The 144179-nt window shown below is 41.6% G+C and overlaps 1 protein-coding gene and 1 pseudogene across 1 annotated transcript; both read left to right on the top strand.

The window, feature by feature from the left end:
- The first annotated feature begins 48240 nt into the window (after nt 1-48240).
- On the top strand, nt 48241-94004 carry RAD23B (RAD23 homolog B, nucleotide excision repair protein). The gene is made up of 10 exons (XM_042963761.1): nt 48241-48801; nt 67584-67665; nt 67960-68039; nt 69437-69717; nt 74984-75039; nt 79786-79913; nt 83799-83931; nt 85680-85807; nt 86480-86650; nt 91510-94004. Exons 1-10 carry the CDS (start codon nt 48736-48738, stop codon nt 91621-91623), a joined length of 1239 nt encoding a protein of 412 aa, XP_042819695.1. The 5' UTR covers nt 48241-48735; the 3' UTR covers nt 91624-94004.
- Nucleotides 94005-107112: 13108 nt separating this feature from the next.
- LOC107180763 lies at nt 107113-107671 on the top strand (annotated as a pseudogene).
- The last annotated feature ends 36508 nt before the right edge of the window (nt 107672-144179 follow it).

Genomic DNA, 144179 nt, shown 5'->3' on the forward strand with positions numbered 1-144179 from the left:
TATATATTGAAGAAACTAAAATGTGCTTAAATTTTAGAACTTTACTTTCATTTTTTATGAGGGTACATATCAGAAAAATGCAAATTATAAAAGAAACATTAGTCACATTTTCCTGATTCTGAAAAGAAAGGGTGTCAGTTGTGAGGTCACCGAAAAGAATTGGACTACTTTGCTGGAACGAGAGACGGAGCTTTCTCAACAGGTTATTTCTCATGCAGCACCAAGTAGCTGAAGGAGGACTCCCATCATCCGCCGGCTGCCCTCAGCATGATGTGCTTCATTTGTGCTTTCAGGCTCTCTCCTTGGTTCTGGAACCACAACCTGACGTGATTCATCCCCACTACCCTCTGAGTCACTTCCTGGGTCACTCTTCACGGGCTCCCTCACCACAAATGGCATTATTTCTGCTTCTCTCAGACAAGTGCCTTTGCGTATACCTCAACCCAGGCCTCCAGATCATTTTACTCTCAGACTTGTGCCCCAGGCAACACAAAGTCCTTTCCTTCCAGTTTCCCGGGGTGATCCGACTCGGTGCCATCATCCCTGGTGAGCTACCTTCAGCAGTTTCCACTTGTTATCATGTATGTTTTTCTCTCCGGTAAACCAACCTTGTATCCTTCCATTGGACTGTCCTGTTGGTAGAACAAACTGGCTTTCCAGTTTCCAGTTTGTGGCTTTTAACACATAAAGTTCAACTGTTTATATATGTGTGTGTGTGTGTGTGTGTGTGTACGTGTGTGTGTGTGTGTGTGTGTATACACATACTAGAAACCCAAACTGTAAATTTCTATCATATTACTAAACAACAACTGGGTTTGAGCTTAAGTTCAAAGAATCATGTAGACGTTATTCATCTCTGCAAACTCCATTTTCAATTCTTATGCAGGATCCTGGAGCATTGATGACTTAGCTAATAAAAATGCTGTTGGAAGTTAAAAATCGCTCCTGGGGTAGTGCTACCTTTCAGTAAGAAAGTTCTTAAAAACACTTGACAGAACTTGGCTGCATGTGACAGATTTTTCCCTCTATACAAGTCACTGTATGCACGCTGAAGAGGCAATGCAATCGTCAGAAAAGCTTCAACCGTTCTTTTCAATTTATTTGATATAAAAGAAAACATCTGGCTCAGGGTATGTGTCTAGAATACAAACTATTTGTGAAGCAGGTATGATGCTGGTACCTGGTAAAAGCAGAATTTCTTTTCTTCTCTTTTCTTCTCTCTTCTTCCTTCCTTCCTTCCTCCCTCCCCCCTTCTTTCTTTCTTCCTTCCTTCCTTCCTTCCTTTTTCTTTCTTTCTTTCTTTCTTTCTTTCTTTCTTTCTTTCTTTCTTTCTTTCTTTCTTTCTTTCTTTCTTTCTTTCTTTCTTTCTTTCTTTCTTTTCCTGGAACTGCCATTGGGAGGTTACTGGCAACTTTTAGTTTGGGGAAGTTGAGAAAGCTCTCAGAGTCTTTGGAACAGAGTCCTTTTGTCTTTGGAAGTTTTCCAGGATTGGCCCTGTAGTTATATAAACACGAAGCAAGTACCCACCCACTGTCCTTGGCGATAGCAGTGAGGTCACCATAAATCTCAATGCTGATGCTGCAGAGCAAGATGCCAAGTGCTCTGCCCAGTGATGTAAGTGGGGTATCTTCCGCCAGAACCATGCCCTTGAAGAGGGTGAGAAATGTTTTGCCTAAATGTGAATCTAGACCAGGACCACTGGTATAAGTAGTATTTAAAGAGTAAATAACACCAACTTTGTGAAATGTATTTTCAACTATTTGAGTGTTTTCAACACCATAAAAAAAAAAAGAAAGAAAGAAAAAGAAAAAAAAAAAAAAGCAACCACCCACACACATACACATACACATAAGACATTTTAAATTTTAAAAGATATTGTACACTTTACAGAGTTTACCAGTAAACACATGCCACAAATATTTAACATAGAGTTTCAGAAACAATACTTACCCTTATTGTGTTTAATGCTGACATTTCTATATATTCTATGTCACTGTTTTTAAGGTTGGCTGTGTTCCACTGAATTCATATTATGACCTTTTAATGGATCATGATTTGCAGTTTGAAAAACTTCCAACTATTGTGATTGCTTTATATGGGTCCAGTGATCAATCTGTGGAATCCAAGAGATTTGGGGCCTTAGACTTTGAGGTTCAGGGACCTACAGAGATGACAACAATTTGCTTTAAAACACATCAACACAGCCAGTTAGTTTTAGCTTTTGCCCTGGGAGTAGCTGGGGCAGTCAGCTGGCATTCTGATGTGCACTCGATCCACCAATGCGTTTGCCATCTGTACCTCAATAGTCAAAGCTTTGCTAATTTGCACATGGAATGTCAAAAATGGGTCTTTATTGTGCAAAATGGTGTCCTGTTGATCAGCATTACAAATGTCAGAAATGGGCTCTCATTAATGAAAAGTATTCTTTGTCAAATATATTTCAATTTAAAAAACGTTTTTAAAAGTTAAAAAAAAAAAACATTTGTAATAAAGCTATTTCCAGGAATGTGGAAACATGTATTCTTAATACGTAGACTGGATAAAATATCTCCACCCTTGCGCGGCTGTCGGAATCCAGACAGCCCAGTAACTACACTAGGGACACTTGATTGCTAAAAGGCATGCACTCCAGTGTGTGGCCATCGATGTGGAATATCCTTGTTGTCTGATATTGACTGAAAGGGTGACAGAATCCTGCCTCTGCAGTCTTGGCTTTTGTCTCCAGTGAACAGAAGTTCATGCAAGGTGTTCATCAGACCATCCAAAAGGCCAGACAGAGGCTGTGACTTCATCAAGCTTCCAGAATAGATAGCCGTGACCTGTTTTGTGCCTGCCTGCTAGTGAATGTGTGTTTAGCAAATGTCTGCTTGTGGGGCAGAATCTGGGCTGAGACTTGTTCCATTATAATATGGTAGCAAGGTTATGTGGGAGTGGCAAACTGTTACCCACCTCAAACTTCTTTGTCTGACTAGTGTTATCTTTAAAAAAAAATTTTTTTTACATTTATTTATTTTTGAGAAACAGAGTGAGACAAAGCATGAGCGGGGGAGGGGCAAAGAGAGAAGGAGACACAGAATCTGAAGCAGGCTCCAGGCTCTGAGCAAGCGGTTGGCATGGAGCCTGATGCAGGGCTCGAACCCACAAACTGTGAGATCATGATCTGATCCGAAGTTGGACGCTCAACCGACTGAGCCACCCAGGTGCCCCTGACTAGTGTTATCTTTAAAAAAAAAAAAAAAGGAGGGGGGGGCGCCTGGGTGGTTTAGTCATTTGAGTGCCCAACTTCAACTCAGGTCATGATCTCACAGCTTGTGGGTTTGAGCCCTGCATCAGGCTCTGTGCTGACAGCTCAGAGCCTGGAGCCTTCTTTGAATTCTGTGTCTCCCACTCTCTCTGCCCCACTCCTAATTGACACTGTCTCTCAAAAATGAATAAACGTTAAAAAAAAATTTTAAAGCAACTTTAAAAAACAAAACAAAAACCCCAAAAGGGGTGCCTTCGTGGCTCAGATGGTTAAGTGTCTGACTCTTGATTATGGCTCAGGTCATGATCTCACAGTTCGTGAGACTGAGCCTCCCATCAGGTTCTGCACAGATAGTGTGGAGCCTGCTTGGGACTATCTCTCTCCCTCTCTCTCTGCCCCTCTCCCACTCGTGCTCTCTCTCTCTCTCTTAAAATAAATATATAAACTTAAAAAAAAAAAAAAGCCCTGAGAGCTGTGGTTACCAATTGATTAAATCCATCCAGTTCATGGGACCCTTCCACAATTGCAAATCTATGTGAAGCATGAGGGACCCTCAGAAACAGGTTACTTTGGGGGAGAAAGGTTGACAAATGTGACCAGCAGAACAGATCTATAGAGCATGTGAGTATTCTCTTGACTCAGAATTCAGCTGGTGACAAAGACTCAGCAGAGGAAGGGTCTTCAAAGGATGGGGACATATGATAATTTTACCTTATTTTTAAATTTTCATTTTAGAAGTCTGGGAGATCATTTTATTTTTTTAATTTATTTTTATTTAAAAAATTATTTTAATGTTTATTTTTTCAGAGAGAGAGACAGAGTGCAAGCAGGGGAGGAGCAGAGAGAGAGACACACACAAGAATCTGAAGCAGGCTCCAGGCTCTGAACTGTCAGCACAGAGCCTGATGCAGGGTTTGAACCCACAAACTAAGAGATCATGACCTGAGCCAACTGGGCCACCTAGGCACCCCATGATCATTTTACTTTAGATCACAAAAGGAAATAAGGCCTTATTTGGTAATCAGAGGCTGGGGAGGCCTGGAAATTCATAAGCCACATTTAAAATCGTAGTAAAAGGGGCGCCTGGGTGGCTCAGTCGGTTGAGCGTCCGACTTCGGCTCAGGTCAGGATCTCGCGGTCCGTGAATTCGAGCCCCGCGTCGGGCTCTGGGCTGGTGGCTCAGAGCCTGGAGCCTGCTTCTGATTCTGTGTCTCCCTCTCTCTCTGCCCCTCCCCCATTCATGCTCTGTCTCTCTCTGTCTCAAAAATAAATAAAGGTTAAAAAAATTTAAAAAAATTAAAAAAAATAAAATAAAATCATAGTAAACAGTAAGAAGGATTTTGTTGACATTCTACTCTATTTAAACACTGGTGTTTTAGTTATGAAGTTTGCTTTCTCAGGATAAGATTGTGGGAGGAAAAGTGGCAGGACTCCCTGTGAGCCTCAGATATATTCATGCTGAGTTTCAGACCTTCCTGACAAACAAAGGGATAGGCCATAACTGAGGAGCAGTGAGGAAAGGGCTTTCTGAATTACAGGACTATTTGGAAGGAAGCTAGTGGAAGAAGGTCTGAAAAGTGTCCAGGAGAGATAAAGACGAAATGAAGGATTTGTGATCTCCCTTGTGTATCACTTGCTGGGCCAGCCCATGAACTAGGTCTGAGCTCTCCGGGCTGCGGGCAGGACTAAAAGGAGATGTGGGGATATTGCTCCCAGTGTCCTGGACCTGGGGAATTAAGTGTAACCCAGAGGGGAAGAGGGATCTTCTCTCCATCGCTGTATGGATCCAACACAGAGAAGATTCAAGGGATTACAGAGCCACTTAGAAGCTAGAGAGTCTGGGTCTGCACCTTGGGTATCACTTAGAGACCACAGACAACAGTGTTGTCACCCAAAGCCCTGCCATCAGCGATAGTGCCGAGACATGACCACTGAAGGGCTTTTCTGTTGGTGGACATGGACTGTATAAGCCAGAGAGAAAGAAATTGAGATCAGTTTCATAGGCTCCTTCAGTTTGGGACAAGAGCCAGAATTATTTGGTTATTGCCCACACTGAGCTCCATGATACCTATTTATACAAGACTTGAGGAAACTTGAGATAAATTTGAGGATCTCATTAGAATTGCAGTGATTATAGATTCTCCTTCAAAAATCGAGCCCGAGACAAGGGCTTGTGTATAAGCAGTTTATTTGGGAAGTGATCCAGGAAAGTAGGCCAAGAGGAAATGGCAGTACAGGAGTATATTATCCAGTTGGTCACTGCTGGGTTACTAGGGCTCGACCCACTAAGACCTTTTAAGGAGCCATATATATAATATGCCTCCATTACCCACCAGCTCTCATCCCCCATTAGAAAAGGGATGCCCCATTGGGCTTTAACTCCCCTGCCCTTTTAGGTTGTGCATGCCTGAGTGGGTCTCCATAGCCATCTCACAACACAGCATTAAAGAAGTCCCAGGGCAGAAGGCCATGATGCAGATGAAGTGAGGCGCTGTCAGAATATGTTTGCACAAAGCTAGCTGCTGCAGCAGGGGCTGGAGTAAAAAGGGGGCTGAGAAGATGTGAGGATGGTAAGTGGTTCATACCAAGTGTCTGATATTGTACATCTCTTGCACTGCTCACATCCACTCTGCCCTACATTAAGTCCCATTCAGCAGGCAGCATTCAATGTGGGGAGACTTCCACAGTCTCCACAAGGGACTTAATACAGGAAGCTTCCTGGAAAAAGCTACAGTCCCTAGTGCTGTAACTGGTGTTGCAGGAAGGGGTCTGATAGTGTCCATCTGCTACCAAGTGCCTGGCTCATACTTTCCCCATACCTTCATAAGAAAGGGGTACCTTTATAAGAAAGGGAAATTATCAATTATGTGAATTGGAATTCAATTTCGAGTAATAGACAACGGACCCCAAATGGCTTAAACTGAAAAAGTGAACTTATTCGGTCATATAACCGAGCAGTCCAGGAGTAGATATGGATTCAGATGGGGCCCAAGGCAAAACGTATGTGGTATTGTTGCCATGGAAGAGAAGGGGGGGGGGCGGGAAATAGGTGTGTATTTCATCAATATTTAAAATGTTTGCCAATATGATAAATGAAAAAAAATTTATTTGCATTTCCCTAACCAATGCTGGTCTAGTGGTTGAAGTGGGATTTGAACACAAGCCAGCTAATCCAGAAATGCATATTCTTTTACCAATACCCTATGCTATACCTTTCACATAGGCTTCATTTGGAATCCTGAACTAGAAAAAGGCAAGAAAGAAATAAAACACTCTCATATCTATGAAGATGATAAAAGATTTAGAAACTTTACCTGGGAAAACTTAATGGAAATGGGAACTGTTTTTCTTATGGCTAAGTTTATAAAGGCTATGAAATAATGCAACATCTTAAGAACTTTTTTTTTTAATTTTTTTAAATGTTTTTATTTATTTTTGTGACAGAGAGAGACAGAACATGAGCAGGGGAGGCCCAGAGAGAGAGAGAGACACAGAATCGGAAGCAGGCTCCAGGCTCTGAGCTGTCAGCACAGAGCCCGATGCGGGGCTCGAAACCACAGACTGTGAGATCATGACCTGAGCCGAAGTCGGACGCTTAACCGACGAGCCACCCAGGCGCCCCAACATCTTAAGAACTTTTAAGGGCCTTTTATTGAATGAAAATCATGAAAAGATTCAGACCCACTGGCAGAAGAGGCAAGGGACTGAACTGGAGCCAGAGGGAATCTACGTAGTCACAACAATCACATCTCTTAACAGAAAAGGTACAGCACAGGGACAGGTGTAGCGGATGGGTAACTTGTTTGTCTACCCTCAAGATCCCAGTTCATGTGGTCCTGATGGAACTGTGAATAATGATGCCACCCTCCTCCCAACTCAACAGTGGTCACGTTGACCAATGACTAATCAATATGCTTACTTCCCAGCTCATGGTGGATGGTTCCAAGATGAACAGGTGATATAAGCAGAGCTGGCTTGAGTGAAATAGAAACAGGAAACGTATATTTAAGGATATTTAAATATATACACCCAGGCCACCAAAAAAAGGTGGGCAAGAAAGAGAAAGGCAGAAAACAAAACAGAAGTAGTATCAGTTAGCACATGGTTTTGCAGCGAATAGAAAATAGGATACGCAATAGTGCACGTTTTTTTGCTAGTCCAGCAATGCAAGTCTGAGTGGAGTCCTCCCTAGGAGTTTGCTGCTAGAGTAATCGGAATACCTCTTTTCCATTAGGATTGATAACCTGGCAACTGAAGCCAGCAGCATCCCTAAATTTCCAAGTCATGTGAGCCAATAAATTTCCTATATTGCCTGAGCATGATTTGTTCAGATTTCTGTTTTCCAACAAGAAGTCCTCAACCAATATATTAGCTCACTCTCAAGTCTATTGGAGCTCATTCTTCTGAGTCTATCTATATGAAATGCCCTGTGTGCAAAAGGAGGACGGCCAGTTGCCTCCTCTTGAGATGGGTCCCCTCTCACCAGAGATCCATGGTAAGTGTAATGGAAAGAGAATGCAGGATGAGTGTGATTCTCACTTCATATTCTGGGAAGTACATTCATTGCTCCCACATTCCTTAAATATGATTCCAGAACACGTAGGTAAGAGGCATTTAAGTGATTTACAGTGTGTAACAGATAAAGCTATAATCCTTCCTCCTTTGTTACATGAGAAATGAAAAGTTGATTCCTTCTTACAATCATTCACACAAACCAGATTCTGGACCAAGTTGCCAGCCGTCGTGTGATCAGCCAAAACACTGGGCTTTTTAAACAGTCCTTTCTAAGCCTCGTCCAGTAGAGCCAATTTATCAATCAGGATGTGAGCTGGAAGCAAGGCTGTGACGAATAAAGACCGACTGCAGCCAAATTTCTGAGAGCCTTTGTAACTTGGGGCTTCAAGGGAGCAGAAAAAGGAGCTGAACTGAGTCTCTGATGCTCAGGTGTTTGGGGTCCACGGGGAAGGGGAGTAACATCAAGCCACAGTAAGAACGGCCACCATTTGTGGAGCTGCTTCTACATGCCAGGCGGGCTGCACGTTTTATCCCACTTGATCCCCGCAAGTATGCTGTGAAGGAGGTATTTTTAATCCACAGATACTCACATGGAGACACTGAGGCTCATAGAAAAAAGGTCTGCCCAAGGTTGCATAACAGCACATGGAGGATCCAGAAGTCAAGCTCAGTTCCAGCTTGTCCAACAACTGTTGGACACTTGTCCTGTGTGCTGCTCAAAAGCCTGTATTTTCCCTACACCATTATATGGCCAACTACGGTAGTGTTCATTAAACAGCTTTGTATTTAAGGCATTCCTTCAAGAACTGGACTTCTAGGCAAGCCCTCCGAAGGAATCAAACCACACCCACAATTATTACAGTATTGCATGGTCTTCTCTTCTAAAAGAATCCTCTTCTAGAACAATTGTTTACTACCTTGAAATGTTGCCTTATAAAATCTCAGTTCAAAGGCTGTGTATGTCCCAGAAAATAGACAGCTTTCTTTTTTGTTTTTGTTTTTGTTTTTGTTTTTTTGCCACTGGCTTAACAGCACATTACTGTCACTCACAAGAAATGGCATCTTGATCTACGGTAAATCACATGATACACTCGTTTTGTATTCTAGCTCTTGCCCTAATTATATGTATCCTTAATTGAAATGTTTAGATGGTGGAGATGGAATCAGTTTATTAATTTTACAGCGTCCACAGATTTCCCCTCTCCCCTAGCCTGCTAAAGAGATCCTGTAATTAATTACTTGCCCAGTCTTTCTCTTCAGGAGACTTGAGAAAATAAAAGAATCCCTCTAATTATTTTGTACTTATTTGTGCTTCTGTAAACCTGACTCATCTCCAAGACAAAACCGCCTGGGACATAGCTTCTAGAGAGCTACACAATAACACCTGTGAAAAGTTAGCAGGACACCAGGTACAGAAAGCACGTGTGTCTGGTGGCATGGCAAGGTGGGATGATTCCTGGAGCCACACCATCCCTTATGTGCTCTTCACAGTGCTATCGGGGGATTACATGAAACAGTACACGTGAAAATTCTTTCTGAACTAGAAACACTGTGTAAATGTGAGCTGTTACAACCAGGCGGTGTGTGCAATGGAGATTACCTTTTGCCAGGGGTAAGCATTTCAGCTTATATAACACTTTTCATTCCAGGAGCCCTGAGCCCTTGTAAATATTATCCCAAGAAATATCATTTGAAATAAAATGCACATAAACAAACAGAATCTAGCAAATGAAAGCATCCTTGATGATTAAACGATGAAGGTCTTCAACGAGAACATCAACATTTTGACATGCCAACACTCAAGGATGTCGCCACTGTAGTCACAACACCTTCTGAGGGGAAAATCAATTCTCAACATGACTGTTTCCCGTCAGGGCTGTTTGGGTGAGCGGCGAGGAAGAGGGACACAGAAGGGCAAGACATTTTAAAAATATGAATTTTATTCCCATAGCAGTACATCGGAAAACTCAAATATAACTCCACAACTCTTTCAAGAGTTTCCTTTTTGTTTTCCGATGGTAAAGAGAGAGAGAGAAAATAAGCTGTCATTATCAGAATGATCAAACGCAGAGAGAAGAGAGGCAGAGGTAAGTAAAACACCAATTACAGTGCTGCCAATCTGTGTGAGTTGGGCCCCTTCCAAACAACAGTGCAAATGGATCTGAGGACACGGGGAAGAGGACGGAGGGGGTAGGGAAGAGAGAGCTGCCAAAATACAAGCCGGGGAGGCGGGAGGCGGTTAGAAATCGCCCCCTGGTGCTCTGGCAACAGTTCAATCGGGCAGAGCCCTGTACATTCCCATGCACCAATTCCATTGTGTGTGTTCACTTGCGGATTTGGCTTCTGGCTTACTCTCTTTGTTTGGGTAGCTAGGCATGAAAAAGAATCATCCGCAACTAGAGCTCAACTTAATTCCCAATTCCTCTCTGGAAACTATCTGTTGGCATCGTGAAATGTTCTGTGTAAAAGGCCACGCTTCGGCTGGTCAAAAGAGGAATTTCAGACCCTCCATCAGGGTCTTTGTGGATAAAGGTAATTCTTGGGGGTTGACAGAGGAGTCTGTACCTCTGGAATAAACTGTGTTGCCCCAGCACCTCACTGTTCTTGCCAATGACAAACAGGAACCCCTGACAATTTTTCCTCTCTCCTGGCAAATGGGATGATGGCACAGCTGTTTTCTCTCTATAAAAAGACAGTCACTCTTCTCTGTCCCTCCAGCTTATAACAAAAGGTCAACTTATGTTAGTGATTGAACTACCATGTAGCATATGAAGAAACACAAAAGAAATTCACCAGGAAAGACTCTAAGATTTCTAATCATTTTATCCACATTCTAGCACCTAAATCTGAGTGTGATGCTCACCAGGTTTTGAATGAATGTAGGAATAGAAATTTGGATTAAATATTGTATTATCTGCTGTTTTCAGAAATCTTCAGGCAGGGTATTTTTTTCCCCCAAACTTATTTACTCATGGCACCATTTTTCTAAGAACATCCTCTGAACACACTAGATTATAATTTTTTTAAGTTTAAACATTTTATTTCTTTATTATTTTTAATTTACATCCAAGTTACTTAGCATATAGTGCAATAACGATTTCAGGAGTAGAATCCAGCGATTCATCCATGCAGGGTAATTTTAACCCCTGCCCTTTTTCCCCTTTGGGTCGGGGAAGCTACCTTATCATATTATAGCTGCTTTGATTTGTATCAAGTCCCTGTCGGGTTCAAGACACATTCAGAATTTCTCTGTGAGACGTGTTAAAAACTGGAAGAAAGATTAAGTGAATGGATTTCTGGTAAACATGAAAGATTATACATGCAAATTTGTCTTTCCCTTCCCAAACTCTTCTAAAATAACAATAAAACATAAGAGCAAAAATAAAATATGAACCCACAAGAGAAGAAAAAAGGAGATGATAGCAGATTGTAAACAGTCACAGTATTTTGGGAATGGAAATCCAAGGAAAGGAAGGAAAGGGGGCACAGGAGGAGGAGTCAACCAGAAGCAAACCAGTTCATGCTCAGAATCCCCAGAGTCATGGGAATTAAGGATGCCAGGGTGCCTCCAACGGCAGACATGCTGAATGGGTTTGAAAACAGGACAATCAATTGCAAGGTAACTAGAAAACTGGGACCTGTGCTCAGGTGATCAATTAAGTTTGTTTCAGTAAATTTGGAATTCATTTAATTAGAGGATAAAGCTAAAGTCATAATTAAATGCTCTACCCCAGAAGTGACAGATATTGCTCTTGCACGTAATATTAGGCCAGAACTCGTCACATAGCTCCACCTAACAACAAAGAAGGCAGAACGTGTCGTTCAACTGTGTGTCTGGAAGGGGAAGAGTGTTAACAGCAGAGCCACACGAATGACTACCCCAGTGCCCAGGAGAAAATTTGTATACATGTTATTCCAGAGATGCAAGAACTAAGAGTCAGCATGGAAAGAAGATGGAGGAAAAACAATTAGACATAGGAGGAGGCCCAAGAAAGCAGGAGTCATGGATGACCAGGAGGAAGGAGAGAGAGTGAAGAAGGAAGCAGGTGGTCAATGCAGAAGTTTCTGATAGAAGATGGACCATGCACAGGAACGCAGACGGATTTAACACAAGAGGCACTTGAAGGCAGCACTCATTCCCTTGATGAATTTCTCAGGGTCACAATTACTGTCCCTCAGCCTAACTCTAACCCCACATCTAACCTTAATTATAATGATGCATACATAAGTCTGCCTTAGCCTGATATCACCGAACATTCTAAATGTCTAATCAATTTGAAACCCCTTCCTCTGATTTCATTCTTAAAGGCAAACTTCTCCTTATGATTCAGCTTTCTTTGAAGGTCTTCCTTCAGTAAGGGAATGTGTTAGTCATAGTAGAGCATTTCAGACCACAGGTCAACTCCATTGCTCAACGGGTAAATTCAAAAACCGGCATTCTGCTTTTATACATCAGTGGGATAAACTTGGTATATATGAATCTCTCACCAGATGGTTCCACCCTTGATATGCAAGTAAATGTATATTTACAAATGTAAATATACAAATGTAAGGCCTATGAGTCTTATGTACAATATCTGAATTTTTCTACAGTGAGCATTAAGAAGGAAAAATCCAGGGGTGCCTGGGTGGCTCTGGTTAAGCCTCCAACTTTGGCTCAGGTCATGATCTCGTGGTCCATGTGTTCAAGTCTCATGTTGGGTTCTCTGCTGACAGCTCAGAGCCTGGAGCCTGCTTTGGATTCTGTGTCTCCCTCTCTCTCTCTCTCTGCCCCTCCCCACTCATGCTCACTCTCTCTCTCTCTCTCTCTCTCTCTCTGTCTCTCAAAAATAAACATTAAAAAAAAAAGAATTTAAAGAAGGGAAAATCCAAGGAAACAAACTCCATGGGGTGCCTGGGTGGCTCAGTCAATTAAGCATCTGACTCTTGATTTTGGCTCAGATCATGATCTGAGGTCATATGATCAAGCCCCATGTCAGGCTCTGCACTGTTAGCATGAAGCCTGCTTTGGATTCTCTCTCTCCCTCTCTCTCTGCCCCTCCCCTGCTCACATGCATTCACACACTTTCTCTCAAAATAAATAAATATTTTAAAAAATAAATAAAACAAACTCCATGTTGAAGGAAGAGGAAGGAGTTAAAAGAATTCAAAGGAGGGCAAAGTCAGAATAACAGGGGATTAGGAAGTAACAGAAACAGGGAAAGAGATACCATGAACAGAGGCCGCAATTTCAGAAACCTAAAGAGCTTGGTGGCCTCCTTATTTTTGCTGAATTTAAAATAATTGTTTACTAGGGGCACCTGAGTGGATCAGTTGGTTAAGCATCAGATTTCGACTCAGGTCATGATATCATGGTTCATGAGTTCAAGCCCCACGTTAGGCTCTGTCCTGACAGTTCAGAGCCTGGAGCCTGCTTTGGATTCTGTGTCTCCCTCTCTCTCTCTGCCCCTCCCCACTCACACCGTGTCTCTCTCTCAAAAATAAACATTAAAAAAAATTTTTTAAAGAAATAAAACAATTGTTTACTAGGCTAGGAAGTACGCGATTTGGCAAAATCTAAGTTAAGGTATTTGATGGTGGAGTGAAAATACGAAACTGAATATGTACCAGAAGCCAACGAGATACTAGATTTTTCTACTTCTAAAAATAAGTATGCTGGGGTTGTTAAAGAAATTTTAAGACCAGATTATATATTGCATGACAATAATATAATAAATTACAACATTATATTATGATGGAATACAACTCAGTCACCAAAAACAGATTGCTGGAGAGTATTCAATAGCACAGAAAAAAGATGGCCTCAATATAATGTACCATTGGAAAACAACAGGGTTTTAAAATGTGTTCACATTCACCTATGTTTATTGCAGCATTATTTACAATAGTCAAATTATGGGAACAACCCAAGTGTCCAAATTACGGAAACAACCCAAGCACCCATTGATAGATACATAAAGAAGATGTGACACATAGAAATATATATATATACATAATATGTATATATGTATAATACATATATACATATACATATATACATATAATGGAATATTACTCAGCCATAAAAAGAATGAAATCCTGCCATTTGTAACAAAATGGATGGATCTAAATGGTATAACACTAAGTGAAATAAATCAGAGAAAGACAAATACCATATGATTTTACTCATATGTGGGATTTAAGAAACAAAACAAGGGGGAAAAAAGGAACAAACTAAAAATCAGAATCACTATATATAGAAAACAGACAGATGGTTACCTGAGGGGAGGCACGTAGAGGGATGGGTGAAATAAGTGATGGGGATTAAGAGTTTATCAAGATGAGCACTGAGTAATGTATAGAATTGTTGAATCACTGTATGTTAACACGTATGTTAATCACCTGAAACTAATATAACACTGTATGTTAACTACACTGGAATTAAAATAAAATAAATAATAAAATGTGTGTGCATTATTATACCAAGTTTGAAAAATAAAAAAGACTGGAAGATCTCAAAAATGAGGATAGAAGTGGTGGTGTGGTTATGGCTGATTTTTATTTTACTCTTTTTACTTCCCTGTGATTTTCAAATTTTTCTATAATGAACTTAGAATTCTTTTAGATATCATAAATTACTTTTATAGAGAAGCGTGTTTCCATTAGCAACTCTGTTTTTCAATTATTTTTGTTACTTATATTGGAATTAAAAACTCGTTACATATATTAAATGTAACATTTTTAAATGCTCAGGGTATATATGTTCCCGACTGCTTTTAAAATGAAATTGGAATTAGATGGAATAAGAGAATTGAGACTGGAAAAGCTCTCTGAGGGTGATGGCAAAGGCGTGAAACGCCCTATTTCACATATTGCAAAATACTCACCATACAAATGGTAATCTCGTGGACGTATTTTGCAGAATGCAATACAAATAAATTAAAACCTGACTTTAGATTCTCTCGTAGATTTTAATATACATGCAAAAAGTTTCCAAGTTTCAAATTGAGCTAAAAGTTTCTTTTTACATTATATGAAAATGAAATAGGCAAATCGATATTGAATAAGATCATGGAGGAAATAGTCTACCTGCCTAAGAGAGTATGCTATTGTCAAATACTGGAAGCATCCTTCATAGACTTACAGTACATGTGTCAATTAACAATTAATAGTCTAAGTACAGTTCTAAGCTCCATTTAATGATAGAGAAGAAATGGAGAGAGACTCCCCCCATCTGACGGATTCTACTTTCTCTGCAATGACTCAGGCAAGATCATCTGAGAGTGAGGGGCCAGTGTGAAGTTCCGACGTCAAGGAAGGTGGAGAAGCATAAGGTGACTTTGCAGAGAATAGGACAGTATGTCTACCAGAAAAATGTTACATTGCCATGGCTTGAAGGTTGACTGTGGACTCACATTATTTTCAGTGATACAAACTGAGTGGTCTCACTGAGCAAGCTGGACACATAGGATGCAAAGAGAAACAATTTTATTCTTCACCCCCAACTGCCTGTTTGAATCCTCTTGGGTCTACTCTTTCCAACCCTTCAGATGAGACATTAGAAAGTCTTTTTTTTTTTTTTAATTTTTTAAGTTTATATATTTATTTTGAGAGAGAGAGAGAGAGAGCAGGGCAAGGGCAAAGAGAGAGATGGACAGAGAACCCCAAGCAGGCTCTGTGCCACCAGCTCTGTGCTGCTGCCACAGAGGGCTCAAACTCATGAACCATGAGAACCATGACCTGAGCCGAAATCCAGAGTCAGACCCTTAACTGACTAAGCCACCTAGACACCCCTAGGAAGGTCTTCTGACTGTGATCATTTCAGATAACAAGATGTCCTCTGGTCATTTCATCCCCAAATCACAACCTCAATGTATAAATTAACATGCGTGATAAAACTCCAAACTTCATTGCAAGCTCGGATATGCTTTAGACCAAAGGGCCTGCAGTGGGGACTGGGATATTCATCTCTATTTCCCCGTTAGTACTACTTCTCCCTGACCCCCCACTCTGTTCCTCCACCATTTGATCATTACTGGGCCGTCCAGGGTGGGAGCAGAGACAACAGAAAGGTAGAAGGGGGGAAGGCCTTATTTGACGGACACAGATACAAGCTGGTGTAGTTTCCCTCCGGCTCTGACTGTTGTATCCAGATAACTAATTTATTCTTTCACGGGAGCATCCGCAGCCTCCTCAGAAGCTCCTGTGCTGCACCCTTCCAACCAGAATTCCTTGGTCTCAGATGGTGCCTCTCCTCTAGGCCACCTACAATTCCCTTCTGCTTCTCTTTCCAGTGGAACCCCTGACCTCTTTTTGCTGAGGACACCTCACTGACCACAGGAAGCCCTCTGGATCAAGATTCCTTTCTAAACAAACCACGCTCACATTCCCACCATCAGTTTCACATTTGGTCCCTGCAAAAAGGCAGCTTTGGCCTGGCATAGGCCAGAATGTGGTTATTTCCCAAATGCAGCCCTCTGCTGTGCTGACACACACTTTAGCCAGCCTCTCATTAAAGACTTTTTTCCCTAGGCATGAGTCTAATGTCTGTCTGTACCCCCCCAAGCTTCAAAATATACCTATCAACGATGATTATGAAGCTCCCTCATGGCTAGGGGGGTAAGTATGAGGGAGTTTCGGATAGGAAAAACTCACAGCTCAAGGTCAGTGAAAAACAAAGATCATAAAACCTGTTTTCATCCATCTTCTTTAGGAGTCACGCACAGGGAGGGGCCAGTAATTTGCTTTGGAATGCGATAGCATTTGGCATCCTTGGTCCTGGGGCCTCAGTGAAAACTGGAACAGAGGGCTCTATGTTAACTTTATCTTCCCTCTGTGCAATGTTTCTAATATTACTCAGCCTCCCAGTTGAAGAGCAAGATGGCTGGTTTCGAATTATGTCAAACAGGAATGATGAAAATAGAGTGGCAAGGGGACTTGGGCCCTGGCAAGGGTGATTGAATTGAGGCACCCTGGAATAAAAGCTGGATAAGGAAAACAGTAAAGAAGGTCAGTGAACTAAAAGGCTCAGGAGGTTGGAGAGTGTAGAAGGCATGGTTGAGCAAACATTCTGGAAAGATACTTTTAGCAGTTGATTGGCTAAAGGGAATGAAGATGAGAAAGGGTTGAAGAGTTTGGGGTTTGCAGCCTGGCAGACTGGCCAGTGGTTATGGAACTGTTGGCAGGTGTAGAGTATTGCAGAGGTGAGCTGATTTTCAGGGCATAGTGATGAACTCCACCTTGAACAAGCTGAACTTGAGAGGACAATGAGACATCCAAGTGGAAACGTCACGGGAGGGCAGATGCTCAGAACAACAAGGTTCAAGATGTACCTTTCAGAGCCAGGACCAGAGGTATTATTGGGAGCCAGAGGACTCAACGACTTCCCCAAAGGAGAAACTAGAAGGCAGAATGCAAAGGTTGAGGACCACTAGGGAAATGTACCTTGTTAAAAGGAAGGGGTTTAAAGAGGACCTGTTAACAGAGAGGAAACAGAGCTCTCTGTCATCCAAGAGAAAGAGCTGCATGTGAGAGTCAAGCTAATCTGTTCTGAAGAGTACTTCATCCAAAAATACCTCTTCTTCCTCTTCCTTCCTAATTACCTTTATTGCCTGGTTATGCAGCTAAATCTCCTCCTACCTCTCAAGCTTGGTTTCCACATCCATAAAAGGAAGGTAATAATTGTATTTGCCTTTTAGGGCTGCGGTAAGGAGACAGTGAGGCAATGGGTGATATGCTTGGTGCAGAGTACAAACCCAACAAGTGTGAACTACCCTTATTATTGTCATGATTTGTCATATTTGCCTCTCATCAATGGTCACTCTTTTACAAGATAAGTATATCAAACTTATTTCCAGAGGGTTTGTGTTTTGTTTTGTTTTTGATTTTTTGCCTCTCACTTAGCTCTTCCCTCTGATAAAAATGGCACTGGGAAGAGAGACTAATTCAAACGCCGAGACCGCTAATAGTCTGGCACAGTTAAATAAATATGCTGTCATCATAACACTGGTTTGATTTTCAAGTCCAAAGTTCAGAGGTCACTATTTCCTCTTAGGGACTATGCCTGCGGTTTACAGACATTGCCACCAGCTGATTGATGCTTGCTGAATTACGACACTTGTTTACTGTATTAGTTTTCTATTGTTATCTAACAAATTAAAACATTTTTTTTTAATTTTTAATGTTTTATTTTTAAGACAGAGCATGAGCGGGGTAGGGGCAGAGAGAGAGAGAGGGAGACACAGAATCTGAAGCAGGCTCCAAGCTCTGAGCTGTCAGCACAGAGCCCAATGCGGGGCTCGAACTCACGAACTGTGAGATCATGACCTGAGCCGAAGTCGGACACTCGACTGAGCCACCCAGGCGTCCCCAAATTAAAACAAATTTAATGGCTTACAACAATAGCCCTGTACTAGCTCACAGTTCTGTAGGTCTGAAATAAGGGCACAGCATGGTTAGGTTCTCTGCTCAGAGGCTCACAAGGCCGAAGTCAAAGTGTCAGCTACAGTTCTCATCTGGGATTCAGGGTGTTCTTACAGGCTCACTAGTTGCTGGTAGAATTCGGTTATTTGTGGTTATAGGACTGAGGTCCTTGATTTCTCTCTAGTTGGTTGGCTGGGGACGTGTCTCAGTTTCTAGAAGCATATCCTTTCCTTTGGCAGGTCACTACATAGCTGTATGCTTTCTTCCAGGCCAGCAGGAATGTTTCTCTCTCCTAAAGGACTCACCTTGGCACAAAAATAGACACATAGACCAATGGCATAGAATAGAAACCCGAGAACTAGACCCACAAACATATGGCCAACTAATCTTTGACAAAGCAGGAAAGAACATCCAATGGAAAAAAGACAGTCTCTTTAACAAACGGTGCTGGGAGAACTGGACAGCAACATGCAGAAGGTTGAAACTAGACCACTTTCTGACACCATTCACAAAAATAAACTCAAAATGGATAAAGGACCTGAATGTGAGACAGGAAACCATCAAAACCCTAGAGGAGAAGGCAGGAAAAGACCCCTCTGACCTCAGCCGTAGCAATCTCTTACTCGACACATCCCCCAAAGGCAAGGGAATTAAAAGCAAAAGTGAATTACTGGGACCTTATGAAGATTAAAAGCTTCTGCACAGCAAAGGAAACAACCAACAAAACTAAAAGGCAACCAACAGAATGGGAAAAGATATTTGCAAATGACATATCGGACAAAGGGCTAGTATCCAAAATCTATAAAGAGCTCACCAAACTCCACACCCGAAAAACAAATAACCCAGTGAAGAAATGGGCAGAAAACATGAATAGACACTTCTCTAAAGAAGACATCCGGATGGCCAACAGGCACATGAAAAGATGCTCAACGTCGCTCCTTATCAGGGAAATACAAATCAAAACCACACTCAGATATCACCTCACGCCAGTCAGAGTGGCCAAAATGAACAAATCAGGAGACTATAGATGCTGGAGAGGATGTGGAGAAACGGGAACCCTCTTGCACTGTTGGTGGGAATGCAAATTGGTGCAGCCACTCTGGAAAACAGTGTGGAGGTTCCTCAGAAAATTAAAAATAGACCTACCCTATGACCCAGCAATAGCACTGCTAGGAATTTACCCAAGGGATACAGGAGTACTGATGCATAGGGGCACTTGTACCCCAATGTTTATAACAGCACTCTCAACAATAGCCAAATTATGGAAAGAGCCTAAATGGCCATCAACTAATGAATGGATAAAGAAATTGTGGTTTATATACACAATGGAGTACAACGTGGCAATGAGGAAGAACGAAATATGGCCCTTTGTAGCAACGTGGATGGAACTGGAGAGTGTGATGCTAAGTGAAATAAGCCATACAGAGAAAGACAGATACCATATGGTTTCACTCTTATGTGGATCCTGAGAAACTTAACAGAAACCCATGGGGGAGGGGAAGGAAAAAAAAAAAAAAAGAGGTTAGAGTGGGAGAGAGCCAAAGCATAAGAGACTCTTAAAAACTGAGAACAAACTGAGGGTTGATGGGGGGTGGGAGGGGGGATGGGTATTGAGGAGGGCACCTTTTGGGATGAGCACTGGGTGTTGTATGGAAACCAATTTGACAATAAATTTCATATATTGAAAAAAATATATATAAAAATTAAAATTAAAAACTCAATAAAGAAAAAAAATAAAAAAAAATAAAGGACTCACCTGATTAGAGCAGGCCCACCCAAATAATCTCCCTTTTGCCATATAACATACCATAATCAATAAATTGATATCACATCATACTCATATGCTCTTCCCGCACTCAAAGAGGAGAGATTATACAAAGGCAAGGATCGCTGGAGGTGAACTTAGAATTCTACATACCATATTTACCTAGGGAACAACACTTATGTTTCAGGCACTGAACAAAGCATTGTGGGTACAAGGATAGATTAGATACTGCCTCTGAGTTGCTCATGCTCTAGCTCCACACTATCCAATACAGGAGCCCCTAGCCACATGTGGCTATTGAACACTGAAAATGTGGCTAATCCAAATTATGAAGTGTCGTAGGTGTAAAATGCACACTGGATTTCAAAGAATTAGTACCCCCCAAAATTGTGAAATATCTCATTAATACTCATATATTAATTACATATCAAAGTGATAATATTCAGGATATCTTGGTTTCAATGAACTACATTATTGAAATTAATTCCATCTTTTCTTATTCACTATATTTTAGTGTCTACTTAAAAAAAAGTAACAAATGTAGCTCCCACTATTGGGCAGTTCTGGTCTAGACCAGAAAAAAACAACAACAACAAAAAAAAACAAAAAAAACCCCAAGCACTTCCACCCATACCAGATGTCATGACAGGAGAAGCCAGTGGTGTTCTGGGTACAAAGGAGAGGTCAGCTTTGGGAATGACAGTGTGAACAGGAAAGGCTTTGACTGTATGGTTTCCCATTCACAGCTGTAGACGAGGGAGAGTGTGCTTTTGCCCCAATCCCTTCCCAATATGTGGAAATTCTTTACATCGAGCTGCAAAGCAACTACTGCTAGTGACTTGTTTAATTAATTAATTAATTAATTAATTAATTTATTTATTTATTTTATTTTACTTTTTTATTTTAGAAGACACAATTCAGAGTACGATTCTGAAACAAATACAAATGCCCAAATCTAAGCTAACGCTTTCCTAACAAACCTTTAACTGTTCTCCATCCACCTGGACCTTCTCCTTCTTTCACTTGGACCCCCACAGACAGAGCAACTCTCCCTCTGAGCTACTTTGTAGGGTCCGAAACTTCAAGGCTGTCATTGAGAGCAGCCGGTCTTCAAAAGTCCTCCCAGGCAGTGTTTCTCTGGTCTTTGATCTCACCAATAGAGGGCAGCTATTACCAGCTTAATTAGAGAGTAGTTAATACCTTCTTGGCCCTCCCAATTAGTTCAAAGAGCTCTCTTTGGCTTCCTTGACTTTTGACAAATCACTAAAAGAAATGTTGAAATGTGATCTGTAAAAATTTTTTTTCTGTAATGGCTTCTTTTTCCAGTGGGAGATTCCCTTTCAGTAATCATTTTAGACTAGATCCCACTTCTCAAAAAGACCCATGTAAATAATGTTTACTTTTGAGACAAGTAGTTTTATGTGTAAATAGTTAATACCTGTTATGAATACGCTAGGCATTAGATGTTGTGCTAAGCATTTATATCATCTCATTTAATCTTTACAAAGGTTAAATCAAAAAGGTAATAATAGTAACAATTATTGAGGGCTTGCTACGTCCTAGGTACTTTTCTAATCTTTATTTGTGATGAAGTTAATTTCAGGATTAAGTGAAATAAAATATGGTAAGTGCTAAGAACAATGCCTGGCGCTGGGAGATGTGCTGAGTAAATGTTAACTAATTTTTAATCCTCACAGAGATCCTGTCTCTTAAGTATTATTATTATTATTTCTATTTTACAGAGAAATAAACTGAAGCTCGAAGGGCTTAAATTTGCTGCTTTAGATCAGTTGTTAAACTTTAGTGGGCACCAGAATCAACTGGAGGGCTAATTAAAACAGATTGCTGAGGTCCACCCTTGAATTTCTGCTTTAGGGGCTCTGGGGTGGGAGCCAGGAATGTGCATTTCCAACAAGTTCCCCAGTGATGCCACGACACTGCTCAGGGACTGCCTTGCTCTGGATCATAGAGTTCAGAAAGACTTCACTCCAGCCATTCATGCTCTTTACCACAACTGAACACTCCCTCTTTGTCTTCTTATATTAATGGAGCTTAAAGTATCTACAAATCAAGCTGATATCAGAACTTAGACAACGTCAAACAAATTATAAAATTATACCCTTTAAAAATTTTATAATCTAACAACTGATCAAAGGCAAGAAATTTAAGTCATCCAACAGTATAAAATGGTTGACTCACACTACATATTGAGAAATCCTGACCTAAACAGGGCATCAACTCCCTTTCTAAGAAGCATGCCATTCATAAATCCTCATGAGGAAGGGTCTTTTGCTCACTTCCAGCCACCACATATGCTGGCAAAGATGAGTAATATCTTTTCTAAATATACACAGAGACCTTCCCAGGCAAATTATGGCTTCTTACAGTGGAGGAATACACAAAACCTTCACATTCAGGGTTTTCTCCAGGGAGGAAAAGATGGCGATGGGATTGAGAAGAATTCACAAAGGGTTTAGTCAGAATACCAATGTTTCTGTTCTTTAAGAAAAAAAAGTAAAACAATTCTGGTAAAATGTTGAGGTGAAAGCTGGTTGATAAGTACACAGATGCTTATTGCATTATTCTCCACATTTTTCAGAATCTTTGGACTATTTTCTAAATACATATTTTGAAAGGCCCTACGCTACTTTCTAGTTAGTAGGGAAAGCACAGACAGGAAAACCAGACACAGCCCCACCTCCCAGGATGACCACTGCCCCGTGAAGAAGGTGGTCCTGAATCAAACAATCATAGTGGGTACAGAGGTACAGACAGGGCTGTTATGCAAGACTAAGGTTCAAAGTATGAGGAAGGCTTTCAACTCTCATACTTGACCTAGACATAGAGTCCAGGAATGCTACTCTGAGGAAGTGGAAATTCAGCTCTGTGCTGAAGGACATGGAGGTGTTACCTAGGAGCAGGTGGGTTGCAGCTCGGAGAAAACTGTGTGGGGAAGGAGCAAGGAGTTTTCAAAGAAATGAAGGCACGTCTGCGGGTCTGCAGAAAGGTGAGCATGCAAAAAGGATGACATGAGATGAAGCTCCAAACATGGACGAAGGCCAGACTATATTGAGGACTTCAGATTTGATCAGTGCGTTGTCAGAATGTGACGATGGTCATTTGGAAATAGGCTGAAACTGTAAATATTAGAGCCTTGGCTATTAAGCATCTGTAGTGTAACAAGTGGTATACTGGCAAACTGGCTCTCCCAGTTAAAAAAAAAAGTCCCGGTTGGAGTGTTTGCCAATTTCTGTGGTGTAGATACTCCCACCACGCCTGATTTCAAGCCATCCACATGATGTTACAGAACACGGAGTTGGGAAGAGATGTGTAGACAGGCTCTCATGAGCTGATACAAGCCATTGTATTATACCTCAGTTCTAGACAAACTAAATAGAAATGATACTGTGTACTTTGGTATTAGTGAGAAGCAAGCCGGTGCTGGTGGCAGACAGAATGCAACCCATTTTTTCACAGAGAATATAAACACGTTCTCTTATTTTATGAAGGAAGTCACCAGACAAGTTTTGGACTTTGCCATTTGATGTAATCAAATCAGAACAAACTATGATTTCAATCTAACCTTGAGTTTATAAGCATCATTCATCCTTTGTTCCCTTATGTGTAAAATGAAGAATCCCTTGAAGGGATAGAATCTTTATTTTATGAAATGAGGTCTTTTATAATCAAGATCTAATTTATGCTCATTAAGGGTTATAGCTTTCTTGTTTCATTGTCAGGGTATAGGGGAAGAAAAAATTAGCCATCTGCTTGCTAGTGGTTGCTGACTCATAAAATGAAATAGCCCCTCTTCTCTGTATGTCAGAGAATTACCACTGAGGCTGGTTAAGTGATTTCACTTTGCACTTTCAACACCTAGTCCTTAGCCTACTAAGAGGAGGCATCTAATAGATCAAATACCTATATAACTAAACAAGCATTCTTTTTTTTTAAGTTTTATTTATTTATTTTGAGACAGAGAGAGAGAGAGAGAGAGAGAGAGAGAGAGAAAGCCCGAGTAGGGCAGGGGCAGAGAGAGAGAGAGGGACAGAGAGAATCCAAAGCAGGCCCTTTGCCATCAGTACAGAGCCTGATGCAGGGATAGATCCCATGAACTGTGAGATCATGACCTGAGCCAAGATCTAGTTGGACGCTTAACTGACTGAACCACCCAGACCACCCCTGTAAGCATTCTTTATATCTACAATATATTCCATCAGAACATGGGATTCATTCTACAATTAAAATTTTAGACACCTGATTTTCTAGAGCCACTCTAGGTGATGGCCTACTGTGTATGAGGTCCTTGGATGTGCCTGACTTTCTGAAGAAGTTTAAAAGAAAAAAAATTCGGTGTTATCTCATGAATCCCAATTTGGTACACCATAGGTGTTTTCAGTACCTTTTATAAACCAGATTGTATAGAAAGTGAAATTTCCTGACTGTGAAGGTTTTTTTAAAGACTGCTCTGTAAGAGTGGTCTCCTTGACAGAGGATATAAGGCGGAACCCTCCAGTGTCATTGATGAGGCGCTACAATAATTTCCCTTGTAAAATATTCCTATATGATTCATTTATTGCATGAAATAAAAGCGAATGGTAGCACACGCTTGCATGGAATATCATTTGAAATCTCTCCAAGGACCTGTTATTACTTTAAAAACACCCCCATTACAATAATTTATCATGAAATCTTATTCATGTTTGCTTCAAGGGCTGTACTTGGAGCCCCAAAGAGCCACCCAGGGGCATAGGCCATGGACTGGCCATATTGCTCTGGGAGATCTTCTAAATTTTTATTATGGATGTGAATTTTCACACATACTCCAAATTAGGGAAAATAGTAGAATGAATTACCATGTACCCATCACCTAGCTTCAATAATTGTCAGTTCACGGCTGATCTTGTTTATCTTTACCCCCATCCCCTTCCCATTCACCCGACCCCACACTGAATTCCTGAGAGCTTTCAAAGGAAGTTAAGAATCTTATCCTGTGGCAATAACAACTACTCACATTCCCTACTGGAGACTAGACTTTCTTGTAACCTCACAGTAAAAGTACAGCTAATCAAAGAAGGAATGAACACATTTTCCAAGACATTCTATTGACATGCTCAGGGTTTTTCATCAATCTTATGAAAGAGGGTGACATCTTCAGTTCAAATTAAAGTGACTCATCAAGCCAGAGGGTGGGTCACTGAGGACATATGACACCTTCCAGTTTAACCAGCTTTTTGACTATGAACACCTGTATAGTCATCTTGCAATGAACCTCTTCCTGACCCATCTGTAATGAAAGACTCTGTTTACCTGAACCGTACCAGTATAGAAAGAAATGGTTTCAATATTTATTGCAGGAATCCTCAATTTTTGGACAGTTTGAATTTAAATCAAATTCAAAAGCAAGTTCATACCTTTACTTTAGAAGTAAAGAAACCATTGGAAAAAGCACTGGAAGAGAAAGAGAGACTGATTCTTTCAACCAGGAATTCTGTATCTATCAATTTTTCTTCAATAATCAAGCAGGTCTCCATAGATGTATGTATTAGGGTGTTGTTCACAATAGATTGAGTATTAGGAAAACATTGAACACAATTATCCAACAATAGAAGACTGTGTAAATAAATCATGGAACACCCACACAATGGAATATTATGAAGCCTTAAAGAATGATGGGTAAATATTTGTGATTTTAATAGTAACAAAAATGTTATCTTTAAAAAATAAATTGTAAAAACAAAAGAAATGACAGGACAACCTACAGATGAAAAGACACTTAAGAGACATGTTAACCAACTGCAATATATTGTATCATCTTTATAAATTCAAGTGTGCACACACACACACATACACAAAAGTTGAGGAAATTAAACAATGACCATATATTGAATGATACTATGGAAATTTTTATGATGATTTTTTAAATGTGATAATAGTATATTATTACTTATTAAGTTCTGTATTCAGAGATGAAATGTTATATCAATGGTGTTGTAAAGCTATAGATGAAACAAGAGTCACAAAGTTTGAGGGTTCATTATACTCTACTCTCTAGTTATGCACATATTTAAAACTATGCATTATAAAAAATATTTTAAGTTATAAAACAGGATATATTCTGTGATCCTATGCCTTAGTTTATTTTAGATATCTTTTCTCTTACTCTTCTACACTGAAACATGACTTAGCTTTTTAACACAGACATAACATACTTTTTGGAATAAATAATTTCACAACTTGAACTACTTTGTGTTAGACATTGATCACCCAAAATTTTCTGTTTTCCCACTGTTTCTAATATACCACTGAATATAATTGTTCACAAACTGTTAAAAATAACAATGTAAGACATTATTCTCTCAAACCAAAATTGTTGATATTCTATTAATCTAAAGCCCTTACATCAGTTATGAACTCACTTTTCTCCCGTGGCCTGGGAGCAATTCATGCCTGAAGCAAGCAAAGAGATAAACACAACTCTTTTGAAATCCTGGACTTACAAAGCTAGATCTTAATAAACAAAATAAGGAAGCAATTTCCTAACAGGTGAGTATAGAGAAAAAACAAAAACTTTATATAAATGATTTGGATAGCTTATTATTCTGGGGACAATTTTGCCTACATTAGTAAGAAAATGTGATTTTTCCAGGTACTAGTTTTGCTTTTGCTCTGTTAGGGTGGCTACATTTACTTTGGATACGGAAAAGTTAAGTCACCAAGAAACTACACTTTCAAAGTCCTACAAGAGGCATTTAAGCCTCAAGTGGGGCTTTTAGAAAGTCTGTAAGCATACAAAATGGAATTAGGATAAATTAAATATGAAGTATTTATCAGTATAGAGCCTCTGTTGAATAGCACGTTATGCTACATAACTTGCTCCTACTTTTAAAAACTAAACTACAGCTCCTGTGTGCAGGGAAGAAAGCAGTTTGGAAATTGGATTTTTATGATTCTGCTTGTGTCCCCCAAGGCTCCACATTCTTTAGCTGACTAGGAAATTCTGCTTTGCTTCTAGTGTTGATCTCTCCTCCCTGGCTCTCTCAACTACAGGCCCTGAACCCAATTTTAGGTAATTAAATTCTGTCTCACTCAAGCTCCTGAGCCCGAGAACATCTTCTGTCCAGAGTACATCTTCACATCACCAGAGAGCGGGGTCTGCAATGGGCCTTACTGCCCTGTCCTGTTGCCACATGGGTGCAGGGAGCAGGTGGATTGTCCCCTGACCCCTTCTCCACTAGCATTTCAGGTCATGTGTTTTGGTCTCCAGATTGTTCCTGGGTCAACACCCAAAGAGAAGCCCTAAGTCTCAACCTTCTGACTATTCCTCTAGTAACTGCAGCCTGAGGGCTGGCTCCCTGCATAAGGGACCACCTGGAGCCACACTGCCCCCTGGTGGATGCTGTTCTCCTTAGGTGGGGGCTGAACATAATTCGGATTATGGGATATCCCTCAGTGGTGGGCTGACTGATAAGTTTTCAGGCATTTTACAAGTTGGACTGTTAAACACAGCCATTATTAAAATTTAAATTATATAAACATACAATTAATTTACATTAAAAGCAAAGGTCATAAATACACAAACTCATCACTTCTCAATAATCTTACTACATTTTACTATTGCCTGTGCTTGTGAGTTATTTACATCTTATGTTACCTGGATGGTGGAAATTACTCCACTTATCAAATCATGGTTGAACTGGAACTACAGGTTGGCTATGGATACAAGAGTTCAGCAACAATCAGTGAAAACATTTAGTGAGAATCAATTGGCTATATGGAATTTAAAGGAGATTGTATGTTTTATTATTACTTATAAATTGTGTGCTACACAACCTTTGTAGCAGTAAAATTTATAAATGGATATCATTTTGTTTTTTCCCCAGAGAGCTAATTGTTAACCATTTTGAAGCATACTGCAGTAGCCTTTCCTCCCACTCAGGGCCAGTTCTATGGACTGATTAAATGCTGCCAGTTCTGTTACCTCCCATTACTAACTATGATCCAATAGAAGGTGGGACTCTCACAGCCAACCCTCTCTTGTTTTATCTTGTCCAGGTTGAAGGACATCCACTGGCATAACACACCCGGCCTCTTCGGTTCCTTTACACATTGTCCCCACTCCCACCCTGGGAGGTGAACTGACTTAGCCTGCTTGGTGAGTTTAGAAGGAGAAAGAAGTCACACGTGGCCTAGCTCTTGCTTCTGTTCCTTTTCTTAGGGAATATCCACAGAAGGCATCTTTCTGCACAAGGGGAAGACTGCCATGTTCTGGTGTGGCCTCGGGGTGATGAGCAAGTTGGTCAACTGCTGGAGTTTGCTGTGAGAATCCCACCTGCTCACAGATAGCAGCTCAGCTCTATAAAGCGGCATTGATCAGTAATGAGGGCCATAAATTGACCTCCACTGATGACTCCCTTGTCTTATTTCTCCTGGTTCAAAAATTGAATGGGGGTCCTTTCCCATCAGCTTTTGCTCCTGGAGTCCCAGAATGCCTCATGGCTGTGCCCATGTGTATTGGTATGCATAAGCCTTTTCTAAGATTTGAAAACTTGAATGGCAAATTTATTTGATTCCAATTCCTTTTATTACCAACATGTGTATGTGATAATAATAATGCTGACACACAATTGGGCACCTTTTACATGCCAGATATTGTGAGTACAAAGATAGACCCAGAAGAACAAGTCTTTTACTGACCTAGAGTGTTTAAGTAACTTTCTCCCAAGGTCACAAAGTGACCAAGCTGGTTGTCTGATTGCAAAGCCCTTGCTCCTTCCATGATACTTTGTCTTCCTTTTCTCTCTCTCTCGTTCTCTCCTTTACCCATCCTTCTACTACCTTCCCTCATTTCCACATTTTCTAGCCCTTTGACACAGAAAACTAAGACGGCATTTGAAACCTCAGATTGCAGTATTTGTGTGTATATGTATGTATGTATGTATGTGTGTGTGTGTGTATATATATACATATATGTATATGTATGTATGTAAAATCCTAGAAAATCTTACCCCAACAGCTGGCCTCAAGAACTTTGGCAGCAAGCAGAAGGAAAATTGTGGCTGTCTTTTTAGTATCCTCCTCAGGTTTCTGATGAGGAATGTCCAGCATCTATTCAAGGTCCTGGGGGAATAAGTCACAAAGAATATCGTGTGTGAGAGAGACCATAAGACTTCATCAAGCTGGGGTCTGTCCAGGCTTGACCTGGGGTGGGCTCTATGTGGAAAATGTAGCCTTTCCTTAAATGGAGTGTTTGCTGTTACTTCCAAATTAAGGTTTCTTTCCCTGGAGTCAATAGTTGTGTAATAGGTTCAGGGATTGAGCAAACAGTTTAAAAATTACTTGAGGAATGATTGAGAAAAGCGGGGGAATACACACACACACACACACACACACACACACACACATTCTCAATGGCGGTAATATCACCCTCAAGAGGGTGAAAATTGGTTCTTGGGGGTTCTCTTTAAATATAAATCACAGAAAATACCTATCTACATGCAGTACCTAACAAATACACAGTACATCTATGGTATTAACGTGTCATAGAAGGGATATCAAGAAAAACATGTCTAAAAAGTCTCCTTAGGGGAGTGACAATTTTTTTAATGGCTGAAAAGCACTGATGTATATAGAGCCTAGCAGAGTATGTGACACAAGGTAGATATTCAATACGTGTGAATTGTAGTTGTTACTATCATGGTTTGTTGTTACTATGATTGTCCTACAAACTCACTAGAGAACTATGCTGTCCCATCATGGTCAAGGTGGAGAGGGGTATGTACTGTGGCAAGATCCCAGATGAAGTTAGCTTAGGGTGGATCCTGAATAAGCTAGAGGTCCAGGGTTCTAGAAAATAAGCAGATTTTTGCACACCACTAGAGGACCTCTGGATGCCCCAAAACATCTGTTGAAGTGTTCAAATCCAAAGAACAAGGCACGGTGCAGATGACTGTAGGAAGTGTACAGGCTATCACAATGCCCATTTAATCTTCTGGGGAAAGGAAATGCTCCCAAATTCCAATTCTTCCTGGCCACGTACTCCACCACCAAGTTTTGTGCACTTGCCTTGTTGCTTCTTACAGAGGATGTGGCTTCCAGGAGCCATTCAATAAATGAGTTAATATAGGGCTGGGGCAAATGTTGAGCAGCTTGTCATGCATGCTCCATGTGCTCTGCATGATGGAGGAAAACTAAATAATGCAACGATTATTCTTAAAACCTATGTCTATGTTACTTTTAGCTTACAAAGTGGCTTCCTACATAGTGTCTTATTAAACAACACAACTCTGTTGGGTCAGTAATCTATCCCCACTTGAAGGATAAAGAAGCTCAGGCTTGTAGAGGTCCCTTATTTGTCTTCTTTAGCTACCAAGAAACAAGTAACAGCAAGGTTCTTTTCTACTATACTATACCACTTCTAATAATCCTTTCCTACAGAGGAAGAGGACACATGAAATGGTAAAGCTATGGAGGAAAAGTCAAGCACTGGGACTTGGAGACCTCCTTATAAGGAATATGGTAATGTCTGTGAATTGACCCAATCAAGTCATGGAAGACAGGGTGTTATCTTCATGGAGTATAAATCTGGCCCATGGCGGAGCCTCCTGAGGCTGGTCAAAGTCATCAACTGCCAAGTTACAGGGAAATGAAAGCCCATCAAAATAGAGTATGGAAGCATCTCAAGATGATGTGAAATTTGGGATATAAAAGACTTAGGCACAAATGTTTAGAACAAAAATATGACATGAAAAGTAAATGACTAGGTACACACTTGGCACAAATTTGTATTTCAGGGCAATAGCTTCAAATGTAGGAATGATGGATATTTGACTAAGAATGAAGAGAATTTTTCAAAGACTGAAAAGAATGTGTTTAGTCAGATACCAATTCATCTGGCCAAAAGGGCTGTAAATGGAAAACAGATGGGAAGGGAGAAAAAAACACCTAGATAAAACTGAAATGTGTTTCCATGAATGACATTAAGGAGGGCTGGGAAGAATTTCAACAGTGAGGGAGGTGCCGAGTGATTCAATACGAAAACAATCAGGAAGGACATCAGAAACAAAATGTAGGTAGCAGATGTCCAGATATCATGCACAGAACATACATAAGCAAACAGCAACTTTGATATTAAGGCCCAGGGCAACCAACAAGACCTCACAGATACCACTGAGAGTTGGCGAGATGGAACAGATCCATGGGAACACAGTGATAGAAGGGTGTGCTGAGCACAAAGACCTGTTGGAAGTAGATGGGGCAGCACTGTAGGCTGTGACAACAATAGATTCAGAGGACTCCCTGAACACTTGGATGAAGATGAAAGAAGAGAGGGACAGAAGTGACATTTTCATGGAAGCAGAGCTGAGCCACATGGAGGAAATCCACAAAACTGGCAGAGCACACACAGTGGAGATAACATTTGGACCCTTGATTCAGATAAAAGCAGTTTTTCACTTTCCTTCCTACAATTTCATGTCCTACAGGGTATAGGAAGGAATAGAAATAATTGTGCTCTGATTCCAACCAATGGGAAGAAGCCATTCATCGGAATGGAAGGGATGGGAACCTGGAAAAATGTGGCCACATCATCTTCAAAGTGGGGCAAGACTGAGCTGGATAAAATGTGTACAGAGGATTTTAGGAAGCTAGACTTGAACACTTTTTTTTTTTTTTAATATAGGCATAATTCCACAAGTTTTCAAAAGAAGACAAAACCAGGAAGTGCTCAGAAACATGACTCTGGGCAATTCCAATGAGGAGAAAAAAGGTGGGGAGATTCTTAAAAAAAAAATCAAAGTGATGGCATAGAACTCTTTAAGCTACGATACAGATTAAATATTTAGAAACATGGAGGCAAATGGTAACGCTACAAGACTGACCTGGAACCACACAAATAGCAGGAATGTTAAAATCCTAAAAGAATCAAAGCACAAAGCATGCAAAAATGGTAACGACCAGAGAAACCAGAGAATAGTGTTATGGGACCAAAGGAATTATGATGAGGGATGGCAGAAAGGTTGTATTGTTTCTCAAATGATGTTACGTTCGTTTAGGCTCTGATTAGCACTGTGGTTTGAGGCTGAAAACACAAGTGTATGAGTATGGTGAAATCCAAGTCTGGGGAAAATGTTACTGATCCCTTTGGGAATCTAATCTGAGACCAGACGTGGTGGTCCACAGTCTGTGGATCAAGTGGCATACATTTGCCCGTCTGCAAACTTTCTTCTTACTATTACTAACGGTATTTCAACAAGTTGATCTTCAAATTATTGCAGAAGCTACAAGGTATCATTCTTTTTGGTCAGAAGAATTTCCTCCAGTTGCATTCTCTCTTTTACTATCAGAGTTTTAAAACTGGATACATCGAGGGGCCCCTGGGTGGCTCAGTTGGTTAAGTGTCCAACTCTTGATTATGGTTCAGGTCATGATTTCACCACTGTGAGCTTGAGCCCTGAGTTGGGCTTCCTGCTGGGTGCAGAGCCTGCTTAAGATTCTCTCTCCCTCTCCCCCTGCCACTGTAAGTAAGTAAGTTATGTAAGTAAATTAATTAATAAAACCAGAAACATCTAATTGAAGGCGCAACACTAACTAGCTACAGAAGGATAGTCCTCAGCAGGATCCTGTTTATTTCTGTAGGCCAAGGAATCTTAATTAAGGTACTCCACCTTTATCAATGAAAACTGAAATATGTTGGAGTTTCTTAAAATTTGCCTAGAGTGGTTTCTCTTGAAAGGACTTGCAAAAATGAGTGTCATCTTTTATAATAACTATGGAGTTAGCTCATAATCGATACACCATTTCTTTAAGCTTATTTATTTTGAGCGAGAGAGCATACACACAAGTGGGGGAAGGGGCAGAAAGAAAGGGAGAGAGGGAATCCCAAGCAGGCTCCAAACTGTCAGCATGGAGCCCAACATGGGGTTCAGTCTCACAAACCGTGAGACCATGACCTGAGCTGAAATCGAGTCAGGCGCTTAACCAACTGGCACCCCTCAATACACCATTTTATGAAGTTCAAGAAGAGGCAAAACTGATCTGTGAGGATATAAATTGTAATAGTGGTTGCCAAGATAGATGGAGCAAGGATAAGATGGAAAGGGACCCTAGTGAACTTGCTAGGATGATGGCATATTCTATTTTTCAACTGGAATGTTGATTACATGGATATATACATTTGTCAAAACTCATCAAACTGTCACTGTATGTAATTACCCCTGTATAGAATACATAAAAAGAATGTAATAAATCTGGGTAGTGAGATGAAGAGAAAAAAGAATGATTTTTCTATGATGACTTGACAGTAATTAAATGAAGTTAACATGGTCAAGGAATCAGAGAAAACTAGAGGCTCAGAACTTAAAATTTAGCAGTGCTCTTGAAGTGGACTTAGGGAAAAGCAAGTTTCACCAATGCCCGTGAGTTGTTAATTTCCCATTGGCAAAGTTTTCCAGATTGTGAAGAAATGGCATCACTACCTTTTGTCCAAGTACCAGTGGTTTACAAACTTCCATGCACATAAATATCACTGTGGGTGCTTGTTAAAAACGAAGTTTCTGGAGTGCCTGGGTGGCTCAGTAGGTTACGCGTTCGACTTCAGCTCAGGTCATGATCTCATGGTTCATGAGTCTGAGCCCCACGTTGGGCTCTGTGCTGACAGCTAAGGAGCCTGCTTTGGACTCCTGTCTCTCTCTCTCTCTCTCTCTCTCTCTCTCTCTCTCTCTCTCACACACACACACACACACACACACACACACACACACACACACAAATAAACATTACAAAAAATTTTTTAAAAATGTAGTTTCTGGGTCCATACCTGGAAATTATGGCAAGGTAAATCTACGTTAGTGCCTAGGAACCTGCATTTAATAAATACCCTTGGTAAGGTTTTTCTTAATGTTTATTTATTTTTGAGGGAGGGAGGAGCAGAGAGGGATACACAGAATCCAAAACACTCTCCAGGTTCTGAGCTGTCAGCACAGAGCCCGACGTGGGGCTCAAACCTGAGTCGATCATGACCTGACTCAAAGTCAGACACTCAACCGACTGAGCCACCTAGGCACCTGCCCTTGATGAATCTGAGCAGGAACTACTCATGGACCTACACTTTGAGAAACACTTCATTTGATAATCAAATCATAAAACTGGCTACTACTTCCTCTAACTTCAGGCTCTCCAGGCAACATTCTGATAATAAGGCATTTTTCCATGCCTTCACAGAAAAAAATATGTTGCTTCACAGAAAACATGTATTCCAGCTCGTGTGACAGCACTCTTTCTCATTGTAAATAATAAATAGGCATTGGTTTTGTAGTTACAGTTTGGTGACCTTGGTAAATATTGACTTGCCCCTTATAAATGGATGTGCTTACCACGTGATACGGAAAAATTGTGCTTCTTGAATTGTGAGAAACAGAAATGTGATGTGTGCCAAATTTACTGAGATAAAGGGTATTTCCAAAAGTTCCTGTTTAAAGAATATCTATGCCTGACATCATTATGGCCGTTACGTTCTCTCTTTTTTTCTAATTAATAAACTTTATTCTTTTAGAGCAGTTTTAGGCACACAGCAAAATGAAGTAGGAAGTACAGAGAGTTCCCATATATCCCCTATCCTCCCCACCAACACAACGTTCCCACTATGGACATTCTGTACCTCGGCTGTATATTTGTTATGTTCAATGATGCTACACTGACACATCGTTATTACTCGAAGTTCATAGCATAAGTCAGGGTTCACTCTGTGTCATACATTTTAAGGGTTCTGACAAACGTTATGTTCTTTTAAATAATTAAACTTAACAATAAGCATCTGTAAATTAATTTTTCATTCTAAACCTAATTCGATGGATTTTTCAATGATTTGTGTTGTGGTTTTCTGAGTCTAAGTAAGTGTTCATTACTGACATTTTGGAAAGTGGGAACATATAAAAAAATTACCAGTTATTCTACCACTCTGGGCTCACCACTGTGAGTATTCGAATTTTTTTCTTCAAGTCATTATTCTATCTTTATGTACACGTATTTTTTACTTTTTTTAAAAATTTTTTAAAATTTTATTTATTTTGAGAGAGACAAGTCAGTGCGAGCTGGGAAGGGGCAGAGAGAGGGACAGAGAGGGAATCCCAAGCAGGCTCTGCACTGTCAGCACAGAGCCCAACGTGGAGCTCAAACTCATGAACCGCGAGATCATGACCTGAGCTGAAACCAAGAGTCAGACGCTTAACCGACAGAGCCATCCAGGTGCCCCTATGTACGTGTATTTATCATGGTGGTGGTAATGGTTGTTGTTTATTTATTTATAAAACTGGGATTATACTATATAAACATCTCCTAACATTGCATCATTGTATCATATTTTAATATTAACTCTCCTCTTATCTGATTTTCATCTTTCTTTTTGTATTTACCACCACCTTACATATTTGTTTGCCTATTTTTTGTCCCTTCCTGAATGAGTGTTCCAGGATAGTAGTTATTCCATGAGAGAGTTCTGCTCACTATGAAAAGCCAGTATCTGTAATGGTATCTGACACACGTTATTCATATATATTTGCAGAATGAATGAATACATGAATGAGTGGCATTGTATTCTATCAGTAAATATGCTCCAAAATCATGATTTATAATGCTTAAGCAGTCATATACAATGTACCTTGTTGAATGCTCTCCTAGCATTCAACAGTAAGGCCACTTCCACCTTCCCATTTTTAGTATTATAATTAATAATGATATGTACATCTAACTTACAAAAGGGAGTTCTTTTTTCTGAATATTTCCCTAGGACAAATACCCAGAAATAGAGTTATTCTGTCAAAAATTATTTAAAAAAATTTTTTAGGGGCGCCTGGGTGGCTCAGTCGGTTGAGCGTCCGACTTCAGCTCAGGTCACGATCTCACAGACCGTGAGTTCGAGCCCCGCGTCAGGCTCTGGGCTGATGGCTCAGAGCCTGGAGCCTGCTTCCAGTTCAGTGTCTCCCTCTCTCTCTGCCCCTCCCCCATTCATGCTCTGTCTCTCTCTGTCTCAAAAATAAACGTTAAAAAAATTTAAAAAAAAAATGTTTTTTTAAGTTTATTCATTTATTTTTGAGGGAGAGAGAGAACAAGCAGGGAAGGGACAGAGACAGAGGAAGACACAGAATCTGAAGCGGGCTCCAGGCTCTGAGCTGACAGCAGAGAGCCTGATGCAGGGCTCAAACCCATGAACCACCAGATCATGACCTGAGCTGAAGTCAGATGCTTAACCAACTGAGCCACCCAGGCACCCCCCAAAATTATAAAAAAATCTTAAAGACCGTTTCACGTATTGCCAGCTTCCAAGAGTGTGTAGGGGACCAGAATAGGCCACTCCAAAATACACCACTTTGGCATAAGGATTATTATGAGCTGGAGGCAAAACTGACAGAGGCAGAAAGAAGCCTACCTGGAGCTTCCCTTATCTAACTAAAAGCAGGAACTTCTGAGAAATGAGGACTGCCATAACTCACCTCTCCCAGGGAAGTTTTATAGCCATGAAAAGGACAGAAAGCCAACACTGAGATGGACCTCCACGAACAAACCTTACTCCATTAGTTTCCCCCAAATATTTACCTTCCCACAGTTGGTCACCCTTAGAAGCCTACAGCCCTTTTCCTTTATCCTGTCACTTCTCTATGAATTTACTGTGCTTTGCTAAGATGCCATATAAGCCCAAGTTCTAACCACCTCTTTGAGTTATTTATCACTGAGTTCTCCTACATGTATGTGCAACGTATGTGTTAATAAAATTCTTTTTTTTTTTCTCTTCTGAGTTTGTCTTTAGTTGGTCTAATCTGCAAGGGCCCAGCCAACGACCCTAAGATGGATAGAGGAAAAAAGCTCTTTTCCTTCCCTATAAGTGTAAAAGAGGAAGCTGACACGACTTTTAAAGGCTTAGATCCAAATGGCACAGCATTACTCTCACTGATGTACTGGTTAAAGTCCAGCTTTGAAATGGCAGGGACTATACAAGCACATGAGTGCCAACAAGCCTAGTTCACTGGGAACATTTCTGTGCAACTATTACATCACCCTTTTTGGTTTCCCAGAGTTCTTATGGCTTTTCTTTCTTTTTTTTTTTTTTTCAAGTATATGAAATTTATTGTCAAATTGGTTTTCATACAACACCCAGTGCTTATCCCTTATGGCTTTTCTTTTGATTGTATTATTTCAAAAAGATTTGGAGAAGTGAAAAAAAAGTATTCTTCATTTTAATTCACCATATTCAAAGTAGAAGTTGAGTATTTGCTTTGAAAATGGCTATGTACCTTATTTTTTGGTATTTATATTATTCTCTCTCTCTCTCTCTCTCTGTGTGTGTGTGTATATATATATATATATATATATATATATATATGTATTATGTAATACATTTACAATAATCCTCATTCTCCAATCCCATCAATTGAAAAAGCAATTTTTCTTTGAGAATGAAATCCCTTAGAATAAGAATATATTAAATTCCATAATTTAAAAAAAAATTTTTAAATGCCTATTATGAGCTGGTCTTACAATTAAGATGCACAGTAATATTTTCAATTCAATTCAATAGTCAGTAACCACAAAGCATTTATTTTTTTAAAGCATATTGAGCTCTTATTAAATACATGGTATGTAAGGGATATAAACAATTATAAGACACAGTGCTGTCTTCAAGGGACCTTGCATTATGGAAAATTATCAAATGTAATAAAAATGAACATCTAGTATCCACATGCAAAAGAGGGAAATTGGCCCCTCTATAACACTGTATGCAAATGAGACTCAAAATGGATCAAAGACCTAAACATAAGATCCAAAACTACAAAACTTCTGGAAGAACACATAGGGGAAGCCTTCATGACATTGGATGTGATGATGATTTCTTGGACATGACACCAAGAGCATGAGCTACAAAAGGAAAAATACAGTGGACTGCATGAAAATGAGAGTTTTGTGCATCAAAGTACACTGGTATGGTCTAAATGTTTGCGTTCCTTCAAAATTCACATGTTGAAATCCTGACCCCCAAGGTGATTGTATTAGGAGGTGGGGCCTCTGGGATATGATGAGATCATCAAGGCAGAGCCCTCATGAATGAGATTACTGTCCTGATTATAAAAGGGACTCCAGAGACAGCCCTCATCCCTACTGCCATGTGAGGACACTACAGAAAGACGGCCATCTATGTACCAGGAAGAGGGCTCTCACCATCCACTGAATCTGCCAGCACCTTGATCTTGGACTCCCCAGCCTCCAGAACTGTGAGAAATAAATTTCCTTTGTTTATGAACTACCTAGTTTGCAGTATTTTGTTATAGTGGCCTGAATAGACTAAGACAGACACTGTTAATAGAACTAAAAGGCAACTCACAGGAGAAAATATTTCCAGATCACTTATCTGATAAAGGATTAACATCCAGAATACATAAAGAACTCCTATATATTGCTGTTGACAACAAAAAACACCCCAATTCAAAAATGGGCAAAGGAATTGAATAGATATTTCTCCAAAGAAGATATGCGAATGGCCATGAAGCAATGAAAAGACACTCATCACTAATCATTAAGGAAATGCATATCAAAACCACAATGTGATACCACCTCACACCTGTCAGAATGGTTATTATTAAAACAAACAAAACAAAACAGAAACAAAATGAAACAGAAAAAAACAAGTGTTGGCAAGGATGTGGAACAATTGGAACCCTTGCGCATGGCTGGCAGAAATGTGAAATGGTGCAGCCACCACAGAAAACGGTATGGCCGTTCTTCAAAAAATTCAACATAAAAATATCACTTCACCCAGTAATTCTACTTCTGGTTATATACCCAAAAGGATTCAAAGCAGAGATTTGGATAGATATTTGTACATCCATGTTCACAGCAGCATTATTCACAATAGCCAAAAGGTAGAAAAGAAAGCAAATGTCCATCAGATGAATGGAAAAACAAAATATGGTATATACCTACAAAGGAATATTTTTCAGCCTTGAAAAGGAAGGAAATTCTGGTGAACTTTGAAGAAATTATGCTAAATGAAATAAACGAGACACAAAAGGACAAATATTGTACGATCCCATTGATATTATATACCGAGAGTAGTCAAAGTCATAGAAGCACAAAGTAGAAGGGTGGTTCCAGGGACTGCGAAGGGAAGGAATGGAGAGTTGGTTGCTGGGCACAGAGTTTCCATTTGGGAAAATGAAAAGCTTCTGGAGATAGATGATGAAGATGGTTGCACACAATGTGAATGTGCCTAATGTCTCTGAACTGTACATTTAAAAAAGGTTAAAATTGGGGCGCCTGGGTGGCTCAGTCGGTTAAGCGGCCGACTTCGGCTCAGGTCATGATCTCGCGGTCCGTGAGTTCAAGCCCCGCATCGGGCTCTGTGCTGACAGCTCAGAGGCCGGAGCCTGTTTCAGATTCTGTGTCTCCCTCTCTCTGACCCTCCCCCGTTCATGCTCTGTCTCTCTCTGTCTCAAAAATAAATAAATGTTTAAAAAAAAAATTAAAAAAAAAAAGGTTAAAATGGTAAATTTTGTTCTGCATATTTTACCACAATAAAAAAAATAAACATAGAAAGTGATAAATGCTAAAAAGGCACAAGTAACCTTTCCCTAGGGTTTTCTTCAGACATGGTATCTAAGATTTCAATCCTATTTCCACCCTGATTCTTCTTACTCGCCTGCCCACATCTGCTTTATTTGTCCTTATCACCATCTAATATTCTATAAATTTAACTTTATTTTTATTGTCTGCTTTCCTCCTTAGAATGTAAGCTCATAAAGGTAGAAATCTTTGCCTAATTTATTCACTGCTTTATCTGCAGTGACTTGAACACACAGTAAATGTTCAGTAAACATTTGTTGAATGAGTAGACGAAGTGTTGAGGCAATTGAGAAGAAAGAAAAATAATTAACTGGGGCGCCTGGTTGGCTCAGTCCGTTGACCGTCCGACTTAGGGTCAGGTCACGATCTCATGCCTCGTGGGTTCAAGCCCCATGTGGGGCTATGTGCTGACAGCTCAGAGCCTGGAGCCTGCTTCAGATTCTGTGTGTCTCTCTCTGTCCCTCCCCCCACTTGTGCTCTGTCTCTGTCTCTCTCTCTCTCTCTCTCTCTCTCTCAAAAATGAATAAACATTAAAAAAAAAAAAAGAAAAATAATTTACTGAGCAGTTAAAGGAAATACTCTAAGAGAACAGGGAATTAAATGTACTTTTAAGGATGAGCGGGATTTGAATTCATGAAAGGCACAAGTGATTTGCCCATCACAATGGCAAAAAGAGAAAATAACAGAGCCTGTTAAGTGTTGGCTGGGGGCGGGGAACTAGTAATCTCAAACAGTGTTGATAGGAACATATGTTGACATAGCAGTTTGGATAGAATTTTGGTGGGGTCTATTAAATTTAAAATACACAATGTCTAGGACCCAGCAACCTCACTTCTTTGCATCTTTCATAGAAAAATTCTTAGACATGTGCACAGAGGAGGAAAACTGAAGCACAGCAAGATTAAGTAACTTGATCAGGGTCATCTCATAATTGACATGAGGGTTAAAAGTTAATCTAGCAGGCATTTAGAAAAACACCTGGCACATAATAAGCACTATTAATTGTATTTTCCCATGCATTTTCTGTATAAACCTTGTATGCTTTTGCTTAATTGGATCATAATGCTTTGTTTTCCAATTTGTGAGTAATTTATACATTAAGGATATTAAATTTGTCACATGTTGGAAATATTTTTCAGTTGGTTGTATGCTTTTTATTCTGTTCACACTGTTACTGCATGATGACATCATAAAATCTTTATGTTGTCAATTCTATTAATTATTTATAATTTTATATATAGCTAGTTTTTTTTTTTAATGTTTATTTATTTTTGAGACAGAGAGAGACAGAGCATGAATGGGGGAGGGGCAGAGAGAGAGGGAGACACAGAATCAGAAGCAGGCTCCAGGCTCTGAGCCATCAGCCCAGAGCCCGACGCGGGGCTCGAACTCACGGACCGCGAGATCGTGACCTGAGCTGAAGTCGGACGCTTAACTGACTGAGCCACCCAGGCGCCCCTATAGCTAGTTTATATATGAGGTAGAAACTATAAAACAAATTTCATGTAACAATAAATACTCAAGAAAAGAGGTATCAGTGGGACTCAAGAAAAGAGGTATCAGTGGGACAACTGCTATATGAACTTCAAACACTTTGGGTCCTGGGGCTCTTCTTGATTAATATAGTGCAACAATTCTGCAAAAACATAGGCAGGCATATATTACAAAACCACAAATAATAAACATGGGTCCAGGAGAAAGGAATGCATACTTCCCATTGAAAGATTTAAAAAACATGCTTTTTAAATGCTCTAAAGTTTCTTCAGAGAAGCTTGTAGAATTATATTAACTTACTCATGGTTTCCTTTAAAACAATATTCTAGTTCTCATACAATTTTCAGAACATTTGGCCAATATACAGATCAGATAACCAACTGTGAAAGAGAGAGAGAGAGAGAACTGAAAAGACGCTGAGTCCCTGTGCCCATCTTTCCCACCCTACCTAGAGTCAATCAAGCCACACTGCCTTCCTGGAGCCTGCCCCAATCCCAGCACTCTACACAGTTACTTGTTTGTTTCCCCCAGTAACCTCCTAAGGGCAGAGACAGAGCCTCGCTAGACCTATGTAGGGCCTGGCATATAATTGTTTCCCAATGAATACTGGAGAATAAATGATAATAAACTCATTAGCAAATAAACATGATTTCAACAAAAAGCCAGCTCTGATTTTTAGCTCCAAAGACAAGTCAGGTATATTTGAAATAAATCATAAATTAAAATCAACTTTAGCTAGAAATGAAAAAACCTGTTGAATGAGAAAAAAACAACGTTGAGCTGGGAAAAACGAGAAAACAAAAGAACCCAAACTGTTTAAACACACTGAACTTTAGCAAAAGATCTATTTCACAATTTATTGCTAACGGTTTTTCTAGTCTTGCAAAACTAATGGGAAAATCAGTTCAAATGAGAAAAAGGAATGTTGGGTTGTGTAAATAATACTGTTTAAACATAAAACATGTGAATGCCAGGCCTTTGCCCCACTGGTTGGCTGACTACACCGTTAAATCAACTTTTCAAGTCATAGTTAGATAGCTAAGCTGAGAAAAGTAGTTTTGGAGATAATGTGTATAAAAGTTGAAATTCTAGAGGTTAAAAACCACCTATATGGCTAAAGGGCTTTCCAAAAGGTTGTTACAAATTGTAAACTCACTAGGAAACTATGGAAACACTTTTCCCATATACTTTTGATATTTTTGGAGGTTACTAAGTCTTAATTGTTAATTTTAACACAAAAGTGTCACCTTTGTTTTAATTTGCCTTTATTCCTGGGAGGCTCAATTTTCTTCTTTTTCTGTTCCAGGTACTTTTCCTGATGTTTAAAGAATGTGAGTGACAAAACAAAGATCCCTGTCATCTAGCAGGGGAGACAGACACTACACAAGAAACACAACAGATAAAGTTGCATGTAAGAAAACAGTTAACTTAATAGGGAAAAGAAGGAAAGCAGAGTAAGGGGCATGGGGAATGCTGGATGGGGAAGCGTGGGGCATTATCATTATGCCATATTAAATAAGATGATAAAAGGGACAGGGTAGGTTTCACTAAGAAGATGAAATTCGAACAAAGATTATATAGTAGGTGAAGGAGAGGGCAGATATCTATCTACAGAAGAGTGTTTCAGGGAGAGAACAAAAGACCCAGGTGGGAGTGGACCTGGCCAGTTCAAGGGATAGTAAGGGGCCCAGTGCAGCGGGAGCACAGTGAAGTCAGGGAATTATGTAGCTAACAAAGTCAGAAAAGTAATGAGGAGGAAGGAGGAAGGGCATTGTAAAGACTTGGGATTTTACTGACTGAAGTGGGGAGCCATTACAGAGTTTTGAGTGTAAATGAACTGACCTGGGTATTGTAGTTAAAATAGACTTTTAGGAGGCAAGAGTAGAAACATGATGGGCACATAAATGGGTGAGTGTGGTGGCAGAGATGGAGACTAGGCATGACCTTGCAGTAAGGCTGTTCTAGCTACCATCACCTCTGAATATCCAAACTGCCAGAAAGATTAGTGTTTAATTCTTGGTATGGTACTATTCTCTGAAGGATCAACCAGGCAGTTGGTGGCAAGTTGACTGTCTTGGGCCCTGTGCATACCGGGGGTCAATTTGTTCTCATAAGAATAGACATTTATTCTTGGTATACGTTTACATCTCCTGCCAGCAGAGCTTTAGCCTGTAGCACTGTACAGGAGTTTACAGAGCACCTGATCCATAAACACGGAACCTCCATGCATCATAGCATCCAACCAGTGACCCACTTCGTACTGGAGGTCTGGGAGCGATCTCATGATCATAGGACCCATTGGTCTTTTCATATACCACCCTCTGCAGAGGAGCCAACCCGAGAGAGCAATGGAATGACTTGCTGATGGTACAACTGAAGTAACATCTCAGACGGAATACTGTGCAAGAACAGGGTTTCATTCTCCAGAATGCAATCTATACACTGAATCAGAGAAGCCTATAGGGCACTGTTTCCCCAGTAGGAAGACTATTTGGGTCCAGGAACCAAGGTAGGGAAGCAGGAGTGGTCCCATTTACCAATCCCAGTGACCTACTGGGTACCTTTCTGCCCCCTGGAGGGCCACCCTACAGAAGCAATGCCCTTGTAATAAAGAGCACTACCAACCACAAAGAATAAATTCCCTAACTTCACTCTCTTTGCTCACTCCTATCTCCTGCAGGGACTCCCCAGGAAGTCAGTTGTGGTAGTCCACATAGGTCAGCCTTCTTGGAGCCAATTGCTGAGGAAAGAAGAGGGAAGAAAGAATGATGGGAGGAAAAGGAATGAAAGGTATCTGGCACATTCTCTATAGCAACTCTACTTTTCTGAACACTATTGATCCTCTTCACGTGCTTTTTGTTTTTGTTTCTTTTAATTTTTTAAAGTTTATTTATTAGTTTTGAAAGAGAGCATGCGCGAGTAGGGGAGGCTCAGAGAGAGAAGGAGAAAATCCCAAGCAGGCTCCTCTGTCATCGCACAGCCCAACGTGGGGCTCGAACACATGAACTGTGAGATCATGCCTGAGCCTAAATCAAGAGCTGGATACTTAACTGACTGAGCCACGCAGGTGCCCCAATCCTCTTCATGTGTTTTTTAAAAAATAGCACTTATCACCTGATTGTGGATATCTTTGATTTTTAGTTCTTTATCTATTATCCCACTAGAATATAAACTCCATGAGGGCAGGGACTTTGTTTTGTTCCCTATTGTATCCACAGCACCCAGAACAGTTCCTGGCATGGAGAGAGTCTCAACAACTATTTGCTGAATGAATAGCTTGAAGTCTGGCATTTTTGCCGTAAGTCAGCAGTTGCTAAATCTCTGCTTGCTCATCTACTTCTCTGAAATCATTTGACTGATTTCCAAAAATGCAAGCAAAATTACCAACCTTGTTATCAAGTATTTGGAATTAACAACTCCTTCCCATCTTTTTATCCTGCAAAATAGCTCGTGAAGAAGGCCCTTATCCTACCAGGCCTTACTCATGAGCAAACTCACCTCAGTGGCCTTTGCAGGGACAGTTGGGGAGCGAGGTCCTATCATCTATCATGTGAACTGTGGGACTCTGAGTAAAGGCAACTACATCTTCCAAGGAGGCATACAGCCTGTCCAACCAGTGCTATTGGGCCAAGAGTGGTTATGCCTGGCATACAGTTTTTCCAGAAATTAAAAGAAAACAAAAACAACCTTTTATCTGAACACCGGACTTTAGAAAATGTATCAGGTGAATCTTTCAATTGGCATTTAAAATCTACTGTTGCCACAACTATTTGAAAGAATATATTCTCATATATGTATCTAGAAAATTTCTAAAGACCCTCAAAACGGTGGTTATTTCTAGATATTTCTAGAATATTTCTAAATCAATATTTCTAAATATCGATTTATTTTGCCACAAGCAAAAGATTTTTTTAAAAATATACTCCAATATATGGAGAGGCATTTCTCACTGCCCTTTTACTTCAGATGGATAACAGTAGTTGTAGCAGGAAAGGTTTTAATTATAACAAATAAATACAATAAATAAAAGTATAATAAATTTAATATAATAAAAGGTTATGTTATAATAACAGTAAGTTATAACTTCATATTATAAGTGAATGAAATTTATAATAAAATATATTATAACAAAACTACAACAAATTATAAAATGTTTTCACAGGCTTTCTTACAACTATTTAAATTTCAACTAAAATGACTGTTAACTAAAGTTCCTTCACCATTTTTTCAGCCAATGCATATTGAGCATTCACATTGCACTATACTTTAAAGATACCATTATGAGCAAGATTGACACAACACCTGGCCTCGTGGAGCTTACAAATGAGTTGGGAGTCAGTCAACATACACTACTGAGCACCTACTGTGTTCCAGGCACTGTTCTAGGTGCTTGGGAAAGACCATGAGTAAGGCAAATGAGTTCCTGCCCCTAAAATACAGAGATGGGAAGCGAGTAGTATTGTGAGACAGGCCATAAACAGGTTGAAAAATAATAATTTCAAGTAGGTCCATGAAAAAATTTAAGCCAGGGTAATGTTGCACCTATCTCATGTAGTTTTGTTGGGGCCCAAATGAAATTATCCACATAAACAGAGTAGGATGGAGCCTCACCTAGAGGGTTATTATACGTTTATTATAGATCATTGCAGTTTTTGGAGAAATGCTCTCCAAGGAAGTAAAATAGGACCTGCAATCTGAATGATGAAAAGGAGTTAGCCATTCAAAGATGTAGGAAGACAGTTTCAGGCTCAAGTGACCATTACTGCAAACTGCAGAGGTGAGAACCAGCTTAGCCTGCTTGGAGCATGAGAGAAAGCTGGTGCAGAGGGATGGCAGTGAATAAGCCAGAGACAGAAGAAAAGAGATGAGGCCAGAGAATCTGGCAGGACTCAGATCATGTGAATTCTTAAAAGCCAGGCAAAGAGTTTGAATTTTATTCTCAAGTGTAATTAGGTATTAAGAATAGATGTGAGGGGTGCCCGGGCGGCTCAGTTGGTTAAGCATCCAACTTTGGCTCAGGTCATGATCTCACAGTTCGTGAGTTCAAACCTCACATCAGGCTCTGTGCTGACAGCTCAGAGCCTGGAGCCTGCTTCGTATTGTGTCTCCCTCTCTCTGCCTCTCTCTCTCTCAAAAATAAATAAACATAAAAAAAAGAATAGATGTGACATGATTTGATTTACGGTTGAAAAGACTACTCTGATTGCTGGGGAGGCTAATGGGGAAAAGAATAGAAGTGGAGAGACCAGTTGGGAGGCAGGTGAAAGATAATGACGGATTAGCCTAAGGCTGTACAATTAGAAATGGTAAAAATGGCTGAATTTGGGATATAATTTGGAGAATAAAGTTGACAGGACTCGATAATGGATTAGATATGGTGGATGGGAAGACAGGAACAAAGGAGAGATTTACCAGGGATGATGACTAGATTTTTGATCTGAGCACCTGGGTAGATACTGGTATCGTGAACTAAAATGGAGGAAGACTAGGAGAAAAGCAGGTTTCAGGGGGAAGAGAGGTCCAGACAAAAATCAATGGTTCTGTTTGGTTGTGATAGTCTTCAGAAGGTTGTTATACTCTAAGTGAATATATTGTTTAGGCAATTGGCTAACTCTGTCTACACCGAAGGGGACAGGTCCAAGCTGGAGGTATTTCAAAACAAAGGACAAGATCAGATCACCTGGTGACCAACAGTGGATATACAGGAATACAGACCGCAGCGGATTAGATATTGTATTACAATACAAGGAGATATGTGCTGTGAAAGGGGAAATGCCAGGTCAGTGGAGAAGGAAGTTGGTCAGGGAAAGAAAGTTCCATGGAAGAATTATATCTGAGCGCTAAGATCCAAGAAAAACCAAGCAGGGACATTATATCAGTCAGAATCATGGCACAGAGATGCAATTTGCAACTGGCCACATGGTTAGTGGTATAACTGTTATTTTCCTTTATACTTGAACCACTTTATGTCAAATGTGTACCTTACTGAGAGCAGCCGGACACCTGGAGCAAGTTCTCTGGAGTTATTCTGCTTGGGTTCAAATGCTGCATCTGTCACTTACTAGGTGGGTGACTCCAGGCACATTACTCAGGATCTCTGCACTCCACTTTTCTTATCTGTAAATGAGCATACTACAAATAGCTAACTACTAAGGTGATGCTTACTATGTTCCTTGTACTAAGTTTTTACATACGTTATTCAACACCCCCCTCCAAAATCAATGGAGTTGAGTTATTATTATCTGTGCCTTACTGATGAGGGACTGGAAGCACATTTACCCATTCCAATATTTATCGTGTGCCTGCTGTCAGGCACGTTTCTTCACACATCGGTTAACACAACAAAATCCTCGCTTTTGTGCAGTTTCAGTCTGGGGTTTGAGGAAAAGAACGATGATCAACTTAATAAATATGTATATTATCTAGTAATTATAAGATGATAAATGCTATAGAGATAACAGAACAGGATAATAAAGCTAGTGTAGTTACGGTTTTCAGCCGAGTATTAGGGTAGACCTCACGGAGGTGACTTTTGAGCAAAGGTTTGAAGGAGGCGAGACAGTGAGCCGCCACTCAAGCATCTGGGTAAAGAGGACTCAGGAGCGGGCACAAGTGCAAAGGCAGGCTCTCAGGCAGGAGCACGTGCCTAGTACCCACCAACCACCCGAGCGCAAGGGAGAGGAGGGAGACGTGGTGAAAGGCAAGGGCTATGTATCCAGTTGCAAGCAGTCTGACTTCTGGGTGACAGCAGCCACTGGACAGTTCCGCCCAGAGGAGTGAAAGAACTTGACCTCCTATATCGGTCCTTCTATTTACGCCCAAGGTCCACCCAGGCAGTGTGGCACAGGGGTCTGCGCTCTCAGGAGTAAAGGATCAGAGTCGTCACCACAGTGGCTCATCCACACGGCAAGCGCCCAGTAAGCGCCGGCCCAGTACCGTGGTTACCACGATCCTTTCACTCAAACCCCGCCTCAACCTACCGCCCTCCTGTTCCCCAGCTCCAGAGCTCGGCTTCCACTTAGCGCGGTCTCCACGTAGCGCTTCCCCGGCTACGGATTGCGCAACTCAGGCAGCCGGGAGGAGCCTGGACGTAGGCGGAGCAGCGACCGGCGGGAGAACGCCCCGGGTGCAGACGCCACAAGGAAGCCCCGACAGCCCTCGAGACGCCCACTGACTGCGCCTGCGCACGCTCGATCCAGGCCGCCGACATTCCAGAGCCGCAATCCGTCCAGCCCCAATTCCGGGGCGGAGTTCTTGGCTGCGCCTGCGCACAGCCTCGCCGCACCCTACGCCTGCGTGCTTAGCCAGCCCGGCCCCATCCCCCAGATTTTTTCGGGTGGGGGAGGGGGCGCGTCTCGGCGAGTCACGTTGATGGCGGCCACCAGCTTGTGGTGAGCTAGCGGATTCTCTGCTTGTCTCGCAGACCCCTCGTGCCTCTTGGACTCAGTGGCTGGCGCCGGGCGCGTGAGGAAGCACGGCGGCCCAAACTCTCGGGGAAGGCCGCAGTCGCGGAGGCAGCGGCGCGGCCCGGGCCCAGGGCTGGGGGAGAGGCCGCTCCGCAGGGCGAATGTGACAAGCCCCCACCCCCACCGCCTTCCTCCCGAGTGCGCTAGGAGCGCGGGCGACCCCGGGGCCCCGCCAGGCCACAGACCCCGCCCAGCGGCCAGCACCCGGAGCAGGCCCGGCAGCGGAGCTGCGCGGCGGCACCATGCTGGTCACCCTGAAGACCCTCCAGCAGCAGACCTTCAAGATCGACATAGACCCCGACGAGACGGTGCGAGCGGTGGGGAGCGCGGGGCCCGGGCAGGGCGGGGGCGGCCGCGCGCGGGCCTGGGGGAGCGCTAGGGGGCCGCCGGGCCTGAGCGGGGGGCGGTGCGGTGGTTCTGTGCGCTGGGCCTGGGCTTCAGCTCCGAGCAGGGCCCGGCAGAGCGCCCGATCGAAGAGAGCCCTCAGCACACCCGGGAGTGTGCAGCGAGCGTGGGGCTCGAGCTCCGGGAGCTGGTTAAGGCCTGAGGACTCAGGGCCGCGGCGGCGTGCGGCCCACGCGAGCCTTCGGAGTTGGCCGCAGGCTTTGTGGCAGGAGTAAGGGGAAGCAGTAGCCGGACGCCGAGGCCCTGGTGGCAGATGGCGTGGAGCACACGGCCGCCGGGCACAGGAGGCCTGGGCCCGGGAGCTCTCGGTAGTGGGGCCAGAGGGGGAGGGGAGGTCAAGGCCTCCTCGGTGATGGAGCCGGGCTCTCTGGGTGCTTAGGTGCGGGAGGTAGTTGTAGGCGTCGCCACTACCCCTGCTCGGACCTGGTTAGGCGCTAAGGTCTAGGAGGTGGTAACTGAAGATAATGAGCTTTTTTAAAAAAAGCTATCAGGTTCCGTCAGCCGCAGAGCGAAAGGTGAGTGGTGAAAATGAATTATTTGCCTCTTCTCCAGAACTGGTAATCCTTTTATTTGCATATACTATCGTGAATCGTTTAGCCGCAGTTCTCCCGCCACCAAGCCCACACCCATACGTAATTCGCACTTCCAGGCCTGTGTGGTGGTGAGATTTTCTGCGTTAGAGCCCTTCAAATCCAGGCTCACACTCAACTCCAGGTTAATGACTCCTCTGTGGTAGAAGTCTTCTAATGTAGGTATTGGAAACCCTGCACCCTTCCCCTGGCCCCCAAATAACAGAATTTCAGGGAAGAAAAAAAGAAAATAAAAACTTTGAATCTCTTCTGTCGTCAAACCCACGAACACTTCGAAAGTCCACGTGATAAATTCTCGTGCCATCGTCTGTATTTGTGACTGCAAGATGTCAGTACAACTTTATGCCAAGAATCTAAAAACGCCACCGGTGTAAATCTATTGCTTTTGTTTTTGAATTGTGGTTCCTGTACACCATTAAGATTGACATGTTAAGTTTAAACTAGCTACTTTTTAACAATCTATATTTAAAAAAACAGTTGATTCTATTTTTGGTGGAGATCAGGGTTCTTGGTGTTAAATAGACCAGTACCATTTGTGCCTCTAACTTATTTGCTATGTACCTGCCTTTCGGAGATGTGAGGATATAATGGTATTTAATTGGTCGTTAGTAAATGAAATCGATCATTAGTAATGGCTGTCTTTGGGTGAGGATGTAGTGTTAAGTTTTACCTGTCTCACTTAACCTCAAGTTTTCTACATCTTCAATTATTTAAGAAACATAGTTTCCAATCTTTGTGGAATTGTGGCACAAAATAATTTTATTTCAATAATATGTAGAAGTATGCTTTGTGATAAATTCTTAAAGTACAGGAGATAGCAATTATAGATGAGTAACTTTTCAGTATCCTGAGTAACTGACAACACCCTGTGGATTGATATTACTAATAAAAGTCAGATTTTTCTTGTATGTTTCTTTATGGCTTAGTGTGTACTAGTAAGGTAAAGGATCAAAGTTAAAGCGCAGCTGTCTAACGTTTTCAGACGAAACTTTTTATAAAATGTCTATTTGACTTTGGTTCTTTGCAGTAATACTGGTGCCACAGGAACTTTACCAGCTTGTAATGTTCTGAATTAATTCCAGAATTACTGAAGCCTCAAGGAGGCTTTTGTAAATATCTGTGGATTAATTGAAGTTATGCCCTGACTTTCTATAGCTCTACTGGCTGTTCTATAAGATTTGTAGGCATTTTGTGCATTAATTATTTTAGAGCCAATATTGCTTTTGTATATATTCTTAACTATATTTGCTGTTTACCAGTTTATTTACAAGGGAATGTCTTATGTTACACGAATTATAAATATAATACGCTTCTAAAAGCGTATTTTTAGAAAGTTCATTGTCATGGAGATTGGCTTTTTCAGCTTTTTGTTGCTATTTTTCTAAATATAATTGTGTTACTTTTTATACAGATATAAAAACTAGCATTGTTTGGAGCAAGAAATGAAAACATTTAATCGTTGATATGGAGCATTTACATTAACATGATTTGTAGGATTTCTTTCTTTTCTTTTTTTTAAGATTTCATTTTTAGGTAATCTTTACACCCAGTGTGAAGCTTGAACTTACAACCCCAAGATCAAGAGTCCTGTGCTCCACCAATTGAGCCAGCCAGGAACCCCTTGTAGGATTTCATTTTAGTGGATTTAAATTTCAGAAATGTTTATAGTGATTTTTTATAATATCTATATATTTTTAATTTTTTTAATGTTTATTTTTGAGAAAGAGAGAGAGTACAACCAGGGGAAGAGCAGAGAGAGGGAGACACAGAATCCAAAGCAGGCTCCAGGCTCTAGGCTCTGAGCTGTCAGCACAGAGCCTGATGCGGGCTTGAACAAACCTTGAGATCACCTGAGCTGAAGTCGGCTGCCTAACCACCCAGATGCCCCTAATATCTATTTTTGATACGGTATTTTAGTAGAATTACTGTAAGGAAAGAAACGATGAATGTTCTATTAATATAGGGAGACTCTAAGTGTCCTGTTTCTAATTTGTGGTGAAAACTAGGTAACCGGGGATATTAGAAATAGATTTTTTAATAAAGCGGAGAAAACAGGATTTTAGTGAGACCTGTAAGGAGATCCACATAAAATGAACAGTTTTTGCTCTCTGAGACTTGTGTTTTGGCTATTCAAAGGTTTGCCCTTGTTTGATGTTTACCTAGAAGGAATTAAGAAAATTAAGTAACTTCAAGTGGCCAATATAGAAAGTCGTAAGAGCTTCAGATGTGCAAGAGCAAAAATAAAGGAAAAAAAAGGACTGGGATATAGGAATCATGAGAGTGATTCATTTGTTGAACATCTATATGTTTAGTGGTCTTTGAGTGGCAGCATTGGAGGAATACAGGCATGTTTGGACAGGGTCTGTCTGGGTCTTCTGGGAGCCTTGCTGACCTAGTGGCTCAATAGCTATAGAGTAGGAGATGTACAAAGTGGAAAAAGGAACAGGATTTGTTTTTAAATTGTTTGTGTTTGCTTTAGTTTTTGAATGCTGAAACTCCTCTCCCTCTTTTTATTTTAATTAAAAAAATTTTTTTAACGTTTATTTATTATTGAGAGTCAGACACAGAGTGTGAGCAGGGGAGGGGCAGAGAGAGGGGGAGACACAGAATCTGAAGCAGGTTCCAGGCTCTGAGCTGTCAGCACAGAGCCCAAACCTGGGCTTGAAGTCACAAACTGCGGGATCATGACCTGAGCCGAAGTCGGATGCTTAACCGACTGAGCCACCCAGGCGCCCCTCCTCTCCATCTTTTTTAACCGCCAAAATTTTCTTGACACTTAATCAGCCATTTTGTACCATTTGTTTGACCATTAGCATGCACTGCCTTTAGTGTTAACCAATGCAAAACAATGTTTTTATTATCACGATAGTAATGCATCCCTTATAAAATATTCAAACAAGATAGAAACAAAATGAGTAGGTTGGATGAGAAGACCATTGCTAAAAGAGAATATTCTTAATTATGTGAAGTTTTGTTTTAAAGAGATGATTTACTGTAAAAAAAAAAATAGAAATTAGCATTCTGAGATGTCTAATAGACTGCTACTTGTATAAAATTCTTTAAAATTTTGAAAGTTGGTGGGGCGCCTGGGTGGCTCAGTTGGTTAAGTGTCCGAATTTGGCTCAGGTCATGAGCTCACGGTTTGTGGGTTCCAGCCTCATGTCGGACTCTCTGCTGTCAGTGCGGAGCCTGCTTCAGATCCTGTCTCCCTCTCTCTCTCTGCCCCTTCCCCACTTGGGCTCTATCTGTCAAAAATAAATAAATGTTAGAAAACAACTTTTTTTGAAATTTGGTCATGTAATGGACATTTAGAGGAAAATGGAATAGTTTTTTTTTTTTAAAGCTCAGATCCAAAGTCACTTAGTTTTTTCTCTTTCGCTATTACTTCAACAACCCATTGCTTTAACTTCAAAAACCCTTTTGCTATTACTTCAACCCAACCCGGAACAGGTAGATTAGAACAAAACTTGAAATGATTGTAATATGTTGCAGATCTTATTGTATCTGTGAAAATGATGACAAGAAAGAATATGTGATATACAGATTTAATCCTTCAGTATGCTAACCCTTGTCACTGTTGTGTGCTTTGAATAACTGGAAAAAAAAATAATAAGTCTGACATGAAACTTTAAATGAAGAAGCTGAAATGCGATTATATTAACACATCAAAGCTGTATATATACGTTGGAAGTTTTGGACAAGAAAATTGTAAAGATAAAACAGTTTTAATTACTGTAGACTGCACACTTAGCATACTGTACAGTAATCTACAAAGAATTACCTTGCTTTGTGGTTTATTTGTATAATGTTGGTGATTATGCTGTAAAATGCTGTTTTGTACTTGTATAGTATATGGTATTTGTTAGACATCATTTATTAGCAACTTGTTCCTATTGCAGTTCATTACATTTTAATATGGTTGTGCTGGAGATAGTACTTTATTATAGAAGTTTCCTAGATTATTAAAACAAGAAGAATAAATGTATTAAAATACTGTATCACAGAGATGAAATTAAGATTTGTTGGCATATTGGTAAATCACAATACTGGAAGTACCTGGGAAATCTGGTATGATTTCTGCCAGAATTTTGCTCTTCCTATACCTAGCACATAGTAGGCATTTAGTAAACATCTTTTGAATGAGTTGAATACATTCTTCTAGTGAACTATCAAGTTAGTGATCCCCCAATGTTTGTATGTTGATTTATCTAATATTTGTTGAGCACTTTAAATATCTTGTCCTGCTGTTACAGTGCATATTTTATAATGGAACAAATCCGTTTAAAAAAAAATTTTAATAACCAGATAATGCTAAGAGCTATATAGAGAACTGAAATAGGATGAGGTAATATGATAGTACATGACTGGGTGGCTACTTTTAAATTGACTAGTCACAGAAGGCCTTTTTGAATACAGTGACATTTAAACTGAGATCTGAATAATAATTACTCCCATGGAGAAGAGTGTTTTCTCTGGGGAAAGACCTTTTAAGAGTGTGTTTTGGGAATCAAAAAAGGCCTGTATGCTGATCTGGTAGGTGAGGGTGAAGGGAGGTAATAGATCTGAGTTAGGCAAGGGGCCAGAGCCTGTAGGACTTTGTTCTAAGGTAGGGGTTTTCAAGGTAAAATAGGAAGAAGCCTTTAGGGGATTTTAGGCAGAGGAGGAAAATTATTTCTTTTATGATTTTAAAGGTTACTTTGCTGTATGGAAAATGGATAGTAGGATGAGCAAGAGTGAAAGCACGGAGATCAGTTAGGCTTGTACTGTAGTCTTAAACAGGGTTTTGACCTGTTTAAGATATGATGAAAAGTGAATGGATTTGAGATCTGTTTGGGAGAGTAGATATGAAAGAATTTTTGATGGGTTGGAATGGGGAAAATTGAGAAATTGAGGATTAAACTTAGATTTAGGTTGTATAAATTATGCGAATACTTGTGTTCTTTTCTCACATGTGGAGGGCTGGGAGAGGAGCAGGTTTGGGGTTGCGGTGGGAATTTAAGATGCTTATTAAACATTAAAGAAGAAGGGTGTCTGTGTGGCTCAGTCGGTTAAACATCCTACTCTTGATTTTGGCTTAGGTCGTGATCTTTCACAGTTGTTGGGATTGAACCCCACAACGGGCTCTGCACTGAGTGTGGAGCCTCCTTGGGATTCTCTCTCTCTCTCTCTCTCTCTCTCTCTCTCTCTCTCTCTCTCTCTCTCTCTCTCCCCCTCTTCCAGTTGTGCAAGCACATTCTCTCTCTTGCTCTCTCTCTTTCTCAAATAACATTTAAACGTTAAAAAAAAAAAAACAAACTTTCAAGTAGAGATGGCACGGAGATTTGTAATGAACCTCTGTCCCAGAGAAAAGTTTTGGTTAGAGATAGAGACCTGACAATAGGCAGCATATGTGGTTGACTTCAATCCGTGGGACTGGATGAGATTATCTAGCAGTCTTTTTCAATGCCTATTCCTTCTGAAAAATGAACCCTAAATTATCCACTATATGTAATTAATAGTATGCTTCTAGAATTGAAGAACCATGGTGAGAATGTTGCTAGGTAATAGGATGGGTCCTGGGGTTGAAGTTGGTTTAGAATTGAAGATTTCACGTGGAGATTGGATAGTGAAGAGTCAGTCAAGGAGCAATCTTTGAGGTAGGAAGAATCCAAGAAAAAATGTTGCAAGAAGGAGGAAAGGATCAAATGTGTCTGATGCTTGAGAATTCAAAAGAGACATGCCCTTTGGTTTTGGCAGCTTGTAGTTCATTAATGACCCTGACAAGTAATCTCCATGCAGTGTTGGAGCCAAAACTTATGTTTGAGTAGATTGAGAAATGAATGGGAGATGAGGAAGTGTAGATAGTAGCTATGGACATATATTGTTATTTTGACATTGTCATTTTTCCTGATGTAGCTCCTTTTATCTCTGTGTTAAAAACGTGTGAAAGTTATCATAGTTCTGAGCTCCACAGCATATGGTAGACATATTTTAAAACCCCACACTAGAATTGTGGAAAATATGTAACAGTGTATGATTTAAAAAGAAGAAATGAAGGCCAATGCGATTAGTAACTTGCTGCCATCACACAGTCAATGGCCTGGTAGTTTCAGTATATATGTATCTTGCCTGTACCCTGGTCTTGTAATCCTTAATGTCTCATCCGGTGATCTTTCCTTCTGCTCCCTCAATTATTCAGTCCCATGACTGGTAATTAGATCTTATTACCAGTAACAAACTTCCCCCATCCCCAGTAATCTGTTTTTAGTATCCTACTTTACCTTTCCTCTGATTCTAGTTCTAATGAGACCTATAATTCATTTGATTCATACTTCTCTTTGCTGACCTTCCCTTCATGTTATTGCTTCCACTCTTGCCCAGCTAAAATAGGGTCAGTGATTATAATCGCTTTCTTGCAAGGGTCAGCATAGCATATCTCTGGAACCAGACTGCCTGAATTTCAATCCTGGCTGTACCACTTGCTCTGTGACCTTGGGCAAGTTACCCAGTTATGTGCCTGTTTCCTCAGCTTAAAATGAGGGTACTGCCACTGGAAGTACTAACCTCATATGGTTGTTTGGAAGGTTTTATGATTTTGAGATCATACACAGTGCTTAGAACTGTGGCTGTGCCTGGCAACGTGGTCCCACTCTCACTTCATTGTTTCTGCTCTGAAAACCCCAGATGTGATTAAATTCAGTTCTGTTGTGCTTACACCTGTGTAGCTAGAAGACACATAGCCACATTGATTTGTCTCACCTAAAATTCATGAACATTAACCTTCGTTGGGCCCTTTTACTGCCTGGTAGTACTCTCCACTAGTCTGTCCATTCACTCTTCTGCTGTCATAGGCAGATTTCATATACAATCCTTATTGTCAGCTGATGACCCCAGATTTAAGATTTTGTTGAGAATATAGAAACAATTGGAACAGAAGAACTTTTGCAGAATCCTACCAGAACTACCTACTTCTTCTAGTCTCCTTTTGTTGTGGGTAGCTATCTATGGTGGGTGGTGCTGAGGCTAGTCCTACTTTTCCACAGCATTTTGGTTGCTCTACTTCGCCTGTGAAGGGCCCACTCCCAGTTCAACTTTTCTCTTCTGCCTCATTGATTTTTCCATTGTAGAATGTTTGTTTTCCCAATTTTAATAAAACTCTCCCTTGTCTCCACATCCCTCTTTGGCTACTGCCTCGTTTCCCTGCTGCTCTTTATAGCAAAAACTTAATGGTAACTCTTGAGTCTGTTTACTTGTTTTTACATTTTGCTCTCTTTCAAATACATCACAGCACTGCTAGTCTAGGGAAGAGTTTTTTCCCCCCACTTTGTAGTTATCCTCTGTCCCTGAGCACTTAAATCTCTTTTCTCATTAGTAAAATAGAAGTAATAACTTCCCTGCCTTCCTTGTAGAGTTGATGTGAAAATCAAAAGAGATCATGGATCTGAAAATTTTTAGCGAATTGTGAATTAGAAATAAATGCATGCAACTTTTTTTCAACAAATTGTGCTTTCATCAGTTTTCCATTATTTTGATCACTGTTTTTACTATCTTTTTTTACAAAAAGTCTGTGTGAATGTGGTATCCTCGGACTGGGTCAGCTTGATGTGATCGGCAGTTTCGAACAGTTTTTAAGAGCAGTGTTCTGCTTTCTTTAGTTTGGAAATTATGAGATGGTTTGATAGGTAATGTATAAAATTTCTGTTGCTTTTGGAAAGAAATGTGCTAAATTTGAGCTTGCCGTAGCACAGTGAATTCTGCTGAAGGACACCACACCATCTGTTCCCTATAAGTTTGGAAAAATTCTTTATGTAGTTTCTCCAAGAGCTAATTTTATACTGAATGAACTTTATAAACCTTTTATACATTACATAAACCTTTTCTAGGAGAGGAGGTAGACTGGCCGCAAATGACTAATACGTATGAACAGATCCTAAGTACTTCAAACAGGTAGATAAAAATTATTTGTCACTCCTTCCTCTCCCCCTCACACTTTGGGTAAATTAGGTAGGTGACTTTTTTGTAGTGTATTAGATTCATTCTCTGCCTATATAGAAACTTTAAAAGTTTACAGGTATCTTAAGAGTTTCTACTTTTCTACTTAATCAGTTTTCAAAGTGTGTCGGTTTTAATCTCGTTGAAATCATATTGTTAGGAATATATTTTAGAATAGATTAATTAAATTGGCATGAATAGTTGGAGTAGCTTAAATATCATAGTTTGTATGGGAAGAATAGGTTCTGAACTTCAAATTATATTTAAAATCATAGCCTTTTGGATCATAACCCTGTTTGAGAATTGATTGCCTTTATATACTGTCTGTTCATACATTATTTTATTTTATTTTTTATTTTTTTAAATTTACATCCAAATTAGTTAGCATATAGTGCAACAATGATTTCAGGGGTAGATTCCTTAGTGGCCCTTACCCATTTAGCCCATCCCCCCTCCCACAACCCCTCCAGTAACCCTCTGTTTGTTCTCCATATTTATGAGGCTCTTCTGTTTTGTCCCCCTCCCTGTTTTTATATTATTTTTGTTTCCCTTCCCTTATGTTCATCTGTTTTGTCTCTTAAAGTCCTCATATGAGTGAAGTCATAGGATTTTTGTCTTTCTCTAATTTCACTTAGCATAATACCCTCCAGTTCCATCCACGTAGTTGCAAACGGCAAGGTTTCATTCTTTTTCATTGCCGGTAATACTCCATTGTGTATATATATATATATACACACCACATCTTCTTTATCCATTCATTCATCAATGGACATTTGAGCCGTTTCCATACTTTGGCTATTGTTGATAGTGCTGCTATAAACATGGGGGTGCATGTGTCCCTTCGAAACAGCACACCTGTATCCCTTGGATAAATGCCTAGTAGTGCAATTGCTGGGTCATAGGGTAGTTCTAGTTTTAGTTTTTTGAGGAGTCTCCATACTGTTTTCTAGAGTGGCTGCACCAATTGCATTCCCATGTTCATTCATTATTAATACTGTACTGTCAGTAATAAAAAAAAAAACTCTTTACTTTTGCTACATTCTTTTATTCCTTGGGTCCAGTGGGAAGATTTTTCCTATTGCACTAGTAAACTGACTTTTTTACCATCAAATCTATCTTTAGAATTCGCAGAAATATACTTTGGGGAGAGGAATCCAGAAAATACTCCTTGGTGCCTATGCTAGTTTCCCAAATGGAAGGATACCACTTAAGGAATCAAAAGGAAAAAGAAAACCAAAAACATTGCCCACATAGATGCACACAATCTATGAAATCCTTTTGTAAACATATTTAGGTTTGGGACTCTTTCCTTTTGCTAATGTTAATTGCCAAATTTTGGTTGCTCTTATTTTTCGAAATTTAAGTAGGTATTAGAGTACTGCCTTAGACTTTTTTTTTTTTTTTTTTTAAGTAATCTCTACACCCAGCGTGGGGTTCAAACTCAAGACATCAATATCATGAGTTGCATGCTCTACCAACTGAGCTGGCTGGGCACTCTAGAATTTTCTTTTTTAGTGCAGACTCCTCAAAATTGCAGTATATTCTTCTGTGATATTAGTAAGCAGTGGTTGTTTCCCTTAAATTACTAACATAATCTAGGCTTGTTATAGTTACTAAAGTATATAAAAAAGTAGAAGCCTTTATGCCCCTGGTCCAAATAACCACTATAGACTCTGTTTGCTGCTAGACAGTTGTTTTTTTTTTTTACCTATGTGTAATATATAAACATAATTTCACTATGTTCTTAAAAATCACTTGCTTAGCAACTAGCTTTTGCCCTTTATAGATAATTATAAATACGTCATTCATTCATATATGCGTGTATTCAGTGAGTACCTTGCACGAATAGTATTGTTCTTGTATTGCATTGTATTTAAATGAATGCATCTGCAGTAATATATTTTACCATTGATGAATGTTTAGGGTTGTTTTCAGTGTTAGGAACAGTAGTGTAGAACACATAACTTGTTCGTGTATCTTTAAAGTGTTTTTGTAAACATCTCTTCAGCTTTGATTTCCAGATGCAGAGCTGCTGGATCAAAGGAACTCAAATTTGCCTGCATTAGCGCTCACAAATATCAACATTTGTTGTTGTTCTCAAATATCAGCTTCCACAGTAGCACTAGCCAGGATTCAAATAGGAGATGAGGCACAGATTAAATTGAGTTAAATATTGGGAAGCTCTTAATATACTGCCTGGCATGTGCTAAGTACATAGCATCCATGAGCTGTTATTCATTCAGCCTCTGTACTTCAGGGCTACCCATTAAAGCTGGCATAAATCTTTTTACGGTATATGTAATTATAACAGTAATAAGGAAAATATATTGTAATATTGAGGAAACTGGATTATCATAAATATTCAGTTGCTAACCCAATCAACAAGCTATAGTCCTAGAAATCTTGTGCAAAAGTGCCGTATAAGAAGACTGACATGCCAAAAAAAAAAAAGACTGACATGCAAAACGACATTTACTATCATGGGGATATAATTTATAAAACATTTTTATGTTTGAAACCTACAACTTAAGTTTGTTGAATGAAAATGACTACTTTTAATGGTTGTTGGCCTGAACTAAGGTAGTACCATGGGATGCAAAGTAATGTTCACACTGGGAAATAATTAGATGGTAAGTTGGAACCACTGGATGAATGATTTGATGTGAGGAAGGTGGAAGAAGAGACCAGCATCTCATGGGAATGGGATGAAACAGGATAATTGATCAGATTTTATGTTGGCACTTTTTAATAGACTATTGTGATTGTCAACCATGTTTAATGTTAGATACAGAGTATGTTTTTCCTTTAAAATGCACACAATTATATAAGAGAAAAAGAAGTATGTGGCTAGGAAAAAAGTTTGATTTCTTGATTGTCAACCATGCTTTGTTGATAGTTGAGTTGATGATAAACTTCCATTCATTTTTTTTTTTTTTTTAATGTTTATTTACTTTTGAGAGAGACAGAGCACGAGCAGGGGAGGGGCAGAGAGAGAGGGAGACACAGAATCCGAAGCAGGCTCCAGGCTCTGAGCTGTCAGCACGGCCAGGCGGGGCTCGAACTCATAGACGGCGAGATCATGACCTGAGCCGAAGTTGGCTGCTTAACTGACTGAGCCACCCAGCCGCCCCAATAAATTTCCATTCTTTATTTAGGGGGAAATAAACAGCAAAATGAAAGTTTAGTCCCTCCTTCTTGTTTATTATTAGCCTTGGATAGGGTGGCCTTGGTTATTTATTGGAACTGTAGTGCTCCATTATAGGTCCATCTCGTTTATTGCTTATTGAAACAAGAGCATTGGCATGGAACTCAGCACAGTTAGTAGAGGAGTCACAACTGCATCTGTTGCTTGCCATAACCTTCCCAAGAGAAACCATGTAGAGAGGTGCTGCCTCCTCTTTTTGTTTGTTTGTTTGTTTGTTTGTTTGTTTTTGGTAATATCCAGAAAGAAGGCCTTTCTTTATAAGCTGTTTTAAAGTGTGTTCCATTTGATTGGGTTAGGGAAGGTTTAGACAAACTAGATGTCTAGAAGCCATCTGCAGTAAACACATTATGGTTGAAATGCCTATACTAGGATATCTAGTAAAAGTATCCAGTAGAGAGTTGGGTCTGTATGACTAAAGATAAGGAGAGGATTTCACAAATTAGTGAACAGAGAGATTGGAGGAAATCCTGAGGAGTATGGCCTTATGGAAGCCAAAGGAAGACAGTGTGGAGAGACAGGTCAGTACTGTTTAAGAGACCGGTCAGGTAAGGTAGTGAAGGACTAAGAAGTATCTAGTTATGGTTTTGCTGAATTTAGAGATACTGGTAAGAACAGTCTTAATGGAATCCTGAGCATAGGGAGAAAAACAAGTAGCAGAATTGGGAATAAAGTCCATGCTTCTGTCAGCACTACGTTGCATTCTTGAGTAATCGGTGTGGGGTTACTAGTATTACAATGTGTGTAGTTAATTTTTTTTTTTTTTTTTTTTGAAAAATGCCTGAGACTAAGGGGAGGAGAATATACCTAGCAAGAAATATGGGGGGTTGTGAAGTTTTTGTTTTGTTTTAAAGATGATAGAAAATTGGGTCTGTTTAAGTGTGAATGGAAATGAACTGGCCTTGAAGGAGAGGGTGAAAATACAGCTGGGGGAGGGTGGGAAACAACTAGCAAGGTATTGAAGAACACTGGAGGGAGAACCAAGGAACAAGTGAAAAGGATTAGATTTGAAAGAGAGGGATGCCTCTTTCATTTAATAGGAAGAAAGGAGGGGCACCTGGGTGGCTCAGTCTGTTAAGCAGCCGACTTCGGCTCAGGTCATGATCTCGCGGTCCGTGAGTTCGAGCCCTGCGTCGGGCTCTGTGTTGACAGCTCAGTGCTGGAACCTCCTTCAGAGTCTGTGTCTCCCTCTCTATCTACCCCTCCTCCATTCACATTCTGTCTCTCTCTCTGAAAAATGAATAAATGTTCAAAAAAATTTTTAATAGGAAGGAAGGAGATTAGGTGGATCTGGATGCAAAAAAAGAAAGTATGTCGCTTTGGTGGCAGAAGGTGGAGGATGGGTCCCTCTGATATCTGCTGATTTTTGTCTTTGTTTTTAATTTGGGGATGAGGGGCAGAGAGAGAGTCCCCAGCATACTCCTGCATGGAGCCCAAAGTGGGGTTTGATCTCATGAACTGTGAGATCATGACCTGATCCAAAATCAAGAGTCAGAAGTTTAACTGACCGAGCCACCTGGGCGCCCTTGATATATTTTGAATGAAGTAGAAGATGGTCATCTGTAGTGGGGGAGGAAGTTTTGGCAATCAAATTTAGAGAAGAGTGCAGGTTTGAAATATCCTCTTGGAGAATGGAGGAGAACCAAAAGAAGTGAGGATTTAGGGTATCTTTAATTTTCTCCAGCATGTAGAAGATTGGATGTAAATGGATAGGTAGGGGTTGGATAGTTAAGGTAAGATTTGTTAGCTGAGTGAGGTAGGAGGCAGCACAGAGTGGTCAAAGTGAATTTTTTGTTGAGTACAGATGGAAATAAATTCAGTTGTGTGGGTCCAAATGTGGAATTTTGCCTGGGGGAAGCAGCAGAAAGACAAGAAAGTCTGATAATGGGAAGAAAGTGATAGAAGCATTGGAATTATTGTCTTTGCCAAATAGAACTGGCAATAAAGATCAGAGTGAAAGTAGGCACTCTGGGGACCAAATGCAAGACCAGGTGTAGTGAATAGTTACTGAGAGCTGGTAGGGATAGGTGATTGATGTTTACAATTTCAAAGATGGAGAAGTTTGGGGATAACAGGATTCAGCCTGTGTTGTGTGGGTAGGTGACTTAAGTAGATTGGAAAGTAAAGATTGTGTTGAGGTTAAGGAACAACGCCAGAATTTTGGACAGGTCGGTGCACCCGGAACTAAAGTCTAGTTCTAGTAGATGTGTGTGTGTGTGTGTGTGTGTATTCACATATATTTTTATATATATTCACATATATGTTTATATATAAATATATAAAGTTGATTTTACGTTCTGAAGTGGTATTGCTAGATTGAATGGCCACCGCCCCAAAAATGTTGCACTTTGACATATTGCCTTCAAATATTTTATTGTTTGACACTCCCATTCTGAGAGTGTTGTCTCTTCACACATAACACCAAGAATTGTTCAACACTGTCTTTTCCAGTATGATGGTGTATTGAACTAATGACATCTGACACTAAAATTTGTGATTTTGGTTACTAATAAGGTTGAACTTTTTATTGACTATACTTATGAATTGTTGCCCTTTTTTTGTCCCTTATTTCTCTTGGCCCAAGAAGTATTTTCTACCATTTCTCTCTCAATTTTTTTGCATTTTTCCTTTTGGTATTTGTCCTATTTCTGTCTGAAATGCATGCTTAGTTTATTAATTTTTCTTTAATAAACAGTTTTAATGTTAGTCTATGATTACTTTTTTAGTCAAATCATATAGGTATCGATGTCTGTAGAGTTCTCATTGTTATGTACTTAATATTTTTTAATCACCCGTTTTTGGGTTTTTTTGGAGCAAAATGATTGGAGGTGTTTGTTCTTGTTGTTTGTCCTGCTTTTTTTTTTTTTTTTTTTTTTTTTTTTTTTTTTTTTTAACTCACAAGGGTTTTTGGGTTTTGTCCCTTCCTCACTCTTTTGACATACAAAGCTAGAGAGTAGGTCCGTTATTTGTTTGGGCTTATGAAAATACAGTGGAATAGTCTTTATGGCTAAACTTTTAAAGTGTATATTCTATGGGTGCTGGAAATAAAAGTATAATTTCCATTGGTTAGGAACTATGTATACATATCAATTAAGTCTAAATTGGCTACACATTCTTGTCAGGAATGAGATTCCTGCTTATTTCTTTCGTTATTTTTTGCTTCATATATTTCTTTATTTTCCTTTCCTTACATATATTTATGCTATATTAATTTACTCATTCAGCAAGTGTTAATTGAGCAGTTACTGTGTGCTCCACCACTATGTACTGTTCTGAGAACTAGAATCACTCATAGTAACACATGTGGTCTATCATTCATTTGTGAGGTTTTTTTTTAACCAACCACAGTTGCAAATATTGCATCTCTTCTCCTCTGAACAAAGAAGTATGGAAGGAAATTATTCACCACAGAGTGCTCTGAGCTCTGTGCTGTCGCTCAGCTGACTTCGGGCAAGTCATTTAGCATGTAAAGTAGCAGTTCTTAGGCAGTCCTCTCTTTTTGTTTTCAAGACCCTTTACATTTAAAATTTGTTGAGGACCCCAAAATAACTTTTATCAATGTACTTGTATTTACTGTATTAGAAATTAAGCAGAGGAATTTTCTAAATGTTCATTTAAATATAATAAATTTAAATTATTATATTCATTTAAATATAATAAACCTATTAAATGTTATAACTAATACATTTTGTGTGAAAAATTATTTTCCAAAACAACAAAAAACAGTAAGACTGGCATTATCTTACTTGCTTTGCAAAACTTGTTTTTAGTGTTTATTTATTTAAAAAAATTTTTTTTAAGTTTATTTATTTTGAGAGAGAGAGAGCGCGCACAAGCAAGGGAGGGGTAGAGAGAGATGGAGACAGAGGATCTGAAGTAGGCTCTGTGCTGACGGCAGAGAGCCTGATACAGGGCTTGAACCCCACGAACCATGAGACCATGACCTGAGCTGAAGTCTGACCCTTAACTGACTGAGTCACCCAGGCACCTTAAAATGTTTATTTACTTTTGAGAGAGAAGAGTGTGCAAGCTTGAGAGGGCGAGGGGGAGGGGATGACTTGATCGGAAGTGGGCTCTGCACTGATAGCAGAGAGCAGGATGCAGGGCTCGAACTCTTGAACCATAAGATTCTGACCTGAGCAGAAATCAGACGTTTAACCACCCAGGTGGCCCTTGTTTTGCAAAACTTTTTAATGTTTGGCTTAATAGAAAAAGATAGCTAGATTCTCATCTGCTTCTGCACTCAGTCTTTTGTGAAGTCTCATGTTTTGTAGCCTCTGGAAAACTCAAGTATATACTTGTGAGAAAATGAGAGTACAAAAGGCAAATAATATCTTTTGACCTGGTAGACCTCCTGATAAGTAAGGTCTTATGAATGTTTATGGCTCCTTCATCACACCTAGAGAATCGTTGCTCTTGGCAGTATAGGGTTTAAATAAATGGGTCTTTAAAAGTTACTTTATCTTAGAAATTTGGATAGTATCTTTTGTTTCCTGCACTTATCATGACATGCTAGCTGAATATATGGGTAAAATCAGAACTGCCAACATAAATTATAGAACAAGGGCCAACTGTAGAGTTGTTAGACTTGTGAATCCTTGTACTTTTTTATTCTGACCCACACATAGCATAGAATTTACTATCTTGTGGAATTTATATCCTGAGTTTACTGATGTTGACGTCAGATTCTCTGAGTGCTTTTTTAATTTTTTTATTTTTATTAAAAAAAATTTTTTTTTAACATTTATTTATTTTTGAGACACAGAGAGAGCATGAACAGGGGAGGGTCAGAGAAAGAGGGAGACACAGAATCTGAAACAGGCTCCAGGCTCTGAGCGGTCAGCACAGAGCCTGACGCAGGGCTTGAACCCACGGACCGCGAGATCATGACCTGAGCGGAAGTCGGATGCTTAACCGACTGAGCCACCCAGGCACCCCCCTGAGTGCTTTTTAAAAAAGCTGTTACTTATGGGGCATCTGGGTGGCTCAGTTGGTTAAGCATTCGACTCTTGGTCACGATCTGTGGGTTAAAGCCCTGCATCAGGCTCTGCACTGGCATTAGTTTTTCACCAAAAGCTTAGAACTATCAATTTAGACAGTTTTCAGAAGTATTCTGGGAAATTGAAGGAAATGGAATTTTCCCCCTTGATTCTTGTATCTTTAATTTTTTTTTTTTTAACGTTTATTTATTTTTGAGAGAGACAGAGACAGAATGCAAATGGGTTAGGGGCAGAGAGAGAGGGAGACACAGAATCCCAAGCAGGCTCCAGGCTCCAGGCTCCAGGCTCCAAGCCGTCAGCACAGAGCCTGATGTGGGGCTTGAACTCATAGAGCTGTGAGATCATGACCTGAGCCGAAGTCAGACGCTCAACCCACGGAACCACCCAGGCGCCCCTGATTCTTGTATCTTTAAAGTAATGAAAGTAGTGCTCTCTCTGTGTATCCCTATCAAGCAGTCTTTCACCTAAAGCTCAGAACTATCAACTTAGACAATTTTTAGAAGTATCCTGGGAGATAGAAGGAATGGAATTTTTCCTCTTGATTTTTGTGCCTTTAAAGTAATGAAACTAATTCCATTATATCTTCTTGCCTTTTTTACTCCTCTGCCACCGTGCTTTTTGATTAGTTTCAGAAATTGGACTCATTTTCAAAATACCTCATAATGAGCCTGTTGTCATGTAATTTTACAAGACAGAGATCATAAAGATCATCTGTTACAGTACCTCTTTGTAGATGAGACAACAGATAGTAGTCCTCGGCCAAGGCTGAAATTTGGAGCCACCTGTAAAGCTTTTTAAAAAGTACAGGTGTTCAGGGGCACCTGGGTGGCTCAGTTGGTTAAGCATATGACTTCAGCTCAGGTCATGATCTCCCAGTTCATGAGTTCGAGCCCCACATCCAGGCTCTGTGCAGACATCCCAGAGCTTGGAACTTGCTTTGGATTCTGTCTCCCCCTCTCTCTACCCCTTCCCTGCTCACTCTCTCTCAACAATAAATAAATGTTGAAAAAAATTAAAAAAAAATAAAGGTGTTCAGGCCCCATCTCTAGAAATTATGTTCTAATTGATCTTTATGAAGCCCCCTCAGATGACAATGATGAAACATATCCCACTTTTAAAGTGAATCATTTGCATCAGGCTCTGTGCTGACAGCTCAGAGCCTGGAGGCTGCTTCAGATTCTGTCTCCCTCTCTCTCTGCCCCTCCCCTTCTCACATTCTGTCTCTCTCAGAAATAAACATTAAAAAAAATGTTTTTAAGTGAATCATATGCCTTTCTTTTGTTTGTTTGTTTGTTTGTTTGTTTATTTTTGAGAGAGAGTGACAGAGCGCAGTTAGTGGAGGGGCAGAGAGAGAGAGGATCCCACGCAGGCTCTCCACTGTGAGCACAGAGCCTGACACAGGGCTTGAACTCTCAAACCGTGAGATCACGACCTGAGCTGAAATCAAGGTTTGGACACTTAACCAGCTGAGTCACCCAGGCGCCCCTGAATCATTTGCTTTTTAACATTCGTATTTAACTTATTTTTATTGTAGATGTGACTATTTTCTTTCTTAGACCTTTTAGGTTAGAGAGCTTTTCTTTTTTACTCTGTGGGAAATAAGCCCGTAAGCTTTATAATGAGAATCAAGACTTCTGATGTTGCAATTTTTATTTTGAGTAGATTTATCAAGTCAACTGGTAAAAGTTTTTTCTTTCAATCTGTGTATGTGTAGCAGCTGGTGGTAAAGTTTATACCTATACCTAATGATATGCATTAAGAATGAGTCTTTTTTAATACAATATTGTGAAGACATGATCTTTAAGTTTTTGCAAGTATTAATGATTAATATATGTATAAAAATTTTACCTTGCATTTCTCAGATTCTGGATAGTCATTTGTTGTTTAGACCTGTTAGAAAAAAATGTTTATTTTTCCTTTAGGTGAAGGCGCTGAAAGAGAAGATTGAATCTGAAAAAGGGAAAGATGCCTTTCCTGTAGCAGGTCAAAAATTAATTTATGCAGGTATGAATTAAATATTGAAAGTAATGCTATCTTTCAGATTGTGTAGACAAATTCGTTCTGTCAGACACATACGCAGTGTTTGTGTTTGGTATCTTTTAATCAAATGTTAGTGCCTTTTTACCTGATTATATTTCCAATTATATTTTTCTTTATCTTGACTGATCACTTAATGTTTTTCTTTGGGGAAAGTATTAATTGATAGAATTGACATTAGTAATTGTTTTAACTTCAGTTATGTGTAAGACAAAGGTTATGGGCTTCAAATAATGTATTCTTTTTTTCTTAATGTACTAGGCAAAATCCTCAATGATGATACTGCTCTAAAAGAATATAAAATTGATGAAAAAAACTTTGTGGTGGTTATGGTGACAAAAGTAAGTTTTAGCTTTGTTCTGTATATTTTTATGCTTGCGAGGTTTTTTAAAAAAAATAAAGATCCCAAGTCCAGCTTTTATACTTTGGTGAATACAGTTTATGCACATCCATAGTGGCAGGCACTTGGCTGTTTTTTTAAAAATTTTAAGTTTACTTTGTGTGAACCATAAAGTTAATAATTTTATACATTTATAGCTTAAACATTTTTAAGTTTTATCATGAATAGTATGCAAAATGTGGTAGCCACATATTTGGATATGTATATGTTTGGGGTCTTATTTCCTTTAGTATTGTAATAACCTTGACTGTTTAGAACGTAACTAAGAATTAAGCAGGATAGGTCTCAGAATAGATGGATGTGTTTGAAGAATAGCTACTTAGAGCCAAGCTTTTTCTTATTTTACACAGGACTCCACTGATAATTTGTGGTTATTTTATTTTCAAGTTATTAATAGAAGTCATCTATTAGAAGGGGAAGTATTAGGCATTATAGAGGCAAAGAGAAATGACCTTATTATAAAGAGCCAGGAAAACTGTTTAGATCAGAAGTAAGCAGCAAAACTTCAAAAAGCAGATGGGTTTGCTACCATTTAGAATGAGGCTTAAATAGCACTGTGGCAACAGAGACTTCGCGAGGGCATGAAATGTTATATTATTATAATCATAAATAATCTTAAGGGAAATATTAAATTAGCATAATACATTTAAATTACATTTTAATCTAAATCAGAGTTTAGAACATTAATAATTTGCAGAGTATTATATTGGCAGTTTGAAAAGTTATAGGGCTAAACACAAGACTCTTAGAACAAAGAAAAGAGGGAGTGAATGCTCCTAGTATTTTTTTTTTTTCAGTCCCCTGTCCTACCTTGCACAGCAAGTCTTTCCAGTGCATGCTGAACTAGCTCAGATCAAACAAGAGAGTTATTTTGGTGATGCTTTTATTATTATTATTATTTTTTTTTTATTTTTTTTTTTTTGGTGATGCTTTTAAATGACAATAAATACCTTGAAGTTATAACCTTGGAACTTAAACTGTAAAGTTTGGTAGGGGGTAATTAAATGGTCCTTTTTTTTTAGTACACATTTTGTATATCTCTGAATAGTGGTTTCTATTGGCTCTTTTTTGTAGTGACTTGATAACATAACAAAGACAAACTGTTAGCTAAAAGCTAATTAAGGTTGCTAGTTAATATATCAGCTTTGAAAGAGTAACATAGTGATTCAGATTGCTAATACTGATCATTTATTAAGTTACTTTACGAAATTATTTTCAAGTTACAAGTTTATATTAGTGTTATGTTTGTAGCCTCCTATAATGATAGTCTACTTAGAGATCCGGTAATAATGTGGTATTTTATCATGATTCATTATTTTACTTTTTTAATGTGTTTAGCCCAAAGCAGTGACTACACCAGCACCAGCTACAACCCAGCAGTCAAATCCTGCCACCACGACCACAGTTAGCTCCACCACAGCTCCAGCTGTGGTCCAGGTCCCGACCTCTCCTCCCACTTTGGCTCCCACTCCGGCTCCCACTCCTACCCCTGCATCCATCACTCCAGCATCAACGACAGCATCTTCTGAACCTGCGCCTGCTAGTGCAACGAAACAAGAGAAACCTGCAGAAAAGCCAGCAGAAACACCAGTGGCTACTAGTCCAACATCAACTGACAGGTAAGAACTGTATTCTAGGAAATTGTATCCCAAAACACGTTCATATTAGGAACTTCATGCATGTAGGGGTGCCTGGGTGGCTCAGTCAGTTAAGCGTCCGACTTCGGCTCAGGTCACAGTCTCATAGTTTGTGAGTTCAAGCCCCACATCAGGCTCTGTGCTGAACAGCTCAGAGTCTAGAGATTCTGTGTGTCCCTCTCTCTCTGCCCCTCCCTGCCTGATCTCTGTCTCTCTCTCAAGAATGAATATGAATAAACATTAAAAAAAAAAGAACTTCATGCATGTGTTTGTTTTGATTATTGTTTTGATCAAACTAACTTTGTTTCTGCTCTGTTAAACTTTTCTGAACATTGAACTCTCACTAAAACTAATTTTTGTGCCTGTTTAAATTTTCGTGATCCAGTTTTGTATACTCCCATTATTTTTTTTCCCAGGGGGAAGGGAAAGAGGGTCAAAGTTATTCTTCATTTTGTGTAGAAAAATTAGGAAATACAAATGCCCAAAAAGAATTATAAAAATAACTTCATATTTTATTATAGTTTGGCATATTATAAATAACTTGACACTGCCCCAGTCACTATTTATATTATTTTCTGATTGTTGTCATTTCTATTGTAAACATCTTTCATTCCATTAAATATTTCCGTTTGCTGCATAGCATTGTGTTTGGATCTGACATTTGTTCACGCTCAACCTTAGAAAAGTAACATCTTTGGGTATTTTCCTCATCTGAAAATTTGTGGATGACAACCTATCTCCTAGAGTTGTTATAAGGATTAAATGGAATAATGATTATAAAAGGTGTAAAATAGCACACGGTACACAGCAATACGTATCAGCTGTTGTGGGTACTTCACCTACCAACTTTTGTTGAACATATGGATTGTTTCAGTTTTCCACTGTTTTATCTATATTTTTGTGAACTTTTGTAAACATTTAAGTTTTGCCTGTGTAGATCTTTAAAACCAAAGAAAAAGCACTGGGATATTTGTGGAGCAAGAAATAATTTCTTGTGAGAAGTTGACAAGATTACTGAGTAATTTATGACAAAAGTTTTTTCCCCCAATGGTAAATAAAAGAACCAAAGCAAGTGCTTTATTTTGCTTGGCTGGAGCTTGTACGGGGAATTTCTGCTTTATCTGACAGCATGGGTTGTATTAAGTCCAGTGTGCATTGGCACTGGAGCTGTTTGTGTTTTGTGACTTCAATATAACTTGGGACCTCAGTGGCAATAGTTAGAGTCCTTGGAATCAAAACCAGACAGAATGGAGATCTGTACAGGAGTTGGAAACACGTACTGAAAGGGAAGCATGTTTGTGATAAATACAACAATGATCAGAAAAAAATTAGTTACGATTATTTTGGTCTTTTACCTATGTGTTCAGTTTCTGTATCTGATCCAAGTCAACCATGTTTGGAGGGGTTTGAGTCATCTGGTTTATTGCTCACTTTGGGCCTCTTTTCAAGGAATTAAATATTTCCTCTATGCCTGCCTGCTGCACTTTGCCTTAGTTTAGGCCTTCTGAGACACTGTCACCTAACTTGATGCTTCTCCCACGTACATTTAGAAATGCATTCAACACTCTTACCTAGTGGGAGACAACCAAACTCAGGTTAAGCTGTTCTATCAAAAGGTTGTTGGTCCATTCTGTGTGAAGGAGGGAAGTTAACAAATTTAACACATTGTTTCCCAGACCATTTAAACATTGTAAATGTAATTAAATATATGTTCATCAGTACAGGATAGCCTATTTTCTTACATGTTTTCAGCTCTTCGAAAAGCTATTTATAGTGAGAATTTCAGAATTGATCGGTACAATCTCTTTTTTTTTAAATTTTCTTCCTGGAGGTACAGTTTCACTTACCGATTCTTAAGATTCAGGATTACCGGGGCGCCTGGGTGGCTCGGTCGGTTAAACAGCCGACTTCGGCTCAGGTCATGATCTCGCGGTCCGTGAGTTCGAGCCCCACGTCGGGCTCTGTGCTGACAGCTCAGAGCCTGGAGCCTGTTTCAGATTCTGTGTCTCCCTCTCTCTGACCCTCCCCCGTTCATGCTCTGTCTCTCTCTGTCTCAAAAATAAATAAACGTTAAAAAAAAAAAAAATGTAAAAAAAGATTCAGGATTACCTTTTCAGACCTACAGAGGTTGCATAAATCAGTAGATGATCAGTGATCCACAGAGCAGATACTAGAGTTACTTACTTGGTTGGGCTTTGTACACCATTTCCCCAAATTATCACCACCTTCGAGAAGGGTAACAGAAGGATGAGGGAAGCTCAGAAAACTGGCTGCTTAAATGTGCCTTAGTCCTTTCATCTGCTCTAAAACATTTAGTGTCCTGTAAAGCACAAAACTTAGTGGGCTAATTATCAGGAGATACACTCGTACCAATTCGAGGGACATCAGAAAGTTTATTCATCACCCCTGGCCTGACATTTCGTTATTAGTCATTTGTGTCTTTAGGCCAGTTTTGTTCTTTAAAAACTACCCATTGCAATGCAAATCCTATTTGTATATATCTACCTTAGAGAAACTGCCTGTGTGCACAAAGACTGCGTTAATTTGTAATTAAAGACAAATTGGAACCAACCTAAATATCCATTAATAAGGGAATGACTTGACCTGCAATTTATTCATATTGGAGAGCAATGCTGCTTGAAGGTGGTAGTAAGTAGGCAGCATCAGCGTCACTGGGAGTATGTTTGAAATTAAACCCCTGACCTAAGTCAGAATTATCTGGGGGCAGATCACAGAAATCTGTATTTTAACAAGCTCTCCTGGTGAATTTTTAGGCTTCCTAAAGTTTGAGAAGCCCTAATATCCAATAGTACAGGCCAGTTGAAGTATGTAGTATATATGCATATTGAATGAATGTGGTTTCAAGGCTTTGTTATCAAGTGAGAAAAAGAGATTACAAAATAATATGGGCAGTAACCGTAAACCAAACAAAAGCCACAAAACGACATCATATATTTTCTTTGGGTATATATAGTAACGTGTAGTAACAAAGGAACAGCACACTAACTGATAAGTGGTTTCCTCTGCAGATGGGGAAGGAGAAGCAATGAGGCAGAGTCAAGGTTGAAGAATGGCAGTCCAACCTCACCTCACTGTGGTCTGTGATATGTAAAAGGAAATTTTAAAGCCGTATGCAAAACAGCACAAACTGTTCTGTAAAAGAGCTGCAGGAAAAAACACTAGTCCTACCAGGTAGTAGAATGTACTCTACATGGTAACAATTGCGACAATTTAGAGTGACTCTTACTAGAAATACGGCTCAGTTAAATAGATAGTATTCTAGAAACAGACCAGAATACATACCAGAGACTTCATGCAAGATAAAGATGTGATTTCAGACCACTGAGGAAAATGCTGTTGGGATTAATGTCTAGCCAAATGGAAGGGGAAAGATGGATCACTCTAGACAGATCACGATTCAACATAAAAGTGAAACCATAAACAAGAGAACATGGAAAAATAAAAATCTTTAAAAAGTTATAAAAGGAATAATTGAAAAATTTGTCCATAGAAAGAATTTAGTAAGAGCTTGATTTGGCCAATTAAATGGAGTACTGTGCGCCTGGGGAAAAACAGGTAGTTGTAGTTATGCTGACTGAGATAATCAAGTTAAGCGAAACACATCCAAAAGCAAGACACAACTTCTTGTTACATAGAAACTGCTAGTGGTGGTTGTTCCCTAGGTTGGGGTCTTGGGCAGAATTAGTTTTCCTGTATACTTTTCACAACTTTTTTCCTTCTGTACATGTTAGCCTATCAAGTTAATGAAGATACTTTAAAAATTATACCAAACAAGTAGTTTAATCATGATAATCATATCGGATGTTAGGATGCCAGGCACTTTGCTAAACACTTTACTAGCAGTAACTCCACATACATACATACATACATACATACAACTTAGCGATACATGGATATTATTGTTGACCCCATTGTATTGATGAACAAACTGAGGCTTAGAAAGTAATTTATGAATTCAAACTTAGATATTCTACTTGCTCTTGCTATGCTATAGGATTTTCTCAGAACTGAAGTCCACTGTGTTCTCTTTTTAAAATTGGGAATAAGTGTGTTGTATGTATGTTTTAATCTAACTGCTCCCTTTACTACTTTTGTAAACTTGAATTTATTTTTCTTTGGCCTACTCTTCCTGGTCTTTCATAATCTTGTTTTTGTCTATCTTGTTTTCCAGACTCATCTTCTGCAATTGCCCAGCAGAAACTTAGTGCTTTTAACTGATTAACTTTCGGTTACAACTTGCATTTTGTCACACGTCTCCCCATTTTTTGCTTATGCTGTGTTCCTTGATTTAAATGCCTTCCTTCAGTTTCGTATAAGATCTAACTGAAATTCTGTTATGTAAAGATTTCCCAGGCCTTTCCAGCCTAATGTGGTTTCTACTTTGGCTATTTATCGTATACAGGTTTTTCTCCACTATTTGAAAGTAGAGTGTTCCTTTGAAACCTTTTGTAAAAGCAGAAATAGCATAAAGCAATGAGGCAATTACCATTAATTTATATGGAAAAAGTTTTGATCATTCCCAGACCCAAAAAATAACCTCCCAGGCTTAGGACACACCTTGCTAGTGGGTGCACAAAGTAAATTAAGACAAAGCACAAATGCACACACACACGGTTCAGAATTAACAGTGACTTGATATTGAGATGCTGGGTGTAGTTCCAGTTGAAGGAGCTTGGTGGGGCCACTCACTTCTCGGGGTGTACGCCTCTAGAAAGGCTTGCTGCAAAGCAAATGAAACACTATTTTCACTTTTCTTGTAAAAGCAGAAATCCTCTTCAGAGACCATCCTCTTTGGATTTCTTATAGTTAGTGAAAGCAGGTACTAATGTAGATCTTTTGTAAAAGCAAAGCAGTGAACTATGGAAAAGTGGGGGATACTTGCATTGTTTGGTATTTCTTCCACTGTGACTTGACTTATTTAACTTCTCATGTAAATTCTTTCAGGGAAATGGTTGTGCATTCTCTTTTTTGTATTCCTTAAGTAGTAAGCAGTCTGGTTATTTTACATCTTTGGACATTTAAAATGATGCATTTGCAGAAGAATGAGTATTAAGATTGGAAATGTTATGGATAAAGGCTTTAGGGATTAATCTAGAGGACAGTTTAAACACTGTAGCCAGACTTTTACATTTAATTAAAATAAAATAATCTCTTTATATAGTGGACAGTTACTAAACTTTAAGTTTATATACTTTCTGAAGTATGATTTTTTAAAAACCTTTTGCAGTACATCAGGAGATTCTTCTCGGTCAAACCTTTTTGAAGATGCAACAAGTGCACTTGGTAAGTGTCTACGTTGTAAATGACCTTATCAGAGGGATCATTTCTTTAGGTCATGTGTTCATCTTCATGGTTACTTATAATCGAGTTGCTAAATGGTTTCGATAATTGTTCAATTAATGTTTCTAAAGACTTTGTAAATTAATGTGTTATATATTGAATCCTTAGAATTGTACTGTTGTTATTCGAGGTAAGCATATTCTTTTAGTTAAAGCAGATCATTTTCCAAATGTGAATTCTAAATATGGTCTTAACAGAGTTTGAACTATGTACAGGTGTATTACAAAATGTTTTTGAAGTCGGTACAGAATGTTACTAAATCTGTCTCACACCTCATCTTATTCTCCTTCAGCCTTTATTCCAGTTTGTAGCCCTGTTGGGTCCCGTCTGTATTTCATTGCTTATATCATGCTTGTAGTGAACATACCTTTCTATCCCAACTTTTTTTTTTTTTTTTTTAAGTTTATTTATTTTGAGAGAGAGGGAGAGAGAAAATCCCAAGCAGACCCCGAGCTCTGTCTCACCAATCGTGACATCATGACCTGAGCCAGAATCAAGAGTTGGCTGCTTAATCAACTGAGCCACCCAGACACCCCATCCCAACTTTAAATTTAACTATGCTGGATGACGCTCTTTCATCTCCCCTTCACACTTAATATGTCAAAATCAGTTTTGTTTTTTGCCCCTGTTTTTCCATTATAACACTTTGGTATGTTTCCTCCTGTGCCTGCTGATTATTGGTCAGTTGGCTGGGAACCCCATACCTCCCCTTTGGTACTATTCTGTGTTACTGGAAATGGTAGGGAGGTAGAAGACTGGGAACAGGTGGGAACAGCAGCTTCAGTGGTATGGGCTTCTAGTTTCTTTGCCTACTTAGTTGCTGCAGCAGCAGGGTTCTAACAGCAGTAGTACCTCATGAGATGTAGGGTGGCCTCTGACCTGATTGGACTTGAACTCCATGAACCTCTCATTGCCATGGAAACGGCATCTTGGCTGCCCATAGCATGTAGGGGCAAAATGTTACTAAGGTCACCGCATGTACCACACCCACATCTTTACATTTACTGTTGTCTGGGACTGCTCTGCTACCAAATAAGTATAAGTTAGCGTCCAATCAGCAAAATAGAAATCACTCTGTCATACAGGGACATGCTTAATCCTCAGAAGTCCTTACAGAGATACCGAAAGGACTAGAGATGAGCCAGAAATCGGTAATGTGCTCTCCACTTGCAGAGCTGGAACCCACTGACACTTGTCCCTGGGACTGCCGAACTGTCTGCTGCCACCGCTGCTATCTCAGTCGGAAAGCGTGGTGCCTCCAAGCTCTAGCTGCTGCTACCACGCGTACACCTCTGAAGACGGTGTCTTACCTTTACATCTTCTGTCAACCTGTACAGCTTAGGTCATGGGACCCCTTTACTCTTTAATTCACCCAGTCTTTATGTAGATACCCTGCTGCTTTAAACTTTTCTTTTATGGCTTGTGACACTACTCTTTTCTTGATCCATGCCTCTGACTACTCCTTTTCAGGCCTTCTAGTTAATTCTTTTTATTTTACCTGACCCTTAAATATACGGATCTTCTGCGGTTCTGCTCTAGCCCATAGTTCAAAGTTCAAACTCTGGAAATACTATAATGATTCCCAAAATTATAACCCCAGTACACATCTCCTTCTGAGCCTCCAGATTCAGATGTGAACTGATTCATTCTTTAAACTGCCACCTGGAAGACGTCTAACCTCCATGAACTCTGTAGGTTCCAGACAGAGTCCTGTTTTATTCCCCCATCCAGTTCTTCTCCTTTGTTCCTCACTGCTTGCACCATCATCTCTAGCAAACATTGGCGTCGTCCTTGATCCCCCTGCCTCTCTCGGCCTGTTGAGCCCAGGGTACTGACGGCCCTCCTTTCTAATGTCTCCGGAATACTTGTTTCCACTGCCACTTGCCTGCCTTAGTTCACGCCCTTACCTCACTAATACTCCTGCATTATTCTCTCCTACATGTCAGTGCTCTGTTATAGTGGGTTTTAAAAAAGGCTGATCTAATGAAGTTATTGTTAGTTCCTTGTGCAGTTTCTTGTGACCGGGAAGATAAGACTCTTGATGACACGTAAAGGTTCTTCGTCACTACTACTTTTAGTCTCATTAGCTCTCTCTCTTGTGTTGTCCATTGTCCCTAGTTTTCCTATGAGTAGCAAACTGTTTATAAGCATTTATTTTTGAGTGTTGGTAACTTGACTAATTAGGAGGCGTGATTTTAGGAGGTGTAACATGATGACTTGGTTTGGGGGCTCAGGAGTCTGACAGCCTGTGTTGGTCTCTGTACCATGACTTACCAGCCATTGATCCCATGATCAAAATAAACCTTTCTCATGGAGTTACTGCGAGACTTAAGTAAGAAACACCATGTTAAAATCGTTTAGTTCAGGTAGTCCACAGCTCCTAATTTCTTTTATCTTGATGCTGAATTCTGAATCTGGGAACTAAATTACTCAGAGTATATTGGCACTTAAGTAGCTTTGTGCCAGAAGTATATGAATAGGTGATTAAGAAAAAAAATATCCTCTATGGAAGCAGAAAGGAAAAGTCCTTAACTCTAGATATCAAATGCCACCTTAGCTCAGTGATATTTAGGTTTTTTTTTTTTTTAACTATACTTTTATAGGTAACAAATGCCTTTTGAAAATTCTGCAGAAAATCATTTAACTGGTAAGAGTATCACTGTGCCAGGGAAACGGTGATGCAGAATGACAGGGTCCCTTGCAAGTTGAACTTTTCATTCAGATGGGGTAAAGAAAGAAGGGTGAAACGTAAAGTAAATTGCAAATTATGATTAATGATTTTAAGGAAACAAACGGCTTCCTTAAAGAAAAACAGAAGGTGCTTATACATAGGATAGGCAGTACATCTGTGAGACTGGAACATTTAAATTGAGAACTAGAGCCTGCAGAGGAACTGGCCCTCAGACAAGCCTGGTATGTGTGTAGAGGTTCTGCGGCAGGTTTTAGAAGGTACGACTTATGAACTGGAAAATATCAGTGTGGTTGGAGCATGGTGTTTGAAGATGGTTGGGAGGTTTTCTTTTTAAAGGCTCGCGTTTGCAGCCATGTGAAGAAAGAATCGTAGACTTGAGGGAGGCAGTGGGGAGGGGCAGGAGAGGAAGCAGGGTGTAATCCAGAGACTTTTGTGGTCTGGTCTTGAGTGAAGGCAGTGGAGAAGGGGGGAACGTAAGTAGTTTTGCACTGTAATTCAGAGGGAGGGTCTGCAGATGAGATGTGAAAGATAAGGGGAAGGGAACTGTGATCACCAGTTTTCTGGTTCTTGTACTTGTGTGGAAGGATGTGCCGTTTATTGAAATGGAGAAGGCAGATAGCTACTGGAGGGGCACATTTGAGGGAGAAACCTTTAGAGATCCAAAGTCACATGTCAATATTGGTTGAGGAGTGAGTGGAATGTGAGAAGTGGACACAGCCTGTGCAAACAGCTATGGCTGGAAAGGGAAGGGAGCGGACATTTCTGAAAGAGAAATCGAGATGTGGCCATGGGGGCATGCTTCTGTTTTTAGGATGACATTCTAGGATATAGTTAACTGCTGATCAGGATAATTAAGTGGAGAGTGAAGGGTGGGAGGTGGAAAAGAGAGAAGATAACTAAAGGGTACAGTTCTTTGAGGAGACAAGAAGGGATGAATAGCACCCAGAACACAAGGAGAAGAAAAGATGGCTTAAGCGAGGTGAGTTTGGTGTAGAGAGTTGGCTTTCTTTCAGAGTGTGGTCTGTTGTCTGACATTTCCATGAAGAGCAAGTTTGGGTCAGAGACAGCCTGTGGGAAGTGATTTCCTGGAATAGCAGTGCTTGGTTCATTGCCCCAGCTCTGTATGGTATGAGAAAGTCTAACTTTCTGATTTCTAACCTCCTTTCTCTCTCTGCTTTGATAATAAAAGGTGTCAAGGGAAAACTGAACTTGTTATAGCCGAATCGATTGCTTGAAATGTCCCTCCTACTTGTTTCAGAAATTAGTTCATCTGTCTCTTCTAGGTTGCCTTCCCTGACCTGCTAATTCTGTCCTATATTTGTGCTACATTTGTACCTGATATTTTTATTGTACTTACAAGCTACCACAAACTTCCTGGTATGAAACAACACAGATTTATTATTATGGTACAGTAGGTTAGAAGTCTAACATGGTACTCACTGGTCTAAAATCAAGGGGCTGAATCACTGGGCTACTATCAGAGCTGCATTCCTTTCTGGATACTCTAGGGGAGAATTTGTTCTGTGTCTTTTCCAGGCTTCTGGAGGCTACCCACATTCCTTGGCTTATAGCCCCTTCCTCTTTCATCAAAGACAACAGCATAGCATTTGTGACCTTGCTTCTTTTCTCTTGTCTTTATATCTGTTTCTCTGACCCTCTCCTCTGTTTTCCTTCACTTTTAAAGACTCTTGTGATTACATTGGACCCACCCAGATAATCCGGGATAATTTCCCCATCTTGAGAGTCAGCTGATAAACAACCTTAATTCTGCTTTGCCTTGTAAACCTAAGGTATTACAGATTTCCATGGATTCGCAGGGGGCATTATTCTACCTGCCACATGTGTGTAGTTTGTGCTGTTGTGCCTCTTTGTATTCCTAGCCCTGCAGTGCCTGAAACACTGTATATATATGAAGCCCCAAGAAATATGTGGAAAATGTGTATTTATTAAATGTTTCCTTTCTTTCCTCTCCCCCCATCCCACATACCTTTTCTTAGTGACAGGTCAGTCTTATGAGAATATGGTAACCGAGATCATGTCAATGGGATATGAGCGAGAGCAAGTAATTGCAGCCCTGAGAGCCAGTTTCAACAACCCTGACAGAGCAGTGGAGTATCTTTTAATGGTGAGAAATATTTCACTTCATTCTACTTTTAAACTGAAAGCTCACAGATCTTAAAGGAACAATAACAGTCCTCAGAAAAATGATAATATATGCTAATAATTTATATAATGCGTTTTTATTAGTGTGTTAATGCTTTGTGTTGAAAAGATGTAGTCTCTTTTAAAGATTTTGATGTGATTTTTAGTTAGGAAACAACGTGACTAAATGAGTTGTAAAATTGGCTATCCACTTGGAGCAGCACCTTCTAGCCTATTCATGTCATAATGACAGCTTGTGTGTTTGGAGAGTGGAGACAGATTTTTTTAAATCTAATCTAATCTTCCATTTTTAGTAGCTTTTTGACAACCGGCATACTTACTCCTGGGTATACTGTTTAAGGCAAAAATATCAAAGTGGAAGCCCATGCCCAATTGTATTTGTCTTGTACTGTGTACATTTTTGTAATTCATTGGCCATCTTTTAAAAATTGAGAGATTTCACTTATAAATTCAGATAGCTGGTTTGTCTGGACAACTTGGATCCAGATTTTTGCAAGGGTTTAGATCATAGACTCTTTACTATATTCCCATGCATTCCCTGTTACCTGACATAGCATTGTACATTTAATTTAATATATAATGTTATATTATTTGCCTGGTTCCCTTTGCATTTGAATTGTCAGCTTGTTTATAGTCAGTGGTAGTCAAGGGGATTTTGAATAAGTTCTTGTCTTTTACTAGCATAAAATTTTGAGAAATAGATTGTTGTGGACATGGTGTTTATGACAGTGAATGTCTGTTATTTACAGATATGGCATGGGCTAAAATAATAGCATAGAATTTTGGAGCAACATTTAATTAGCTTTTTAAAAATCTGGGACGCCTGGGTGGCTCAGTCGATTAAGCGGCTAAATCTTCATTTCAGCTCAGGTCATGATCTCACGGTTTGTAACTTCAAGCCCTACATTGGGCTCTGCGCTCACAGCACGCAGCCTGCTTTGGATCCTCTGTCTCCCTCTCTCTGCCCCTCCCCAATTCTCTCTCCCTCCCTTCCTCCCTCTCCCTCCTTCCCTCTCTTTCTCTCTCTCTCCCTCCCCGTTTCTCTCTCAAAAATAAAAAAATGAAAAAAAATTTAAAAATGTTAACATTTTATTCCATAATTGTCTTCAGTGTTTTACAGTATTATCAAGTTCTGAATTGCCCTAAATATCATCTTGGAAATCCAGAATCCTAACTCTTGTGGGGAATATAGTTCACAGTTTAACCCATTCATTTGTTTCCAGGTTGTACTTTTGTTAGAAACTCCTTTTCAGATAATAGCTTCAGGAGAGTCAAAGTCAAGAATGAGTAACTGTGCTGCCTCCACCAGTTATTTGCCTACTCATTTGTATGTGAGATTCACAAAACCTTTTATCATTTCCTCTTCTGAATTCTCTTTTCCATTGTCCTCTTGATGAGAGTCTTTAAAATGATGGTAGTCCATTTATCAGTTTGTAATTTAGGAATCATTTTGGATTGGTAACTATTGTGAGTTTGTTTGTGGTACCCTCCCCCCCCCCCCTCAGAAAACAAACCCCATATTCTATTAAAGTATTACCTTTCCTTTTATGGAGTGACTTAAATGTATACCTGTGTGGAATTCTGCATTAGTTTAATGGAAGCAGGTATTTTAATCTAATAGATCTGAAGTTTTAAGGTATAAAAAATAGATCACTGTTTTCAAAGTTGTTACTACTTTTTAGCATCAAATGCAAATGAATAGATACAAGTTCATGAAACACTTTATTTTCATTTTAATATTCATTTACTTTTGAGAGAGAGAGAGCGCGCAAGGGCGGGGGTGGGAGGTGGTGGAGTCAGAGAGAGAGGGAGAGAGAATCCCAAGTAGGCTCCACTCTCAACACAGAGCCCGATGCAGGGCTTCGATCCCACAGACCATGAGATCATGACCTGAGCCGAAATCAAGAGTTGGATGCTGAACTGACTGAGCCACCTAGGCGCCCCATTTCATGAAATAGTTTAAAGTGTTTTTGATATATTTAGTGTTCAATTCATAGACTAAAAAGGGCTACCTTTAACTGTCACTAATTTTTGAGACTTCTATAGCAGTGATTAACTTTTTAGTTTAACAAACCTGTTTGAGATTTTGATGGAGGCTTTGGGTCCTCAATCTGCATATAATCTGTCAGCACTTACAGATTTGAATTGGTGGAATGTCCGAAATGTTTGTTTCTAATAGCTGGAGGAACGCTAACTTGGGCAGCCATTACCCATAATGCTATTCATTAAGCTTATTTTTTCGTATGTTTATGATCTTGGCTTCTGATTTTTATTGGGAAATGGAAGAATTTACCATTACCATCTCTTACCCAAATGTTTTATTTCCTTCTTCATTCTCCTCCTTTCACAATCTGTGTGGATTTCATAAAGACTTTTAGTATGTTGTTATGAAAAGTCTTGTAAATCATGCATCAGAATAGTGTTCCAAAGTCTCAGTGCAGTTTTAAGTTACAACTTCAGAAGACGAATGGTCCAAACTTAGAATAAGCATCACTTAAATACTGAAATATTTAAGGTTCTTTGATAACTACTTCTGTGAATTGTGAATAATCCATTTTAGTTTTTTCTATGTGATACTTTCTGGATGACACTTTCTTAGAACCATGGATCAATAGTGGAGATCCTCCTTCCTCAGCCACTATTGGCCACCTGCCCTGTCTCCATTAGGCTTTTATTCCAGGGTTCATTTCAGAGCTGCACGTGTGCATCAAAACCTGTTTCTTTGGATGATTTTAAGGCTAGGTTTACAAATACAAACCTTTTTGTCACTGAGCTGGTGAACGTTTCTATGAAGTTTAAAAATTAACTAGGGCAATGTATAGCATTAAAACCAGATGTGTCCAATTTTAATAAAATTTGTATTGATATTTTAAGTTTTTTAATAGTTGGCCTTCTAAAACTGTACATTATTACTTAATATGCAAGTTTTGGATCTTTGGTGTTAGGTGTAACCTATGTTGCTATATGTAAACATCATTTTATGACTTCAGTTTTAAATTACAAATCTCCACAACTTAGTAAAATAGCTATTACTATTTTATTGTACTATTATAAGTACAAGTAGCTATTTAAATTTAGTAAAATTGGAAGTATATTAAAAAGTTAGTTTCTTTAGTAACCTTAGCCACATTTCAAGTTCTCAGAAGTTACACGTGATTAATGAGTATCTTTTTAAGTTTATATATTTTGAGGGAGAGCATGGCATGGGCATGAGTGTGGGAAAGGTAGAGAGGCAGAGAGAGAATTCCAAGCAGGCTTTGTACTGTCCGTGCAGAGCCTGACATGGAGCTTTATCTCATGAACTGTGAGATCGTGACCTGAGCTAAAATCAAGAGTTGGAGGCTTAACTGAGCCATCCAGGTGCCCTGTGATTAATGAGTCTTTTATTGGACAGCACAGAGAACATTTTCATCATTATGGAAAGTTCTGTTGGACATTGCAGCCTTATAGCAGTATGGGTTCTTCTACACCACACTCAGGTCATTTCTAATCTAACTCGGACATATACAGCTTCCAGATAAGTCTTAATCCTTTACTTTTATTTCTGTTTTTGTTTATTTGTTGAGAGGGAGAGAGGCAAAGGGAGAGAGGGAGAAAATCCCGATGCGGGGCCTCAATCTCACAACTATGAGATGACAACCTGCGCTGACATCAAGAGTCGGTCGCTAGACCAACTGAGCCAGCCAGGTGCCTCATCCCTATACTTTTAATTGACTCAGGCACCTGTTTGATGCTTTGAACAATTAGACAAGCACATTAAATAGATGAATAAATCTTTGACTTTGTGTAATATTTAACTAACTTTGAATGTGACAGGATATTTTAAAGCTGGGAAATTGTATTATAGGGGATCCCCGGAGATAGAGAAAGTCAGGCTGTGGTCGACACCCCTCCAGCGGTTAGTACCGGGGCTCCTCAGTCTTCAGTGGCTGCCGCTGCAGCAACTACGACAGCATCGACCACAACAGCAAGTCCTGGAGGTAAAGTGGGGTGTTTGGATGGGGAGGAAACGGTCCTGAATTTTTAGTGTAAAATGAATCTGAAATACCTTTGAGGTGAGGTTCTTTCCTGGAGCATTTGGATAACTCTTCAAACAAGTTCTCTATCCATTAATGTTAGAGAAGGGCCCAAAACAAGTTCTTCCAAGTAGATATTTAATACGTTCTTGCTGAAACATTAGCGCTCTAATTTTGGCAAAGGGTACATCCTGTTTAGCCTATGCCACGAAGAGATGCTTCCCAGTTTGCATTTCGTGTTACATTCTGAAGCCATTCAGAATGTTTGCTCACCTTGTCTCTTTTCTCTCCCTATAAATGTCATAAAGTGTGTATAATTTCAAAGCCAGTAGGATCTTAGTGGTTATTATACAACCAAAGAAATAAAACACTGGGAGGTTGGAAGACTTCTATCTAAAGGTGAAACCCAAGCTTGAATTCAACTCTCTTTACTGGCCAGAACCCACCCTCCCATTGCCAAAGGCATGACTACAGAGGAAAGCCTGGAGCCTGTGGTGGACCCAAAAGTTACTTCATTCTCTTTCATTCCTCATTCTGTATACAGTACTGATGAAGTAATTTAAACTGTTAATTTTGAAGTGGCCCTGCTTAGATGCTTCATAGAGCTTTTAGCTCTACGTAGGACAGTAAGCTCTGGTTGACAAAAAGCCCTGAATGCATTGTATGCAGTCTCCCAGAGGACAGGCGTTTCATTTCTGCAGAGTTGGCCTAAGAATGGAAAGAAGAGGCCCCAGCTTTGGTTCAGACTTGGGCTGCTGTCCCAATTAGCAGCGCTTACTGGGTTAACTTCACTTTCTGAGTCTCATTTTCTTCATCTGTGCAACCAGTGTCAACACAAAGAAGGATGAGCATGTTATGTGGCCATTTTAATTTGAATGATTCTTCTTGAATAATTTAGGAAATAACATCTAAAAGATGTTCCGTAATTCATCGCTAATCTCAAAAACATAATTATATGCAGTTTTTGGTCTCTTGTAGTATAGTCAGACAACCACCACTACCCCAAAAAGTTACAGTTCTGTATTTTATTTGGTATCCTTAATATTTATTATTGCCGTGGGATTTAGGACTAAAGAGTTCTAGATGTATTAGTTAGTACTAGGGTGTCTTACAGCTTATTTATCTCAAGCTTTTGTAGATTGTAAATGTTTGAAGTTCAATTGTAATAACAAAGTCATCTTTCTAATTGTAATTTAAGTTTACTGATCTGCATATCTGAACTCTTAACTTCTAAGTATCAAATTGTCTTTCATTTACTTGGTTTAGAATTTCCCAGGGATTCAAACTCAGATTGTTTTTTTTTTTCCATGAGGGTTTAGGTTGTATTATAAAGTAAGCGGCTTTTTTGGTTTTGTTAGTCCTAGGTATGTATTTTTCTTAGGAACAATTTTAATATTTTTTATTTTGATAGAGTTACATGCAAGTCATAAATTCTCATTATTTGATAATATCGAGTGCTCAGGACAGTTGTAGGAAAACTTTGTTCTTTCAGTTTTCCATACTCTCTCTATGCTAATAGGAGTAATTTCTGTAGTATGAGACTTGGAAGTTGGTGCCGTTGAAAGATTTTTTGACATTGTTTACTTCCTTTTGCACACATCTGAGAACTCATATTTACTTGTCAGTGTTTGCTGTCTAAAATTATGATTGAATCAGCTCTTTGTATGTGTGTAATTGCTACTTTGATTTAAAAATGTTTATGTGTATTTTAGGACATCCTCTTGAATTTTTACGGAATCAGCCTCAGTTTCAACAGATGAGACAAATTATTCAACAGAATCCTTCCCTGCTTCCAGCATTGCTACAACAGATAGGTCGAGAAAACCCTCAATTACTGCAGGTAACTGTTGAATCAATTTCAAAAGTGGGTTTACAGAGTATATCATTTTTTAAAAGTCCATGAGAACTACCTTCCCCTCCACATGCTCTAGAAACTGTTTTTTTGAGCTGCCCTCAATAGAATATGCTATAGATCAGATACACTAACAAAAGAGTCCAGGAGGGTGGAGGTTGGGTTAATTTAAGTTGGTCAAATAATAAGTTTGGAACCACTTTATTAAAGAATCTGAGAAGCTCTGTAGCAAAGAAACTGTTCATGAATCTTTTTTCCCAAACTTACTGTTAGTGAAGCACTGCGTCTTAGAAACACACCCATGGGCTTATGAATGCCCGAGTCATGAAGTATTTGGGCTTTATACAGCATTGTACTGCCTGCTAGTGTGGAAGATACGTGAGTTCTGTTTCTTTTTATAGACCCTCCCCCCCCAAGCAATTTTTTAAAATTGATTTGGGGGCCAGGAGACGTTTATGAAAGAGAATTTGAATTCTCTTAATTCCCTAATTTCTTTAATACAAGAAATCACATCCTTCCAAGGATTACATAATCCAGAGTCATTCTAAAATATGGCAGTTGTAAAGTTCTAGCTCTCTTTTACTTGTATTTAGAATTCTTGGTTTCCTGAAGATACTTCTATCATTGTCTTGTTTTTTTCTGTCCTTCATATCACCACAGCAAATTAGCCAACACCAGGAGCATTTTATTCAGATGTTAAATGAACCAGTCCAGGAAGCTGGCGGGCAAGGAGGAGGGGGCGGAGGTGGCAGTGGAGGGATTGCCGAAGCTGGAAGTGGTCACATGAACTACATTCAAGTGACGCCTCAGGAAAAAGAAGCTATAGAAAGGGTGAGTCGAAGTAAAACTAAAATTTGAGTTCCTCAGTCACACTAGCTGCATTTCAAATGCTCGGTGGTCACGTGGAGCTAGTGGCTGCTGCATTGGATCGCACAGGTGTAGATTATTTCTGCCGCTAGAGGTTGTTCTATTGGACAGAGCCAGATAGAGCATTGTCCTAAGGATTGCAGCAAAGACTGTCTATTTTCGTCCCTGCTCTCATATCTTGTCCTTTGTGAAGCCAAGGGACTAGCACTGAATACTGCTTTAACTTTCTAAAATCGTTATAAATATATTTAAAAATTAAAGATTTCCTTTAGGTGTTAGCATTCATGAAGAAAATGATCTTAAAGTGTATGCTTAATGCAAGATTATCCTTTTTTTTATATTCTAGATTTTACTTCACAACTGCCCTTAAAATGTACAATAGATATGTATATGAATTATGTATAAAAAAACATGTATATTAAACATCAGCTCCTGATACTGTTTTTCTGTTTCCATCCTTATTAGGTCATCCAGTTCATATTGAGGCACTGCAATAACTTAGTTTATGCAATACTATAAGTCATTCATTTTTCTCTGGGCTCCATGGTTAACATTTGTAAATAGGGACACAGCACTTGCCCTGCCTTATTTTACAAAGTGTTTTGAGATGGAAGTCTGATAAAGTGCATTTTAACTTAATACTTAGAAAAATCATCTGGGAGATAATTTGCCCGTATTTATAATAAAAACATATCAAATGTTCAAGGTTTATAATTACATGTTTCTTAAAAGGTACTTTATATATATCATGCTAGTATTTTCCTCCCTCAAATAACATAAGTGAGTGAATGACACTTGCCTCAATTGTTCTATAGCAAATTTTGTTTTGTTTTAATAGTTAGGGTTAGTTACCAATTCTTGATTTCTGTTTTGGAGAAGAAATTTTTTCTTGTGTTACTTGTGCTTTTGGTGTCATACTAAGAGAAGTTGCCTAATCCAAGGTCAAAAGATTTACTCCTATCTTGTTTCTGAAGAGTTGTACAGCTCTTATTGTATTTAGGTCTGATTTATTTTGTGTTCCTTTTTGTTTATAGAGTGAGATGTAGGAGTCTGGTTTCTTTTTTTTTTTCTTTTTCTTTGGCATGTGGATATCCAGTTGCCTCTGCACCATTTACTAAAAATTCCACTCTTCTCCATTAAATTGTCTTGGCATCCTTGTTGAAAATCAACTGGCCATCATTGTGAGGGTTTACTGGGCTTTCATTTATGTTCCATTGATTTATGTGTTTCTCCTTATGCCAGTACCTCACGGTCTTGATTACTGTGACTTTTTGTAGTAGGTTTTGGAATCTCTGATTTTCTTCTTTCTCAAGATTGTTTTGGCTCTTTTGGATCCCTTGCATTCTGTATGAATTTTAGGATCAGCTTGTCTGATTTCTATAAGAAAAGTGAAAAAAATTAAAAACAAAAACAAAACAGGCTGGGGGTTTGATACTGTTTTTTCTGCAGACCAGTTTGGAGAGTATTGCCATCTTAGCAATATTAAGTCTCACCAAGCCTTGAATGTGAGATGCCTTCCTGTTTATTAGATTTTCTATAATTTCAGAAATATTCTTTGGTCTTGAGCTTGTATTTCTTTTGTTAAATTTATTCCTGAGTATTTTTATTCTTTTTGCTGCTGTTTTTATAAATGGAATCGTTTTCTTGATTTCATTTTTGGATTGTTCATTGCTAGCTGTATAGAAATACAGCTTAATTTTGTGTATTGATTTTATAAAATCTTACAACCTTCCTGAACTCATTTATTGTGTTTCTTAAGATTCCTGTTTGCAGGATATCAATTACACATAGGCATAGTTTTACTTCTTTTCCAGTATGGATGCCCTTTATTTCTTTTTCTTTCTTACTGTGTGTGTGTGTGTGTGTGTATGTGTGTGTACTCATGCGTGTGTCTGAATGCCCTATCTACAGACTCCTGTGTATTGTTGAATAGAGGTGGTGAGAGCCAACATCTTTGTCTTGTTCCTGATCTTAGCAACCTGATCTTAGGAGAAGGCAGTCATTCTTTCACCATTAAGTATGATGTTAGCTAAGGGTTTTATTAGATTCCTTTTCTATTGGGTTAAGTTCCTTTCTATTCTAGTTAATATTGAGTGTTTTTATCACAAAAGGATTTTGTCAGATGGTTTTTATGTGTTTATCGAGATGATCATATGTAATTTTGTTTCTTTTCTATTAGTATGCTTTAATATATTGATTTTTGTACATTGGACCAACCTTGCATTCTTAGGATAACTCCCACTAGTCATAGTGTAATCTTTTTTATATTTTGGTCTGATAGTGTTTTGTTGAAGATTTCTGATAAGGAACATTGGTCTGTAGTTTTCTGTGTGTGTGATGATTTTGTCTGGTTGAGTGTCAGAGTAATACTGGCCTTAGAGAATGAGTTAGGAAGTATTCCCTTTTTCTGTTGGTTGGAAGAGTTAATGAACAATTGGCGTTAATTCATTTGGTGGTTGGTAGAATTTACCAGTAAAATTATCTGGGCCTTGCTTTTCTTTTTGGGAAATTTTGTAATTACTAATTTAATCTCTTTATTTGTTATAGGGCTATTCAGATTTTCTGTTTCTTGAGTCAGTTTTGGTGGTTTTTGTCTTTCTAGGAATTGTGTGTTTCATCAAGAGTTATCTAATTTGTTGGCATAGAATTGTTCACAGCATTTTCCTTTGGTAGTTTTATTTCTATAAAAAGTAGTAGTGTTCCCACATCCCTGATTTTTATAGTAATTTGAATCCTCAGATTTCTTGTTTTCCCTGTTAGTTTAGCTAAAACATTTGTCAGTGTTGTTAATCTGAAGAAAAAAAGAGCCAACTTCTGGTTTTATTGATTCTATTTTTCTAGTCTTTATTTACTTTTTCTCTGATCTTCATTATTTTTCTCCTTCTGCTTGCTTTGGATTTAATTTTCTCTTCCTCTTTTCCAGTTTCTTAAGGTAGATCCTTAGGTTATCTATTTAAGATCTTTCTGAATATAGGTAGCTACAGCTATAAACTTCCCTCTAGGCACTGCTACAGCAGCATCCCGTAAGTTTTAGTGTGTTTGGTGTTGTTTTCATTCATTAGAGTATTTTCTAACTTTCTTTGTGGTTCCTTCTCTCGTCTATTGGTGAAGGATTAGGTTAATTTCTACATATTTTGAACTTCCTAAATTTCCTTCTGTTACTGATTTCAGTATTCATGCTATTGTGGTCAGAGAATGTACTGTGAACAATTTTAATCTTCTAAAATTTTTTGAGGCTAGTTTTATGGCCTAACATGGTCTTCATGGAGGATGTTTGATATATACTTAAAAAGGACATGCAATCTTCTGTTGTTAAGTATTCCATAAATGTCTGTTAGGTCTGTTTGGTTTATGATGTTGTTCACATCTCTTTCCTTGTCAGTCTTCTGCCTTGCCTGGTTGTTGTGTCCAGCATTGAACATGATGATACCAACATTTCCAGCTGTTCTTGAATCATTTCTCCCTACAGTTCTGTCAGTTTTGTTTCCTGTATCTTGGGGCTCTGTTATTACATGTATTTATAACCAAAGCCTTCCTGTAGTTTATCATCCTATAATGTCTTTGTTTTTAGTAACAATTTTCTGTGTTAATGTATTTTGTCTGATATTAATAGAATCGCTCCAGCTCTCTTTTTGTAACTGTTTGCATGGTGTATATCTTTTTCCATCCTTTTACTTTCAGCATATTTGTGTCTTTGAATCTATAGTGTGTGTCTTGTAGAAGCACATAGTTGGATCGTGCCCTATCTACCTTTTACTTCAGCTAGCCCAGCTTTAATCTGGACAAGAACTAGGTAACAATTATTTTTGAGTTATTTCTTCTCCTTTCATGGATGAGTAGTTAATCGTGCTGAATTGAGACTTCTCTTTTTTTTTTTTTTTTAATTTTTTTTAAACATTTATTCATTTTTGAGAGACAGAGCATGAGCGGGGGAGGGGCAGAGATAGAGGGAGACACAGAATCTGAAGCAGGCTCCAGGCTCCGAGCTGTCAGCACAGAGCCTGACGCAGGGCTCGAACCCACAAACCGTGAGATTGTGACCTGAGCCGAAGTTGGACGCTTAATTGACTGAGCCACCCAGGCGCCCCTTTCTTTTTTTTTTAAAGGTCATTTCTTGATATAGTCTAACACAAGGTGATTTAGACGGTTGAGGAGAGGGTTCATAAAAAATATTTGACAAATATATAGTCTCTAGTGAATTAGATAATTATTAAGTCACAAGTGATTTTTAATAGACTAGGAAAACAAAATTAAGTGGCCGGTGTCACCATTTAAAATGCTGTAAAATTTAAGCAGATATAAACAGGACACGATATGTCTTGATCTCAAAATATATCATGTGATATTTGTTATGATCACCCATTTCTTTTAGTATGAAGTGTTTGATATGGCAAGGAGCTTGAGAGTGATAGTTGAAGTGATGATGAAGGACATGACCTTCTTTACAAATAACAAAGTAGTTAAACTCCCCTCCAGTTGCTTTCATCTATATCTTTACCTCTTAGGTATTCAAAGCTGATTTACAATTTCTGTAGGATCATTTATTTTTAAATAATCACAGCGACTAATTTTGAATATTAATGCCAATGAGTGTTAGCAGAGTATCTGTCTAATAGCTTTAACTAGGAAGAGAGAATTTTGTAGGTGGTTGAGCAAGGGTCTAGATTCCATCTAGCTGCTTGGGTTGAACGGTGAATCCACACTTAGGTAGGCATTCACGTAACATTTTCAAGAGCTTTTTCGTGTCTTTCATGTTTTCGGGTCATGATCTGTCAGTACTGCTGTGCTGGAACCCACAGTGTGTTTTCTTTCTTTTCTTCCAGTTAAAGGCACTAGGATTTCCTGAAGGACTTGTCATACAAGCATATTTTGCTTGTGAGAAGAATGAGAACTTGGCTGCCAATTTTCTTCTACAGCAAAACTTTGATGAAGATTGAAAGGGACTTTTTTTTATCTCACACTTCACACCAGTGCATTACACTAACTTTGTTCACTGGATTGTCTGGGATGACTTGGGCTCATATCCACAATACTTGGTATAAGGTAGTAGATTGTTGGGGGTGGGGAGGGAGGGATCTAGGATACAGGGCAGGGATACATACAGTGCATGTCTGCTTCAAGTAGCAGATGCCGCAAATCCACACAGTGTGTAAAATATTATACAACCAAAAATCAGCTTTTGCAGGTCTTTATTTCTTCTATAAAACAGTAGGTAACTTTTCCTAGGTTTCACTCTTTTTAGTGTACTAGATCCAGAAATTTAGTGTAATGCCCTGCTTTATATTTCTTTGACTTAACATTGGTTTCAGAAAGAATCTTTGCTACCTAGAATTTACAGTCTCTATTTCATGGCAACACTGGATAATGGCTTTGTGAAATTGAAAAAATTTTGGAGCAATTGTAAACAGAAATGCCAAATTATTGATGGTTTTTGTTGCTGCTTCAAATACGTATTGAATTAATGTGTAAGAAAGCCCATTCTTTCATGTTAAATACTTGGGGTTGGGGAGGGGAGAAGGGGAACCTTTTCTTAAAATGAAAATAATTACTGCTATTTTAAAATTTCTTGATCATCGAATGTGAGACCCTTCTAACATGATTTGAGAAGCTGTACAAGTATAGGCAGAGTTATTTTCCTGTTTACATTTTTTTTTTTTTTTTGGTTTGTTTTGGGAAAAAATTGGTAGGTGTCTAATTACTGTTTACTTCATTGTTATATTGCAGTAAAAGTTTTAAAACCACCATTGCATGTTTGCTTTTGATGTATCCCTTTGTGAAATTAGCACTTTGGGGCCAATGGAGAAATGCAGCATTCGTTTCCCTCTCTTCCCCTTCCCTCTGCAGAAATGTGTTTGTCAGTAAGTCGTGAGTTCAAATTGCTGCCTTTTTTTTTAAACCCACAAGATACTGATTCAGTTCAAAATTAGCTAATGTTTCAAAGCTGGGTTTCTGATATTTATAAGTGTTTTTCCTTATTAGATAAGAATATATGACCATTAAAGTCATTAGGATTCTATTACTTTCAAAAAAGAAGGTGGACAAAAGTATAAATCCAGCATCTCTTATTGCGTTGGAAAGACTGGCATAATCTTTTGGAAGGGTTGGGAGATGCAGCTGGAAAAGTACTTTGGAAAATATACAATCAAAAATATCTCATGGCATATTAAAAGAAAATCTTAATAGCAGTGTTGGCTTTTATTTGGATTTTTTTCAGCTCTGTTTTTTATTAGACTCTCCTTCATTGGCATATTATTGGATCATAAAGAGGGGGAAAATATCTCCTTGTTTAGTTTTTCAAATCTTTTCTTCTGAATATAAACAAGACTGTTTAAAGAAATAGTTTTTTTCCCCTACCATCTGATACTGAGTAAAGAAAATGAATTTGCACAGATGTCTCCCTGCATAATCTCTTGCAATAATCCTTAGCAAGGTTTGGAGGTGACTTTGAAGCTTTTACGTCATGCACTCGTACCTGTCTCTTATGAAAATAAATGAAGCCATGACTTCTCCCCCACAGTGTTATCATGTAGTTTAATCTTCATGCTTATACCTTAAATACAGCAGACCTTTGGACTTTGTATTGCCTGTATGTTTTATAATGGATCATGCAAAATGTCTCAGGAGAATAAAATGAGGATTTGTAAATATGTTCATCTTTCAAGGCAGAGCATTGAGTTGGGAAGAGGGTGGCATTTCTGATCGGAGGATGGAATATTTTCATTTATTTTATGCCATTTTATCTGCTACCTAATTGCTCAGCATAGCGAAAACTGGAAAAAAGAAAAGCAAAAACAAACCAAAACCCCAGCAGCAGACTCTTCTTTTCTCTGGAAAGTGACAGCAGAAGTTGGTGGCACGGAGTTTTTGTCCTTGGACAACAAAACCACAAATAGTGGGATTAATAATTACAAGAAGACAGTTTCAGGCCAAGTTTTGACCATTCTTTACAGTACTTTGTTTTATCTGCTTAAAGAATTAGCCAAGATGCTGTGAAAAGAAATAGGCTTTTTGTGACCTTTTGCTGTTACCTTTAATTTACAGTTCTGGTAAATCTTTTAATGTAAGTGGCTCTTTGACTTTGGAATTTTTTTGCATTTGAGGTATTCTGTCATCTATTTCTTGAAATATTTTTATTGTTTAGTTTCTCTATGGAAATGTGAGGAAGCTTAAGTTTATATTTGTTAAATTCTTATTGCCATCCTCTAGTCAAATATGTCTTTTGCATTGTTTAAAAATACTGAAGTGTTCCACCATATAAATTTTTCCTGTACCATGGCTAGGATTCTAGAGAATTAATTATAAAATATTTTCAATACATTCACCATTGCATTTCTCATTTTTTAAAATAATTTTGCCATATAGAATCTTAGATTGAAAGTTGACAATGCCCCTGTCACTGTTTTCTTCAGTAATTGGTGAACATGTAGGGGGGCCAGGTCCTAGTTTAATTTTCTTGGGTCTCCTCTGTTTTTCTCAACCAAAACATCAACACAAAGATGGGATACTTGATGTACCTTAAATCAAGCTTCATGATGGCTTTTAGAAATTTTAGTTAAATTCCCATTTTTCCCGGGCACCTGGGTGGCTCATTTGGTTAAGTGTCTAACTCTTGATTTCGGCTCAGGTCGTGATCTCAGTTTGTGAGATCAAGCCTCACATTGGGCTCTGTGCTGACAGCATGGAGCCTGCTTGGGATATATTCATATTCATTCTCTGCCTCTCCCCGCGCCCCCCCCCACTCTTCCCCCTCTTTCTATCCCCCTTCCCCTCTCTCTACCCGTCCCCTGCCACACTCTTGCAAAAATGAGTTTGAAAAATGAGTAAATTCCCGTTTTTCCCATGCTCTTGTCTTCTAGCAGCCAGCCTCAAACTGCTACAAAATATTCAACCAAAATTAGGCAATTTCAGGGAATAAGTGCTTCCTGACCGAGTCCATTCTGGTGCGTTCCCTGGCTCTGAGGCTTGGCTACAACATGTCCTTTTAGTTGATCTCCCATGTCCATCTTGTTCCACTTTGTTCTTCTAAGCCAGGAGCTGGCAAACTGCAGTCCCATGAGGTAAGGTTTTCTTTTCTTTTTTTTTTTAAGGATTTTATGGTGTAAAAATTGTTAAAATTTTAGTGTCTATAAATAGTTTTATTGAAATACAACTGTGCTCATTTGTTTACATATTGCCTGTGGCTACTTGTGCTACAGAGGTTTGCTGTTGAATACTTGAAACTGAGACTAAGGCCTGCAAAGCCTAAATAATTACCATCTGGCCCTTTACAGCGGAAGTTGGCCACCACTGTTCTGTGTGACTAGCCCATCATACATTAAAGTATATGATGCTTCCCGTTGCTTTGACATTCTTGGCTTCTTGACTTTGGGTCTTACCTTTGGCTTGGGTTGCCTGTGACGGTCACAGGTCCTTTCCAGAGTAGTAGTATCAAGCATCGTGTGCCTTACGTGCTAGCCTAGACTGTATGTGGTGTCTTCGGGTGCTACTCTGAAATTACTCTCTGCTGTTGCTGCACTATTCCTTGCTCTCACGGTCAAATTATGAAATTTAGCACACAGTCTGAAGCTGAACCTGGCATAGCGATGAATTCACCAGAACAAAGAAGTGCGATGCATGCATCTGGGAATCCTTAGGCCCTAGGATCAGACAACTGGAGGAAGCACCTGACCACAGCTGGAAGAAGAGAGTACGTGGAACCCCCAGATGGGGGAGTGTAGCCATTGGACCTAGTTGGGTGGCAAACTAGTTTCCAGAACAGAGTGCAGGGAGTTTGGGAATGGAGGGGCGGGGTGGGGAGGAGGGCAGGCAGTGACAAGGAGGGAGAGTGAAGGTCTAAGCTTGCTAGGAGAAAGATCCAGCACTGCAGCAGTGATGAGGGCACCACAGGGACAATGGTGCTGACAAGTTGGCTGTAAAAGGTTTTCTCTATTGTGATACTTGATTGCGAAAGCAGTGGTCCCTCAGGTAGAGCTTTCACTGAGAGGAGGCTGGGACGACTATTGAGTTTGAACTACCATGACAACATTTGAATAGTAAAGGATCCTTCACCAGGTAGAGCGTGCATGATTTGTCTTCCAAGAGTACAGATTAGAAAACAGCCATCCCAGACTCACAACTCCTGTCTCTGACACTCAGTTGCCGTTCTTCATGATGTACACCCTCGTCTTTTCCCAGCTGGTTAGGCATGAGTTATTGATGTTAAGAGGTTGTAATCCTCCTCAGACAGTGAAATGGTCTTCAGAGCACCTGGGGCAGCTGTTCTCAATGCTGGCCTCGTCTCAAGCAGACTCCTCTCTTTCCCCCCAGTATTTTGGGCAGCTATTACATTTGCTGTGCCAAGAACATTGGGAGGCTTTGTCCTACACTTGTGCTGGCTCTCTAGATGGGCCTTCCACATGGAAGCCTGTGTCTCCAGCTGGTTACTGCCTATGGAATTGACAGCTTCTATAACAAAGTCCAAAGCTGTCTCAAAAACTCATAAAAATCCAGCGGTGAGTTTTAGAAGCAGTCTGGGTTTTATTTGCCTGCAATCACGGATTAGAAGAATACTTGATAAATTACTCAAAAGTGATTGGTTAGAAACTAGATGAGAATGAATGGGGTTGGTGCAGGTATGCCTTGGAACAGCTCGAGGATGAGTTATTTTCAAGTAATTCTGTGTACTTTGAGGTGATTTTTGAAACTTTAGTATTTCAGTCCTTTAGGGTTTTTTTGTTTTTTTTTTTTTTGGCAGGGCTGGAGTTTCAATTTTCTTTTTGGTTAGTTAGGCCTGGTTTGACAGCAGTTTGTCTAATTTTTATTTTGTCTCCAGTTCTAAGGAAATTAAAAATTTGATAGTTTCACTAATTAAGTTATTTGATTGTAAATTTTTTTTTTTTTTTTTTTTTAAGAGAGAGCCAGGGAGAGAGGGAGAGAGAATCTTAAGCAGGCTCCATGGTCAGCGCAGAGCCCGAAGAAGGGCTTGATCCCACAACCTCGGGATCATGACCTGAGCCAAAATCAAGAGTCACATGCTCGACCTACTACGCCACCCAAGCACTCTGTAAGATATTTTCATATCTTTAACTTTGGTGTTATAATTTTTATACCGTGTTTACATTTTTTACAAAGAGCATTAACAACTTTTCACCTCTAAACAATTGCAGACTTACAGAAAAGTTACAGGGACAGTACACAGCACTCCCCTTTACCAGCACCATCCCACCCCAAACCCATTTCAGTTGTGCAGTTGTCCCAGTTAATGTCCTCATAGCAAAGGGACCTGATTGATACAGGGTAACACACCATGCTTATAGTTTGCTTCAGTCCATGTTCCTCAGTCCGTCCTTAGTCTTTATGACCTTAATTAACAGTTTTTTGTTTTAAGATTACAGGACCGTTGCCTTTTTTTCTTTTTTTTTTTTTAATGTTTATTTCTGAGACAGAGACAGAGCTTGAGTGGGGGAGGGGCAGAGAGAGAAAGGAAGACATTGAACCCAAAGCGGGCTCCAGGCTCCGAGTTGTCAGCACAGAGCCCGACACGGGGCTCGAACTCACAAACTGTGAGATCATGACCTGGGCTGAAGTCGGACGCTCAACCAACTGAGCCACCCAGGCGCCCCGAGGACCGTTGCCTTCTAGAATGGCCCTCAATTTATGTTTGGTGTTTCCTCATGACTAGATTCCAGTTAAGGTGGTTTTGGAAGAAACACAGAAGTGCCACTGTGCTCTTTTTCACTGCATCCCGTGAGGGGGGCCAGGGCGTCAGTTTGGCCCACTGCTGGTTCACTCTGATTGTCCAAGGCAGGTGGTAACTGCCAGGCTTCTCCGCTGAACAGTTACTCATTGTCCCTTTGCATTTAGTAAACAGTTGTATGATAAGATATTTTGAGACAGAATATCCTATTTCTCATGAAACTTTGGCCCATTAGTTTTAGTATCCACTGGTGTTTCTTGCTGAGTTCGTAGCACTAAGGTAGTTGCCAAGTGGTGATTTTCAAGTTGCTTAATTTCTTCTGCATTTATTAGCAGTCTCCCGTATTCTGGTATTCTTGTTCCTCTGCATTCGTGTGGGCTCAGGGTCCCGTTTTATTGAGCGGCATGTGGTCCATTGCTGCTGCGGTTTTGATGCGTGCATTGTCCCAGGTTCTGCAGTTGTGTGCATTCTGAAGGCTGGCCTCTGTGTTTCTCACCCCTCTTCCTGACTTCTGGCACAATACTGTACTCCAGGCTCTTGTACTTGTTGTGCTCCAGCGCCTCTTCAAGGAGCTCTGGTTCCCTTCCGCAGATACTGTGTTTAGAAACCAAAACTTGGTGCTAGATATGCTCACTGCTTCTGGAGTCTCACTGCTCCATCTATATATAAATACTGATGAGTTCACCTCGTGCCTTCCATTCTAGTCCAATGCCACCAGGTTCATCCCAGCTTCTCACCATCCAGGCTTCTGACCCCTTTCTTGGACGGTGAGATACTTGGCTGCCGTTAATGGTCTGTGTGTTTACTCATTTGTCACCTCCAGTGTGTGTGACCGGTCTTCTTAGGCACTCAAGCTGCCCTTGTTGTTTGAGTGCTGAGCTATTGCCCTGTTCAGCCACTTTGCACAGCTGCAACTTTCATGCTTCAGTTGTTACTTTTCACCGGGCTTAAATGGAGGCGAAAATGTGTTTAGATGGGTTCTCCTGAATTCAGCACTCCAGAAATAGCATTTCTGCGAGGAGAAGGCCTTGTTTGTTCCCCTTGCTGTGCCACCAAATCAGTCTCTAGGTGCCCTGGGTCCTAGCACATGGAGTTTAAGTGCTGGGTGAGTTTCCCCAGTTTCTTCTACTTGGGACCAATGTGTGTTTTAGGTGCTAGAAGTGGTTATGGAGATGGCACAAAGGGCAGACTAGGGGAGGGGGATACAGCTCCCGCTCTGGGCTCTTTGTGATCTCCAGTGGGCCCCCAACCCCAAACTCTGCTCTATCATGCCTTTTGTCTTGGCACATGGCTGCTTCCTTGATTCATACATTCAGCAAATGATGAAGTCACCCAGGGCCAGGCACTTGGTTTGGGATTGTTCCCACCTCCTTAGTCTTGCTAATTCCTCAGTGTCCAAAACCATACAAGGCCCCTCTTCCTGGAACCCTGTGCCTTTCCTCTCTATCCCCAGAACCTAGTGAAGGGCTAGACAAGAGGAGATGCCCAGTCAATATTGATCACACGTGGGCAGTGAACATATGGTTGCGGTGTTTGCATCCCTCCTGGGCATCTAGGCTCTCCTATCCCTTCTGTCACCCCCCAGTTCAGAAAGCTAAGAAGTTGAAGGATGAACAGTATCCTGAAGGCTGCTCTGTTTTTGCTTCCTCACCCCAGGGATCTTTGTACTAGCTTCTGAAAGACTGACAATCTAGTGAGCTGGCTGGTTGTAGAGACAGCGGTAGCTGGCGACAAATTCCAGATGGGTCTCCATCTGAGACCTCGGTGGAGAGCAGACCAACAACAGCTGCACTCCTGAATTCCAAGCGGAGGCCAGACCAGAGGGGCTTGGGGGGTCAGCACTTGGACTAACCAGGCCTGGATTTCTGCCTTCACACCCCACACCAGCTACGTGACATCGGCCATGCCTCGCTACCTCTGTGCCTGGTTTCCTCATCCGTCCATTGAGCCTGCCTCCAGTGAGAGGCTGGATGGGAGGGCGTCCTTACCAAAGCCAGGCCCATGTTCAGACGGAGACTCTGGGAGCAGATGTGGCCAGCCAGCAGCCCTCTAGTGAGCCAGACGACAAAGATTTGCAAAAACTGGGTCCAATACCATGCTTCTCAGTCATTTTTTAAAATAATTATTTTTCATAAAGACTAAAAAAATAACGTGGGTTTACTTAATATTTTTTTTAGATTTCTCATTTTGAATCAAATACATACTGATCGATGTAACCCAACATGAACAAAAAGTCTTGGGCGTCTCAACAATTTTTAAGAGGGGAAAGAGGTCCTGAGAGCAGACAATGTGAGAGCTGCTTTAGATGATGCTTTAGGAAAGGTTTTTCCACTTTGGACCAGTCAAGTGACCCAGAACACACTGCTTGGGAAGGTCACGGGGGCGCTGGTGAAGGGATGCCTCTTGTCTGCTGGGGACATGTTGGAATATCAGACCTCTGGGGCTTTTTTGAGGCCCCTCTGCCATACTGCCCTCTGTTCCCGCATTCAGGATAACTAACACGACTCCGCTTGGCTTTCAACACCCTTTACAGACCTGCTCCAGCTCGTGCCTTCCACCTGTCTCCCTCCCTCTTTGCCACATACAGCAGGACGTCATTACCCAGGCCTTTCCACACCTCTGGCCTCTGCATATGCTGGTTTCTGCTTAGAGATCCTCCCATACTCCTCTCTCTTCGTGTGAACTCCTATTCAAGCTTTAAAACCCACTTCAATGTCGCATGCTTTGCGAAGGCTTTCCTGCCCAAGTGCCAGCAGAGGACTGCTCCCTTGTTCTACTCTCTGAACACATAACTCAGGAACTGTGTCTATCCGAGCACAACTATTTTTTTGCATATTTGTGTTCTGGACATTGTGTCAAAGCCAAAGACAAAATTTGCCATATCTACCAGCGGCACTAGGAGCTCAGCACCCACGGCTAACAAGGGACAAGTTAGGAGTTGTGCTTTGAAGGCTTGCCTGTGGGGCTGGGGTGAGAGGAGGGTTGGTCTGACACTGTCAACAATAGTAAGTGAAAAGCCCAAGTGAGGGATGGGGAAATGCCAGGACCTGACAGAGAACAGGCTGGAAAGGTGAGTGCCCTCTGCTGTGTCCTGACACGCCCCCTTGTGGGGAGAGAGAGCCATGCCGTGGCTCAGGTGGGAGGGCACCTCAGGGCCAGGCCGGGGAGGAAGAACCAGCGCCTCTGGGTCATGGAAGACTTGAAGCCAGCCATAGGGAATAGGCTAGGGAGAGGAAGGGAATATGCCAGCTGAGAAAACCCAGCCCACACTGGACTGCAGTTGCCCACGCCGAGCAGGGGAAAGGAGGGAAGGACGCTAAACCCACAAGACCGTGGGCACGCACTGAGCTTCACCTGCATTGACTCATTTAATCCTTGTCGTGAAGTGCCTCGCAGAGGAGGAAGCTGAGGCTCAGAGAGGGTGAGCCGGCTGCCAAGTTCTCATCACATCGTAGCCGAGGGAGAATGGAACCTCACACCTGGCCCCAGGCCATGCCCAAGTACCTCTGTATGCCAGTTCTCTATCTGTACCAGTGTTGGGGGTGGGAAGACAGTGGGATCATCCTGGTCTGCGGAGGTCTTGGACCTTTGCCCTCCTATGACATGGCTAGAAGGAGGGGTACAGGGAAAACTCAGAGGATTTGGAGTCAGATGAGGATTTTTATTTCTTCTTCAGATTTGTATCACTGTCCATGGAGTGGGTTGGGGGTGGAGAATTCCCTCTCTTTAGAAAAATCAACCTGTTCGGCTTCAGAACCCATCCAGACAGTTTGTGCAGACAAGAGGGCTGGGTCTTCTGGCCCCCTCTGAGAAGCTCCCTGCTCCTTGCTCTCTGTCCCTGACCCACTCCAGGGGCCACCTTCCTGCTGGAGCAATGGCCCTTGATTGACTGTGGATTCTTCAACCAGAGGCCCCTATAGCTGCAGGCAGAGGAGGGTGCCTGGGAGAAGTGAACCAACGTTTCCAAAGGGCCATTCTTCCTTTCCTGTCACCTGGAATGCCTTTTACAACCTTTTGTGTCCCTTTTGTGTTCCTTATGACTTCACAAAACTATAATCTCAATTCTCAATGCAATTCTGAGCAATGATGGACTCGCACTAATCCAGGAATTGACTTAGGCCTCATGAATTTCCCACTGTGGGCTTAGAACATACACACACACACTGAAGGCTATCTGTCAACCTGTTCTCTGGGCCTCCAGAAAAAGTTCGCCTCCAGACCTTTGCACATACTGCTCTAGGGTCTTTCTGGACACTTCTTTTCCTTGCTCTCCCATTCAGTCTTCTAGACTCAACCCAGGTATCCCCTCCTCCCCAAGCCTCGCAAGATCTCTTGCACTGGACCAGGAATTTCTCATGGTGTCCACACTGGCTGGAGAGCTTCTCATGATCCTCCACACTGGACCAGGAATTTCCCACAATCCCCCACACTGTAGTAGGAGCTTCCTATGATCTCCCATACTGGATAGAGAGCCTTCTATGACTCCCCAGCCCCATGCTGAATGGATGGCCTCCCATGGACTCTCCTGTCACACTTGCCACTGACACAAGCTTTTCCTTTTTTTTTTTTTTTTTTTTACATCACTATGGAAATCACTGTGCTCCTTCAGGGAAGGTCTGTATCTTATTCTATGTTTTCTTAGTGCCTGGCATCTAATAGTGCTCAGTACATTTTGGCTGAGTAAATGAACCAGTGTTAAGCAGTTTCAGAGCCCAGGTTAATGATCAAACCTATAAAGCCCTCCCGGATGCTTCCTCCCCCCCACCCCCACCATGGGAAAAACAATAGGGAATTGCTTTTATTTTCTATGTTCCTACAGCACAGGGATGTGGGTTCTCACTGCAGCTCTGATACTCATTTAACTGTGAAACTTTGAGCAAATCATCTTACTTCTGTAAGCCTTAGTTTCCTCATCTAAAAAAAATGGGGATCTTTTTTTTTTTTTAACAGACCTAGAGAAAATATTTTTTTAGCGTAATTTATTGTCAAATTGGCTAACATACAATGTGTAAAGTGTGCTCTTAGCTTTTGGGGTAGATTCCTGTGGTTCATTGCTTCCATACAACACCCAGTGCTCATCCCAACAAGTGCCCTCCTCAATGCCCATCACCCATTTTCCCCTCTCCCCTATCCACCCTCAGTTTGCTCTCTGTATTTAAGAGTCTCTTATCATTTGCCTCCCTCTCTGTTAACTATTTTCTCACCTTCCCTTCCCCCATGGTCTTCTGTTAAGTTTCTCAAGTTCCACATATGAGTGAAAATATAGGATATCTGTCTCTGACTGACTTATTTCACTCAGCATAATACCTTCCAGTTCCAACCACATTGCTGCAAATGGCATGATTTCATTCTTTCTCATTGCCAAGTAGTATTCCATTGTATATATAAACCACATCTTCTTATCCATTCATCAGTTGATGGACATTTGGGCTCTTTCCATAATTTGGCTATTGTTGAAAGCACTGCTGTAAACATTGGGGTACATGTGCCCCTATGAATCAGCACTCCTGTATCCTTTGGATAAATTCCTAGTAGTGCTATTGCTGGGCCATAGGGTAATTCCATTTTTAATTTTTTGAGGAACCTCCACACTTTTCCAGAGTGGCTGCACCAGTTTGCATTCCCACCAACAGTGCAAGAGGGTTCCCGTTTCTCCACATCCTCACCAACATCTGTTGTTGCCTGAGTTGTTCATTTTTGCCACTCTGACCGGTGTAAGGTGGTATCTCATTGTAGTTTTGATGTGTGTTTCCCTGATGATGAGTGATGAGCATGTTTTCATGTGTCTGTTGGCCATCTGGATGTCTTCTTTGTAAGAGTGTCTATTCATGTCTTCTGCCCATTTCTTCACTGCATTATTTGTTTTTTGGGTGTTCGAGTTTGGTAAGTTCCTTATAGATTTTGGGAACTAACCCTTTATCTGATAACGTCATTTGCAAATATCTTTTCCCATTCCGTTGGTTGCCTTTTAGTTTCGTTGGTTGTCTCTTTGCAGTGCAGAAGTTTTTTTTATCTTGATGAGGTCCCAGTAGTTCATTTTTGCTTTTAATTCCCTTGTCTTTGGGGATGTGTCGAGCAAGAAATTGCCACTGCCGAGGTCAAAGAGGTTGTTGCCTGCTTTCTCCTCTAGGGTTTTGATGGTTTCCTGTCTCACATTTAGGTCTTTCATCCAAAAAATGGGGATCTTTATACTTGCTCTTCCACAATCCTATAAGCAAGACCTTACCATGTATGATAGCAACTAGTGTCTGGCATGCAGTTGGTGCTTACTGAAAGCATATCCATGTATATAACCGACCACACTGTCACTATCTGTTTACCATGTCTCCCCTTAGAGCAGAATTCTTCATGGCTCTGCCCCTGCTCCAGACCAGGCTAGAGCTTGTTGATGGTTTTGGTGACCTTTCTGTGTTCCCACAGATCTGCTGGGTATTTAATATTCATTGAGCCTCTAAGACAAAGCCCAGCACTAGGCACCTCCATGGGCCAGCAGAGAAAATGATTAATGAGGCAGGACCCAAGACCTCCAAAAGGATCACCATCTGGGAAGGAGGCTCAGGCAAGTTCTCCAAGATGACAAGGGCCATTGGTATCTGCCCATGAAGAGCCAACTGCAAGATTCCAAAGGAAACTTGGGACTTAGGATGTGGAAGGGGCTCTTCCCCAGGGCTGTCCACAGGCTATGGAGGTAGGAACAGTTTCTTAAGGCCCGGGTCTTAGGGAGGGAACAGAGAGGGAAGGGTGGGTGCTGGAAGAGAGGAGTCCTTGGGCAGGAAGAGGCTCCTACCTCTCCAAGAACGGACTCTTGATTGGCTCCCACTTATAAGCTATAGATGTTCAGAACCCAGCCTCATAGATTCCTACCTCTTCCAGCCTATGACATAGATACAGCCACCTTCTTGGGGCTTGACACACATTGCTAGGTGTTTACCATTGCTGGTCCATCTGGGAGGGCTGTCCTGGGCTAGATCATTCAATGACAGACCTCCAACGGGTTGACTAGTGTCTTCATATTCATGTATTGATTCACTTCTTCATTCATGTATTCACATAATATTTATTGAGCACTAAGAGCCAGACCAAGTACTAGACTGAGGATGAAGACTAAGGGCCCAAGCCCTTCCTCAAGGAGTTCTGTGACAGAGCTTTACGAGGCCAGGACAAGTCTGATAGCAGGTGCATAATCAGCATAAAGGTGGGGCATACAAGGTAGTTGACAAGAAATCAATGGAGGCTTCCTGGAGCAGGGGATATATGAGCTGGGCTACAAAGGTTTGGTGGTTCACACAGCAGGGGATGGGAGGAAAAGACAATCCCGACTGAGAGACTGCCTCTTGCAAAGGCACAGGTGCAACAAAGGACCAGGCAAATTTGGGAATGATGAGATGGTTAGTGTGGCTTGAGCCTCAGTCTAAGAGGTGGGAGGTGAAGTTAGGACTAGGCCAAGTTTAGGCTCTTAAGTGCCATAATGGAGGCTCACACTTGACCTCAAGGGCAGTGGGTGTCAAATGGGTTCGATGGGCAGGCCCCCAAGTGTACATCATGAAATCCGTAAGTATTTACTGAACACCTACTGGGTGCCAGGCACAGAAGGAAACTGAACAGATCTACACTTAGACTTTAAAAGCTACATGTTAATAAAGCTACACTTTATTGGGGCTTCTGCATATGATTGTATTACAGGAAAAAAAGATTTCTTGACTCAAAAGAAACACAAACAACAACAGTCTTCAGCCTATTGCTTCACTGTGAACCCACTGCAGGTTTTGTTTTTTCTTGGTGGCTGGTTGGGGGGTGGGTGTGTAGTGTCATTTCTTTATTTTGTTTTAAGCAATGGAGACAGATATGGTCAGATCTATTTTCAAAAAGAGAAAGATAATTACGTGGTTTCTCATATGGTGTTTGCAGCCACCATACAGGAAGCATGAAGCCCACTAACCAGAGGGCTATTTCTCTGGGCCCTGAGCTCAAGGCTGGCTGTCTCTACCGTACTGGGTGCTCCCAAGGATAAGGCAACAGTGGCAGATAATGTGGCTTCTCCCTCGGTTCCAGGAGCCAAAAAGAAATGTCAGTTCCTCCTGGGAAGAACATGACCTCCTTTGATGCTGGACGAATGAAGCCAATGCAATCAAAATACCCTCCCAACCTTTTCTCGGGAAAGAGACAACTCTGAGGATAGCCTGGTGGAGTGAAAGAGCCCAGTCTTTTAAATAATGCAGACTTGGGTTCAAATTCTGGTTTGGCTGTGTGATCTTGGACAAACACACTTAAATTTTCTGAGCTTGAGTGTCCTCATCTGTAATGATAATAGTTATCATTTACACTTACCTTACTCGCCAGTTATTAAGATGTATTACAAAGCCATAGCAAAGAAGCAGGCACAAGACAAAGCAGAAAAATAGAAGAAAACATAACATCCTGAAACAGATCTAGGAACACTTTAGAGTTTGATATATGAAAGAAGTGACATCGAGAATCAATGGAGGGGCACCTGGGTGGCTCAGTTGGTTGAACTTTCAGCTCTTGATTTCTGCTCAGGTCATGATCCCAGGGTCATAGAATCGAACCCTGCACTGGGGTTTGGGATTCTCTCTTTCTCTTTCTCTCCCTCTGACCCTCTCCCTTGCTGGTGCACTTACTCTCGCTCTTTCCCAAAAATAAAATATTAAAATAAAAAATTTTTTAAAAGATCAGAGGAAAAGGATGGAATCTTTAATAAATAGGGTTGGGGGAAATTGGCTTCTAACCAGACAAAAATAAAATCACCTTTTTATGTGTGTGTGTGTCTTTAGTTATCTTCAGTTGGCTAAAGACCTAAATGTGAAAGGTAAAACTGTACAGACATAAAAGTTCTTTACGGACCTGGTTGAGAAGGAGGCACCATCATGGGAGGTCACCTCCACCACAACAAGGAGCGAAACATTTGGCATAAGAAGCCCAAGAGTCAGGACATCCACCTAAGACTGTTGGTAAATCTGTACAGATCTCTGGCTGGACAAACAGCTCTACCTTCAACCAACTTTTGCTAAAGAGGTTGTTCATGAGTTGCACCAATTGGTGGCCTCTGTCCCTTTCCTTGATGACCAAGAAGATGAAGCTTTCTGCCAGGAGGACAAAACAGCTGTGCTGGTAGGGACCATAACAGATGACATGTGTATCCAGGTGGCCCCCAAATGGAAGGTGTGCACACTGCACGTGAGCCACATCCTCAGGGCCAGGAGCAAGATTTTCACCTTAAACAAGTTGGCACTGGACTCCTTCCAGGGCTGTGGCCCCATCTTGTTCTCTGATCCTCAAAAAGGCCCAGAGGTGTACAGGCATATCAACAAGGCCCTGTGAACCACACGCAGCCCCACCAAACCTTATCAGTGCTGCAAGGGCTGGAGGTCCGCGTGCACCACAGGCCATCTGGTCCACCATCACTACAAAAACTAACTTCAGATCCTGCCTTGTTATTGTAAAGATTTGGGGGTGGCTCAGTCGGTTGAGTGTCCAATTCTTGATTTCCGCTCAGGTCATGATCCAAGGGTCATGGGATCGAGACCTACATCAGGCTTTGTGCTGGGTGTGGAGCCTGCTTGGGATTCTTTCTCCTTCTCTCTCTCCCTCTGCCCCTCTCCCATGGTTGCATTCTTTCTCTAAAGTAAAAAAGTAAGTAAATAAATAAATAATAAGATTTTGGATGTGGGAAAAAACTAATAAAAGGAATATGAACAGCTCTCTTTGCCACATCTACTGCAAGAGATGAAGAATGAAGACCATTCTCAGCAATCAGACTGTTGACATTGCAGAGAATGTCAACATCACTCTGAAGGGACACACTGTTATTGGGAAGGGCCCCAGAGGAACCCTGCAGAGGGACTGAAATCACATCAATATAGAACTCACTATCCCCGGAAAGAAAAAGAAGAGGCTCCGAGTTGACAAGTGGTGGGGAAACAGAAAAGAACTGGCTACCATTTGCACCATCTGTAGTCACGTACAGAACATGGTCAAGGGCGTTATGCTAGGCTTCCATTACAAAATGAGGTCTGTGAATGCTCACTTCCCCATCAACGTTGTTATTCAGCAGAATGGTTCTCTTGCAGAAATCCAAAATATCTAGGGTTTGGATGAGGCCAGGTGTTTCTTGTTCAGTATCCCAAGCCCAGTAAGAGGAGTTGATTCTTGAGGGAAATGATGTTGAACTTGTATCACACTCAGCTGTTTTGACTCAATAAGTCACAACAGTTGAAAACAAGAATATCAGAAACGTTTTGGATGATATCTATGTTTCTGAGGAAGGAATGGTGCAGCAGGCTAATGAATAAGATCTAAGTTGTTCCGCTACAAAAACAGCAAGATGCCGGATGATTTTTCAGACTTATTTGTGATATTTTAAAGACACAATAAAAGCTGTATTGATTTGAAGGAGGGGGGCAGGGAGTGGAAAGGAATATGAACATTCTTTTAACCTCAGGGAAGGTAAGGATTTCTTAAAGAAGATTCCAAACGGGGAAGAGGAGGTTGAGGTGGGCCCTGTGGGTAGGGAAGTACATGTTGCTTTGCAGGTAGAGGCCTCCATATTGTCTTGAGGGGAGGCAAAGACTGGACCATGCTTCTGGTTCAGAAGGTTCAGAGGAGTCTGGGAAATTGAAACATTCAGAGGCATCCACTCCGATGTCTCTATCCCATTGCCGGGATCCCAAGCCTTGACCTTGGCCCTGGCCTAACAGACTTGCTTTGGTTGGGTAGTCAACTGCCTTTGAAGTTTGGACACTGAGACTATTTCAGGCTTGTCTTGAATTCATTCCCCTTTCCTTCTGTGGAGTATGGAAGTTTCCTTGGTGCAATTAAAGAGGCCCTGTGGCTTCCATTTCTAGCTTTCTGTTACCTGCTTCTATGCCTCGGCTGTTCATTATCTTTCTGTAGGAGCCTCCATAGTGCTTACCATGACCATCTAATATTGTGATCTTTAGAGCCACTGTTACTCCCCCCACTGACCCCCAAGTCTCAAATGCCTGATGCACTCACTGCCTGCTAACACACTCCACCCGCAGGTGCACCATCCAGTTCAGCACTGGGACAAGTTTTAACAGTTGGAAGCCACCTTGCACCAGGACCTGCCTGTGCTTCACCCCCACCAGTGATGGGGTCCTCCTTGCCAGCCGAGAAGGATTAGCACAGCTCCCAAACCCCCATCGAACCACCTGCTTTCTTGGACCACTCCCAGCAAGCACCAACTGCTGCAGGTAAGGTTCTTACAAGCAAACAACGAAATGGGTTTCAGGGTTGGGGGGCAAGATGTGGATCAGGAAATCAATGCCTGTGAGGGATTGAGCAAGGGAAATCAACTGTGACCAGGCCTGACACAGCCTGGGCCGGCCCACGGGGAGTCCTGCAGCGAACCTCCTCCCCAGGGCGGAGCTATCCCGCATCTGGGTGAAGTGACAGGGTCTTTACACCACACCCCTCGCCCCATCACTCTCCTCTGGAAAGGGCATGACCTCAGGCAGGGCTGCCCTGACAAGTGCTTCCATGAAGGGGACTCTGGAAGCCGTCCCCATGTCTACCACAACCCGGGAAAGCAGTCATTGAGTATTTACAGTGTCAGATGAGGCTAAATGTCATACATACTCAAAGGCAGGGACCATCATTATCCCCATGTTTGCATGCAAGATGAAGAAACTGAGGCATGGAGTGCTTAAATGACTTAGTCAGGGTTGCACAGCATGTGACGGAATTGAGATTCCATCTAGAGATGTAAAAAAAAAAAAAAAGTTGAATAAGGGGCGCCTGGGGGGTTCAGTCAGTTAAGCATCTGACCTCAGGCTCAGGTCACAATCTCACAGTTTGTGAGTTCTAGCCCCACATCGGGCTCTCTGCTGTCAGCACAGAGCCTGCTTCAGATCCTCTGTCTCCCTCTCTCCGCCCCTCCCCTGCTTGTGTACTCTCTCTCTCTCTCAAAAATAAGTAAACATTTAAAAAAATGTTAATGAAATTCTTTGGGAAGTTTAAACTTTCAGGAAAAGGTAATGCGGAGATCCCTGTGCACCCTTCGCCCAGTGTCCCCAGCTGTTAACATATTGCACAACCATGGTACATTTGCCATAACTGAGAAAATAACGCTGGGTTATGTTACTATTAACTAAACCACAGACTTTACGTGGCTTTCCACTGATATCCTTTTACTGTTCCAAGATCAAATCCAAGATACTACCTTGCATTTAGCATCCCACAGATTTAGGTGTAAACTTTTGACCTGTCTGCCTCACTGCCTGCCATTCCCAAAAGCTTCTGTGGCTGGGAGGCCCTCGGGTGCCATTCACTGCCCCAGGTGTGTGTGGGCAGCCCCAGAATGTGGCATGCCGACTGGCTCACTGTTTTCTCTGTGTCTCCTCTCTGCTGGCATGTGGAGAAAACTCCCACCGGGTCCAACTCAGTAATGTGCTTGTTTTGATTTCGCCCATCAGACATTTCCTGGTGCTTTCCTGTGTGTCTGGGGGCGGGGTGCTGTCTCAGGGCACCCAGAGCGTCTTCAGGCTTGGCCCTGTCCGCTAGCTTACCCCTCCTCTCTGACCTGCCCACCACCCAGGGTCCCTGGCCCTGCAGGTTTGCTGTGAAGAAAAGAGTTCAGTAGGGGATTCCTGTTCTTGCCCCCACACCAGTCAGCTGCCTCATTGATCCCTGCTGTGTGTCCGCTCTGGGTCCCAAGCCCCATGGGCAGCTGTCCACTGAACACTGTGGCACTCTGAGCACATGATCTATATGCTATGGAATGAGAGAGACCAAGCTTTACTGGCTGGAACGCAGAAAAGATCCGGATTATTGCTCTCCGTTCCCACCTTTGCCACTTTCCAGTTACTTGTGAGACTTTTGCATTATTCCACATCCAGTTTTCTCATGGAACCAGTGTGAACAGCATCTTGCTTAGTGGTTAAAAGAAGGCACGCTGAAACCAGATGATTTGGGTCTCTGCTGTTTATCTGCTATGTGACCACCATCATGTTATTTAACCTCCCATTGCCTCCGTTTCCTCATTTGTAACATGGGGAGACTAACACCTACTTTTTAGGGCTCTTGTGAAGATGAAGGGAATCAATAAAGACAAAGCATCCAGGACTGTATCTGGCATGGACGAGCTCTCAACTAGCATTAATTATCATATGATTACCATGGATGTTTAGAGAGATTCAAATGAGATCATTATTGTAAAGGTGCATTGTAAATGGCGAAGTATGCTAAAAATGGTTAGCGTTATTATTTTTAAAAACTACTTTATTATCTTGGGGGACACAAGTAATCCACAGGCAACTATTGTCTGTCTGGGTTGATTACCATGGTCAAGTATGGCTGGAAAAGGGATGAGTTCATGAAGTCTACGGTCCTTTATGGAACCCCTATTAAGTGTGACCTATAATTTTAGGCATGTGTACTTCTATTTTCTCATTTAATCATCCCAACCAAACTGGGCTGGCTATTTTTATCCACATTTAATGGCTGTCTACCCAAAGCCTCAAGTATGTTAAATCCATCCAGAAGCAGGAATCAGCCTATTTATTTGAAAGCCTCTCATGTTCAGATATTCCTAGATGCTGGGGAGTAAACACCAGCGGCCCCTGCCTTAAACGAACCTACGTTCCAGGGGCAGAGTCCATGACTGTTGGCCTGTCTGCTCTCAGATCCTTGCCTACCTTACCTTCCTCTGTTGTGTGTCACAGAGGGGCAGCCCTGGAGAAGCGACTTTCCCTGCTTGTCCAATCCGAGTGACCCTCAGGCCTCTGGCAGTTGATCTCAGACTGTTGCCCCCTGAAACTGTGTGAGGGTGCACTTCACTGGAGAAAAACTGAGTCTCAATGACATCACTCACACCCTGAATCCAGCTGGGCCTGAAGCGAAGCCTCTTCCTGGCCTATCGGTCTCCTTTTGGCCACACAGTGGCCTGAAACAGGCCTTGCTGATGGCCCCTCTCCTGGGACCGCAGTGAGGATTAGTGAGAAATCCCATCTGGAGAAGAAAGCCCGATGATCACACCAAAGCACCCAACAGAAGCCAGCTCCGATGATTGGCTTAAGGGAAAGTACGCCCTACTGTTACTGCTGCCATTGCTGTTGTTGTCAGCTGCGCCTGGGTGCAGCCTGGCTTGCAGCTGTGGCCCAGGCAGCCTTCCAGCTGCAGGGATGGGGTAGACCACGGGCGGGGACTCCCCTAGGGCCATTTGTTTGGAAGCCGCCTCTCACTGTGCGCTCTCCGTGGCTTCCCTGCGCGCGTGTAATACGGTAATTGCAGCCTTCCCAGCTGTCGGCCATGCAGACAGCCCAGAAAATGAGGTTGGCTCAGTAAATATTGAACCAAATTATGCAAATGAGCTCCACAAGAGACTCAGCTGCAGAGACAGGGTCTGATTGGTGAGCCCAGCTTGCAGGGGACCCCTCCTCTTCCTGGGACTGCTCTATCGGCCAAAACAGCCACCTGGGGCCCCGCCAGAGAGACTGGAGCTGGGATGGGGCCCAGGGTCACTCCTGCCTGTTCCTGAGGCCCATCAGGGATGAGGGTTGAACAGCTTTGCAGGTGAGGTTAATGGGGAGCGGTATAATGGCAGGGGGTGGGGCTGGCAATGATATTTAGTTCCCGCCACGCGTTCACCTCTCCCCAAAAAAGGCTGCTTGGCGAATAAGTCTCTGAGGGCACATGGGGGCAAGATGCTGAGGTCTCAATGCTCTGTGTGCCCAGCTGCAGAGGGAGTGATGGGATCCGCCTTCTCCAGAGCAAAGCATTTCAGTGGCCCTTCCCTACTGGCCGGCCAAGGTGCTCAAACCCCACGGTGGCTGAGGAAATGAAGATTCTAGAAACATGGCTTAGGGAGCGGGATGGGGCAAGTAAAACTCTAAAGCTCTTCTGTGGCCCTGGCAGGGCATCCCTGTGGCTTCGCAGGGATGAAAATGTATCTGGCATGTCTGGCGAGAGTGGATGTTGGGGAGAAGGGGGGTTCATGTATGTGAGGGCATCTGGTTGAGGGAGCCCGACAAGTCACAGCAAGGGTGTCCTTGGTGAGAGCGGGGATGGGATAGATCCTGCTCTTTCTCCAGAGGAGATGGGATGCAGGCTGCCCATGTTGTACAGAGATACGAACAGCCGCCCCTTGAAACCAGATGCCCCAGCGAAGCATGAGGTGTGGGAAGCAATCTCTTTCCAGTTCCTTCAGGGACAATGGTGAAGTTTAAAGTGATGATGGCAGGGACGGGGCCACTTTGGAAACCCCAGCATGTGATGCTCTGTGTCGTATAAGATGATCCCCTGGGGATGGGCCTGGGTGCTCCCAAGAGATCCCTGCCTCAGTGAGAAAACATGGTCAAAGGCAACGTGGGCATCACAGGTCACTGAAGGAGCTGGAGTGGAAGAATGTGGGGGAAGTGTTTGTGAGTTACATGAGTCAGCCCAGGATCGTCTGTCCAGAATAAGCACGAGACTCCCAGTGGGTGGAAAGGGCTCAGCTCCTGCATCAGCAAGTAAGGGCATTATATTAGTTTCCCATTTCTGCTGCGACAAATCACTGAAAAATCAGTGGCTTAAAATAACAAAGATTTATTATCATACAGATCTGGAAGTCAGAGGGTCTCATGGGGCTAAAATCAAGGTGTCACAGAGCTGCGCTCCTTTCTGGAGAGTGCAAAGGAGAATCCTTTTTTCCTTGCTTTTTCCATCTTCTAGAAGCCACCCAAATCCCTTGGCTTGTGGCCACATTATTCAGGCCTCTGTTTCCATTTTCACAAATCCTTCAGCTCTGATACTCCTGTCTCCCTCTTATCAAGACCCTCGTGATTACATTGGGCCTTCCTGGACTATCCCCTAATGTTCTGACCAGTGATTGGCAATCTTAATTCCATCCCCAACCTTAATAACCATTTGCCGTGTAACCTAACATAGTCACAGGTTCTGTGGATTAGGAGGTGGACCTCTTTGGGGGGACCATTATTCTGTCTGTCATAGGCATAGACTAAAAACACTGTATTTTCAGGATAACCCCAAGACCACCTGCAGGTTGGCAAGGCCTGGGGATACTAGGTTATGCTTAGGAATATTTTTACCTGCATGAGAATAACCTAATGAACGTGGCAAAAAAAAGCAAGTGCTGTCGACATGGTCTATATGTAAAATTAGAAACCATGGTAGCGGCTGGGTGGCTGAGTCAGTTAAGTGTCCGACTTCAGCTCAGGTCATGATCTCACGGTTCTGTGCTGACAGCTCAGAGCCTGGAGCCTGCTTGGGATCCTGTGTCTCCCTCTCTCTGTCTGCCCTTCCCCTGTACGTGCTCTCTCTGTCAAAAATAAACAATAAAAAAAAAAAAATCATGAGCACTTTGTTGTTATGTTCTAAATACCATCTCTTGTTCAATATAAACTTTAGAGAATTTCCCTTCTCTGGTTTTAGGAAGAAATTTACACATTTGTATTGCCGTGTTACACACAGACCAAGCAGAGGCAGCTTTTGGTTAGTTTCCTTGTTTTTGGTTGTTTTAGTGTGATCTTTCTCCTCAATAATCAAAACCTTTCTGATTTTACAGCTGAATGTTCCTAAGTATTCCTACTCCTAAATTCAGAAGAGATCATCTTTATCTGGAATTATCCTAGCAGTGGGAATAGTAGACCGGAAAATCTAGGGAAATCAGAAAGATCCATAAGGAAACTTGCAATTGGGAAGAGAAACAGATGAGTTCTTCCAACAACAACAAAAATTCTGTTCTTGCCAATCAGTTGTGGGGTAGCTGGGGGCCCCCAGGAAGTTCTATTTCTTTTCCATCTTGCCTAAAATAAAATAGGCGTAGAGGTCTGGTTTGATCCCCATCCTGGACCCACTAGACCACAAGCTAACTTTTTTCTCCTTTTTACGCCCCTGGTATGGGTCTGGTTCCTCTTTACTTCTCCAGGCTTATCTCTCTCCACACCCCCTCCAGCCACCTGTGAGGTCCAAGCACATGGGAAGAGCCATCATTCTGAGAAAATGCCAGCACCCTCACACCTACTGGCCTTGGCAGCCTCTCCCTTGTTTTTTTGACTCATCACCCTTTGAGTTCCAGCTCAAAATATCAGCCTTTCTGTACAAAACACTGCAGCGTGCTCAAAGATTGGCGAGTAGGCCTCTGTCTGCCAAGCACAAGGAAGGAGAACTGGAGCTAATGAGTCAGTTTTTAAAATCCTCAGAGAAAGCCTTTACTGCTCACATCCAACCAAGGCCTGTGATGAGAGCGCTGTGTACATGGTCTCGTTTTCTCGCTGTGCCTCACATGGACCTTATGAGTCAAATCTTATCATCTCCGCTTTTTGGCTGGCCAACGTTTAGAGAAATTGGGAACATGTCCTGAGCTATAGAGCTGGCAAGTATCAAAGCCAGGCCCCGACCCCAGTCTGCTAATCCCCAAATCCACGACCTTAACCTCTATATAGTACTGCCTGTACACCAGAGCCAGAAGCAAAGGGCATGGGCAGTCCATAGAGGTGGCCAGTACAGTAGATCGAGCAGGGTACTGGCCTGAGAAAACTTTGGTTTCAGTCCTAATGGGGCCACTTGCATGCTGTGGTCCTGAGGGGGTCCCTTGGCCTCTCTGAGCCTCAGTTTCCTCATGCCTGTCTCATAAGCTTGTTGTGAGGATCAGATGGAAGAAGCCCATGAAAGCCTAGGTGATCTTTCTCAACTGAGCATCAGGGGATTATCAAGGGGCATTGGGAAAGGCTTCTTGGCAGAGGTAGGCAAACAGATGCAGGAACAGAAGGCCTCTATCCTGAGCCCTCAGGGCAAACACCAGGCAGATAGAGAGAAGACACAAGGGGCCCAGCTGCACAAGCACCGGCTTTCTCCAGAAGCTCCAGATGCTGCAAAACGTAGGTGGGACAGTCCTTGGCTTGGTCACATCCCACTGCTCAGGGAGTCAGCTCTGCTCTTGCAGTAGGAAAAAAAGAAAAACAAGAAGACTCGGAGGAGAAAAATCCAGGCCTGCTAAAGTGATGAATCAGTGGGAGAGATGAGCACTCACTCCAGACTGGGACTTATGATTGGCTTCCTTTCATGGAGCCATACCATGAGCTCATTCGATGAGAAGAAAACCCAGCCCAGTGGGCCTGGGGTCTGATAGACTGGGGATCCCCATCCAGGTTGTGCTTAATGTCTGAAACTTGGAGTCTCAGCTTCCTCATTTGTAACATAGAATGATAACTGTTCTACTACCTACTTTACTCTGGCTGGATGAGTAAATGGAATAAAGAAAATTTAAATTCTTTTTTTTTTAACGTTTATTTATTTTGAGAGAGAGAGAGCGAGGGAGAGGCAGAGAGAGAGAGGGAGAGAGAATCCCAAGCAGGCCAGCGCAGAGCTGGCGTGGGGCTCGAACTCACAAACCATGTGATGGTGACCTGAGCCAAAATCCAGAAGTGAACGCTCAACTGACTGAGCCACCCAGACACCCCAAGAAAATCAAAATTCTTAATAATGTAGAAAGTGCCCACTAATGGTACTTTTGTGGGGTGGGGAGTCACGCAGCTGGGAGACAGGAGTGTGAAGGGATCTTTTCACTGTATACCCTTTGTACGTTTGGGGATTTTGAACCATGGGAAGGCATTACTTACGGAAAAAGTAAACTTAGAAAAAAAAAAAGTCCGCAAGACAGTCAAAACCAATAAATGCAACTATTAGTCACTGTCAGCAGCAGCATCCCCATCATTGTTATTTAAAAGGCTTTTCCCCCATAATCTTCCGAGTTTGTGCTTACCGGGTACTAAGGAGAGTAGGTCCTCAGTCTGGGCGATTCCTGGTCTCCCGCTGCACCACCACGTGGGTTCAGATTTCTTCTGCATCTGCGAGGGTCAGACTCCTTGGGGAAAGTGGGTGGAGAAATGCCAACTTAACATCACTTGCCACAGACCATGCAGGAGCCATCGAAGAGGAGCTGGAGCCCTTCCGGGTGACCTTGGAGGGATTTCCAGGAGTGCTGCTGACCGAGAAAAGCCAGATGCGAGGAAACAGGTGGCCTCATTTGACAAAACAAAGACCAATAGCAGATAGCTACAAACAGCAAAGTACAGGTTCGTACCAGATTGTGAACAAGGGCTGCCTGTGGGGTGCGGATAGGGTCGGGGAATGAGAGCAGAAAGTTGGTGATTGATTAAAAAAGTGAATAATGCCCTCTCATTTATGAAATTTATACATTTATGAATTTATGAAATGTATACACATGTATGTATATAAATGCACAAGGAGGTGCAAGAGAAGGTGATAACCCACATTGATGGTGACTAGCTTAGGGTGGTGCCGTTTTAGGTGACTCTTTTTGTTCAGATATTTATATGAATACACTTGACCCTTGAACAACACAGGGGTTAAGGGGCACCAAACCCTGCACAGTCAAAATCTACATCTCACTTTTGACTCCCCCAAAATGAACTACTAACAGCCTGCAGTTGACTGGAAGCTTTACCAATAATATAAACAGTTGATTAACATGTATTTTGTATATTATATGTATTATATACTGCCTTCGTACAATAAAGAAGTGAGAGGGAAGAAAATCTTATTAACAAAATCACAAGGAGGGGCACCGGGGTGGCTCAGATGGTTGAGCGTCTCTTGATTTTCAGCTCAGGTCATGATCCTAGGGTCGTGGGATCAAGCTCCACCTAAGCGTGGAGACTGCTTAAGATTTCTCTCTCTCTCTCTCTCTCTCTCTCTCTCTCTCTCTCTCTCTCTCTCTTCCCACCCCCACGTGTGCACTCTCTCTCTCTTAAAAAAAAAAAAATCACAAGGAAGAGAGGAAGAGAAAACACATTTGCAGTAGTGTACTGTATTTATCAAAAAAATCCACGTCTAAGTGTGCCCATGCAGTTCAAACCTGCATTGTTCAAGGGTAAACTGTAGTCCTCATTATCAAAAATCGTTATGTATTATTTATGCAATCAGAAAAAAAATCGAATTTCAATGTGAAAGATAAGCAAAACAAACTAAGCACCTGCTATGTACCACTGTAACAGCTGGCATTACAAATAAGGTCAGATTTCTTTTAAAATTCAAATGGGATGATTCTAAGACTGTTTACAAAGGAGTCCTTCCCCCGCCCCCCTCCTTCCCCTACCTACTCTGGTAAATCCCAAAAGCCCAGAAGGGTGGTGTTGACCCCCGGGGCCCCACCTGTGCCTGCCTCTCTGCTTGGCCACAGGGAAGACTGGCTGCTGAAGGTGGCCACCATGCCACCCTGAGCACTGCCCCCTGCCATCGCCCTCCCCCTCTGGATCCCCGCAGCACCTCCAAGTTCTCAGTGTAGGTTGAGGCGCCGTGTCTTCTGATTGGCGCCGCAGATGCTCACCCTCCTGTTCCTCACGATAGTGGGTGTTCTCCCTTTAATGTCACCCTCGGGGAGCCAGGACCCGCTGCAGAAATGAGTGCCAGGGGACAGTGCTTTAGTGCCAGCACTCTTCTAGTTCGCACGCCCGTGCACACGCGGACATGCACACACACAGCTACTTCCCGCAGGCCACCCTGCAATGCCACGGCGTCAGTGCTCCCAGGCCAGCCTGTCCTACGTCTTAGGAGGAGTGCCCACCCTCCGTCCTCAGCGCCAGTCCTGTGGCTGTTGTGCTTGTTGCTTGGGCTTGAACCTGGAATCCACCTTGGGACCTGCGCCCCTAGGGGCTGGAGGCCCCACAGCTCTGGCAGAGCCACAGTGATGAGGGGACAGAAGGCTGGGAGTGCTGTCAGGGAGGATGCCACAGTCCCTCTCCCGACACAGGGGCCAGGGGGCTGCACCCTCCTCCTTCCAGCTTCCTCCCCACAGAGGGCAGTCTCCTAGACAAGAATGAAGTCGCCCTGCCCTCCTTGGCTCGCTCTCCCTCCAGACTGCACCAGGACACAGTGCTGTCCTCTCCCTCGTGGGCCCAGTAGCCAGGCCTGTCCTGGAGCCTGACAGTTGTCTCAGGCCGGGTGGGGAAAGGGTTATGATTAGAATTGTGGTTACAGTCGCAGTTAAGGTCATGGTTTGGGCTCACCTGGGTGGAAGGGGAGAAGGAGTAAGCAGATCCAAGTTACAGCCTCCAGTCCAGCTTTACAGCAAAAAAAACCTGACATTTTGATCCCTTAGCTGACTCTTCTCAAGTGGCTTAGCTCTCATGGAACGGAGGCATATGACTAGTTAGCCAGAACCCAATAAGGAATCACAACTTGACATGAGAACCCTCTTCATGGTTGCTCCATGTCTCACCATCAGGTTCCCTAGAGAAAGTCCCTGCTTTGTCTGGTACCAAGGGCCATCTCATTGTTTGCCCCAGGATAAATGGCAGCCGGGATACCTGCTGCTTTGTCACTTTGACCCCGCAGATAGGGAAATCAAGTAATGTGACGGTTGACATTTCCCAAGCTGTTTGTTGTGTAGTCATATTCCTGTAGATCGAACAACTAAATTGATCTTCGGTCAGCTGGTTGCCCTACCCTTTTAGGGAAGGGAGTGCTTTGCTTATGGTGCCTGATTTAGCCTTTCAGCAGCCCTACAGAGTCAGCATCATTATTTCTCCGTTACAAGTGACAGAATGGAGTCTGAGAGGTAACACACCTTTGGTTAGGGCAGAGTCTCAGCCCAAGTCTTTCTGAGCCACCTCAGACGTAGGGGCACCAGCCCAGTCAAAAAAAAGACTCAGAGATCTGAGTTTCAGCTCCATGGGGCCCCTCTTCTAAGTTTTAATAATTACACCATCTCCGTTTGGTTCCTTGTTTCCTCTAGAAATTGTAGCAGATCAAAACACAATGAGATACCACCTCACGTGTGGTGGAATGGCTGTCATCAAAAATGTGAGACATAACAAGTGTTGGTGAGGATGTGGAGGAAAGGGAAGGCTTGGGCACTCTGGGTGGGGAGGTGAAGTGGTGCAGCCACAGTGAAAAATAGTATGGAAGTTCCTCAAGAAATTAAAAACAGAACCACCATAGGATCCAGCAATTCCACTACTGGGTGTATATATTCAAAGGAAATGAAAACAAGATATCAAAACCTTATTTGAACTCTCATGTTTATTGCAGCATTTTCATAGTAGCCAAGATATAGAAATAACCTAAATGTCTATTAATGGATGAATGGATAAATAAGATACACACACACACACACACACACACACACACACACACACACAGAGAATATTATTCGGCCATGAGAAAGAAGGATATTCTGCCATTTTTGACAGTATGAATGGATCTTGAGGACGTTGTGTTAAGTCAGAAATAAGTCAGATGTAGAAAGACAAATACGATATGATATTACTTTTTCAAAGACAGGAAGAGTAACAGCATCTTTGTGTGCCAATGGGAATGACTATGTAGAGCAGAGGGGGGAAGCATCGCTAGAATACTATTCCTATGGTGCATGAATGAGAGACTACACATCAGTCATTCCTCACCCTCGATCCTCGGTGTTGGATGGTTGGATTGTTTTCATTTATTCAGTGTTGTGGAGCCATGTGTCTCTTTTGTGGATATCTCCACCCTGATAGGAAGGATTCTGGGAACTTGGAAGACAGTTTGAAGAGATGAAAGACAATGCAAATTTCCTGTTGTACTTGCTTGAGCACCTGGACACACAATCTTCAGCTCCTTAGGCACCTCTGTCCTGGTTTGCCAAGTTCTTGGTTAACAATTGGTGAGATCCTCTGTAGCTCCCAGAAAGCAGCATCACTGGGGCCCCAAGTTTCACATCCTACTTCTAATTACTGGTGTTCTCTTTCTGCCACCATCAAGACTGAGGATGATATGACCAGGAAAAGGAGTGAGATGCCAAGAAGGTAGGAGGAAAACTTGAGAGGAAGGTGTGGAGACCCAGAGAAGTGAGCCTCGTGAAGAATGGGGTGATTAACATGAGACTCACAGAGAGGCCAAGGGAGATAAGCACTGAAACGCACCCACTGGGTTTGGCAAAAGGAGGCTATTGACCTTTGTCAGAGTGGTTTCAGTGGAGAGGTTGGGAGCAAACCAGATTGCTGTGGGTTGAGGATGTGTGGAGGCGAGGAAGTAGAGACCAAGTGTGAGGGATATTTGCTCAAGTTATTTGGCAGTGAAGCGAAGGCAAGAGATGTGATGATGACCCGAGGGCAAGTTGGGGTGAAGGGAAAGTTGTTGCAGGCTGGGAGATATTTGGAGGGTTCAGGTGCAGGAACGAGGTACCCGGAAGAAGGATTGGAGATCAAAGACAGAAAGGGAGGGGAGTCTGTGGAACAGAGTTTTGAAGGAGATGGAAGGGATTCTGAGTACAACCCAAGGAGAAGAAGGAAAATAAGCAAAAATACAACGATGATTTGAGAAGAAGTTGGGTGTTCAGTTGGTGTACAAGTTTGTGTAGGAGACAAAATTCTGTAGGATGAGGGCCTTTGGGAAATGAGAAATGAGGCAAAATATTTTTGGAGGGCTAGATCAGCAAGCAGGCAAGAACTAAGTAGAGGATTTGGGAGCGACATCATGGGCCCACTTACTCCACCAGCATGAATTTAGAGCCTGGTGATGTTCCCTGATCCCCCAGATAGGAGGCAAGTAAATGTGACCAAAGGACAAGGGGCAGCAACATGACATCCCCAGATCAGGAATAATCGACACTATAAGTAAGGATTCTGTCAAGTATTACAGATGCATTCCTACCCACCCAGTGATAACATCTAAGAATCAGGCTTACCATCCTTGCTTTCTCTGGCCCATTGCAATGTGGTGGGATGACAGAAACTCAACTTTCTCTTTCTATCAGAGAAAAAAAAAAAAAATGGAGAATCAGAGAGGAACTATTAAGAAAAGTTCCAGGGGTTCCTGGGTGGCTCAGTTGTTTGAGCCTCCGACTCTTGATCCCAGGGTTATGGGATCAGGTCATGATCCTAGGGTCATGGGATTGAGCCCTGCATCGGGCTCCGGGCTGAGTGTGGAGCCTGCTTGGGATTTTCTGTCTCTGTCTATGTCTGTCTCTCTCTCTCTCTCTCTCTACCTCTGCCCCTGTCCCCCATTCGTACGCTCTCCCTCTCTCTCTCTCTCTCTCAAATGAAAAGGAAGAAAAGAAAAGAAAAGAAAAGAAAAGAAAAGAAAAGAGAAGAGAAGAGAAGAGAAGAGAAGAGAAAAGAAAAAAGAAAAGAAAAGAAAAGAAAAGAAAAGAAAAGAAAAGAAAAAGAAAACTTCCAGACAGCTCGGTCAGAAAGGAAATCAGCTAATGTGGGGCTCTCTGTAGTAAAAACAGGATAAAGAAGCTTCTTTGAGCATAATAATGCCAGGGCTGTGGTGTTATGAGGAAAAGGGTTGATATTTTTCTCCTAGAAGAAATATGTATTCATCCTGTGAGAGGAGACTGTTCCCTTTGGAAGAAGGCTAATGGCTTCAGTGGTAAGGGCTGTTGCCCTCGGCTGGTTCAGAAGGAACGAGCTGCAGAGCTCAAACTGAAATCAGAGTACACCAAGCCTCCACACCCCCTCCTCATCCCAATCCATGGGACTGATTGGAAAACAGGTAGGGCAGCATTTCCCATAACAACTAGTGAAACAGGGTTCCAGAGTTTGCGAGATGCAAAAACTGAGTCAGAGCTCGGAGGTGGGGACAGTGGGTTGAGGAAGTGGCTTACGGAGAGTACGTGGGAGGAATAGGACAATGAGAGATGGAGGAGTCAGAGAAAGATGGGGGGTGAGTCTGTATTGATGTGGATGGCAGAGCGGCTTCCCAGGCTGAGAAGTTGTGTGGAGACTCCTGCCTAGAGGTCCCCAGTGTGTGACTTACTCCTCTGATGTCACTTTCTTGAAATGCTTCATATTATTTTGAACAAGGGGTCTTACATTTTCATTTTGCACTGGGACCTGCAGGTGATACAGCTGACCTTGTGGGAAAGTTTTTAAGAACCTAAACATGGTGATTGAAGTCATTGCTACCAGTTTGGGTTGATGTTTGATGTGTTAGTATTAAGGCCAGTTGTATACTGCCAGGCAGAAAACACCACAAATCAGCCAACATCTCCAAGACAAGAGCCCCTCAGCCTTCGTATTCCTCCTCACAATAATAGGGGATGACACTTTACCCACACCTGCTACCGCCATCATGACATAGAATGGAATGGCTCAGCTACACCCTGGCAGCCAAGATAATGCCCTCGTCCTTAATCCCCATGGGATGGCATTGTGTGGTTGCCATTACCAGAGATCTGTGTACCTCTTGGCTCCTTTGAAGTAAGCCAAGTACCTCTTGGCTCCTTCAGTTTCTCTTACTGCTCTCTGTCCTTCATTCAGCAACCATCTACTGGTAGTTATTAGATGACACATGCAGTGTTCCATCTCCAATCCACCCGCCAAGAGCTCAGCATGTCTTAGCTACCCTTCAAAATAAAGGATTCGAGCTCTGCGCTGACAGCATGGAGCCTTCTTGGGATTCTCTCTCTCTCCCTCTCTCTTGCTCCTCTCCTGCTCATGCTCTCTCTTTCTCTCTCAAAATAAATAAATAAATAAACTTAAAAAAAAATAATAAAGGAGCCCAGTAGAGAAAGGCCTGGAATGAACAGGAAGGAAGGAGTGGCCACTTTTTCCACCCACTTTTCAAGTCAAATTCAAATTCAAAATCCTCTCTTCTCCTGTTGCAAGTTCACAATTTGAAAAGTAGCAATTTATCTTGCAGTATGAGGGGAGACTGGTTGGCTCAGTTGGTTAAGCATTTGGCTTAGGCCATGCTTAGGCCTACTTTGGCTCAGGCCATGATCTCATGGTTCATGAGTTTGAGCCCCGCAATCGGGCTCTGTGCTGACAGCTCGGAGCCTGGAGCCTGCTTCGGGTTCTGTGTCTCCCTCTCTCTCTCTGTCCCTTCCCCCCTGTGCTCTCAATCTCTCAAAAGTAAATATGTAAACATTAAAAAAAAAAAAGTCTATCTTAGGGCGCCTGGGTGGCTTGGTCGGTTAGGCGTCCGACTTCGGCTCAGGTCATGATCTCACGGTCCGTGAGTTCGAGCCCCGCGTCGGGCTCTGTGCTGACCGCTCAGAGCCTGGAGCCTGTTTCAGATTCTGTGTCTCCCTCTCTCTCTGCTCCTCCCCTGTTCATGCTCTGTCTCTCTCAGTCTCAAAAATAAATAAACGTTAAAAAAAAAAAATTAAAAAAAAAAGTCTATCTTGCAGTACGAATTTAAAACCTTATCATAAATTTTCAAGGGTGCCTGGTTGGCTCAGTTGGTAGCTCAGTCAGTTAAGTGTCAGACCCTTGATTTTAGCTCAAGTCAAAATCTCAGGGTTTGTGAGTTCGAGCCCCATGTCAGGCTCTGTGTTGACAGTGTGGAGCCTGCTTGGGATTCTCTCTCTCCCTCTCTCTCTGCACTGCCCCCCCCCCCACCCTTCGCTCGTGCACTCTGTCTCTCTCTCAAAATAAATAAAAATTTTTAAAACAAATTTCCACACTGGAGTCTAGAGAGAAGTAGGCCTTCTAGGCACTGGTGCAGGAGGGAGGTACAAAAACAAGTGAGCTAATCACTCAACATAGTAGAAGACAGAAGGATTCCTTGTCTGAACGTCCATTTCTAGCACGTTCTCCATGGGAACACGTGGAATGAAAATGACTTTCCCCCTTTACACTGCATTTCCACTTCTCTCCTCAACCACTGGCAACAGCTTTGTGTATATTCTCCTAGACCCCCTCTCTTCACATGTCATATGTGTGTGTGTATATCTTACACCTAACTTCTATACTGTATAACGTAAATTTTTCTCTCTCAACCATGTTTAAGTGTGCGGTTCTGTGGCATTAAGTACATTCCTATTGTTGTGCAACTATCATCACTGTCCATCTCCAGGACTCTTCCCATCCTGCAGATTGAAACCTTATATCCATTAAACAATAGCTCCCCACTCCTCCCTCCCCTAGGCCCTGGTGAGCACAGCTCTACTTTCTGTCTTGATGATTTTGACCTTTCCGAGGACCTGCTATGTCTCGGTTCATTTGAGCTACTGTAATGTGACACCATAGACTGGGGAGCTTATAAGCACTAGAAATTCATTTCTCATAGTTCTGGAAGTTGGCAGTCCAAGAGCAAGACGCCAGCAGACTAGGTACCTAGAGACGGCCTGCTTCCTGGCTTATGGACAGCTCTCTTCTCCCTGTGTCCTCACATGGTGGAAGGGGCAAGGGAACTCTCTGGGGTCTCTTTTATCAGGGCATTAATCCCTCATTCATGAGGACTCTACCCTTATGACCTAATCCAAAGGCCCCACCTCCAAACACCATCACATTTGGGGGTTGAGTTTCAACATATGAATTTAGGAGAGACACAAACATCAGCCTATAGTATCATATAAATGGAATCCCATGGTATTTGTCTTTTTGTGACTGGTTTATTTCACTTAGCATAATGTCTTGGAGGTTTTTTCCGTGTAGGACACGTCAGAATTCCTTTCCTTTGTAAGACTGCACAGTAGTCCATTGTATGTCTATACCACATTTTGCTTAACCATTCTCATAGAACGTTTTTTTTTTTTAACTTCACACACTTCATCCAAAAAACAACAACTTTATGAAGGAGGTACCATTATTGCCCCCCTTTTACAGAAAAATATCCAGAAATACAGATGAATATCCAATAACCAGAGAATGATGAAGTAACTTCCACTTGACACAGTGAAGCATAATGGTAAGAGTTCCGTCTCTGGAAACAGAATGTCACTTCTTGGCTGTGTTACCTCGGGCCTAGCCTCTCTGCTTCAGTCTCCTCTTCTCTTCTGCAGAATGCAAATACTAATAGTACCTATCTTATAAGATTATTGTGAGGATGAAACAAGACAAGCCATGATAAAGTCTGAATAGCAGCTGGCACTTCATGGACACTCAATATATGCCAACTATTATTAATATTATTTAAAAAAACATGCCGATCTGGAGTGGCTTGGAAAATGTTTATGACACAATAGCCAAAGCAAAAAAAAGAAAAAGAAAAAATCCACTAAATACTGTATCGCCTATGATTGCAATTCTGTGAAAACTCTGTTCATTTATGGAAAAAGGACTTGAGGGAAATACACATATGTGAAAAGAATTTCTCTGTTAGGGTTAGAGATTATGTATAACTCTTAAAAAAATTAATTCTTGGGGTGCATGGGTGGCTCAGTTGGTTAAGCGTCCTACTCGGGATCTTGGCTCAGGTCATGATCTATGATTCGTGAGCTCAAGCCCCATGTCAGGTTTCATGCTTTGGGTTTTGTCTCTCCCTCTCTCTGCCCTTTCCCCGCCTGCACTGTCTCTCTCTCAAAGTAGATAAATAAACTTATAAATAAATAAATAAATAAATAAATTAAAAAAAAAAATTCATTCTCTGAAATCTTGTAATTTGCAACAACATGGATGGAACTAGAGTATATTATGCTAAGTGAAATTAGTCAGAGAAAGACAAATATCATTTGACTCCACTCATATGTGGAATTTAAGATACAAAACAGATGAACATAGGGAAGGGAAGCAAAAATAATATAAAAAGAGGGAGGGGGACAAAACATAAGAGACTCTTAAATATAGAGAACAAACAGGGTTGCTGGAGGGGTTAGAGGTGGGGGGATGGGCTAAATGGGCAAGGGGCATTAAGGAAGACACTTGCTGGGATGAGCACTGGGTGTTATATGTAGGGGATGAATAACTGGATTCTACTCCTAAAGTCATAATTGCACTAAATGCTAACTAACTTGGATATAAATTAAAAAAATAAAATAAAATAAACAAATAAATAAAAGAGAAAAAATAAAATAAAATTCATTCTCTAAGGGGCGCCTGGGTGGCTCAATCGGTTAAGCTTCTGACTCTTGATTTTGGCTCAGGTCATGATCTCATGGTTCGTGAGATGGAGCCCCACTGAGAGCACGGAGCCTGCTTGGGATTCTCTCTCTCCCTCTCTCTCTGCCCCTCCCCCCCAATAAATAAATAAACATTAAAAAAAATAAAAATAAATAAAACTCATTGTCTAATAAGAAAGGGAGAGAAGAAAGGAAGTAAATTCCAACTATGGACTTTGTCCTTGAAGATGCAAAGGAGGTTCTCAAGCACCCCCCCTCGCCCCCCACCGCCGAACATATGCCTGAGCCATGCCGGGCTAGCCCACCATGCTCTCTTCTCTCCAAAAGCTGCCTTGTGGCTTTGTCCTTCCGAATTACAAACATCAGTGATTTGTCTCCATGGTCATTCATTTACCTATTCATTTAATAGATATTTACAGAGAGCCTCCTGTGTGCTACACACCATTGTGGGCACTATATATTTGATGGTGAACAAGACAGGGAAGGCTTTGGAGGCTGACTTATAATGAGGAACTTAAGACAATAAGGCAACAAATTCATGAATAAAAAAGATCAGATACTGCTATGCAGAGAACTAAAATATGGGATTGTGACAGTGGCTGATGGTGTGGCTACTTTTGATGGATGGTCAAAGAAGGCTTCTCTGAGGAGGTGGCATTTCATCTCATGGCCAGAAGGTACCAACCTGGGAATACCAGGAGAAGAATATTCTGGAGGGTGGACAGCATATTCAAAGGCCCTCGGACAGAAACCTGCTGGTGAGTGTGGGGGAGGAAGAAAAGCTAGTGTGATGGGTGAGGGTAAAGGCAGGGTGAGATGAGGCCAGATTGGGTCAGGCTCTGTGAGGGAGGGCAAGGATTTTGAATATTATTCAAAGCAAGATGGCAAGCCATTGAAAGGTTTTTATTTTTTAATTCTTTAAGTTTATTTATTAATTTTGAGAAAGAGCGAGCAGCAGAGGGGCAGAGAGAGAGGGAGAGAGAGAGAGAATCCGAAGCAGTGCCCCACTGTCAGCGTGGAACCTGACGTGGGGCTCGAGCCCACGAACCGTGACATCATGATGTAAGCTGAAACCAAGAGTAGGACGTTTAACCGACTGAACCACCCAGGTGCCCCAAAACATTTTTAAATAAGGAAGTCACTTGATCTGATTTATGTTTTTAGAAAGATCCTTTGGCTGCCATGTGGCAAATGGATTGCAGGGAGGGCTCTGTAGTAACCCAGTCGAGGGCTGCTCACGGATTAAGGTGTTGGCATTGGAGGAGAGAAATGGATGTTGGGATATCTTTTGGAGGCAGAGGTTCTAGGACTTGCTGAAGGCCAGGGAAACAGAGGAATTAGAGAAAATTCCTAGGTTTTTGGCTTGGGTAATTGGATGCTAATAACTTTTATGGGGAAAATTGAAGAAACAAATATTTCAGGGGGGGGAAAAATCAATAATCCCATTAATGATCTTAGTAGAAATATCAAACAGAAAGTTCATTATGCGAGTCTGGGTTTCCAGAGAAATATCACAGGTTTGGAAACCTCCATATGTGGATGGCATTTAAACCAGGAGATTGGCGGGATCACCCAGGCAGAGTGTAGATGGAGAAGAAAAAAAGCCAAGGACTGAGTCCTGAGTTTTTTGAGGCTGAGAAATTAAACAGAAAATGGAGAATCTGAAAAGGAGACTGAGGAGGACCAGCCAGTGAGGTAGGAGGAATATCAGCAAGTAAGATTGCCTAAAGCCAAGAGAAGAAAGTGTTTCAAGAAGGAGGGCACCAGTCAACTGTGTCGAATGTTGCTAAAACATCAAGTAAGATGAGGAGTAAACACAAGGTACTGGCAGCAAGGAGGTCACTGAATTTCACTGCAGACATAATGAACATGGAAGCCATACCAGTTCGTGAGCCCGGTAGGAAAGGGTTTGAATTTTAGTTCCACCACCTACCAGCTGTGTGACTGGACATGTTATTTAATTTGTCTGTAAATTTGGATGATGACAATTACCTGATGGGATTGTGTGAAGTGTAAATGAGGTAAAATACACAAAATTGCATAGCACTTAGTACCTATTGGTTCCCATTTGGGGAGCAGCTGTGGAAAGGCGGGAAACTTAGGACAGCCCCAGGGCAGAGGTCTTGGTGTCCTCAGGTTCTGTTTTTGAAACCTTAGAAGTGCTTGTTTTCAAGTAAAAGAAAAGGGTTATTGACCAAGAAGCAGAAAGTTTGGGTGGCTGACTTTGTCGAAGAGGGAGATGAGGGCAGGTTTCTACCATTGCATCCCAGGCTGAGCTCTTAGCTTCTTGGCGTGGCCTCAGGCGTCTTCTCTATTGAAATTTGAGGTCATATGTTTTCATACCAGTTGGTGACTATCCTCACTCCTATTATGTTCTGGACTGAGCAGAATGGATTGAGGCTAAAGGTGACTGACTTGGTGTCTAAAACCTTGAATGGTATGTTCTGAGCAAAAGTGGTATTAGGGGTAATGCTCCTGTTACTTGGACAAGTTTCCAGGACTTACAAAAAATTCCAAGGGGTGCCTGGATGGCTCAATCAATTAAGCATCCGACTTCAGCTCAGGTCATGATCTCACAGTTCAGGAGTTCAAGCCCTGCATCAGGCTTTATACCTGCATACCAGCATGGAACCCGCTTTGGATCCTCTGTCTCCCTCTCTCTCTCTCTGCTCCTCCCCTGCTTGCTCTCTCTCTCTCTTTCTCTCTCTCTCTCTCTCTCTCTCAAAAAGAAAGAAAAGAAAAAAGAAGTTCTAGACCCTGCAGTAAGAAGACCATGGTTCCCCTAGCCCTTGCATGGAGAGAAGTGGATCAGACATAGAAGCGGATCCCATTTCAGGGTATATTTGTGCTTTCTTCATGTAGAGAGGTAGCTGTGACTATGGAGTAGAAAACGTCCAGAACGAGTGGTCACTGAACAGCAGTGAGCAGGTGTTGGAGTTAGTGCTTATTCCAAATGGTCGGGTCTGGAGTCATCCAGTTCTTAGTCCCAGGAGTTACTGGGAAATGTCAGGGGCTGAGTAGGGAAACTGCCAAGAGATGTAAATGAGAATGAGTGCCAGGAAAGCAGGTAGTGCCTAGGATAGGGAAGGCATCCATTCTACACCCCTTGGTCCATGACAGACACCACTAATCCATCCCAACTCATTCCCACTAAACCTGAATTCAGCCTCTAATCTAACCCAAACCTAAACACATTCTCAACATAGAGTTCTATGCTACCACTACCAGTACTTTGACCTTTGCCTACAAGACAGACCTAGTAAATATTCTCGAATTAAGACAAGTTTACGAATCTAACTGGCACTCAAATAACTTTGTACAGCCTGAGTAGAGGAGTGAGTCTGGAGTGTAATAGTATCTAGTAGCACCTGACCATCATCTTCAATCCTTCATTATATGAGACTGATTTCAGGAGATGATGGAATTTTGGAATTGAACTTTCCTGGGCATCTAAGAGCAGTTCTTTTCAAATGTTATGATCTTGGTAAATGCAGACTCTGACTCAGTAAGTCTAGAGTGGGAGGTGAGATTGTGCATGGCTAACAAGCTCCCAGGTGGTGCCGATGCAATTGAATGAACTACGGTCTATACTTTGAGTAACAAGGGAATTGACCATGTTAAGCAATGACTCACCAGAGAGGAGAGGAAAATTTCAGACAAACAGGAACCTAATAGGGCTCACAGTGTTCTAGAGAAAACTTGGCAAGATCCTGCAGCCACCTGGACAAGCAATCCAGGATGAGGTAACTCTACCATGTAGACTCATGTTATGAAATATATGAGTAGCTTGAAGAGAATACATGCTCCAAACTCCCATTGCCTTGTGTGCAAGTTGCCACTCATGAGCGGAGAAAGGTGATGGCCACTGGGCACCTCACCTTGTCACTTGGGAAGAGAGGCAGTGAGCAGGCTGCCAGGAGATTCCTTGGACTTAGCTGGGATCAGGACAGGATGGGGGAAACTGCAGTGTCCCAGGAGTAGAGAAAGTGGCCAGGGGCTATGCCCTTTACAATAGTAGATCCAGCTTTTTCAGGACCAGAGATAGTCCTGGAGCATAAGCAACCAACCTGAGATAGCCTCTCTAACTCACTTCTTTACCTTCTCCCTCAGTTTCTACAGAGAATACTTGTTCAAGCAGCCTTCCTGTCAGAGGAGAGCTGAGTTAAAGATGGTTTGCTTATGGGATCTTTAAATGCATGTATTTCATATTGAGTACAACCCTGGCTAGTCTCAAAGCATATTCAGATAGGTGACTGAAGGCTAAAGTAATTGGTTATGAAAGAGGGCACAGAAGAATATTGGGGAATGGCTACCACCACCAGACATAGGTCTTCTTGAGGGCCTCCATGCTAAATGTACCAATGTGCCACACCAGGCAGCATAGTGTGATGGAAAAGGTACTGGTTTGAATTCGAATCTCAACTCCTCACTTAATACCACTGGATGTTGGATAAGTTACTTGGTTTCTCTGAACCTTGTTTTCCTCATTGGCAAAATATTATCTCCTTGCAGGGCTAATGTCAGATAAATGAGGCAATGAATGGATACATGCTGAAGGCAACACTTGCCTCATCCTAAGCACTCATGCATGGGGGTTCCCTTCCCAGCTCCACTTCTAAGAACACAGCCCCTGCTGCCCATGAGGAGCTTGGGCAAGGTTGTTGATGACCCCACCTTGTCTCTGCTGGACCGTCTTCCTCTTCCGTCCAACTGGCAGCATGCCACTGGGAAACACATGCTTCTCTTCAATCGTAAAATGAAAATGTGAGGGATTAATGAACCACTGTATTTGGACATATCTAGAAGGACCATACATCACAGCATATCCAGAACAAGGATCCAGCTTATACCTGATGTCCTGTCCTGTTCAGCAATATAATACTCTCAAGGGTCCCGGTTTGGGTGATAAAGTATAAACTCTAAGGGGCTGTGCAAATACTAGGCAGTGTACATTGTATTTTTGGTTGGAAGTTACTGCTGCTAAGCCTACATTAAGGCTGGAAACACAAGAGTTGAAATGGTTCTTTTTACCTTCCTTATTTGACCTTATTTGACCCCCTTATTCCTACCTTTTCACTTGGTCTGAGGGGAGGGACAAGAGGAAACCTGAGGAGTTTTGATGACTGGAGAGAGCCTCAGGAGCAGGAAAATCTCCCTGGCCAGGAGAGTACCCTCCCAGCTCCCCCTCCACCCATGCCCACCATCAGCCACCAGGCTCCCTTCCAGCCCCACCCAAGACCAGTGACTCACCCCCATCCAGGCCTAGACCTGTCTTCAAACAGTGCATGAAGCGTCTCTGCTCTCCCTCTGCCAGTGAGGGTGGCAGATATTGTCCTGAGAATGTTAAACCCACATGCACTCTGGGAGGCCAGATCCTGGCTGGGCCACCTGGATGGATTGTTCCAACATCTCTCTTCATCCTCCTCCTCTCGTCCCCCTCCCCTTACTCCTCCTCTGCCTCCTCCTTCTCCTCCTCCTCCTCTTTCTCCTCCTTTTTTCTCTTTCTCTCTCTCTCTCTCTCTCTCTCTCTCGCCTCTTAAGGGAGCTAAAATGAAATTGAGCAATACTCTGGAATAACTGGGTCAAGTCAGCCATGTGTGGGGAGGAAGAGACAATTGACTGTGTAGGTGACTTCGGATCAGGCAGACGCACCATCAGCCAAACAGGAAAATCTGGAAAGTCTATGCACTGACTATCCAAGGACCCCTCACTTACTGGGTCAAGGCCAGCTCCGCTCAGAAAGCTAGAGAGCTTTTACCACCAAGCCCCTAACCATCAGCTTCATCTCCCTCCATGCTCAAAACATACCTTAGTCTTGAGCCACACTGGACTTTGCTGTATCTCCTGAATATGTCAACTATTCATGCCTCTGTGCCTTTACCCATGCTGTTCCTTTTCCTTATGGTGCTTTCTCCCTTCTTTATAGCTCTGAAAACTCCTACTCCAACATCTGTTTCTCTGAGATTTCCCCAGGCAGAGCTAGTTTCCTTCTCCTCTCTCCTCCCAAAGCACAGCACCTGTATTTCCATCAATGCTGTAGAGATCTGCCTCCCAGCTCATTAGATTGTTAGTTCCTCAAGAGAGGGAACTTGTCTTACTCATCTTTGTATTTCCAGAGCCCGTCACCATTTTTGGCTCATGTGAGGTGCTTACTAAGTGTATGTCAAATTGATGAATGAATGAATGAATGAATGAGTGAGTAATGGTAAGAGGGTTGGCTACGGGGTCAGGATTGGTGTCCCAGCTCTGCCAGCGGCCACTGTGTGATCTTGGCCAAGTCACTTAACCTCTCCTAACCTCAGATGCCTCACCAATAAGATGGTAATAATAACACCCCCACTACCTACCTCATAGGTCAGCAGGGAGGGCCCAATGACATAAAGTATGAGAAAGCACCTTGTAAGCCAGAAAGGGAGATGCAGGCACTCCAACCCCATGAAGTCTGCTACATTAATTGGGCTTCAAAGCCCTCACTCCCGGGTGAGGTGTGCACTGGGAACAGACGCCTCTAGTCTCTGAACTCTCCAAGAAACTGTCAACAGAAGTATCTTTCAGTGCAAGCACAGAGACAGATGGATGTGCTTATATGGAAATGTGTTTTTAACAAATATAACATGAGAATGGAATTCTTTTTTCCCCACATCAAGCCTTGATAGCTAATTAAGTCCACCTGGAGAACCAGGGTTTGGGCAAGGAAGAGTCCTTATTCCATGTTTGGGAAAGAAGTTACGGTAGCTATCTCATGAGGATCTGGGGAAAGGCAACGGATAAACCAAGTCATTTCATTTGAAGGATCTCAAAGATTATTTAGTCTGAACTCATCGTTTTATAGGCAACCCAGAGAGGGGACATGATTAGCGTAAGACACTGGGAATTGTCAGAACTGGGCATGACCTCCACTGCTTTTTCTCCTACATAGCCAATTCTGCTGACCCCAGACTGGGATGACATTTCTTAGCCAGAGTCTGTTGATGGTTGTTAGACCAGCCTTTAGACAATGTTAATGATCCAAGGAAATACTCTTCATAGCAGACTTCATTTTTTTCATGGCAAATATTGTGCCCAAAAGAATGCTTTCAAGTTGATGGCCCTTGTTACCCTCTTGCCTTCTCTCTAATAATCCCCATTTTGTCAGGTCTCACATAGTTTTGAAATATTTATCCCTTTAATTTGCCTTTGATGTGTGGAGTGCCTGAGTAGATGCCAACAGCTGTGCTTTGGGACAGTGACACAGGGTCCAACAGGGGGTGCTGTGGATTGGTCCCCAGGTGACCACTCCCTGACCCTGCCACTGTGGCACCTTAACAAGACATTTCCATCCTTTGAACCTTTGTTTTCAAATCCATGAAATAAGGCTGAATTCCTTCCTGATTTCAGATCTATGAGATGAACATGGATTCTTGATGCTCACCTGATAAGAACAGGATGTTGCATTCAGATTTATTTTCTTAACTCAGGTGTCATCCCTAGTTGGGCTAGGGGCACATGGTAGGGTGGGGTCCAAAATGGTGTTCCTCAAAATATTTGAGCAGGATGTTAGGTAAAATTTCAGCTGCAGCTGGTAGTTGAGTCTGGGTAGCAATTATCTCTTCTCTGTCTTGCTCTCTAGGACACTGAGGGATAAGAACTCTTGGCCTTAGCCACAGTCACAAATTTTTTGTTTGCTTACCATTACTAAATTATTAATTATTTGAGCTAATATTCTTGACTTTGTTCCTACCTTCTCCCCTGGCCATCTCTTCAACCCCTATAGCTTCAACTACCACCTAGATGCTGAGGATTTCTCAAACTATTCTCTTGATCCAGGGCAGAACCATATACTCTTTCCCTTGGGCATCACCCCTAAGCTTTAGACTATACATTCAATATCTCCTCCTGAGTGTCCTGCAGTCCCACCACATTCAGCATCTCCTCCATTCCCTTGTTGCTGCTCTCTGCCTTCCCCATCTTAGTAACGATGCCATATTCAACCAGCTGGCCAAGAAGAGCCCTGTAAATCATCTTGATGCCTCCCTTGTCTTGCCTATCCCAGGTAACTCCTTCCCTAACCCAGCTCACATTCTTCTTTTCCTATTTCCACCACGCTTGCCCTGGTTCCTGCCTTATCATCTGTCACCTGGACCACTGTATCAATCTCTTAATCTACCTTCCTGCTTCTTCCTTAGAACCTTGTCTTCCGATCTATCCTTCACACTGCAGCTGTGAGTGCTTTTCATCCTTGATGTAATTTGAATCACCCAGGATGCTTTAACACACTGATCCTTGGTTCCACCCCCAGAAACTCTAATGTCATTGGTGTGGGCTGTGACCCAGTATGAAGAGTCTTAAATATTCCTCAGCTGATTTTAAAATAAAGTGAAGGTTGAGGGCTACTGTGCTAAAATAATTTTCTTAAACAACTTACAGGGTGAAGTCTGAATCCTATAACTGGCATTACTTAACCATTCCCAACCAGCCTTCCTCATCTATTGCCTTATCTGCCCAGGTGATTCCAGGATGTGGGCAAGGATTCCAGGATATTAGCTACAGCATGGATGCAGAGCGGTCCAGGTAAGGGATGATAAGTAAAAATTGAGAGCAGGATGAAAATGATGAATTCTACTAACCCTTTTGTCCTTTCTCAAACCCAGATGCATAATTGGTAAAAATACTCTTGGATACAAAATCTAATCCATCTTCCTCCAGTTCCTTTTCATTGTACGTCCTTCCAGCATGAGAGTGAATTTGGCTAAGCAAGCAAAGGAACCTAACTATTCTCCTAGTGAACAGGAGGGTGGGAAGGGACAGACTCATACCAGAGAGGCCTCTAGCAAACTATTGTACATATCTGCTAAGTCCCAAAGATGATATAAAACAGTTCTTTGCTTTCCCTTGGAGTAGCCCCTGCCCTTCTTAACCCACCTAAGCTAGACATCGAGCTTGTCTCTCTGTTTGCCTATCTTTTCTTTACATCAGACAGTCCTCTTGGTTTTTTGTCTGTTTGTTAATGTCTTTGCCCCCCACCCCCGCCCCAACCCCTAGGGTTCTGCTTCTCCTTTTCTTGGCTCTAACTCATGCTCAGCCAGTTGGGTACATCTGGTTTCCCCTTGACTGAGCTGGTAGAAGTGAGGTTTAGGGACCCTTGGAATCCAATTCTGTAGGACTCCACTGTCCATGTCCTTTCCACTGTACCAAGCATCTTTTAGTAACTTTTGTTTTCTGATAAATCCAGACTCTTCTGAGAGCAATCTAATCTAAACAGTATGAGGTCAGAAAGCAGATGTGACCTCAAGAATGAGCATTTCCAAAGGCTTGTGTTTTCCAGATTAACGTTTTGCAATGAGGGGTCACAGTTCTCATGGGATTTCTTAGAGGAGCACTCTGGAATTGGCATTGGGGTGGGGTGGGGGGGTAGAAAGTTCAGGGTTAGGAATCAGTAAAACTTCAAGAGTCCTGAATAACAGGTCAGGTTGGACTGAAAAAGTCATTTTTCTTGTCAATAACTGAGAACAATATATTTGCTTTTGTTCGGTTTACTGTGAAGATCCTATGAAAGAATGTCTGAGGAAGTGCTTTCATGGATGGCTGAGCAGAACTCCGACTGCATGAAGTATTGTTATTCTGCATGCAAATGCAAACAATTGATGCCCGGAAGTGAATCATGGAATAGAGGCATTAAATTGAAATGGCAAAACCAACCAGGTGTTGGATTCGTCAAGTGGTTCATATGGTTTTCTAACAAGGGATCATAATTTGTCTTGGGAAATTCAAAAACTCCGATGAAACAACACTATGCAGGATGTAACATATTGAAGATTAAGACGTATGGGCATGATACCCAGATTTACAATACACTGGCTGTTTTGCAATTGAAAATCAAAAACCAGATTTGGGGAAGAAATGTTTCTCTAACATCCAAGAAGCACACCAAGGCCAGAATCCAAGGAAGAAGGTCCAGTGGGGGCTTCTAGAGTCTAATCCAGGTTAGCAAAGCTACATGTCCACAGGGTAAGACAATAATGAAGGGTGAGTGGACTGAGCTTCTGAAAGGCCATTACAGGGGCAATAGCTACTCCATGTCTGCCCATGGTGGCCTTGTAGGAATCAGACTGAGTGCACCAGATTTTCTGATTTTTCAGGAAAAGCTGGAAATGTAGGCTTCTGTTTGTGCATGTACATGAAATTTCCATTTTTAAGTGCTGTCAGTGGAACAAGTTTAAAATACTGGGTGGGCCAAACCAAACAGATGAGCTGATTGGACTTGGCCGCAAGGCCACCCACCTATAACTTCTGCTCTGGGCCAGCTGGCCACCCGTTAGAACTACCTTGCAGAGGCTTTAGAAATCTCACTGCTTGGGCCTTACCCTGAACAAATTAAATCAGAATTTCTGAGAGTGAGACTTAAGTATGTATGTAAGTTAAAGCTGGCCAAGTGATTCCAGTTTTCAGCCAAGTTTGAGAACCAGTGCTTAAGAGCCTTGATACTCAAAATCTAGTCCTCATCCTGAAAACTGTGACACTGAAGAAAGTATTGAAGAAGACACAAATACATGGAAAGATACTTCATGTTCATGGGTCCGAATAATTAATGTTATTAAAATGTCCACACTACCCAAATCTATAGAGTCAATGCAATTCCAATAAAAAATCTAATGGCACTTTGCACAGAAATAGAACAAACAATCCTAAAATTTGAATAGAGCCACAAAAGACCCTGAATAGCAAAGCCGTCCTGAGAAAGAAGAACAAAGTGGAGGTATCACACTTTCTATTTTCAAACTATACTACAAAGCTACTGTCATCAAAATACTATGGCACTAGGGTCCTTGGGTGGCTCTGGGGTGCCTGGGTGGCTCAGCTGGTTGAACATCTGACTTTGGCTTGGGTCATGATCTCAGGGTTTGTGAATCTGAGCCCCACGTCAGGCTGTCTGCTGTTAGCACAGAGCCTGCTTTGGATCCTCTGCCCTCTCTCTCTCTGCCCCTCCCCTGCTTGCTCTTTCTCTCTCTCTCAAAAATAATAAATAAAAATTTTAAAAATAATAAGTAAATATAGTACTGGCATAAAAATAGACACATAGACCAAGGGAACTGAATCAAGAGCCCAGAAAAATCCCCACACATATACAGTCAACGAACATTCAACAAGGGAGCCAAGAATACTCAATGGGGGAAAGGACAGTCTCTTTAGTAAATAATATTTAGAAAACTAGATATCCACGTGCAAAAGAATGAAACTGGACCTCTATCTTACACCATTTACAAAAATTAACTCGAGATGGGTTAAAGACTTGAGACCTGAGACTATGAAACTCCTAGAAGAAAACCTACAACAAAAAGTTCCTTGACATGGGTCTTGGCAATGATTGTCTGGATATGACAACAAAAGCAGAAGCAACAGAAATATACAAGTGGGACTACATCAAACTAAAAAACTTCTACCAAAAAAAAAAAAATCAACAAAATGAAAAAGTAACCAATGGAATGGAAGGACATATTTGCAAATTATGTATCTAGTAAGAGGTTAATATCCAAAATATATAAAGAACTTACAAATGCAACAGCAAAATGAAACCACACAAACAAACATAATCTGATTAAAATGGGCAAAGGACCTGAATAGACATTTTTCTAAAAATACATACAAATGACCAACATGTACATGAAAAGATGCTCAACATCATGAATCATAAGGGAAATGCAAATAAAAACCAAAATGAGCTGTCACCTTACACCTGTTAGAATGGCTAGCCTCAGAAAGACAAGAAATAAAAAATGCTGGCGAGGATATGGGGTAAGGGAACCCTCGTGCTCTGTTGGTGGGAATATATTGGTGTAAATTGGAAAACAGTATGGTGAGTCCTCAAAAAATGAAGAATATAGCTACTGTGTGATCCAACAATCCCACTTCTGGGGATATATCTGAAAGAAAGAAAATCAGGATCTCAAAGAGAAATCTGCAACCTCATGTTCATGGCAGCATTTACCATAGCCAAGACGTGGAAACAACCTACGTGTTTGTCAATGGATGAATTGATAAGTATGCACACACACACACACACACACACACACAGACAGAAGAATATTATTCAGCCATAAAAAGAAAGAAAATACTACCATTTGCAACATGGATGAACCTTGAGGCATTATGCTAAGTGAAATAAGTCAGACAGAGAAAGACAAATGTATGATCTCATTTATATATGGAATAAGAAAAAAAGTAACTATGTGAGGTACTAGGTATGTTAACTAACCTTATTGTGGTAATCATTTCACAATATATATGTATATCAAATCATCACATCAAGTTTCAAAAATTAGCTAGACTAAACTAGATCTTGGGGTGCACATGTGAGGGGTAACACTATTAAAAAATACATGTCTTCCACTGGGAGGCTACTCCTATTGACTGACTCTACCCACCTGCGCCTTCTGGTAACTTTTTTTGCCACCTGGAAGGCTCTTCCTTTGCACTAACTTGTGACGTGTTTCTTTGCCTCCAGTAGGTTGCATAATCCTGTGGCAGCCACGGACTCTCCAAAAGGGTTTGAATCTCACAAGAAGGCAAGGGTGAAAGGGATCCTTCTAAGTGCTGGATTCCTTGAGATTCAAATGCCACTCTGAACCCCACTTCTTGACTTCTCCCTGAAGAGCAAATGGGGCCCTAACTCCTGAGCTAAGCATTCAAGGCCTTGGCAATCTAATGTCATCTTGCCTTGCAAAATTCGGCTCCTGTTACTCCCCATCACATTATGACTCTTGACCTCAAGGTTGTAAGCTCAAGCCCCACCTTGGGTATAGAGATCACTTAAACATAAAATCTTTAAAACATATAATAAAATAATATTTGCATTCCTCTAAAGCATATAACACAGACCCCTGAACATAACAGGCATTCACAAAAAAATTGTTGGAAAAAAAGAGACTTCAAAAATTTTATGGCACTTTAAAAAAAAATTTTTTTTTAATGTTTATTTATTTGTGCGAGAGAGAGAGAGATAGTGAGGAAGGGAGAGAGAAACAGGGAGACACAGAATCTGAAGCAGGCTCCAGGATCTGAGCTGTCAACCCAGAGCCTGATGCGGGGCTCGAAAACTCACAAACTGTGAGATCATGACCTGAGCCGAAGTCAGATACTTAACTGACTGAGCCACCCAGGAGACCCCAAAATTTTTTGGCACTTTTAAACCCATCTTTGTTCTAGAGCAGACATGGCCAAACATCACTAGTCTTGCTTCCTTAGCTAGTCAATTAGAAGTGGTTGCTTGAAGTGCTGTGTGGAGATAAAGCCACATCTGGCCTTGGGGGAAAAGAGTACATGATTGATTAGTAATGTCTGTCATGAGTGAAGGATTGGCAATGGCAACAAGCACAAAGTGGATTTGACATTCCTGTTCTAGGTGCCTGGCTGAACAGTTTATGATTCCTTTGGAATATATGCACAAAGCAAAGTAGAATTTCAGGATCGGCAAAGATAGACATTCCACACCCCCCCTCCCCAAGGAAAATGTAGCTTCTTTGTTGCTCTATGAATCCTTTGTAAGGTTCACACTCCTAATTGGTAATGGAACAATTACATTGTAGCCCCAGCTTATAAACTCAGTTCTGCCCATCAGATTTTATCTAATCTATTTGTGTCAGTATGAATTCAGCTGTAGAAGGAAATACCCTCACTATTTCAGGTAAAAAGCAATATGATACAGAGAATTCAGTGCTGTAAAAAGAATTGACAGGGTTGAAAGGCAAACTCTGGGCTGAGTCTCGGGAAACGGAACAACACCACAGAACAGAACTGGGCTTCTAGTAGAGATGCTATTTCTCCCACAACCAGGAAGGGTGGTAATGTTCATCCATCTTCTTTTTTATTTAAGCTTTATTTATTTTTGAGAGAGAGAGCGCAAGAACATGAGAGGGACCCAAAAAAAGGGGGGACAGAGGATCCGAAGTAGGTTCCGTGCTGACAGCAGAGAGCCGGATGCAGGGCTGTAACTCATGAGCCATGAGATCAGGACCTGAGCTGAAGTCGGACACTCAATCGACTGAGCCACCCAGGCACCCCTTCATTCATTCGTCTTCAAGAACATCATCTCAAGCACTGTTCACGGAGCCAGGTAAGCTCACTCTTTGCATGTTCTCTCTCCCCAGATTGCTTCCCTGCTCCTCGCATCAGAGTCTGTGCCCTAGAGGGCCTTATTCTCATCCTTTCCCAGCCACGGGGCAGCAGGGGAGCGGGAGGGTCAGGGCCCGCAGAGAGGAGAGGATATTGCTTGCCTGTCTGGCTTCCGTCCCCATTGTCCTGACCCAGGTGGTGATGCTGCAGGGCTCCCTTGTGGCCGGGTGCTATCCGGGCGAGGGGTGGAGCGAGCCCTTGGCCTTCATCGCCTTTCACCCATTATCAGAGGACTTTGCTGATGAAATGGCCTTGGCATAGGTGGTGAGTGTGGTTTTCTTAACCAGCGCTCAGTGTCAGAAGACTCAGATGTGTCAGGACATGGCCACAGAAGCAGCTGCGTCTGTCTTCGACACCACCCAGTTTCCAGCCTGCCCCCTTCCCCGCGTGTGTTCCATCGTCCGGCATTGCACTGACTCCCGACACCTCACGTATGCGGACTCCAGCCAGTGAGTGGGTTCCACCTTCACCCGCCAGGACCTGAGTAGCACGAGAGGTGGGCATCCACCCTAAGCCCACCTCACCAGCACAGGGGCCTCGGAAACCTCCAGAGGAAGCACAGGAGCCCATCCTTTTGCACAAGCACATTCCCAAACTTCCGGGGTTAGGAGCCCAGCCTCCCCTGGGAGAAAGGAGACAGGAAGACGTAGATACCGAGAAGCTTTCGTCACCACAGAGTCCGCATTTCTCCTTTAAAATGGAAAGAAAATGTGAATATCAACGGGTGCTAAGACCACAAAAAGAAACACCAGATACCGCGTGCCTCCCATAGTCTTAACAAACACCGCTGATAACCTTGTCAAAAGGATGAAGCTTGATCCCGCGTCTGGACCCAGCTGCAAATTTCCAGGAACTACAAATAAAGAAGTACAACAAGAATGTGCAATCAGCACAACCGACCGTGGAAACTCTGTAGGTCAAAAAGGCTGGTTCATCCACTCATGGGTGGCAATGAAATAAAGGAGCTGGAGGACAAACCTATAGATTAGAACATATTGAAAAGACACAACGAAGGTCTAAAGTGAGCTAGATTAAACTCAATCTTGAATCGCACCTGTGGACGGTAACACTAAAAAACAAAAACAAAACAAAATACCAAAACCAAATACCTGGGAGTGGTATGAAAGCATGAAATTTTTTATGGGGGTCTGTAGGGAGTGTTGCGACAAAGTTCTTTCCTTGACCCAGGCCGGGTTCATCTTATTATAATTCATTAGACCATAATTTGGTTTGTGTGGCTTCCTGTCTTTGTGGGTTTTGTCACAATAAAAATATTTTTGAAAAATAAAAAATTAGAAAGCAGAGAGGGAACGTGTTTCAGAGAGGGGGGGCCCTGCAGGTGGCAGAACACTGCACCAGAATGAGTCATGGGTTGAATACTATCCCCCACTGTCTCTGAAAAATGCCTGCAGCCGCTCGTGCCTGCATTCCTCACCTCTGTAATAATGCACCAACATGGCTAACCCCACCATCCTTTATGTTCTGTGGATTCTGTGTCAGGTTGAACCCTTCGACTGCTTCAGGTTTCAAGCTGACAAGACCCTGGACGATTGCTAAAGTTCAAAACACATTTTGTGAACAAATATGTTATGATCTGGTAAAAGAACACGTTTAATATGGCAGACACTGCCAGGAACCTACCCCACATCCATCTGGTCTCCCTGTCTTCTTACTAACAGACCCCTAACTATTAGGGGTAGGAATGTGCCAGCTAAAACAAACTCTATTTCCCATGTTTTCATGTAGGAGAGATGGCCCATGAGGCCAGTAGGTAGGGCTTCCAGAGAACTGTTTGTTTTCCTGATAAAAAAAACTGGCTCAAAAAAAGAGGTTAGAGTGGGAGAGAGCCAAAGCATAAGAGACTGTTAAAAACTGAGAACAAACTGAGGGTTGATGGGGGGTGGGAGGGAGGGTAAGGTGGGTGATGGGTATTGAGGAGGGCACCTTTTGGGATGAGCACTGGGTGTTGTATGGAAACCAATTTGACAGTAAATTTCATATATTAAAAAAATAAAAAAATAAAAAAATAAAAAACTGGCTCAACCAGCTTATGATTTTTACCTTTTATCCTTCCTCCACATTTCCCCTGAAACAGGACAAAGGTCTAGATGAGCCTGTGAAAGAGGGCTGTGTGCTAAGTATGGCCGAGCAGGATGATGGAAAAGTCTGAGTTCCTGGGGCCCCACTGACTCCCTGCTCATCCCTGGCTGCTATGCTTCTAGACTTCCTGGTATGTTAAAAAATGAAACCTCTTGGTTGGTAAACCTCTGTGATTGATTTCTGTTACCTGCAGCCAATAGCCTGCTATAGAACTGGGTGCTTCTATCTGCCACAGTAGGGATTTCTCTGAAAACTAAAACTGACATTGCAATTGTCACCTCTCTACCATTAGGGCATCTGAGAGCCAGTTTTGAGATGATCTTTGCTCTGGCTCAGAAGTAGAATGGCACCGGTGTAGGTAAGTAGGTCTCCCTTGGTTTTGGGGACTGATGGTAAGGAGCAAATGTTTCAGAAAAACAGAGATGCAGGCAGGAGATTCTGAGGCTTTCAACGGAGTTCATTAAGAACATGCTGAAGTGGGGGCGCCTGGGTGGCTTAGTCGGTTAAGCGTCCGACTTCGGCTCAGGTCATGATCTCGCGGTCCGTGAGTTCGAGCCCTGCGTCGGGCTCTGGGCTGATGGCTCAGAGCCTGGAGCCTGCTTCCGATTCTGTGTCTCCCTCTCTCTCTGCCCTTCCCCCGTTCATGCTCTGTCTCTGTCTCAAAAATAAATAAACGTTAAAAAAAATTTTTTTTAAAAAGAACATGCTGAAGTGAATGCAGAAGAGCTTTGTAGGTGACAGAGCACTGTGCACCTGGATGGGCTGGTTACCATGATCTTCAACTCTTTCTTACATGGTACAAATAGAGGCCTCACAGATGTAAAGAACCACAATGGGAAGAATACTAAATTGTGTTTTATTTATTTTTATTTTTTAAAGTTTATTTATTTACTTTGAGAGAGTGTGTGTGTAAGCAGGAGAGGGGCAGAAAGAGAGGGAGAGAGAGAGAATCCCAAGAAGTCTCCCCACTGACAGCATAGAGCCCGATGTGGGGCTTGAAGCCACGAATTGTGAGATCATGACCTGAGCCGAAACCAAGAGTTGGATGCACAACTGACTGAGTCACTCGGGGGCCCCGGAAGAGCACTAAATTTTAAACGAGGACGAGTAGTCGAGGCCTGGCCCTACCACCTACTGGCCACATGACCTTGGACAGGTCATTCAGCTTCTATGTCTCAGTTTCTTCCTTAGCAAAATGAAGAGGTTAATGCCTGCCTTGCAGGACCATTGGGAGGCCTGGATCGATGACATCCGTGAAGCTGCTACCACAGCACGTGTTGCACTTAGTAGGTGCTCCACAAACGTAGACCTTGCTCTTTTCTCACACGCAATACTGTCTCATTAAGTAACAGTTCAAATTATATCTAAATTGTCATCCCAAGACTGAACAGAACTTTAACTGTCCTCTGGTCCAGCTGCCATCTAAGGCCAAAGTCTCGGCTGCGATATCCCTTTCAGATGGAGAGCCAGCCTCTCTTTGCACACTCTTTGGAGTAGGGAGCTTCCTCCCAGGAACCAGACAGTAGCCTTTTCTGAGCTGGTTGAGCGCTGTTCCCTGAATTCTGAGCTATGTACGGTCTCTCCTCCCTGGCCTGGCTTTCTGGATGTCAGCCACTCTGACAAACTTAGTACTTTTTCCCTTGCACCGGGCGATCCGTCCCCACTGGTCAAAACTGGGTCCTGAGTAGCCACTCCCCATGGCGCCCACTCCCTAGAGGTCAGACGCTGGCAGCCAGCCCACAGACCGCTGACTCTGGTCTGCATGTATGGAAGTTTTTTTGACCTCAAAATGTTGTGTT

This window comes from Panthera tigris, chromosome D4 (assembly GCF_018350195.1).
Source record: "Panthera tigris isolate Pti1 chromosome D4, P.tigris_Pti1_mat1.1, whole genome shotgun sequence".
NCBI classification, from domain to species: Eukaryota; Metazoa; Chordata; class Mammalia; order Carnivora; family Felidae; genus Panthera; species Panthera tigris.

Excerpts from the sequence above, each read along its gene's own strand:
- RAD23B (XM_042963761.1), top strand. The coding sequence starts at position 48,736 with ATGCTGGTCACCCTGAAGACCCTCCAGCAGCAGACCTTCAAGATCGAC. Across the intron at positions 75,040-79,785 it reads AGATGCAACAAGTGCACTTG|TGACAGGTCAGTCTTATGAG; the intron begins GTAAGTGTCTAC and ends ACCTTTTCTTAG. Across the intron at positions 83,932-85,679 it reads CACAACAGCAAGTCCTGGAG|GACATCCTCTTGAATTTTTA; the intron begins GTAAAGTGGGGT and ends TGTGTATTTTAG.